Source organism: Diadema setosum, chromosome 17, assembly GCF_964275005.1.
Source record: "Diadema setosum chromosome 17, eeDiaSeto1, whole genome shotgun sequence".
NCBI classification, from domain to species: domain Eukaryota; kingdom Metazoa; phylum Echinodermata; class Echinoidea; order Diadematoida; family Diadematidae; genus Diadema; species Diadema setosum.
Genome location: NC_092701.1, coordinates 20,107,741 through 20,237,063, shown reverse-complemented (window position 1 = coordinate 20,237,063; position 129,323 = coordinate 20,107,741). Strand labels below are relative to the sequence as shown.

General features: G+C 37.2%; 1 protein-coding gene and 1 long non-coding RNA gene across 5 annotated transcripts; one reads left to right on the top strand and one right to left on the bottom strand.

Annotated features, from left to right (window-relative positions):
* Positions 1-16,612: 16,612 nt before the first annotated feature.
* LOC140240510 (CUB and sushi domain-containing protein 1-like) lies at positions 16,613-99,565 on the bottom strand. Its single transcript, XM_072320277.1, has 34 exons — positions 99,385-99,565; positions 92,728-93,111; positions 90,914-91,198; positions 83,832-84,110; positions 81,754-81,783; positions 81,108-81,446; positions 79,754-80,113; positions 78,396-78,755; positions 67,221-67,499; positions 66,605-66,634; positions 64,187-64,546; positions 62,876-63,235; positions 59,156-59,185; positions 57,827-57,865; positions 57,236-57,370; positions 56,190-56,426; positions 50,227-50,586; positions 42,428-42,457; positions 41,087-41,125; positions 40,457-40,633; positions 39,471-39,707; positions 38,146-38,505; positions 37,212-37,247; positions 34,704-34,742; positions 33,641-33,829; positions 32,140-32,385; positions 31,197-31,487; positions 29,575-29,616; positions 28,123-28,431; positions 26,376-26,426; positions 23,488-23,796; positions 22,380-22,421; positions 21,198-21,230; positions 16,613-18,994 (listed from the first exon to the last, which is right to left on the bottom strand). Exons 1-34 carry the CDS (start codon positions 99,437-99,439, stop codon positions 18,657-18,659), a joined length of 6,690 nt encoding a protein of 2,229 aa, XP_072176378.1. The 5' UTR covers positions 99,440-99,565; the 3' UTR covers positions 16,613-18,656.
* An 11,827-nt stretch (positions 99,566-111,392) lies between these two features.
* On the top strand, positions 111,393-119,121 carry LOC140241021 (uncharacterized). Of its 4 annotated transcripts, none has more exons than XR_011902055.1 (8): positions 111,393-111,746; positions 112,420-112,530; positions 113,429-113,565; positions 114,279-114,370; positions 116,734-116,851; positions 117,519-117,666; positions 118,361-118,394; positions 118,940-119,121. It is a non-coding gene; the product is annotated as an uncharacterized lncRNA (long non-coding RNA). The 4 variants fall into 4 exon arrangements; XR_011902056.1 differs by lacking the exon at positions 111,393-111,746 and adding an exon at positions 115,493-115,557 and having other exon boundaries at positions 112,046-112,530; XR_011902057.1 differs by lacking the exon at positions 111,393-111,746 and having other exon boundaries at positions 112,046-112,530; positions 113,429-113,514.
* The last annotated feature ends 10,202 nt before the right edge of the window (positions 119,122-129,323 follow it).

The window sequence follows — 129,323 nt, the reverse complement described above, 5'->3', positions numbered from 1 at the left end:
ACTGCAATTACGTTACGTGTGCGCGCAGCTGTCTTTAACGTACCTGTAGCTGCATGTATTGGGTATTATACAGGCCTTATTACGACTGCGTTTTTTACTTTTGACTCGGATCTGCTTTATGGACCACAATGATCCCAAAATCAAGACTTCAGTGCAAGTTGAGAAACCGTAATTTGATTAGTTTTCTGTGTTTTCCTACAAAATCATTGTCGGATATAGACATAGCCTAGACTTATCAGATCTACTGACATTCCAGATCGGCCTAGGCCTAACATTATCTAGGGCGTTCTCGATCAAACGTTAATGTATACTGGGTAAACCGTCTATAATATAGACCCTGCACAGTTTGCTTTTGCCTTTGATATCTTTGATAGAATTCTCGGCCTTATTTTTGGGCCTTCCCGAGTACTGGTCATTGATCTAAATGTATAAAACGAATAATTTATGATTTTGTTCATGCACTGAGGCACGTAATATCGCACTCAAGCGCGAGATTCGCCACTGGTCTACTCAGTGTTCAACGCGGCGCTACGCGCCTTGTTGAATATACCACTTGGCTTTATATCTCGCGCTTCTTGCGATATTCGTGCCCAATGCATTCACAACTCACAATTCATTATATAGCATTTTTCTTTTTTTCAAATCGCTATCTACCTATATCTGGGTATCTCCCATTACGTCCTCGCATGATCTTTCTACCTTTACATAATTATCTCTTCCTCTCCTCCCTTCCTGAGATATTCCAATTTTCAAGATATATGATAAGTACGGGTGAACGTTAATTATACTGTTTTTTATGAAAAATAATCTATATTGTCACTGAAACAGTCCAAATACATACATGTACTTGAAAATAACGGGAAACATAAAAAAATACGAAATAGCATAAACAATGATGCTAAACTAATAGAATAAAGCAATACAAAGTATCACGTAAAAAAGGTTATTCCTACATTATAACACCTATTTCTTAAAATGCTTAGTATACTGCCCATTTGAAGATGCGACTGTATTCAAATTTGATAGTAATTGATAAAACTGCAAATGGAAAGAAATCAATCAACCCCAATATCATCACAAATCCCGACCTCAATCAGAAGATCTGCGCAACCTGAAGCGAGGAGAATATCACTCTCATTTTTATTAAAAAAAAAAAAACTACCGAAACTCGCCAAACAAGCCTGCTACTCATGGCGTCATTAAATGCAAAAGCAGACTTTATATACCTCATATATAGAATCCTCTCATCTGATTGGTTAAAAGCGGAGTCATGAAAATAGCTGTGCCCCATTTTTGATTTACTGTGCCCGGCACCGGGGCACAGTAAATCAACTGTGCCCTGTAAATAGGTTTGAAGACAGTCGCGACCCCGTACACATAGATCGCTCATATGTACGCACCAATGATACGACCGCAGCGCATTCGATCAGCGTGCTGTAAAAGAGACTAGCGGTCACTGTGCCCTGTAATTTGGAGACAGTCGCAACCACGTACACTGTACACATGATCACTGATTATAATGTACGGTACGCGAGTACGCACCAATGATACGACCGCCGCGCTGTCGATCAGCATTGATCACAAGTGCTGTAAAAGAGAGTAGAATCTACTTTCGGTATCTATATTTCGGAATCTATATTTTCGGTATATAAAACAAATAATGACTGCTTGATATTCGGGGCACAGTTAAAATTATGTAGGCCCTCGGTGATGTGAAAACCATAACCATGCCCTCAGCTTCGCTTCGGGCATAGTTACGGTTTTCACATCACCTTGGGCCTATAATTTTAACTGTGCCCCTCATAGCAGTCATTATTTGTATAATGTCTTCTGGGCAACGAAAAAAAGGTTCAAAGGTGTATCTGTTTTAAGGATAGAAAGCAAAATTTCATGTCTCTCATGAACTTGCTCATCCCGAACACTTCGACAAAAGTCAATGTCAGCAAAAAAAAAAAAAAAAAAAAAAAAAATGCAACGGCCCTTGCATTCTTAAGTCTTAAACATACCTTTCCAGTGGTGGTTTCTAAGCTGGGCTCTGCTAAAGTAGCATTTTCAGCCACCCTTTCTTTCGAAGAATATCACAATTAGTCCAAGTAATTTAGTCTCTTCTTCTGCTGTTTGTTTTTGGTTTGAAAGAGTCCGGTTAGTTTAAAATGACTTTACTGAAGTGAAACAATTCAATACCTCTTCTCTGACTCATTGATTGTATCGTTTTGCAGAATCTGTGGGGTTTTTGCTTTGGTCTGAGTTGCGGACAGTGAAACTATTCTACCCAAATACTTATAATCTAAGGATTATACTCCCAGTAGGGATACCTGCAATCGCACCCCTGTTCGAGTAACTGAAAAAAAAATAGAGGTTGCACACATACCAGCTGATAGTTGCACTAAAAGGCACACGACCAAGATACTGTTTGCAGACATCATGTTCGCTTGGGACTACAGACAACCTCCGAGGAAGTTCGGATATTCTCCACAATCAAGAGTAGTCTCAGAACAAGCAATCTCTCGCCCACTTGAACCAATCGGAGTATCGACCTACCGAGGGGCCGATTCCAGATGCGAACAAGGCAGAGGATTTGCTGTCTCATTTATAGGAGTATAGGTCACGCCCTTACAATTTTTTGTGGAATATTGCATTATACTGTGGGTAATCATATTTTTACTTTCTTTATTCGAGACACGTTGGGTAGCGTTGCTGGTGATTATTCTGTACGGTGTGTTTTTAAATTCATGTCAATCTTTATCGCATTGATAATTACTTCGAATACGTCCTTGTAAACATGTTATTTCTGCGTTTGGACATAATGGCGTGCATGAATCGACGAGATTTCGAACCCCTCATTGAGTGGGTTGGAAAGATCCAAGTTGTGACGTTAACTGGTCATACAATCGTGCCAGGACAGGTCTACTAGCTTCAACACCCACACTCATGTGGTTTAGTGTTTGTTTCAAGACTTCAAGACCGAACTTTTATTCATTTATTGATTTATTTATTTATTTTTGTTATCATAAAACCGGTATCAAAACGACGTTCATATTACATAGTAGAAGTACAAAAGGGGGCGACTTGCGATGTTCACAGTGTTTCCAAAGACTGCATTTTACATCCTGGTTGTCTTGATTAGATGTTGTTCAACTTTTGCTATTAATTACTGCAACTTATTGAAAAATACACACTACGAATATGGTGTTATTCGTTTTGAAGGATTGAGTTAAAAGAAGGAGAAAAAGCAGCCATAATCATCATGTATCGCTCATTGCACTCCTTTACAATGATTTCACATCATGCATGTGATTCGAATGCATACGAGCAGAAATCAACGAGGAAATCTTTAGAACGAAAGGCAGTTACATTCAGAAATGTTTATATAACTCTGGGTAACCCATTCCGTTTTCAGGTTGACTTGCACATTGTATGAACTGTTGTGCGTGAATACCCGGATTTTGAGAATTAAATGTGGAAACTATAAGGTTCCTATATTCAGGCCAATTTATGCACAACTCGTTATTGTATGCTACTATCAGCACACTTCCAACTTTTTGGCAAATGTCTGAAGCGATTAGACTTATTGCAGCCAAAGACAATACCAACGTGTTCATCAGCAGTGAAATTAGAAACGGTGGTTATAAAAGAGTGAATAAGAACGTTTGTAACTACAATAGATGAATTTAACGAATGCAGTGAGATCAGAGACACACTAAGTGGAAAAGGAACGATTGGTATTATTTTTCCCCAGAATGGAATATAGGAGCGGAATAAGTTCAAGAAAACATAAATGACTTTCAGACAAAATAAAAAGAAATACTGGCAGAACAAATAAGATGAAGCATTTGACATAGTTCCTCTAGAAGGAATGAAAACTTATTTGGCTGTGTCAAATGAATACCTCAAGTAATTTTAAATGTTGAAAAGAAAATTAAGATCTGGGTAAATTCTAACTAGAATTTCCAAATATTGTTTAACCATGTACTGTGACATCATAAATGGTTGATGGCGACGTAATAAAGTTTACCAAATCATTTTTTGAAACTTTTGAAAGGGTGGGGAAGGAGTTTACAGTTCGTAATTCCGAATTTTCGTTAATTAAAGAAAATAAATTTTTTTTTCATTCCGAAAATTCGTTAGCAGTCACCGTACTCGTATTTTCGGATTACCAACGCGTAGCTTGGACTAACAAACCTTATAGGTTTTCGAATTTACAAACCTTCGGAATAACGAACCTTATCTCATTTTCTTAAAGGGATGGTACAGTATTGGTGGAGATGAGAATTGGGCTTTTAACCTTTTGCGAGATACCAAGAAAACGCTTATGATATAGTACACAGCATACCATTTTATAGAGGAATTCAAAGTTTATTTGATGAAAATTTGGTTTGGAATGACTGAAACATCCAAAAACAAAGTAAAACAAAGCGATTGTAATAAAGTGTGGGTCCCACACTTTATCAGAATTGCTCTTTTTTTTATATCTCAACCATTTCAAAACCAATTTTCACCAAATAAATGTTTAATTCCTAATAATATTACATGCTCTTTCATATTTCATAAGAGGTTTTTCATTATCTCACCCAAAAATATTAGAAACCTGAAATTAGGTCTCAACCAAAACTATACGATCCCTTTAACAATGATCCTTTGGTATAAAGAACTTTGTTTCATTTTTGGAATTACAAACCTTTTCTTCAGCTACACGGAGTTTTTGTTTTTCGGTTTTACTCACTGTATTTCATTTTCGGATTAATCGGAATAACGACATCACCAGTTTGGGAAAATTCTTACTGTGGATTTGAGATGAAGGGGTCAAAGAGAAGAGTTTTCTTTTCAGTAATTCGATATGAAACCACACGTCCAGTGACGCACCTTAATAACAAATAAAGAATATGCACATTGAAGAAGGAATTGGTCTTAAAGGGGAATTCAGAACCAGATTAAAGTAGGTATACAAAGAAAGAACTAAGATATATGAACTCAACAATGAAAATGTGATCAAAATCGTATCAAAATTAGGGAGGTTATGAAGTTTTAAAGGGTTCAGATAGTTATGGTTAAGACTTAATTTCAAGTTTCTAACATTTTAAGGTGGGATAATGAGAAGCCTCTTATGAAATATGAAAGAGCATGTAATTCCATGAGTAATTCATCGTTTATTTGATGAAAATCGACTTTGAAATGGCTGAGATATCTATTGTTTTACTTTTTTCCTGATGTTTCAGTCATTCCAAATCCGATTTTCATCTAATTTTGAATTCCTCTTAAAATGCTATGCTCTATACTGTTTCATAAGTGTTTTCTTGGCATCTGGCAAAACCCAATTCTGATATCCATCAATGCTGTACCATCCCTTTAAAGTGTTTTTATGAACGTGCGAATGACTGAACTTATGATGTCATCATTTCAATAATTTTAATAGAAAAAGTAAATGACAAATTATTTCATTTCTTCTTCCTAAAAGAGTGTAATAATTCTCTTCCTAGCTCAAAACAGTAACCAGTCAATACTTTATGAATTGAGACCAGGGAAAATTGTGAGGCTATTATCATTGATACTATCTACCTCTTATTTGCATATTCATATCGGCTGTTCAAAATTGTTTGTGAAAATCAGCAAAACTCATAATATCAAAACTTTTTTTTTTTGATTATCAGCCTACTTTGATCAAACCTTTCAATGTGATGGTTGTGACATTTTACTCGTTCTTTTAAAACTATAACTTGTAACCCCTTCCCCTTTATATCCCTTGAGTCCTTAATCAAATCATTTGTCCTTTGAATATACACTAATTCCAATCTAAATACATCAAAAGTATAGGCCTACATTATTTCTTACTCCAACCTGGCAAAATCTAGCATACAGAGTCTAAGAGAAAGCCCACGTAGCTTATAACCCCACCCAAATCGATCAGCTGTGAGCCCTACATCCGAAGGTTACTCTTGAGGTTAAAGGAAAAAGTGAGGAAAAACACTCTAGCTGGCATATTGATTCTAACATCGTGTTCTTTTGGTGTCATATAGATAATCACTTCTTGTTGTTGTTTTTCTAATAATACATCTGTCGGCACAAGTGAAATCGGATGACTTTTTCACTGTTCTCGTTTGTCATATGAGAACCGGATCAGGTAGCGCAGATGAATTCAACATGTAACCGCAAACAAATTTAAAAACCAGGAAGAGATACCGGTTTTTCACTATCTGACACAAACAGAAGATAAACCTATCAGTAACAACTTAAAAGTAGACAACAGAAAAGAGAAAGTAGAATATGCACACTCAGAATTGATCAAAAAGGTATAGAGACCATTATGTTTCTTTCTGTAACCATTCCAGCAACTTCCAGGTAAACAAAACATTCGTTCGTTCATCAGGCAGTCTAATATATAATAATCACCTGCATTTAGATTATTCATGATTATAAGCAAAAAAAAAATATGTGGAAGTTTAGTAATGTATTTGCGTAGACCTCTACTATCAAATTTATCTCTTGATACAGCACTATAGAAAAGCTCAGGATGTTTGTTTATGTAATTATATTTAAAAAAGCTGTTTTTTTTTCTATTGATGCTCATAATTATTATACGCACAGCATTGTGATAAAAAATAGCGAACATCGTGTAGCAAGTAGAATTCTATTTTTAAAGGGAAACTACATTCTTTACCCAAAGGGACTTCCATAATACGAAGATAAAAGTGAGAAAAAAAAATAAACAGAAAAGTTTTGAAAAAGATTAGACAAAAAGTTTATATAACAATAATGTGGATTTTCAAGTCCCCTGAAAGGTTGCCGTGATCACGTGAGCTTATGACGTTATTGTCCCCAACATTCAATTATTTACAGAAGAATATCATTCTATGTCATAATGTAAACGTGAACATGGAGTGAATTTTCAATTGGAATGGAAGAAACTTCAGAAATTGTTTTACCCATGACCCGTTTCTACCCATGCGCAAAATTGCATACACCAAAGAACTCGCATCCCTCATAAGAATCACACTATACTGGCAATAAGATCTTTTCAAAGCCAGAACATGGTTTATGAAATCATGAAAATGTATGACTGTATTCAAAGAATTCTCAGATATTAAAGGAATGGAATAGTATTGGTGGAGATGAGGACTGGGCTTTTAACTTCCTGCCAGATAACAAGAAACCACATGTGAAATAACGCAGAGCATACCATGCTAAGATGAACTCAAAGTTGATTAAATAAAAATTGGTTTTGGAATAGCTGAGACATCAAAAAAAAAAAAAACCGAAGTAAAAAACATAAATCCTAACGAAAGGTGGGTGCCATCTTACATTAGGATTGCTCTATTTTGATATCTCAACCTTTTCCAAATAAGTGTTCGTTAGATATAAATATATATAATATATATTAATACCTCTTAGATATGTCCTATGATATTTCACGAGAGGTTTCTCATTATCTCAACAACAACAACAAAAAAATGCTAGAAACTTGAAGTAAGGGCTCAACCGAAACTATACGATCACTTTAAACTATTAACTTTGACTAACAAATTTCTGACAGACTGCTTCACATAAAAATGAGGATCACTAATATAATAGCGGGCGTGTTTCAGCCTGTATGAAGGTAGACTGTGTATACAGTGCGTATCAAAAAAAAAAAAAAAAACGCAACAAGATTTAATTTCATATTTGTGAAGATCGTGTTAATTTTACACCAAAGTGAGTAGCAACATCTTAAAGCCACATATCTCTTCTTTCCAATGATATCTTATTTATTCTTACATGGTAATGGATGGCTAAGTAATCATTCTTTTTGGACAATGGGTCAAATTGGACTTGGGACCAAGTTTCAGTTTCTGCATTTAACTATGACGTCGATTTTCGTAGAGAAAAGCTGAATGTCTGGGCTGGACTTTGTGGAAACGGTTTGCTCCTAGGGCCCTTCTTCACAACATGAACGGAAATGGATACTTACAATTTTTAATTTAAAATGTGCTGTAAATTTAAAACGGCTGTGCGTGAGATGGAGAAAAGAGCTAATCTCTGTGTGGAAAGAAATGGTGGCCATGTTGAGGGGCATGGGATGTAATGTTAAAAAGAGATACTAGTATCCGAAGGGAAACAGTGGTAAGTTGCGATCATTAATTTAATCAAAATTAATGTCATTATTCCATTTGTTTAATTAATTTCTAATAAGGTGCATTGATTCTTGCAGTGCCTAAACTTGGTCCCAATTCCGATTTGACCCATTGTCCAAAAAGAATGATTACTAAGCCATCCATGACCGTGTATGAATAAATAAGATATCATTGGAAAGAGGAGATATGTGGATTTAAGATGTTGCTACTCACTGTGGTGTAAAGTTAACAAAATCTTCACAAATTTAAAATCAAATCTTGTTGCGGTTTTTTTTTTTTTTTGGTTGATACACACTGTATAACTTGTTTCTCTCTTCACCATATGGATCACGCAGTAATGAACATGAGATCATGAATATTTTATCAAACAATATTGACTAGTCAGAACTGAATCCGACCGACGTCTCTTCACATAAGTATTCCGTTACCATATAATTACACTAGCAGTCTCAGGGCGTACTTTCTTTCCGTGACTCCGTGGTACTTGGCACTGAAAAAAAAAAATGCTCTTTAGCAGTCTCAATTAGACTTTCTCTCAGTGACTCCATTGTCACTGTCATTGTATTTATAGCACTGACAAAATAGTGCTCTTGAACAGTCTCAAGGTGATATTTTCTTTCAGTGACTCCGTGGTACTTAGCACTGACAAAATAGTGCTCTTGATAACTACCCGATGGGAGCCCTTATACAGTGATTATACCAGCACTGGTATGCATTACATCCGTATGAGGACTTTGTGAAGAGATCGTAGATGTTATTGATACACCAGTGTTTGGAATGGCCTTCATCACGTTTTGAACAATTCAAAACGGCACAACTTTAAAGGAATAAACCAAAAACAAAACAAACCAGGATAAAGAAAGCATTATTAAGGCAGAGAAGATAGTGTGGATTTTTATGTAAAAAAGCTGACTACAGGCATAGGAAACGGGATAATATATAAGTTTGGGTTGTTTATGATGACACACAACACTCCACATAACACACACACACATATACACAAACAAACGCACAGGGATGGACTACTTCAGCTAGAAATAATAGCTCTTAATCCAATAACTGGCATTTTAAAAGCAAAGTAGTTTAACTTCAAATCAATTACATTTTTCACAAAAATGAAATCAAATAAGATAAAGGTAATGAGTGAACCTTTTAACCCTACGTGTGTCACGTTTGTTTCTTGTCCATAGGTTTCTGTTTGAAATCTGTGCATATTTGACTCATTGGCACAGAAAAGGTTAAAAAGAGCTGAGATTTTCCCCAACAGGTGTGTTCAGCAAATTTCGAAAAAAAAAAGGAGGAGGAGGGGTAACTGTCAGAGCATGCATACAATACATCCCTGCTGGAAAGAACACAGTTTCCCACAGTGTGAGAACCACAGTGTGAACACTATTGTGAACACAATGTACAAATCTCTACACACATCTCGAGCATTTTAACAGTGTGAACACAATGTGAGTCATCAAATCACAATGTGAAACAAAGAATTTATGTGAACACTGTGAAAACCACACACAGTGTGAAATCATCTTCGCACTTTTAAATTCCAGCGTTTTCACATAAAGTGATATAGTCGACTAGTTTAATTATGAACTTACTGTGAACACACTATGTATATACTGTTGGAGACTCTGTTCTTTCCAATAGGAATGGTATGAAATCTTTACCAGTGACCCACTTCCGAAATTATATTGTGATATAAGATCTGAACTCTTCATCCGCTGTGCCGATACCTTAAAATGTCGCATTGATTTCATTCTGCACTGTTGTAATCTCTTAGATAAACAAGTGTGAAATAACGTGTTTTTTGCACACCATTTTGGCGGGTTAAAGGACGCCCAGCAGAGTCAATTGCGGCAACGGATCTGTAGGCGTCGGTATAATGAGTTTTGGGTCACGGGTACCTGCCGAGTGCAGCCAAAGTTTTCCCGCACACTGTGGCTACGAATGCGACCTCCTTCCACTTTCATGGGGATTAAGTGTACTGAACAAAATAGTAAATGAAAATAAAAGAAACACTTCTTCGTCTTCTTCTGAGTATTGTAAAGTTGATAAGAAATTTGAAATTTGTAAAACTTGTGTAAGCCTGACGTTTTCATTCAACAAGTAATAGGCGTTTATCGGCCACAATGACGTTATGCAAATCAAATGAGGCGGTGATATTATTACTTCAACAAAAACGCAGAGGGTAACCCTCTTATCTGCTGCACAACATATTTCTTAATAAAGTCACAAGATGAAAACTATATCCTTTGTATCCAATCACTTCTTTAGTGCTATGATTTTACTTCGGTGATCCTTGAAATGGGAAACTGTAGTCGCTAAAACTTAGATTGATTTTATTTCACTGAAAGATATAGGAGGCAACGACATCATCTCCTCATTGTTCCCATTAATGTTACTGTATGATCAGTATTTTTTTTTTTATTTAACAGTGAACGCTAGTGAAATATCTGGAATTCAGAACTATATGCCTTTGTGAGGTAGCAATTCTACACGTACCATTCTGTAACATCTTAGCCATACAACAGTTGCACCTCACTTGGCGCACTAGCCGCATGAAATCAAGACAACAGCCTGGTACATTCATATTCCTGTCATTCCTTGTGCGTCCGCACTTAATGTTTCGTTGCGAACAAACAAACTGTTTTGAAATCTTACCGATCTACACTTTCACCCAGTGTTGCAATCATTGCATTGGCCGGAACTCGTTCTCACATTTCAGAAAAAGCCTCCGCCCCTTGCCACGGATGTCACCTGTCTCTGGAGCAACTTCAGTTTTTTATATGTCATATCATAGTATTTCCCTTACATTTCAACATCCGTAGACAATATTGCTGATCCTCATGACCGATTAAAGCTAGAATATCGATAAATCAAAGTATATATATATCTTTATGCGTCAAATCTGGTATTGTTCTTTTTAGTTGGACCATCTGGTATTCTAATAGAAGTTACAAAAGAATTGGGGTTGCACATACGGTAACTGCTTTATTCCTTGATCTGCATTGTTTGCCGATTGACAGGAAAAACCCCATTGCATTGTAAACACCGTTCAAAGTTCCCTGGCAGAGAAAGTGCGTCGTCGTCTGCAAGAATGCGTGGAAAGCGTTAAACAAATCTATATCCAAGTCCCTCGGCTCCCTCTTCGCCCATTAGGACTCATACCTGTAAATAAAATGGAATGTCCCCGACCGCATCAAAAAATCGTACCAAAGATACCGATGAAGAAAAAATATAAAGATCAAAAATGCAATTTGGCAAAAAAAAAAAATAATAATAATAGCTGCAGATATGTAAAGTATGAATTTCTCTTCAAACTGCATATTGGTTGGAAGATGAAAGCTTTTTTAGATATATTTCCTTGTGAGCCCATGACACTCTTTAAGTTAGTCTGCTTTCCAGACCCTTTGCCAACTGTAATCCCTTTTACAAAATGCGCCTTCTACGGCGACGAATGCCTTGAAGGACCATTAAGGACTCACACGGGTAAATATTTCCCCATAGAGACGTGTGTTGAAATTTAAAATTAAAAAAAAATAAAATAGCTTAAAGAAATGACGAGGTGTTTCATCTTAACTAACCTGGATAAGTGAGATATTCAAACTCTGTCGAAGGTTTCGCGAAGCCAGACTACGAGTTCTTTTCACTCAAAAATTACTTTTTTTTCTGTACGAGCACCCAATGAAACATAGTCCCTTCAAATTCCATGAGAAGAGCTTTCATCTTCCAAATAAAATGCAGTTAAAATGCAGTTTGTAAAGAAGATTTGATAGTCAATATCTGCAGCCATTCATTTGTTGTTGTTGGTTTTTTTTTTTGCCAAACTGCAATTCTAATTTTTTGTCATTTTCTTCTTCATTTATTTTAGCATCTTTGGCTTATTTTGTGAAGCGGTCGGGGACATTTCATTTTATTTACAGGTGTGAGCCCGATAGTAAAGGTCATACTTTTTAATTGATTTTTAAAAATCATAAATGTGTTTTTGATGATATTTGCCCCTACATCATATGAAAAATTGCACATTGAAAGGTTGTAAAGCTTCTTAAATGGACACTTTTGAAAATGATGCACATTGAGTTTTTTTTTCCAAAAATAAATCTTGCTGTGTTGAAAAGTTCTACATAGGATGAGAATAATAAAGATACAGGCAGTTATCCTTGCATAAGGGGGTATCATCATTAACTTACTGTCTACAAAGTATTGTAAAAGACTTTGATTTATGAAATATATCAACTATATATATTTTTAACTGTTTCAGTGGTAGCCAAAACAAAGAAATACATTAAAATATCACAATCATTCAAAGTTTTGTGACTACTTTATTATTAATGAATTCAACTATACATTTGTACTAAGATCTAGTACCACAAGAACATAATATGATAAGAAAACAAAGTGTAGTTAAGCAGAGTTAGAGAGAAAAAAAGGGGGTAGAGGGGAGGAAAGGGGGAGGGTTTATTGTTTATTGTTTAATGTTTAATGTTTAATTACAGGTGTGAACCCTTCATCTGAACCTTTTTCTTGATTTATCGTAGGGGACGTTAAATATTCTTGGAAGGAAATTACTCTTTTCTTTCTTTCTTTTCTACTACTTCTTCTATTTTCCTTCTTGTTCTCGTTCTTCTCTTTCTTCTTTTCTGGAAGAGCCAACTCTCTAATCAATCTATGAGATTGTGGTTAAGGACAAATCCAAAATTAGACTTTAAAAAATAGATTGACTTATAAATCTATTAAATTAAGATTTTCAATATAATTTTGGTTTTGTCCGTCATTGAAGGACAAATCCTAAGGATATTAGAGAAGAATGTGTGTAAGGGGGCGGGGGTGCACCCGAATTATTCTTAGACAGCCACGAAGTCCTGCTTTGGGGAATGCATTCTGTTTTTCTGCTCTATTAAACTTCTATAGATTTTTGTTACCCTCGACATGGAATGAGCAAAGCTGTGGAGAAAATGCCCAGTTTTGCTTTGGTGTAAATTGCATGACAAAATCTATGACTGATTTTTTTTTTCTTTCAAATGACCAGTGGCTACATGATTATAGAGGCATGACTTTTCATACAAAACAGTGACAAAAACAGAATTTACTCGCAAATTCAGAAGGAAACATCCTTTGATAGTCAATCACCAAACAAAATGCAAGCTACATGTAACAGGGATAGAATCTCGAGAAACGTTTTCATTGTACCGTGGCATTTGGCGATTTATCGGTCTGTTTGAACTGGTTAATGCGTTTGAACATTGCAATAATTGCATCGATTATAGTAATCAAATAAAGAAATCTTTATCATAATATACTGTATAGTATTGTGTATTTCTGAGTTGGGACAAAATATAGCCAAAGCGATATTCCAAAGTAAAGCAAAAGCGATTTTCCTCAAATTTTACTGATGTGTTGTTCTACTGATATTGCTGTATTCACTCAATCCACATGCATATTATGAAGGTAAACTTGTCCTATAAAGACTGTTATCTCAGTAGTCGTCTGCAGCGCAAGAAAGCATGGTCAACATACATTAGTATTGATACGAGACAAGCAATTCCTTATTATAAAATCGCTGATATTTTGTGTTCAGACTTAAGTAACGACTGACTGATGGGTTTATTGAATATACTGGTAAGACTCCAGAGAGACATAGTATAATAATTTGTATTCTTCTATTAAACTAGCTGGGGGACTCAATAGGAATATCTGTAATTAGCTAAGGTTGTGGGTATGGCAACTAACGCCGTTACAAGTGCCCATTAAGATATACTAAACCTTTAAAAGATGACTTTTTCATTTTGTAATTTGAATTGATAACAACATTTAAGCTTTTAACATTAGTATTTTCAGCTGATCTTTCGATAACAATCATAAATCTCGTACACCAAGCTTTAAAGCCAAACATTGTCGTTGCCATTGCATCTTGCTCTGTAATTGAGTAGGATCATTCATGTTTGACTTGGTGGATTTGGACGAGCTTGGCTGAATAGCCCTACTCACTTTAGATGACGGTTTTCACTTCGCCTTGTCTGCTGTTGTACAACTCTCTCTTCTTCCCCCGACGCACCTGCTCCGCTTTCATTTTATTTTATACTGATATCGTTTGTTTCGTCTACAGAACATGTTGCTTGTTGTTTGTTTGGTTTTTTTGTCTTGTTTACTGAGGGGGAAAAATCCTCTTGCCAAAGTGGCAGTCATTACCATAACCTACTGCACAACGCTACAGACAAATTGAGCGCACTCAAACAGGCGGGATCTCAATTTATTAATAAACCTTATAGGTAATATAAGCAAGTTCAACCCTTTGTCAAGTAACTTAGCTTGGTTATTACCCCAGGTGGGCCCTGTTTTCGAAAGAGTTATAATTGATTAAACAGTATATAGTTGATTTTAGCTGTAAGTCTATGGCAACCTGTCTGGTAACAAAATTTAAAATCGATTTTATCTTTTGATAAAACGGGGCCCATGAGCTGACACCCAATCAAATCGATTCAGCTAACTAGGTCCTATTAAAACCAAGGAGGTCAAAATCCCTGATATAGCCCTATCTTATTTAAACATCATCATCACTCTGGTTGGACATAGCATCGAGAATCATGACGACTGATTAGAAATCCAAACTTGGCAACAGCTCTAGCAGATTTCATTACACACACACACACACACACACACACGCGAACACACACGGTTACACGAACACATAATTGTACGCACATGCAGATAGTTTATCAGCCAATAGTTGTGTTAATCGTCATGAAGATCTTATATCTCAACTTATGCATGAACGTCTTAAAAATATGTTTGCAGGGGTATGTTGGAATGTACGCATGTTTGTGTATGTATGCATACATAAAGGTATTTCTATTATCTTTATTGTTTTTCTAGCACCATTGATTTGTATATATGTAGAATACTGACTTTGTAACAGACTGGGCCTAATTTTGGAGACATTAACCATGTTTATGGAAAAACAATTTGTATATATACAATATACAATCATATGTATACAATATAATTGTGTGTGCATTTCAGCTTATATAATATATATATATATATATATATATATATATATGTATATAATACAATATGGTCGTGCATCACAAAACAAAAAAAAATTGCACCCCTTGATTTTACATGAGGACTCAAGAAAGGTGAAATGGGTCAACCAAGTCAATTTTGAGTTTCCATATTTTCTGAAAGAGCTATTCTTCTACATTATTCTAGTTGAGATCATAAATTGAATGGGAAAGTGGGTCTTCAGCAGTTTTTCTACACCCTTTTTTGGTAGAGTAGTGTGAGCAGGTTTTTCTTTGAGGCCCCTTTTTATTTCTTGAAAATACTTAACACACTCTTCACTATTAAGTCTAATAACTTTTGAAAGGATAACGAGACTGTTTTGAAAGCTGGCATTTATAATTTCAGCTTAATCTGATAATTCCTTCGTTGTTGTTGCTACAGTGGTTTACATCACGAGTTTTTTTTTTTTTTTTTTGCTTGTTTTGTTTTTTTTTTTGTTTTTTTTTTTGTGCCATTCATGGGACAGGAAGCAAAGCTTAGTCAAGATTAAGCGCTTGAATAGACGCTGTACTTCAGAGTCTCTTTCTCAGTTCAAACCTTTCCAAAGTGTGGGCTTTCTTTCCAATATTTATATAGGTTACGAAAATCCGTTTGAATTGAGTTATACATCATTTCAAAGCTTAGAGTCTGCTCTTTCAGAATCTGCCCTAAACTAAAACTTCCTGTCTGGCTACTTTATGTTGGTTTTGTGGTGCAGGGTCACATATATTCTCTATATATAATTATATATATAATGATACTTGTAGTCCGCGTGTTGGTACCAGTGTAGAAAAGATGAAAAAGTAGAGTGGTAATGCATTTTGACAGTCCAACAGTGCTATTTATTTAGACCAAATTTTCGACGATACATTCGTCTTCCTCAGGGTCGACAATGACAAATAGCACTGTTGGACTGTCAATATGCATTACCACTCTACTTTTACATCTTTTCTAATTATATATATATATATATATATATATATATATATATATATATATATATATATATAAAGTAGGACATATATTTATTCACACGCCGGGTAACAAAGTGGTCATGAAAGTTATTATTTCAGATATTTCTATCTTTTAATTTGATCACGAATAGGCATACTACCGCAAATCTACTACAAGAATTGTTATTTCTGTAATCAATGAAAAAAAAAGATATGCATGCACATATTTGCATACTAAACAATCTAACTACTAAATGCAAGTGGCTCCTGCAAGTCTCTCACATGATCAAATCTGGTATGCAGAGAAGAAACATACGGAGTTTACTGTCAGTTCAAATTGCCATTCATCATGTTGAATTACTGGATTATTTTGACGATTTGTATTTCGTTTGATTTCTGTTCCCCATGGGAAGATAGGACACATTCATTTTTTTTTCAAAATATACTGACAACACAAACTGATTAACGATTAACTGTAAATAGTATATATGACATTTAACAAAGGGATGGTCAGATTAAAACTAAAACAATTTTATTAAAGCCTTGGGCATTATTCACATGAACAACATCATTTTTATGAAATACAAAATGACGACAAAACAGAAGCAAAAAAAAAAAAAAAAAAACCAGAAATGTCGCTATGGCGACTGATGCCTCCGCCATAATGCATGATTCTCCCAATATGTGTATAGTACAATGTCTTCACAATGTGTCATGACAGTCTCACATAACTGTCAAAATATTGCAATGACAGGTTTGTCAAAAATATCTTGAATGTTCACTTTCATTGGGTTTGCTATAATTGTCTAAGAGTGCAGTTTCACATATTTGGGGAATTGAGGATTTTTACTTGACTTCTGACCGACCCTTTTATAAGTTTATGCATTGAGTAATTCTCAAGGTATGAAGAAAGAGTGTGATTACAGTACAAAATAGATTTTTTTTTTTTGCATTTAAATCTGACCTTTGACCCTCAACCTTTGACCTTCTGGCTGGAAATTTCCCAGAGAATCTCCATTAGGTAATGCATGTATGTATTAAGTTTTAAAACTGATAATGCAAGCATTGCATATACTAATATATGAGGGAAATAGTAGAATTTTGAGGAGTTAACCTTGACCTTTGACCCCCTGACTATTGACCCATGACCCCTAAATTCCCTAGATAATCCCTGCCAGTCAGTACATGCGTATGTACCAAGTTCCATGAAAATACATCGAACCATTTGCGAGAAAAGTGATATTGTAACATTTTCACCTAACTTTTGACCTTTTCACCTTTGACCTTATGACATAAAACTCTCTCTGGAGAATCTTTACGCAGTAGTAAATGTCTACACTAAGTTTCAAGAAAATACCTTCGGGCATTGCATAGATATGGGGGAAATAGCAATATTTTTAGCATTTGACCTTGACCTTCTGACCTTGACCTCTTGCCAATGTCACTAAAAAACTAAACAAGTAATTGCCCCATCATACATCATCCTGGGACAAAGTTTGGTGAAATTTGCTCAATCCAGTCTTTAGTTATCGCGTAAACAAATACAATTTAATAATTTGACCTTGATCTTTGACCTTTGGCCGATTTCACCCAAAATCTAATCAAGTAATTGCCCCATCATACTTTATACTTGGACCAAGTTTGGTAAAATTCCAGTCAATATTACTCGAGTTTATCGCGTTAACGAATGCGGACGGACGTACGTACGGACGTACGGACGGACGGACAACCCGAAAACATAATGCCTCCGGCACCACTTCGTGGCGGAGGCATAAAAAACATTGTGTGAAAACATGTAATCAACTATAATTGGCACTAATACATTGGCATGATTGGGGTACCCCCAATGAACAAAATATATAAACTGGAATCTGCATAATCCTTCTTTTATGTAGCAAGGTATCAAAAGATTGTGATCCCTTTGAACAAAATGAAATGCACATTACCCCCTAGATTAACGTCCATGTTCTACTATACATTGACTCTGCCATCTGGCATGTACTGGAATGTTGTATGAGCTGCCCCATATTCAATTAGTCGTGAGCATTCATTGTTTGATAGACAAAGCCACAAAAAAGAGCTTTCCAAACATGTGCCTTTACAGTGCACGCTAATATTCTCTATTTTACACTTAGACTGATAACGTGATAGAAAACAGGTGATTTCCTATAGAAAACAGGTGATATCCTACAAGTACAGAATTTCACAAATATCTTGCCCTGTTTTTCGAAAGATATTAAGATAAAAAGGATGTTTTTCGTGTAACTGTAAGCAACTAAAAGAATTCCATCTGCGTAAAACAATAAAACACTCTCTCTAGTTAAGTTTCTAGTATATAGCATTATGTTATGCAAATACCTATTTTTTTAAAGCAGTTTATTTAAATACCTCAGCACTGTTACACAATATCATGCTGCGCAAAACAGATTTCACAGACATGTGGTAAATATAGCCAATGCAAAAAAAAAAAGAAAAAAAAAAGGACACGGCTCGTTATATATTTCACGCACTGCTGAGAGTGACTTTAATGGAAGCAAGTCAGATCATTTGAAGCTCACGGAATGCACACTGGTCGGACGAAGGCCTTAAACCCACCCATAGTGACTGAAGAATCGGATGTAAATTTCACCCAGGCGGACTCATCATTAACATGGAAGATCTCTCCGTCACGTGACCCGGAGAGCGTTTCCTGAGCAACCGCTGAAGAGCCTCTTCCAATATTGACGGTATCAAAGTTACTCTCAGTTTCAAACTCTTGGAATTCAATCTCCACCGTACATCCTGCATCAACACTGAACCGCCAAGTCCGCAGTGCTAAGTTTATATAGGCCTCTGGGAAATTGGGGGAAGCGATGACCATTTCGTCGCCCTGAGCAAGTGTGAATGAGCCTCCTAAAAGGCAACATGTGAATACAGTGGAACCTCGTTATAATGAGGTCGGATATAGCAAGATTTCTGATGTAACAATGTAAGTTCGCAGGTCCAGTTCCTTTTATGTTCTTTTGTTCTTATTCCTATCCAATAAAATGAGGACATTTCTGTTGTCCTATTAAAGCAGTCAGCTCATTATAACGGGGTTCCCCTATAACATAGATGTAACGTGATGTATTACCACATATTGAACACTATAAGACCCTCAGTATTAAGTACAGTACCCTCCTAACAAACACGGGGAAGATAAAAACATTTGCTACTAGATCAACTGGAAGCAGTTTATTTTTCTCGAAAAGTGATTGACCAACAAAATTTGCACAAATACAATCACAATGAAATATTTTACATATACACTACAGTATCAAAAAGTATGTATGAACTCAACAGAGGGATATTTTGTATCACATATCAGAAACAGAGAAAGACTATCACAGGCACAGGCATTAGATAGTTTTAAGGTGTAGTACTACATGGCGTTATAATGACTCACCTGTGTAAACACGCTGTACATCTAAGTTTGAGGTCTTATGATTGATTTTTCTATGCTACGATATAATGTATAATACTGCAGGAATATCAACATGAGCTTTGTTGCTTTAATTAACGATGTATCATTATGCCACTTTTTCTCTCAAGGTCACAAAGTTTTGGAACAGTTTAATTACTTTCAACCAACTCTGAACATTACTCATATTGATAATGTTATTACCAATCCGGACCAAATTGCCAATATTTTTAACAATTTCTTTGTCAATTTCTTTCTCAGCTTTCATTGAATATTGATAAAACATGTTTTATACATTTTCATACGCTTCAATCCCAACCCACCCTTCCTCAAAGTATTTCTATTGATGATATAAACATTGCTGAGAAACATTCAACCAAGTTCCTAGGAGTGACCCTAGATAGCAATCTAACTTGGAATACTCATGTCCAGAATATTATAACAGCAATATCTAAAGCAACTGGTGTTTTAAGGAGAATAAAATACTTAATTAATGATCAAACTTTAATGTTATACAACACCTTATTTCTACCATAACATGGGGCAACTGTAGCAAAACCAAATTGAACACAATTTTTCTTCTCCAGAAAAAGGCTCTTCGTATATGCACACATTCAATTTTTTTGGCTCACACTGATCCCATATTATATCGCCTAAAAACTCTAAAAGCCCATGATATACATTTATACCTAACTGCCATATTTATGTATAAACACATTCGAAATTTATTACCATTTTTCCATAATGCCCTAGTGACCAATGACCATATTCAACCATAACCTACCCGTCGTTCCCATGTTTTTCATTTAAGTAATCCAAAGCTTTTACTTGCTCAAAAGTCGATTAGACATCACGGTCTGGATACATGGAACACTCTTCTTGAGGAGTTGAAACAGTGTACCTCCTTGTTTTCATTCAAAGCAAACTTAAAGAAGTATATTTTACTGCAGTATACTTCAAATACGAATTAAGCACGAATGATTTATATGACTCATGTTGGTCTCCCGATAGCAACATCGTATGCCGTTCCCTCTTCCAGCAAACCAATTTTATTATTCTAGATTCCAGCCTATCTGCCCATGTGCACTTTCAAGCACATGCACGCACATTCACCACCATCACACATCAGAGTTTATTTTCCCCTGCTATCTTCGCAGCAGAATTTGTATTGTTACGAATCTAATACGTCCCTACCTTTTCCTCGGGCCGGCCATCTTTTCAAGCAATGCTTACAATGGCGGCCCTCTGCATTATCGCTTCTTAAATATGATATTGTTATTGTAATCCCTGCTGCATAGACATATACTGTAATATTATATCATTAATTTCCTTTCATATCGTTGCTTATGCAAGTCAAACGACTCTGTTTCAAATATACTTTGTATGTTTCCCATGTTCATGATTATGTGATTTATGTATATACTGATTTGCAGAAAATAAAGTATCTATCAAAACAAATAACTACTCATTGAAATCAGTGAAATACCAAATATTAGATTCCCATGTAGGGCCTATTACAGCCATCAATGTTGCCAAAGGTATCATCTCCAAAATGACGGATCATTTCTATCGTTTTACAATTCATAATGATCTGTTCCTGCTGAATCAGGGAGAATTGGTAGTTTTTAAAGATAACGTTTCATCATGCTCACATACCTTCTTCGTTTGGAACCACTGTTGTACCAGCACCTAAAAAATAAATAACAAAATATATGCGCAATAACTTACACACACTATCCATTGCTATTTGTGGCCCTCGAAACGCAAAACCCCAGAAATATCACCAAGTAGTTTCTCAATTCTCAGTGGAGAGTCATGATGTTATGATAATGTATAATTCTACAAATGGTATTTCAAAAAAAAATAAATAAATGCAGAGTCCTTAAGAGAAAATTAAACATCAAAGTTCTGAGGGCATTGTTACACAAAGTAGAACATTCATTGACGTTGCACATGATTTAGCAGGTAATAAAAATATAAATTGGTAGTGTCATTAAGGGGAAGTATTGAAATAGTCACACACACAAAATAACAGGGCAGTTTAAAAACAATGATAATTCATCTATGCTTTGAGTATCATTCTTCTGTGCATCGAACATAATTTTATCTATCATTCATTTAAAATTTTCTTTTACCAGGATAATTCTTTCAGTTGGTTAACAGATGATCTACCACGGGGCCTTGCTCACATTATGTACAGATAAAATGTCACGAACAGCAAAACAAAAATACAATAAAATAATATTATACTGAAAAATTTACCTCAGACAAAAAAAAAAAAAACAACAACACACAAATAAACAAATTATTACAATTAAAACTTGGTGTAGCAATCAGGAAAATATTGCCATTTCACCTCCTTTTTTTATTTTTCTAAATTGTTACTATTCATTGTCTTCAGACTTTGGAATTCATGTCAGTCCTTCATGTTGATAAAAAAAAAGATACAAAGTCATATGGACAAATTGATAATGAAAAGTACAAAAGATATAAAATATCAACACAGTTATCAATTCAGTTTTAATAATACTTTTGGACATTCCAGGGGATTACATGGAACCTGTGATTATTAAACCATTACTCGACTGTAACATATGTAAGTGATCATATTTTAGGTTGTACTGGTGGTGATTTGAAGCTGCAATATTACCGTTAATAAATTGACTGAACATTAATTCATTGGTTCTTCTGTGCAATCATTCTCAGTGTCATTCGGTCGTGACAAGTTCAAGAACATTGTTTTCTTTTATCAGGACATTTTTCCCACAGGGATTCTTATGCTGAGAAAGGGATACCTAGAAGTTCTTATAGACAAAATGGTTCATCATTGATGCTTACCTTCAGTGTTTGTGACCACTGGTTTCTGTGTCGTTGCAGCACCTACAGATTAAACACCAAAATTTTGATATAACGCACACACACTGTCATGTCGCTTGCACTACAAAGCAAAATACATTAAAAAAGATTAAAAAAAAATCTTGGGTCAAAGGATATAAAAAGCAGAGACATTCTGCTTTAAAAAGTACAATCCAAGAAATCTTACTTTTTTATGAAAACAATCTTGAATGAAACACTTTGACTCTTTATTGTGTAGCCTACAAGATAAAAAATGTATTCAATTGCCAAGGCAGCCACTATAAAAGACTTATCATATCTAAAATTGCTACTAGAAATCGATCTTGTTATTGTAAATTTTTAGTTGTGAATATTTCCATAGACAAAAACCAATCTTATTTACAAAACGTGAAGTCTACGCCTTGATTGTTTTTGTTTTTGTTTTCCTATTCACTAAATCACGAGTACTCTTGCTTTTTCGAAGATACGACGTGCTCATGAGCAATTGGGCGCACTTGTCATTTTACTTCATTTTTTTTCTTTTGTAAGTACAGTGTACTTCCTCTTTTGTTATTATCTTCTCAGTGACAATTTACATTTGACTTCTTAGGCATTAGCTTCAAGTTGTGTCCACGATTGGGCGTGTTGTAGTTTCCGGGTTTTTTTTTTTCCTGCTTTTCTTTTTTTTTCCCTTGTATTATGTATATGTAGGCCTATATACTGCTTAAAGATATATATATGTTGTCACTCGTGATTACATGTATTTTGTTAATTTACGAGTTTGAAATTATCACAAAATATATTCTGGTATAATGCATATTATATAATTTTCCTGTTTATTAAATGGAGATTTCATGGAGATTTGAGATTTGTGTTTAGTACAATCTGATATTTCAACAAATGGTGCATGTAACCCAAATCATTGAATATCTGATGGAGTTTGTTCTTTTTTTTTATTCACAAGTTCAATAACTTATGCAGAATGTGCCAACATCATAACATTAGTAAATGTTTAAGGTCATTTGCTTTTCAGTATACGTGTCAAGCAGGTGTTATTCATGATTGTTTAATAGTCTGAAACCTGATGGTGATATAATTATGTTGAGCTTACCCTGCATGCAATCTGCTTTTACTGTTAGATTGAATCCCATGCGAGCGATACTGTCATCAGAAACGAAACGAATCAACGTGTGCTCGGAGTTGACGTCGATGTCATCGGGCCTGCGCGGACCAAAATAAGAATGGTCGTCGCCAATGTAGAGCCAGTCCAAAATACCAGTGTAGAAAGTTACAAAGTGGACGTGCAGCTGACACCCTGATGGCACCGTGACATTCCACGACACGTCAGCATTGTCGGGATAGTCCATCGGAAAGTTCGGAGAGGTGATTACGGCAACAGCACCATCTGATTCCAAGTTCACTGTTTCAAAGAAAGGATTGAAGCACAAGATGATCACTTTCGCACATTCGAGACAAAGATATAGAATCGTTTTCATCCCCTGCAAGTAATTTCTAGAATCCTTGTAATGAGGCAGAAGCTGAACAGATCAAAAAAGACACGCAAATGATATGAAGGTATCATAATAATTGATAAACACAATAATAAAATACAAACCATTTTAATTGTAACGTAACAAACCATAGATTGAGTTGTAGTCAAAAGAACCTAGCTTGCTTCTGCCATGTTGAATAGGCATATAGGTCTAAAATTCAACATGAAAATCGAATAGAAAAGATAGTGTAAACGATTTAAGGATTATCTTTCAAAAAAACAATGAAATTATTTTTACTATTATAATACTAAAGGTATATAAATGTAGTCCATGATAGAGAAAAAAACACACATTTTAAGACAGAAGACGTGACGTTCTCTCCCATTCAGTGGCATTAGGAAATAATGACATTGTACATAAACTAACCCAAGAAAATGAAATTTAGTAAATAACAGTTGCTGAGTCTTTATCTCCCAAGTTATTCCATGTGTATATAATGTACGTGACTGTGCATCACAAAACCAACAAAAAGTCGCACCCCGTGATTTCACGTGAGGACTCAAAAAGGTGAAACAGGTCATCCGAGTCAATCTTGAGTTTTTCATATCTTCTGAAAGAGTTATCCTCCGTCTTCATTATTCCTAAGTTTGGGATCATAACATGAATGGAAAAGTGTGTTTTCAGCAAGATTTCCTACAAACCTTTTGGGGGGACAATTGAATGATCAGGTATGTCTCAGAGGCCTCTTTTCATTTCTTGAAAATACCTTGCACACTGTTCACTTTCAACTCTTGTACCTTTTGAAAGGTAAATGCTACTGCTTTGAAAGCCGGCATTAATCATGTTCAGAATGTGTGTACTAAGAGCATGCTTAATTTCAGCTTAATCTAATCATCCCATCATTGTTGATGTTCCGGTGGTTTACATCTTCTGTTTTGTCCCTTTTATTGCACAGATAGCACAGCTTGGTAAAGATTAAGCGCTTGAATAGATTCTGCACTTTAAAACCTCTTTCCTCAGTTCACACTTTTCCAGAGTGTGTGCTTTCTATAATAATAATGATAAGTACAGCATTTGTAATGCGCCATCGATCTAGTAGCCTATTCTGAGGCGCAGAGGGATATAATTATAAAGACAATAACATACATTGTAATAATAGTTGTGAATAAAAAAGGTTGAAGAAGAAGAAAGAGATAGCACCCGGTGAGCAATTCAATGAAAATTCAAAAACAAGATGCGAACACATATGATTTCAGAAGCTTTTTAAATGTATCCAATATTCTATCCAATATTTAGATAGGTTAATAGGGGAATCCATCTGAATTGAGTTACATATTATTTCAAAGCTTAGAGCCTGCTCTTTCAGAATCCGCCCTGAACTAAAAATCCATGTCTGGCGACTTTTTGTTTGTTTGTGATGCAGGGTCACATATATTGATTTTACAAAATGGAATTCAGAGAAAATTCGTATGCTGGTCATAACAAAAAGCCCTGTAATATAACTCTGTAGGAATAGTAAAAAAGGAAAAAAAATCACAGGCTCTCTGTCTACTCTGTTATGGAATTACGACAGATTACATCATACAAGATTTGGGTCGTTTTGCAAACACACACACACTACACACACACGCACACATACACACACACACACACACACATGCACACAAGCACACACACAGATATTATTAGAACAAAGCAACGTGATGCAAAATGTTAAGTTGCATTGTTGTGGTAGACTGGCATAACCAGGCAGTCACTATCATTACCCATCTTCAGTCACCCATATTTGTATTCAATGATATACTGTGCTTTTCTTGTGATGTTGTTGTGTCAACTATCTACAACAGAATAATTTTGGGGTGCTGTTCGTTATTCCGAAGGTTCGTTATTCCGAAGGTTCATTAATCCGAACCACACAAATTCCCTATACCTAGAGGTTCGTTATTCCGAAAATGAAAAAGGGTTCGGTAATCGGAACATTCGTCGCTTTATTCCGAAGGTTCGTTATTCCGAAGGATCGTTAATCCAAAAATAAAATAGGGTTCGTTATTCCGAAGGTTCGTTGATCTGAAATAAAATAGGGTCCGTAACGAACCTTCGGTATAACGAGCTATGTTTCATTTTCGGATTAACGAACCTTCGGAATAACGAACCTTATTTCATTTTCTGATTAATGAACCTTCGGAATAACAAACCTTACCACATTTTCGCAACCTTCGGAATAACGGAACTGTAACCCAATTTTGTGTAGTCAACCAATTGGACGAAAACTTCGTAGATTTTTTAAGCATAATGCTTCATTGCAGCAACTTTTATGATAACTTATTGATCATCTATTCAAATATTGAATGTAATGTGCTATTGAATAATGATGGATTGAGCTTTCATCTCTTATCAAGTTCTCGTTTTCACTAAAGTAGGCCCTACTTGAAGCAGTTTTGTCTTCGTTTTTTTTTTCACTCTTTTTTTTTTTTTGTCTGTCATGAAATCTTAAAATTTAACTTACCATGACTGTGCGAGCTTTTAGTTGTTTGAACCATTGGGCCCATAGTTGAACCTAAAATAATACAAATGGTTGTTATTGACGAGATTACAGTGTGTAAAACAGATAAAAAAAGAAAAGAACACAAGCACGTCCAAGCTTGAAGACTTGGCCACACTCAAAAGCATAAAGGTGTGATGAAATAATTATAGTGTCATAAAATCACTAATCATAACTTCAGTCATTACCAAATTTTGACATTGACAGTTTTCTGGATATTTTGTCATTAAAGTACTTGTCCATCTTTATTTTTTGTATTTTGGACTGATTGAATTGCATTTTTTTTTTTTTGTGGGGGGGGGGGGGGGTTATGCTCGCATCAAGTTTCTTCCAAAGGTTGTTGTTCGTTTGTTTTTTGTTTTTGTTTTTTTCATTACAGGGAGTTGATATGGTGGTCATGAGACAGAAAGAATATAACAATGAAACTTTGTCAAAATAGTATGACATGCCAGGGAAAAGAAAGAGAAGAATAATCGAAATCTTTCATAGCTACGTAACTTGAATCATATTCAAAATAAATCAGCTGACATTCAAGTTGCATATCAAATGAGACTCCGGTTAGGCCATCACAATCCGACGACTGAGCAAGCTCTGCTGATCACGTTTGATGATACACATGCATTCAGATAGCTACAAACGCGTAACCATAATCTGACCGGACTTTTTTGGCTTTGCTAAAACCGAGATCTCTAGCATGCCTGTGTACCTTAAGATTGTTTTTTTTTTTTCAGTTTATCAATTTCAAATTCTAATTAATTCATCATGTAAATTAAGCCCAAATTTTTGCCTAATCAAGAGCACTGAGAGTCTCCTTTTCGGTTTATGTACCTGTTTTAGTATATGCAACAACTGAACATTATAAAAACTTACTACGGGTAAAAATGTTGTTAAAGAGTCCATCATAATGATGAATGTCATCCTTTTTCTTCAACCAACCGCTAATGATTGTAATCAAAACTCACCTTCTTGGCATTGAAGTGTCAAGTCAGATTAAACAACAAAATGTCCTATAAAACATAATCACACAAAATATGACCCTCATATTCAAAATCAACAAATGTTTCAAAACAAGGTTTGCAGGGACGTTGAGTTGATTTTTGAAAGCATAGGGTTTGTTTTTTTCTACTTTAAAAAAATATGATTTTCTCATATTTAACATTCCTAACAAAATGTGACCGTACATCACAAAACAATAACATAAAGTCGCACCCCTTGACTTTACGTGAGGACTCAAAAAAGGTGAAATGGTTCAACTAAGTCAATCTTGACTTTTCATATTTTCTGAAAGAACTATCCTTCTTCTACGTTATTCTTCAGTTTGGGATCTTAACATGAATGGGAAAGTGTGTTTTTAGCAGCTTTTCTAAAACACTTTCTGGGGGGGGGGAGAGTAGAAGGATCAGGTATATCATAGAGGCCGCCTTTCATTTCTTGAAATCCTTTGCACACTCTTCACTTTCAATTTGAAAGGATGACGCTACTGCTTTGAAAGTTAGCATTAATCATGGGCAGAATGTGTACCCGGAAGAATGGCTATACGGGTGGATTTTCTTATATTTTTTAATTGCACATGATATACTAAATGCGATATTACAAGTCACTTATCTTCTAGTTCATACCGATATTCATGCACGAAGCAGAAAAAGGAAAAATAGAATACATTCCTACATAGAAAATTGGACCTCATGTTGATGATATATCAAGTGCGTACCCTGCATGCAATCTGCTTGCACTGTTATATTGAATCCAGTCCTTGTGGATCTGTCATTAGAAACGAATCGAATCAACGTGTGTTCAGAGTTAACGTCGAAGTCAAAGGGCTTGACTGGTCCAAAATAGGAATGGCCGTCGCCAATGTGAAGCCAGTCTCTAAATGCAGTGTCGAAAGTTACAAAGTGGACAAGTAGCTGACATCCCGACGGAACCGTGACACTCCACGACACGTTAGTGTTGTCGGGATAGTCTAGCGGGAAGTTTGGAGAGGTGATGGCGGCAACAGCACCATCTGATTCCAAGTTCACTGTTCAAAAGAAAGGATTGAAGCACAATTTAAAACATAATCATGCAACTGTCTACATCCTCGCAAAGTAATCTGAAAAACCCCTTTCTAATGAAAAGAGAATATGAGAAAGGAAACAGATCAGAGAAGACAAGCAAATGCTTTGAAAATGATTTAAAACTCTGAAATGAAAACAGTGTCATTAAAATAACACAAATATAGTTTATCAATGAGAAAATGGTCCTTTTAAAAACAGAACATGTAATATTCTCTCCCATTCTTTGGCATAAGAAGTCTGCATGACTCAAAACAGGTGAAAAGGGTCTACAGAGTAGATCTTGAGTTTGCCATATAATCTTAAAGAACAAAATCTTCTTCTACCTTAGTCTAAGTTTGGGGTCATAAAGCGAACGGAAAATTGTGTTTTTAGCAGTTTTTCTAGAGCGCTTTTTGCAGAATAAAGTGTTTACATGTGTCTGTGAAGCCCCTTTAAGTTCCTTAAAAATCTTTTAGATACTCTCCATTTTCAACTGTAATTACTTTTGAAAAGATGATACTGGTGTTTGAAAGTAGGTATTGGAAATGGATAGAATGTGTTGATAGAGCATGCTTGATTTCAGCTAAATCACAATATATCTTCATTGTCTTTGCTAAAGGCGTCTTACATCCTGCTTTTGTTCCATTCATTGCACACGTAGCACAGTAGGATTAAAAAAGCGCTTGAATGGACCCACTACTTCGGAGCCTCTTTTCTCAGTAAACACTTTTCCAGAGTGTGTGCTCTCGTTCCATTGATTAGATAGGTTTAGGAGTCCATCTGAATTGGGTTATACATCATACGAATCTGCCTTAACTAAAATCCGTGTCCGGCGATTACTTGTTAATTTTCTCATGCAGGGTCACATATATATTTCATTCATGTGATGGAATTTAGAGGAGATGTGTGTCCAGTTCAATATTGAAAACCCTTTAACATAATTCTGTAAGACGTGAACAAAGTTTGACAGACTATGTTAGTATAATGTCATGCTATAAGAGAAATGTATCACTGTCCATTTGTACACACTATATCATGTGAACAAAACAAAATGCTTCAGATATCTAATTGAACAAGTGAGCTTTTGGATATTTTTTTTCAGTCGTGAAATCACAAATCTTACTTACCCTGACTGTGTGAGCTTTGAGTAGTTGGACCCATAGTAGAACCTAAGTCAGAATTATGTAACAATACAAAAATGTTTGCTACTGATGAAGTATGGCAACCAATATAATTCAAAACTATGATCTTGCTTGAAAGACCTAGTCATTCTCAAAACACGTTGGTATGCTGAAATACAGCGTTGTGAAATATCAAATCTGAACGCCATCTTATTAACAAAAAATCAGACATCAGCAATTTCATATTTTCTTGTTTCCCCAGTATTTGCTATCTTTATTCAAATTTAAAAAAAAATGTGTAGTAGAAATGTTTTTATTGCAACGGATTGACAAACTGCCCTACATCACATCGACATAAATAAGCACTACCCGCTGCATAATATAAGGATTAGAACTACCACTTGCTGTCGGGGGGGAAGCTCGGTGGTCTAGTGAAGATGACGCCTGTCCGGAGATCAGGAAGTCGTAGGTTCGAATCCTGCTCGAAAATGTGCGCCCATGATTTCTTTTATCATGGCCACTACTACTACTACTACTACTACTACTAAACAAACAAACAAACAAATTTTGCATTTTCAGATATGAAATTGACAACTTTTAGACAAGAAAAGTGTCTGTATTGTTAATTTTGGTCATTAAATAATTGAGTAATTATTTGTTACAGGGGGCACTTTGGGTGGGGGGGGGGGGGACTCGTTTTGCCCCTCCCCCCCCCCCCAAAAAAAAAAAAAAAAAGATGGGGGGGCAGTACCTTTCCGGCTCTCATGGAGCATGACAATAATGCCACTTCAGAAATATAGGGGGAAAGTGAAATGTTAACATTGTTTCTTCACCATTGACTTTGACCTTTGACCTCATGACCCAAATCTCTCTCTGGAAAATTTTTGATTTTGTTGTAGGGCCTACATAATTATATTTACTAAGTTTCAAGAAAATACATTCGGACACTGCATTGATACGGGAGAAACAGAAAATTTTTGAGTATTTGACCTTGACTTTTTGATCTTTGAACTTCAGCATATGCATCCAAAAATTAGATAGGCACAACTTCACTCACTCAAATATACACATGTCAAGTTTCATCTAGATACCTCGAAATATTCTTAAGTTACGCTGTCTACAAAATTGATTACGGATATAGAAGGACCGAAGGACTGACAACCCGAAAACATAATGCCTCCAGTGACACTTCGTGGCGGAGGCATAAAACGTTTCGCAATTTCAGAGTTTCGGTAATCTGAAAACGAAATAATGTGCGTACAAACAAACCTTCAGAATTAAGAACCTCATGTGTGTGTTGTTTTTTTTTTTTTTTTCAATTAACAAGCCTTCATATTAACCAACCTTTTATCATAATATTTTGATTAACAAACCTTGAATTAAAGAGCCTTGTTTTGCTTTCGGATTAACGAATTTTCGGAATAACAAACCTTGTTTAGTATATACTAGAATTACAGTAAGCTTCAGAGTAAAAAGCATTATCTGATCATCAGATTATGATCCCTTGGGATTAAAAATGAACCAGCGTGATAATAAAACTTTGGAATAGCAAACTGTAATCACAAGCAGCATGCGTTAAGTGCTTGTAAGTGACTGCCTGCTTTGGCCTCATCAATCTCTCGACTCACCTGTTGGAGGCACCACGGTGGTACTGGCGGTCCTTGACACTATCTCCCTCCCAAGGGGCGTTACATCGATCACATACTCCGTGTCAGCCATGAGATTATTGACTAGAAGGCTATGTGCGCCCGGCAATTCGACACTGTGGCTAATCAGTTGTCCCGTGGCCACATCCCAGATGAGGATGGCGTACGCCGTGACGAGGTTTGCGCCCTCAACGGGGGGTTCCCATGAGACACTTACAGATGATGCTGAGAGGGGAACAGCTTGGAGATTGCGCACTTCGATCTCTCCTGTTACTGAGGAAATAAAAACATACACAACGTACATTGTATAACGGTCAACTTGTGATCGCCACACTAACGTACGCTGTCAGTCTTTTCTCTACACTAGTGCTACACGAGGACTTCGAAGATTCCAGATAATGGGTGCACATAATTATTTCATTGCCTCAGAGACACCTCGATCTGTAGCTGTCTAAAGAGTATTTCCCAAAAAGTTTCGGTGAAACTTGGATATTCGATTATTTTGACCACTGATGGGTTACGCCAGATCTTTTCAGCTGGCCTCTCTGATGATTTAGCCCAGTTAGTTGTGCTGCATGTCACTGTCATAATTCATGAACACGTTGGAGTTGTAAGCCTACACTTGTGGTTCTGGCCAAGAATTGTCTTTTTGGCGTTTTCAGCCCCAACCTTGTGCCCAACTTTATCGGGAGGTCGATATCTACACCGTGTGAATAGAACACATATTCCCTATAACCCTAAAGAACGACTCCTGCCATGTCTGGTTGCAATGGAACCATTGATGGGTTTCAGCTAGAAAAGAAACAAATAGGTCAACTTAGTCAAAGGGATGACCAATAGTGCATGAGAGATGACACTCAAAGTGTGATGGACGATGCACGAACCACACGAGTTCATTTGTGTAGGCCTTTAATATGCACAGTACCTGTGTTAGTTGCTGGTGTTGTTGCAGCCACGTCCAGTGGTCTTTCATTGCACAGGTCGCCGGTGTCGCAGGTGCAGAGCCAACCATCAATTTCCTGGAAGGTCAGTCCAATAGCCTCCAGAGAGCTTAATGGGCCCCTAATTTCATCCAGCACCCCAGCCAAGTCAGATGAAGTGAGACACATGTTGGGGGGCATGCCCTCCTCGCCGCACCCCTTCTCCATTTGAGTAACGGTCACATTGCCAACTGTGAACGTACCGAACATATCAAAAAGGAGATGGAGTAAGAACAACTTACAGTTGACATACCCATAGTACCGCTGCAATCTAACAGGTAGCTCCAGTGACATTGGGGAGGAGGGGGTATTTCATGAAGCGTTTGGTCAGATTTTTTTTTTTCGTACGGACAGACTGTTATAAGCTACAGAAATTCTTGCATCTGATTGACTGAGAGCAAGATCGAAGCACTCATTTTATTACACAAAAAAAGCGATTAGAATATGCTCCCAATCCAACTATTCTGATCATACCACTCCCATCTTCAAAGACAAGAAAGCACTCAAAGTTGAGGATATCCATACATTCCAAACAGTCATTTTTATGTTTAAGCATGTCACACACCTACTTCCATCTTCATTTGAATCATTCTTTGCATACACTACTGATATCCATTCTTACCCCACACGCCACTCATCCGACTTTCATCTCAATAATCCTACATCTCTGTTTGCTCATAAATCAATTAGACACCATGGTTCTGATGTAGGGAACTCATTACCTGTCACACTTAAATCACGAACAACACTTTATTCTTTCAAAGCAACCATCAAAAAAAATATTTATTGTGTAGTTATACCACTTGAATTGATACGGTATCTGACATCGGAACTTGTTTCAAGTATGTCATTGGCATTATGGTCTTAATGAACTTATTTCTGGTTCCTTTTTATTCGCAGTTGTCCATTATTTTGAGGTCCATGCACTTCCGCACTTAGCACGATGTACCTTGCACAATATCAGACTTAACACTCCCACTCTTTTTCGATTCTTTTTTAACCCTAACCCACTACCACTTCACCAGGCCACTATCATTTCAAGCACACGCTTACGATATGTGGTCTGATGCATTTTTTCACCTCATAAACATTCCCTGAATATTATATGGCATCGTTTATCATCATCGTGGATAATTGATTTGTACATTATGTTTGCACTGTATTTTCTTTCGTTCGCGATGTTGAAAATATTATTGATGATGTTATATTGTATTGAAAATGTTTTTAAAAATCCACTTTTTAAAGAGTGAAAACTGTGCATAAAGGCCAATAGGAAATAAAATGAGGCAATTAAGTTATCTCTTGTGATCTCAGCTAATGATATCTTATTTATCTTTGTTTCCCTCTGTTACGTAAACAAGCGAATTGATGATTCTATCAATATTACAGGTGTCGAGCGTCATAAGATGAATATTGAGAAATCCCACAGAAAATAAACAAACTTACACAGTGGGTGGTGCATAGAAGTTGTGATGTTCATAAACTTGCAGCTCCCAGACAGAGGACAGCTAACGGAGTTTGGCGATGGGAAATCCACACAAGGTGGGCCGACTCCGCTAAATCCAGGGAATCCTGGCATATTTGGCCTTATTTCTCTGCAGTGTGAGCATGTGATGCCACTTTCTGTCGTATTAACTATTGACGAAGAAAGAGAGAAAGGGAGGGGGCATTGAATTACATGTCATTTATACATCGATACCTATGATAATTAACAGAAGTAATGGAAAAGAACTTAACATTCAAAGAAGGCAGAGTTCGAACACACCTTGTGGACTATTCTCAGAAATATAGTGTATGTGTATTTGAGTTGCCAACTTTAATAGTTCATTACTTGTCTGTGTGTCTCCAACTTTTTTCCTGAATTTTCTTCCGTGAATTTTCTGTTTTCATACAAAACAGTATAAAGCCATTCAGGATGAAATCTCCATTTAAGTTCTATTCACAGATATCTGTGCATGCCCTGTATTAGGTTTCAACATAAGGCAAGTGGTCATGGCAGAAATAGACAAACCTTTCCAGTGACAATTAAATCGGCAAACAAGCCAAATCATGGACTTCTTATGATGGACTCAAGTTCAGGAATTTGGGCATAGTACGAACATTTGATATCAAATCGTAGAAAATGAATTATCGTTGATATTTTGTTCATCCTAGAGCGAGTGTGTAGAAAGGGGGAGTATGTAGCATCAAGAAAGGGAGTTTCCCCCACAATGCATCACAAGTCCAATATGACTTCTAAATTTTGATTTTTTTTAATTTATAACTACACAACGACATATCGGATTTTATGATATGCCTTTCGTAAATCTTATTTAGCAAATACCAAGACATTAAATTTTATTATGAATAGATAATATGAACATACAACTGTAGAGAATATGAACAAATAAAAAAAAAATGTCAAGCTACAATCTCTACTTTCGACACATGAATAATAAGGTGAGTGATAGATCCATAGCGTCAAACTTAATATCTATTACAGAAACTTACAATAAAGAGCTGTTCTTACCAATACTCTCTGTGGGCATCACTTCGGGCACAGGTGTTTCTAAAAGTGAAATTTACAGAAATATGTACGACATAAAAAGAAAGTGCATCTCTGCATTGCTTGCACCATTTGAGCTGCCATCAAAATCCTACCTTTTCAAAAATATATATATATATATTTTCTTCCTCAGAAAAAATAGTGTACACTGCTCATGGAGGGGGGGGGGGGGGGTAAATACACAACATAATACATAATCTATAAGCAATAATCATACAAAGTTAATCACACAAGATTACAAACTCCCAAAGAGCATCACATATTGAAGATGCTAACATCTGCAGATGGAGAAAAAACCAAGCACAGTTTTCAACAAAAAAAAAAAGGAAAAGGCAAACCTCACAATTTTACTTTATATTTTTGGTTTACAAAATCCATTCAAAAAAGATATGCATTTTTCAAAGTCTTGGTGAATGAAGAAAAAAAAAACATATAAAAGCAGCCACTTGCTCTGTTGCAGGTAGTAGTAAGTGAGTAGGAAATCACAATAAAATAACCTTTATGTACTTGCAAAACAAACAGAAATACAAAAATACTATAACACACAGAAATATGGAAGAAAAATGTTGGGTAAGTACTTTATTAGTTCAAATAACAATGTCTGTGTCATTTGAAGCCTTTTTGTTGTCATACACGATTGTTTATATTTGCGGAGGGATTCTACAATTTTACAATCATGATCTTTAAAGTAGTATTAACTACACCATTGTTGTATTGTCACCTCTCGGTAATCCGAATGATTGGTATACATAATTAATGATTTTGATGATTTTCAAAAGTTGATCAGTCCATATATATCATCTTTGCACGCATGGTTACCATTGTTTTTCATTCTTGTTTGTTTGTTTGTTTGTTTGTTTTGGGATTTTTTTTCACACGGTAGCCCTTCCAGCCTTAAAAAAAAAGAAGAAGAACTGATTAAAAACTTGGGGTAAATGTAGGTTCATTCTTAAAAAATGTTAATCCAAATTTACTTTCTACAGGCAACTCTCGTGTAAACGTGGTGTAAAACAGCAAAGGACTATAGAAATCAACCATCATTTCAACCCATGAGGTCTTGGGAGATACCGTCAGGAGGAGTTATTATTTTGTCACCATTAAGTCATTTGCAAAATAAAAATGGCAATTTTAGAGAAAAAAATGGAAAGTTTGCCAAAAAAAAAACGCCATGATTTTTGAGAATCAATTATGCAAAAAAAAAAGTGAGCAAGAGGCTTTTCATAAAGATACAGAGACATCATCAATATAATGAACAAAGGATTCAAATGAAATATGTTTTGTATATATATTTAAATCCAGAAATGTCGCTTTGGCGACTGGTATGCCTCCGCCATAATGCATGATTTTCCCAATAGGTCTAGATAGTACATGTGGACAATGTGTGATTACATTTTCACAAAATTGGCAAAAATATTGAAATGACAAGTTTGTCACAAATGTGTTGAATGTTCACCTTCCTTGACCTAGGTTTAATTGGATGAATAGGAGAGCATGTATCGAGGGATTTAAGGACTTTAACTCGACTTTGACCCATTCATACATTTAGGCATTGAGTAATTTTCAAGGTACAGGTGTGGAGAAAAAGTGCAATTTCTGAATTGAATAGTAAATTGTTACCATTTTCATCTGGCCCTTGACCCTAAGATTCATAAGATAATCACTTTCAGGTAGAACATGCATAATATGTACTATGTTTCAAGATAACTTGAGCCACTTCCGAGATATGGAGGAAAAAGTTAGTTCAGCACTCTCACTTGATCTTTGACCTTTTGACCTTTGAGGCAAAAAAAGAAGAGAAAAAAAAACTTTCCAGAGAATGTATATTAGGTTACACATGTATGCATACACCAAGTGTAAAAAAAATAACCTTGCTGGCATTGCATGATAGGAGGGAAATAGTAAAATTTTGATGTGTTGCACTTGACCTTTGATCCCTGACCTTTGACCCCATGAACCCTACATTCTCTAGATAATCACTTCCAGTCAGTATATGTATATACTATGTTCCATGAAGATACCTTGAACAATTTTCCAAGGTATGGAGAAAAAAAAAGAAGTTTTAATATTTTTACTTGACCTTTTGACCTTTTACCTTTGACCTCATGACCCAAACTTTCACAAGAGAATCTTAATTGGGTAATACATGTATACATTAAGTTTCAAGAAAATATCTTCAGGCATTCAATAGATATGGTGGAAATAGTGAAATTTTATGTATTTTGACCTTGAACTTTTGAACTTTGACCTTGAGCATGTGCACCCAAAAGTTGATAGGCACAACTTCACCCCCTAATACACACACATGCCAAGTTTCATTAGGATACCTCAACAGGTTTTGATAGTTACCTTGTCCACAAAATTCATTACGGACGGACGGAAGGACGGACGGACGGACGGACAACCCGAAAACATAATGCCTCCGGCACCACTTCGTGGCGGAGGCATAAAAATGAACATGTGAATGGGCCATACCCTCTCCAGCATCTGTGGTTGTTGGAAATTCATTTCCTATTGTAAATAAAAACAAAACAAAAATATAATTTTGTGACAGTATCTGCAAAACAAATATCTCATATAAATGTTTCTTTATATTAAAATCAAAATAGAACCAACCGTACACCCATAAGAATTATGCATCTTGTACTACGTATGATTATTAAAGAATGATGAGAATTCTCCTTCAAATTTTGATGAGTCGGGTACCTCTTTCCCCGCCATACAACAAACATTTTTTGTCAATTTCTTTCAAAAAAAAAATCGTATTGCCAAATAGATGATTGATATTCAGAGCTCCGGGAACGTTTGTATGATAATGTCTGTGCTAAAAACAAAAAAAAAAAAAACCAACAACAAAAAAGCAAAAACAAAACAAAAACAAAACAAAAATACAAAAAAAAAATGACGTCAAGATACAGCAGTTTACTGTATTTCATCCTCGTCAATAATGTATCATAGATCCATTTTAATCAATTCGCTACGATTTCTTAACCCTGCCTGCACATCTGTAAAGACAAATAAACATTTAAAACACGAGAGTTTATGTTGTGTATGTGGGGTTTTTTCACACTCAGTATGCAGATTAGAGAATGGTATTTACAAACACTGAGAAAAAATGCGCATGAAATTGATTACGACTAACGACCCTTTCAAACTTTTTTGTATGATCGAATATCAAAATACATTTTCTGCGATCAATCTTCTTCCACGTGTAAGGAAACATGGCGTCTGTGTAGTAAAAAACCGAAGACCAACATCTTCTCTTGGAAGTCTCAATGTTAGAGGCAGGTTCAGTGTTAGGATGGTTGATGATGCGCACTTAAAATTGCCTCAAATGATATTAACAAACATTTAAAAATAGCAGCAAAAATCATTCGCCAATACTATACAATTTAAGGTATGTTCTTACCATCTGTACATCTTGCTGAAATGACGACTTCAAATCCATCTGAGGTTATTGAGAAGTCGGAGTGAAACCTAATCCAGGCAGAGCTGAAGTCATAGTCATAGCTGGTTGGGTCAAGTGTCCCTGAGAACTCACCAGCTGCTCCTGAGAAGTCAGGGTTGTCGGCAATTGTCAGCTCGTCAAAAGTGCGCTCAGTACTAAAACTGACTAAGCGCAAAGTCATTCCACAACCCTCTGGAACAGATACCATCCAGGTAATGTCAGTGCTGCTGTCGTATGGTTGGGGATAATTGGGGGAGAAGATAGTGACACTGTCTCCAGATTCCAGGTTAAATGTTCGTCCATCAGAGATTTCTGTGGTAACTAAACATGAGAAAGAAATATATCGATATATAAAAAGAAAAATCAAACTGGACTGTCGCAACCACTAAAATCATCTTGTAGGTGGGCCTATAAAGTATATACAGATTAACTTTTTTGACATGGAGTCGGAATCACTGCATACACATAAATTATGTGTGTGTGCGAATGTGAGAGCGTGTGTATGAGTGTATGCATATAATTAAGACGAAGACGCCTATGTTCACTATATGTACATGGTCGTTTCACTATCAATCTAGGCTTTAGATCCCTCACTTAAATGTTTGATGGCTTGCGAGCATGCAAAGAACAAACAAAGTAAGAAAAAAAATATTCAGATATTCAATCGCCGACATATTCCTAGAACACATGCACTAAGCACAGACAGCTGAATGTGCAATGCTGGTTAAAATATTTCCCCCACTTAAAAAAAAATACACACACTTCTTTCTTTCTTTCTTTCTTTCTTTCTTTCTTTCTTTCTTTCTTTCTTTCTTTCTTTGCACACGATATGTAATTTCCTGGGGGTCTGTGGATCCGCCAAATAGTAGAAGTTTCGGAAGAAGATGGCCTGCTTGCCCCGCTATGGAACAGGAAGCTGTCTTTGTATGGACATCGGACACGCCGTTTAAAACATCCCTATTCAGATGATAGTAAGAGAGGTACCAGCTGAAGGGAAGGCCAGGCCAAAAACAGCAGGAAGTGGACGAATTGTGGAATGGCCGTAGCAGGAGCAAACGCACGCAATCGAATGCCGACGGTTCTATGAGGACTACGGCAATATACAGCAGCAGCTGTGGAATCATTGATGCTCACTTTGGAAAAGAGTAACTACACAGATACTAGGTCATCAAAACACCTGCGCATTCTTTCTGCAGGATGATCGAAGAGAAGACTTCATGTACATTGTATGACATGATACAGATGGGAATAAAAACAGTAGTACAATCAAACAAAATACACGATACCTGTAGTGGCTGCCGACGTTGTTGCAACAACGCCAAGTGGTCCTTCATTGCAGAAGTCGCCTGTGTTGCAGGTGCAGAGCTGCCCCTCCAATCCCTGGAAGGTCAGTCCACTGGCCTCCAGAGAACCCCTGATTCCCTCCATCACCCCAGGCAAGTCTGCTGTAGTGAGGCATATGTTAGGGGGCATGCCCTCATCGCTGCACCCTCTCTCCAGTTGAGTAATTGTTACATTGCCAACTGTGAACGTACCCAGCATATCACAGAAGAGAGGGGAAAGACGACACAAATTAATTAGCACTTCCACGCGTACTGCAGCTGTTATCTGATGAGGTATACCTCCATAGCACTATACATTCAGTTTCACGACCTGGAAAATAGGACTTAATTGAGAGACAAATTCTACCAAAGACACATTTTTTTAAATACAATACAAGAGTGAAACGCAACATGCTGCAAGTTTCATACGAAATCGACCCCCCCCCCCAAAAAAAAAAGAAAAAAAAAAAAGAAGAAAGTTTAGACACTTTCACCTAAATTTAACACAATAATGATACTATTCACAGCTACATGTGCCAATGAGATATGGTTATAATGTCATCACGTCACAGGTTTATCCCGTACTCAAAAATATTTCAAAAGCAGCTGATGCAACCACTAGTTCTCAACCTTACTGACATCATTGATTAGAAAGAAAAGGTTCAATTCCTCATTTTCTTTCAATCACTTGCAACGAAAAAAAGGAGGTAAGAGTCTGTGCATAAAGGTTAAAAAACGGTAATACAGTGCCATTGCAACCGCATCCAAGACGTGGTCACATCTAATCTTATCAAGGCTGGTTTTTTTTTTTCATATTGCTCATATAAATCTCTTAATCATGTCGACTATTTAAACTGTTAAAAATGTAAACTAAAATAGACTGTTCATATCAATTGCATCAGCAGAATCAACAATAAGAATTAAAGCCCACTTAAAACATCAAAACTTACATATTGGGTGGGACAGATAACTTGTAATATTCATAAACTTGCAACTTCCAGACTGAGGACAGCTAACGGAGTCTCGCGATGGGAAGTTCACACAAGGTGGGCCGACTCCGCTAAATCCAGTGAATCCTGGCATATTTGACCTCATTTCTATGCACCGTGAGCACATGATGTCACTATCTGCTAAACAATAAATAAAGAGAGAGGGGAGCACAAGAGAATACCAAAAATTAATAAGATATTACATACGCCTCGCAACATCACGACATAGTTCGTAAACGCAACAACTCTAGAAACGCGACCCGAAAGACGTTTGCGATCGCGTTTTGACAGTGGGTATTGAAACGCGTTTTAAATGAAACGCGTCTTAAACATGGGAAAGTTCATAAACGCAACGCAGCCTTTGATAATTCTTTAAGTGCATTCTGTGGTCACTTTAATATGTATTCTGCTATCACATGGAGTTTTGTGCATTCTTTATCAGTCATAACGTCACAGTGATCGAATTTACCAGTGTAGTAATCACATTGCACATTTCATAGTGGATGAGAACATAATAAACAATTATAAATTTGTGCAACTATTAAAAACAAGACAGCAGATACAGAGTTTCCACATTAAAGCAGTTCTTACCAACACTTGCTGTGGGCATCACTATGGTCACAATGGTTTCTGAAAGCGAAATTTATAGAATTCATTAGATATACATGGCGTGGTGAATGTCTTCATGCATGGTTCTATTAAAACGCAGCCTTTGATAGTTCTGTAACTGATGTTGTCGCTTGAAGTCGTGTGCATTGTATTCGTTAATTGTGAAATAGTGTGGTGATGATACAAAGATCACAAGAAAACCATTTGTGGCCGTGCATCACAAAACGCACAAAAAGTTGCACCCGTTTATTTTACGTGAGGACTAAAAAAAAGGTAAAATGGGTCAACTGAGTCAATATTATCGAGCTTTTCATATTTTCTGAAAGACCTATCCTTCTTCTATATTCTTTAGTTTGGGATCATAACATGAATGGGAAAGTGTGTTTTCAGCAGATTTTCTACAACCCTTTTTGGGTGGAGAGTAGAATGATCAGGTATGTCTCAGAGGCCCCTTTTCATTTCTTGAAATCCTTTGCATACTCTTCACTTTGAACTCTAATAACTTTTGAAAGGATAATACTACTACTTTCAAAGTTGCCATTAATCAGGGACAGAATGTGTTAATAGAGCATAGTCAATTTCAGCTTAATCTAATAATCTTTTCATTGTTGTTGCTCCAGTGGTTTACATCCTAGTGTTTTGTCCCTTTCATCACACACCCCGCACGGCTTGGTAAAGATTAGGTGCTTGAATAGACCCTGTACTTCAGAGCCTCTTTCCTCAGTTCACACTGTCCCTGAGTGTGTGCGTTCTTTCCAGTATTGATAGATAGGTTAGGGCAGTCCATATGAATTGAGTTATACATCATTTTAAAGCTTAGAGTCAGCTCTTTCAGAATCTGCCCTCAACTTAAAATCCATGTCTGGCGACTTTTTGTTCGTTTTGTGATGCAAGGTCACATTTAGTGACACAAATAGACTGAATCATTACTTTCCCCTTTTTAATTCCAAGGCTTGATTATGAAAAGTAGGCCTACACAAAAGATAAATGAATGTCCAGTGGTTGAATTTGTTCAATCAATTGTTTAATTTGTTACGAGGAAAAAAGAAACTCATAATGACGAAATGAATTACTAAATCAATCAAGATAAAAACTCAAAAACCGTGTTTCACATTTCTCATAAAACACGTTAAATGAGAGATTCATAACGAACCTTAAAAATATTGCATGCACTTATCAGTCATTACTTTATGTAGTTATCGAATTATTAAAGCAGCTATAGCCATCACATTACAAGTCTTTGTTGTTGATGGAAATGGCATAAAATAATACAACTATAAAAACCAAACAAATACAGGATCTCAACATCAAAGCAGTTCTTACCAACAGTTTCTGTGGGCATCACAGTTGTTTCTGAAAGGACATTTTAAGAGAATTCATGGGATATTCACATGGGGAACTAATCAGCTGTTCTCACCTATTTAAACTATTTATTCCCAAATTAATAATAATAGGATTGTCACCAAATAATTACGTGCATAATCTAGCAGTACCCACAACCACAAATCCACTTCCTGTATTAGAGCACTACAAAATGGCGATGTGTCTCTTGACTTTATTCACTATGGCTGTGATATGCTGAAGCTAATAATATTAGCACAGTATTGAGTCAATCTTATTGTAGATTGAAGAGGTAAAGTCACGAGAATAAAATGGTAGATGCAAAAGGTATAATAGAGCATATATATATACATATGAAGAGTTTGTTTGCAAAAACCGATAAGTCCATATTTGCCAAATGGAGATAATTGCGATAAAAGGTCAAGAAATATAAAGAGAATAATAAGAAAACTTTTGCTTCTTTTGACCATAACTTCAAAAATATACTTTTATATGTAGTGACCAATATATCATTTAAAAGGTATTATTTTGTACTTTATGACAGAGGCCGTACTTCAAAATCTTCAAAAATGGACTTACCGGTTTTTGCAAACAAACTCTTCATATATATATATATATATATATATATATATATATATATGTATAGGCCTATAATACCTGTTGTATCTAGGATGTCATACTATTTGCCTCGTGCGTGTGTGTGTGTGTGTGTGTGTAATCTCACTGTTTTACCACGTCATGGCAGTGGCTCGCATCCACAGTTTGTCCTGCCATCATGTCCCGACCATCACAACTTGATTTAATATGAGCTTTGAAAAATAAAATTTCAATAAGTCAATTTGGAAAATAATATCAACGAGTCCCATCTGGTTATTTATCTGGTCATTTGTAATCTCCCATCATTTCAGAATTATGGCATCTTTGCCATGATATCATGTCTACACTAACAAAACTTGACGTAAATTGAATTTGAATAATCTTAATGATTTGAATTTGGTATTTTTAGTCCATCCACCCCATTTCTTCATTTTATCTGAAGGTACTTTGTTGTGTAATGTATCCCGCCACCAATACGACAGATATCATAGAATTGTAGGTGCAGGGCAAGTGGAAGGTAGCCTCACCTGCTACAATAGTCAACTGCAATAGTCAATTTGGCCATGCAAACATGATTGCAACTTCAAATGATCACAGTTTCAAATTGCAAAATCAATTTCAAAACTTAAAAAAACTTTCTCAGTCTGGGCCAGGATTTGCTGTGCTTCTTACTGTGCGATCCATTTCATTTTGTGGCTTCCATTCACACACACTGACTAATTTCACCAACTCTCTTTGAATTGACTCGCCGGTTGACTCCCCTTGCGCTTATTAGCTACAAAATGCTATATTGGTCAATTTAAGGAAGCATGGTAAACTGCGTGGCAAATTCTGATCAGGTTTGTTTTAAAATCATCGGTTAACATCATACACCAACATTATGCAATCTAAAGTGAGTTGATGAGTTAAAGTTATTATTAGAATCCGATGCTAGCCAATCACTCTCTGTCACTGGACTTAGCGAAACCTGGTTGACTTCCACTACGGAAGATTCATTTGCAATTGACGGATTGAATATGTATGTCAGTAATAGACGGATTCAATATGTATGTCAGAAGTGGAGGCGGTGTTGCATTTTACATATCAAGTACTTACAAATATATTGTTCACAACGACATTTGTAGAATGGATAACACTGTTGAATCTCTTTTCGTAGAAATTTATATCCTAGGATGCAGGAATGTGTTATTGGGTATAATATACAGACCTCCTAATTCAAATATTTTAGTTTTTTGACTTATCTTTCAGACCTGTTAAAAAACTCAGTTTTTCGAAATAAGGATTGCTTTCTACTTGGTGACTATAATATTGATTTGCTGCAATCTGGAACTGATCATATCCCAATGGAGTTTCTTGAAACACTTTTGTCTTCATCTTTTCTGCCACTCATTCCCAAACCGACTCGTGTCACGGATCACTCGGCTACTCTAATTGACAACTTATTTTGCAATATCTTACCTCATCCCGATTCTTTTATAATTCTTTCAGATGTGACCGACCACTTCCCAATCATGACTCATTTTACTTTGAAAACTTTAGTTAATGATGCAAAACCTTCATCTCCTGTATTCAAACGTAGAGTCTCATGTGAAAAGTTAGCTAGTTTTGATGCTGCTCTTGATAATGCCGCTTGGTCACGAGTATATGAAAGTGATGATGTTAATCTGTCTTTTGATAATTTTATGGAAATTATTTAATTTTCTTTTGGATGATAGTATTCCGAAGCAAAAAAGTAAAATGGATTATAAAAAGACACCTAGGTTACCATAGATTTCAAAATCAATACTTCGTTCAATTAATAGAAAAAAAATCGATTGTGTTATAAATACAAAATGGAAAAAAAACTGAACGATCAAAGAACAGATATACATCATAATAAAAACACAATAAAGGGATAGTACAGTATTGGTGGAGATGAGAATTGGGCTTTTAACTTTTTGCGAGATGCCAAGAAAACACTTATGATATAGTACAGAGCATACCATTTTAAGAGGAATTCAAAGTTTATTTGATGAAAATCGGGTTTGGAATGACTGAAACATCCAAAAACAAAGTAAAACAAAGCAATCGCAATAAAGTGTGGGTCCCACACTTTATCAGAATTGCTCTTTTTTGGATATCTCGGCCATTTTAAAACCTGAATTTTCATCAAATACACGCAGAATTCCTCATAAAATCACATGCTCTTTCATATTTCATAAGAGGTTTCTCATTATCTCACCAAAAAATGTTAGAAACCTGAAATTAGGTCTCAACCAAAACTGTACGATCCCTTTAATTAGGATTTTACGTTTGGAAAAGAAAAGGTATTATTCTCAGCAGCTGTCGAGATTCAAGTTTGACATTAAGAATACCTGGAGAATTTTAAAGCAGGCTATTAATATTCAGAACAAAAAAGCAGAAATTGGTCAAATAAAGTGGGATGATGAAATAATTAATGACCCCGTGAAAATTGCAAATGTTTTTAATTCTTATTTTTCAAAAATAGGTGAAACGCTTGCTTATGGTATTCCGGCTGCAGAACAGAATTTTACTGAATTCTTAGGCCAGTGTAACCCCAATTCTATTTTTTAACTCCAACAAATAGATATGAGATTATCGATATTGTATCCTCTCTAAAAAAAAAAAAAAAAACGTAGTTCCGGTTATGATGATGTAGATAGTTGTATCCTTAAATGTGTTATATCATCAGTTGCAGATCCCTTGGCTCACATTTTTAACTTGTCAATTTCTAATGGTATGTTTCCTGATAAAATGAAATTGGCTAAAGTAATTACAATATTCAAGAAAGGTAATAACCTGGATGTCAGCAATTATCGTCCAATCTCTTTATCATCTTCATTATCGAAAGTTTTAGAAACAATAATATACACCGGAATTATTATTTTTTTTAAGTGCACAAATTATTCACAAATTTCTAGTTTGGTTTCCGAGAAAAACATAGTACCGTCCACGCAGTTCTTCATTTTATCGATAAAGTTGTTAATGCAACTGACAACTATTCTCATTTAATTAGTATATCATTGGACTTCTCCAAGGCCTTCGATACAATTAATCACATCATTTTACTCCACAAGTTATCGCACCATGGAATACGCGGAAAGGCCTTGGAGTGTTTCAAGAGTTATTTAGCTAACAGAAAACAGTTTTTTTTAAATTAAAGATAATTCAGTTATAAGAGATGTTAAGTGTGGCGTTCCACAGGGAAGTCTTTTAGGGCCGCTCTTATTCATAATACGTATCAATGATTTTTCCTCTGTTTCAGAGGTAATTTCCTTTATACACTTTGCTGATGACACCAGTGTTTTTCTAGCCCAAAGCGATATCGATGTTCTTGTTCAACAATTTAATACAGAATTGAAAAAAGTGACCAATTGGGTCAGAGCTATCAAGTTATCATTGAATGTTCAAAAAACACAATACATGCTTTTCAGCAATACTGTTGATTCTTTGAATTCAGAAATAGTTCTGGACGATTGTAATTTAGAAAGTGTGACATATCTTAAATTTCTTGGTATTTTTGTAGATAATAAACTTCTTGGAAAATACACATTGATCATATCTGCAGATATGATCATTGATCATATCTGCAAAATCGCGTGGGGAAATACATATAAAACATGTTTAGATAAATTACTTTTATTGCAAAAGAAATCACTCCGTATCATATGTCATACTGCATTTTTGTCCCATACTGATCCACTATTTTATTAGCATAAAATATTAAAAATTAATGATTTGTATTTGTTTAATTTATGAAAATTTATGTATAATTATAACAAAAATAATCTTCCAAATATATTTGAAACAATGTTTCAAAGAAATCAATCCGTTCACAATTATGCAACAAGGCGATCAAATGACTTCCATTTGCCATTTCTGACAACTTTGTTGGCTCAAAACACATTCATCTACGATGGGCCAAAGTATTGGAATTCATTTCACAACAATATTACAACAGCTCAATCTCTGAACTCCTTCAAGAATAAATTAAAATCATTTTTATTGAAATCTTACAACATCCAAAAGAGTTAGTTTCCCTTTATCATCTCAGTCAAGTCATCATTCTTTTTTTGTATAAGTCCTCCTTATAATTATGTTCCTGTCTGTGTTCTGAATACACAATGTATAACGATGTGTCTATTCTCTCTTTTTCCTGCATTACCAACATAATTACGTATAAAAAAAAAAATGTTATGCATTATATTCAATCCAGCTTGTATTTCATCACTTATTTCACATTATGGAATCTAGATTGCTTGCGTCCACAATGGCACGTGCTGTAGTTTTCCCCCCTTTCCCCCCTTTTTTCTCTTTTTTCTCCTTTTTTTTTTCCTTTTCTTTCTTTTTCCCTTCCCAATCATCTTGATGTCAGTTGACATCGGTTCGTTTTATTTTGTTTTATATTGCTGTCTTGTGTATTTTCTGAGGGTCCCATATCGTACAAGCTCTGCTTCTTAGTGGGACCCTCCAGTTCCATCCTCATCCTTAGTTGACTTGTATTATACGCTTTATGTATATATTAACAAAGATGTAATTGCATTTTTTTCATCTACTTCTCATTTTCATATGTACCTTGTCAAATTACATTCTGCAAGTGTTACAAATATCCTGTACATATGCAATGTATATAATTTCTTTGTTTATGGAAGTGAAAACAAAGTAGAATCTTGAATCTTGAATCTTGAATTATTTCTGGCAATATAGGCGTTACGAACAGACTGAAATTTTACATTCCTGAAAAAGACATTACTTGTGTTATACTCCTCCTTGATACTCCTTCACCTAAATCATGGAATTTTAGCTTGGGGCAATACTCATCAGACGCTGCTGAATAGAGTGTTATTACTGCAAAAGAAAGCCCTCCGTATCATTTCCAATTCTCCCACATGTTCACATACAACTGCATTGTTTGAATGTAATAAGCTATTAAAAATCAACGAATTATTTTTATTTAACTTAGGTCAATTTATGTACATGCATGATAACAGTTTATTCCCATCTATCTTTGATTCTATGTTTCAAACAAAATCAATCATTCAATAATTACCCCACCCGACGCTCTATCGAGTTTCATTTACCACTTCTTCGAACGATTCTAGCAAAGAATACACTTATTTACTCTCTAAAAAAGATCGAGTGAAAATATTCACTCTTGAAGGAGTGAATACAAAATAGAGTGAATTTTGAGTGAAAAATTCATTTTCACTCGTTTTGGAGTGACCTCAGGGGACCACTCGAAGATTTTGGAGTGATCCCTGAGGTCACTCTAAAACGAGTGAAAATGTACATTTTCACTGAAAATTCACTCCAATTTCACTCTAAATCCACTCTTTTTTGTATTCACTCCTTCAAGAGTGAATATTTTCATTCGACTTGTTTTTAGAGAGTATACTGGACCAAATTATTGGAATTCCCTGAATCACGACATAAAATCTGCTCCTTCTATATACTCATTTAAAAGGAGATTGAAGTTTTCTTTTTCTTTTACAATCTTATAATGACGACCCCCAGAATCAGATTAGTTTATAGGCTTATTTTGATACCCCTCAGCAAAATCTGCATTGCCGGCTTTTTTTTTTTTTTGTTACTGATGCCCAAGCTTTGACTATGATAAGATCTTCTTTAACCTATACTTCGCAGGTGAAGGGCTTGTTGTATAATGATTCTTTTTTCTTCTCTTTCTTCCTCAAACCTCCGAGGATCGTTGTATCTGTTGCATATTCCTGTCTAGTCTGTTACCTCTTTGTCACGCTATAGTCTTGTCTCTCTCGCGTCAAGTCAGTTTTTTTTTTCCTGCAAACAGTCTTGTTGCTGTTCCAGTCTTGTCTCATGCTCATTATTTTGTTTGTTTGTTGTTTTGTACATAACTGTTTGTCCGTCTGTCTCTTAGTGGGCTGCCAAACTTTTTGTGCCAAACTTTTTGTACTATACTTTGTTGCTTTTTTCAATCATTTTTTGCATCGAGCTTTTAAATACAAGAGGGGCCCACACTCTACAAGCATTGCCTTTTTAGTGGGACCCTCCGTTTTTTGTTTTGTTTTTTTCACACAGTGCATATTGACACTTTATTTCATTTTCGTTACCTCAGAAACAATTGCAATGTATCGATACTGTTAGTTTTTGTTGTTTTCTCTGTACAAATTTTCATGCATTGTTTCTGTCACTCAAGAAAGTGAGATTTACGTTTGTATATTATTCTATTGTGGAAAAAACGAATAAAATTTGAACTTGAACTTGAACCCCACGACACGTTAGTGTTGTCGGGATAGTCTAGCGGGAAGTTCGGAGAGGTGATGGCGGCAACAGCACCATCTGATCCCAAGTTCACTATTCCAAAGAAAGGATTGAAGCCCAGGATTTTCACTGCTTGTTAATTTTCTGATGCAGGGTCACATGTATATATTTCATTCATGTGTTGGAATTTAGAGACGAAGTGTGTCCAGTTCGTAATTGGTTGTCAGTGATACTTTTGTTTTGATTCTGTAGTCTCAAGTTCAATGTACATCTATAATAATAAAGAACAATTTTGGTGCAGTCAACAAGTTTTTTTTACGCTTAGTCGATCCTCTATACAATGCTTCATTACAATTATCCATATAATAGCTTACTGATTACTAAGATATGGACTGTCATGTTCCAGAATGAATAAATAATAATGGATTGAGCTTTTATGTAGTCGTTTGCAGTACTTGAACAAGTGAGCTTTTGGATATATTTGTCAGTCGTGAAATCACAAATCTTACTACCCTGACTGTGCGAGCGTTGAGTAGTTGGACTCATAGTAGAACCTAAACCAGAATTATGTAACAATACAAATGTTTGCTAGTGATGAAGCATGGCAACCAATATAATTCAAAACTATGATCTTGCTTGACAGACCTAGTCATTCTCAAAACACGTTGGTATGCTGAAATACAGTGTTGTGAAATATTAAATCTTAACGCCATCTTATTAAAAAAAAAACAGACATTAGCAATTTATATATTTTTTTTTTCCTCCACTATTTGCTACCTTTATTCAAATTAATGAAATTCTTCAGTCGAGATGTTTTTATTGCAACTGATTGACAAATTGCCCTACATCACATCGACATAAATAAGCACTAGCCGCTGCATAATATAAGGATTAGAACAAACATTTAAAAATACGCCAACATTATGGAATTTAAGGTATGTTCTTACCATCTGTGCATCTTGCTGAAATAACTGCCGCGAATCCAGATGAGGTTATTGACGAGTCAGATCGAAACTTGATCCAGGCAGAGCTGAAGTCATAGTCATAGCTGGTGGGATCAAGTGTCCCGGAGAACTCACCAGCTGCTCCTGAGAAGTCAGGGTTGTCGGCAATTGTCAGCTCGTCAAAAGTGCGCTCAGTACTAAAACTGACCAAGCGCAAAGTCATGCCACAACCCTCTGGAACAGATACCATCCAGGTAATGTCAGTGCTGCTGTCGTATGGTTGGGGATAATTGGGGGAGAAGATAGTGACACTGTCTCCAGATTCCAGGTTAAATGTTCGTCCATCAGAGATTTCTGTGGTAACTAAATATGAGAATGAAATATATCGACATAAAAAAAATGGACTGTCGCAATCACTAAAATCATCTTGTAGGTGGGCCTATAAAGTATATACAGATCAACTTTTTCACATGAAGTCGGAATCACTGCATACACATAAATTATGTGTGTGTGCGAATGTGAGATCATGTGTATGAATGTAGGCATATAATTAAATGTAAGAGAGAAAGAAAGATGTAATAAGCGAAGACGAGTGATGTTTACATGGTCGTTTCACTATCAATCCAGGCTTTAGATCCCTCACTTAAATCTTTTAAATAATGGCTTGCGAGCATGCAAAGTAAATGAATAAATAAATAAATAGATAAATAAATAAATAAATAAATAAGTAGAAATAAATGAATAAATAAATATTCAGATATCATATCACAGACATATTCCTACAACACATGCACTGAGCACAGATGAATGTGCAATGCTGGTCAAAATATTGGGGTCATCCCACGAGACCGACACCCACGAGTCATACGGTCCACGACACCGACATCAATAATAGGTTCATGAGTCATACAGCCCATGAGTTATACGGCTCACGAGTCATACAGCCCATGAGTTCGACACTGCGCACAAAAGGCTCATGAGACCGACACTTAAAGCAAACACAGTCCACGAGACCGACACTAAGCGATAAAGGCTCACGAGACCGACACTAAGCAAAGAAAGCCCACGAGACCGACAGTAGGCAAAGAAAGCCCACGACCGACACTTTAAAGCAAAAAAGGCTCACAAGACCGACACTAAGCAAAGAAAGCCCACGAGACCGACAGTAGGCAAAGAAGGCCCACGAGACCGACAGGATAAACAGCGCCATCTACATGTCAATTACCTGTACAGGGTGTTCCATTAACGGAAAAATAACATACTGGAGGGTGCAATTTCGTCACGCTATCAAGTGAAAGATGGTAACCATCTACATATGAACGATATCAAATATGTATTTCTACATACTTCCAGGGGGAGGGGGCATGGTCTGTCAGGGAGTGACATTGTTATCAATTAGAAAAATAGAATTGTATTCTTCATGCACCCCCCCCCCCAAAAAAAAAGACAAAAACACAAATGAATTGATAAAGGACATGCTTAATACGAGTGAAAATAATGCAAATCGCATAAGAAATTGCCTTCTTAACTCTTCCACTTGTTCATTCGTCAGTTCTATAAGAGAGTTAAGTCTCAAATAAAAGAATACATGCAAAACAAGCAAAAATGATTCATTGATTTTGTATATACTATAAACGACCTATATGAGAAATTGTCATTTTTAATCATTTACTGCCATTACATTTTGTGATATTTTTTTTTCCTTCATAATCTGATTCGTCAAGCCAATGCAAATTGACATCATAGTATAATAGTATCTCATAAGATCCCCAAATCCATGAAGTATATCTAAAACCACTTATCTCTCATCCATTCAATGTATTGTATTTGCATTAAAAATGTATATGCTTTGTTTTCTTCCTAATTCTTTGACTTGTATCAAATTCTTGTCTGCACCGCCACCTTCTCATCATGTAATTTAAGTGATGTTAATTTGCCAGTTCTGTGACGAGTTTTCCACAAGTAACCGCCTACAAGAATAAAAACGTAATGATTTTGGTAGCCACTTTGTTTATGGAGATAAGATGGAATTGCACTAAGAATTTTTCTTACAAGCCGTTTTTTCTCTATTCAACCAATAAGCACACTCGAATCATGCCGATTTTCACTCTATAAAATGCCTCTCGATAATCCAACTAGAATATAATAACAATCACCGAAGGCAGATCTCTCTCTCTCTCTCTCTCTTGGGGGGGGGGGGGGGGAGTAGGTATAGAGGTCAAAGGGTTAACATGCAAACAAGGGTGTCTTGGCATCTTTAAGTTAATGAGGAAAGATCTGTTGCACACTTTTACTGAATTTTGTTCATTTTTTTTCCACAAACACACACCCATGCAAACACAATTAAAGATCCTGATCATTTCAGGGATCGGGGGCAACTGATGGGGTAACACCCTGGCAACTCTCCTTTTCCATCTCTCATATCTTCCTATATGCCATTATCAGGACACCCTATACAATTTATTGGTCTATAGGTGGCGCTGTTCATCCTGTCGGTCTCGTGGGCCCTCTTTGCTTAGTGTCTGTCTCGTGAACCTCTTTTGCGTAATGTCGGTCTCGTGAGCCTTGTATGCGTAGCGTCGGTCTTGTGGGCCTTTTAAGTGTAGTGTCGGTCTCGTGGGCTTTGTTTGCTTAGTGTCGGTCTCATGAGCCTTTTTTGCGTAGTGTCGGTCTCGTGAGCCGTATAACTCCTGGGCTCATAGGCGCCGGAAGTGGGGGGGTAGGGGGGGGGGGGGGCGGCCGCCCCCCCCCCCCCCCAATCCAAAAAGTGGGGGGGCAAAACGCATTTTTGCCCCCCCCCCCAAAAAAAAAAAAAAATAAAAATAAACAAATAAACAAATAAATAAAAATAGATAAAATAAGATAGATATGTATATAATTGAATAAACGCGAAAAAACATAGCTACAAACGGCAGTTTTTGGACTGTAAAATGTCAAAATTTCCAAGCTCGCTCGCTCCGCTCGCTCGCATTCAATCGCTATATGCCATTCTCCTAATGTTGCTGCCAGTAATTGCCAGCAGTTGCGCCTGGGCCGCCCCCCCCCCCCTTAATTTCCAAAGCTGAAAAAAAAAAATATATATATATATAGCTACAAACGGCAGTTTGGGGACTGTAAAATGTCAAAATTAATGGTCAAATTTATTCGTTATGCCATTTTCCTAACGTTGCAGCAAGTAATTGCCAGCAGTTGAGCCCGGTGTGCCTCCCCCTTAATTTCCAAAGCGAAAAACATAGCTACAACGGCAGTTTTTGGACTGTAGAATGTCAAAATTTTCAAGCTCGCTCGCTTCGCTTGCTCGCATTAAATCATTAAGCCATTCTCCTAATGTTGCAGCCAGTAATTGCCAGCAGTTGTGCCCGATGCGCCCCCATTAATTTCCAAAGCGAAAGATATAACTACAAACGCAAGTTTCGGGACTGTAGAATGTCAAAATTTTCAAGCTCGCTCGCTTCGCTCGCTCGCATTGAATGGTTATGCCATTCTCCTAATGTTGCCGCCAGTAATTGCCAGCAGTTGCGCCCGATGCCCCCCCCCCCTTAGTTTCCAAAGCGAAAGATATAGCTACAAACGGCACTTTTGGGACTGTAAAATGTCAAAATTTTCAAGCTCTCTCGCTCCGCTCGCTCGCATTTTATTGTTATGCAATTCTCCTGATGTTGCTGACAGTATATAATTTGTTGTTTCACACCGTCATTCCATAATCCATGTAAGGAAAACTTACAATGTTGCTCAATGACTGCGTTGTTGAATGTATCACATTCCGTAATGTATTGTAGTCCCATTATTGCGCACGCACACACGCACATGCATACACACCGTCAAAATTACTTTTCCACAAGGTGCCCACCCGCAATGTTTCGACCCACCGTACGCCACTTTACATATATATATATATATATATATATATATATATACACACACACACACACACACACATATATGTGTATATACATATATATATATATATATATATATATATATATATATGTGTGTGTGTGTGTGTGTGTGTGTGTGTGTGTATGTGTATATTGTGTAACATTATGCATGGTCTATCGTGAGCCCCCTCCAATATTTGCCCCCCCAATCCAAAACTGCTTCCGGCGCGCCTGCCTGGGCTTATTTTACTTGATGTCGAACTCGTGGGCTTTATTTACTCAGTGTCGAACTCGTGGGCTGAACTGATGGGCTGTATGACTTGTGAGCTGTATGACTCGTGGGCTGTATGACTTCTGAGCTGTTTAACTTGTGGACTGTATGACTCGTGCGTGTCGGTCTCGTGACGTGCACCCAAAATATTTTCCCCACTGGAAAAAAAAATACACACACTTCTTTCTTTCTTTCTTTCTTTCTTTCTTTGCGCACGATATGTAATTTCCTGGGGGTCTGTGGATCCGCCAAATAGTAGAAGTTTCGGAAGAAGATGGCCTGGTTGCCCCGCTATGGAAGAGGAAGCTGTCTTTGTATGGACATCGGACACGCTGTTCAAAACATCCCTATTCAGACGATAGTAGAAGGAAAGGTACCAGCTGAAGGGAAGGCCAGGCCAGGACGTAGGAAAACAGGATGAATTTACAACATCAGGAAGTGGACGAATTGTGGAATGGTCGTGACAGGAGCAAAAGCACGCAATCGAATGCCGACGGTTCTACATGTTCTATGAGGACTACGGCAATATATAGTGCGTATCAAAAAAAAAAAACGCAACAAGATTTGATTTCAAATGTGTGAAGATTGTGTTAACTTTACACCAAAGTGAGTAGCAACATCTTAAAACCACATATCTCTTCTTTCCAATGATATCTTATTTATTCATACACGGTCATGGATGGCTGAGTAATCATTCTTTTTGGACAATGGGTCAAATTGGACTTGGGACCAAGTTTAGACACAGCAAGAATCAATGTACCTCATTAGAAATTAACTTAACAAATGGAATAATGAAATTAATAATCGCAACTTACCATTGTCTTCTTTTTTTAATCTCTTTTTAACATTACATCCCATTCCCCTCATTACGGCCACCATTCCTTCCCACACAGAGATTAGCTCTTTTCTCCATCTCACACACAGCCCTGCGAATCATTGGGGCTTGGTGGCGTACAGCTTCAAACTCATCAGTGATTCTTTGTCTCAGAGTTGCAATGTCAGGTGGAGGGGTAATGAACACTTTGCTCTTGAGATAACCCCAAAGAAAAAAGTCACAACGAGTCAGATCCGGAGATCGTGGTGGCCACTCCACATCATGTATCAAGGCAATCACCCGATTTCCAAATACCTCAGCCAATCTGTTTCTTACTGCAACTAGTCGATGGGCTGGTGCGCCATCCTGTGCCCACCATAGGCGTCTAAACACACCCTTTTTCACCCTTTTCTTGCACAGGAAAATTTTCCATTAATTCAGGAATCACGTGTTCATTTAAAATGTGTAAGTATCCATTTCCGTTCATGTTGTTTTCAAAGAAGAAGGGCCCTAGGAGCAAACCGTTTCCACAAAGTCCAGTCCAGACATTCAGCTTTCCAAAAGAAAAAAAAAAAGGAGAACTGAAAAGGATTTATGCTGGTCTTACTATCTGAAACTTGGTCCAAAGTCCAATTTGACCCATTGTCCAAAAAGAATGATTACTCAGCCATCCATGACCGTGTAAGAATAAATAAGATATCATTGGAAAGAGGAAATATGTGGCTTTAAGATGTTGCTACTCACTTTGGTGTAAAGTTAACACGATATTCCCAAATTTGAAATTAAATCTTGTTGCGTTTTTTTTTTTTTGATACGCACTGTACAGCAGCAGCTGTGGAATCATTGATGCTCACTTTGGAAAAGAGTAACTACACAGATACTAGGTCATCTAAACACCTGCGCATTCTTTCTGCAGGATGATCGAAGAAAACACTTCATGTACATTGTATGACATGATACAGATGGGAATAAAAACAGTACAATCAAACAAAATACACGATACCTGTAGTGGCTGCCGACGTTGTTGCAACAACGCCCAGTGGTCCTTCATTGCAGAAGTCGCCTGTGTTGCAGGTGCAGAGCTGCCCCTCCAATCCCTGGAAGGTCAGTCCACTGGCCTCCAGAGAACCCCTGATTCCCTCCATCACCCCAGGCAAGTCTGCTGGAGTGAGGCATACGTTAGGGGGCATTCCCTCATCGCTGCACCCTCTCTCCAGTTGAGTAATTGTTACATTGCCGACTGTGAACGTACCCAGCATAATCATAAAAGAGAGGGGAAAGACGACACAAATCAATTAACACTTTACATCTCCATGCGTACTGCAGCTGTTATCTGATGAGGTATACCTCCATCGCACTATACATGTAGTTTCACGACCTGGAAAATAGGACTTAATTGAGAGACAAATTCTACCAAAGACACATTTTTTTAAATACAATACTAGAGTGAAACGCAACATGCTGCAAGTTTCATAGGAAATTGACCCCCCCCCCCCAAATAAAAAGAAAGTGTAGACACTTTCACCTAAATTTAACACAATAATGATACTATTCACAGCTACATGTGCAAATGAGATATGGTAATAATGTCATCACGTCACAGGTTTATCCCGTACTCAAAAATATTTTAAAAACAGCTGATGCAACCACTAGTTCTCAACCTTACTGACATCATTGATTCTGGATAATAGAGCAAAATGAAATTAGAAAGAAAAGGTTCAATACATTCCTCATTTTCTTTTAATCACTTGCAACGAAAAAAAGGAGGTAAGAGTCTGTGCATAAAGGTTAAAAAACGGTAATACAGTGCCATTGCAACTGCATCCAAGACGTGGTCACATCTAATCTTATCAAATATGTTTTTTTTTTCATATCGCTCATATAAATCTCTTAATCATGTCGACTATTTAAGCTGTTGACTAAAATAGACTGTTCATATCAATTGCATTTAAGCATCAGCAGAATCAACAATAAGAATTAAAGCCCACTTAAAACATCAAAACTTACATATTGGGTGGGACAGATAACTTGTAATATTCATAAACTTGCAGCTTCCAGACTGAGGACAGCTAACGGAGTCTCGCGATGGGAAGTTCACACAAGGTGGGCCGACTCCGCTAAATCCACTGAATCCTGGCATATTTGACCTCATTTCTATGCACCGTGAGCACATGATGTCACTATCTGCTAAACAATAAATAAAGAGAGAGGGGAGCGCAAGAGAATACCCAAAACTAATAAGATATTGCATATACCTCCCAACATCACGACATAGTTCGTAAACGCAACAACTATAGAAACGCGACCCGAAAGACGTTTGCAATCGCGTTTTGACAGTGGGTATTGAAACGCGTTTTAAATGAAAGGCGTTTTATGGGAAAGTTCATAGACGCAACGCATCCTTTGATTATTCTTTAAATTCATTCTGGTCACATGAATATGCCTTCTGATATCACTTGAAGTTTTGTGCATTCTTTATCAGTCATAACATCACAGTGATCGAATTAAGCAGTCTAGTAATCACATTGCACATTTCATAGTGGATGAGAACATAACAAGCAATGATAGCCTACATTAATTTGTGCAACTATTAAAAATAAGACAGTAGATACAGAGTTTCCACATTAAAGCAGTTCTTACCAACACTTGCTGTGGGCATCACTATGGTGACATCGGTTTCTAAAAGTGAAATTTATAGAATTCATTAGATATTCATGGCGTGGTGAATGTCTTCATGCATGGAACTATAAAAAACGCAGCCTTTGATAGTTCTGTAACTGCAATATGCTGTCGCTTGAAGTCGTGTGCACTGTATTCGTTAATTTTGAAATAGTGTGGTGATAATACAAAGATCACAAGAAAACCATTTGTGACCGTGCATCACAAAACGCACAAAAAGTTGCACCCCTTGATTTTACGTGAGGACTCAAAAAAGGTAAAATGGGTCAACTGAGTCAATATTGAGTTTTTCATATTTTCTGAAAGACCTATCCTTCTTCTATATTCTTTAGTTTGGGATCATAACATGAATGGGAAAGTGTGTTTTCAGCAGATTTTCTACAACCCTTTTTGGGTGGAGAGTAGAATGATCAGGTGTATCTCAGAGGCCCCTTTTCATTTCTTGAAATCCTTTGCATACTCTTCACTTTGAACTCTAATAACTTTTGAAAGGATAATGCTACTACTTTGAAAGTTGGCATGAATCATGGACAGAATGTGGTAATAGAGCATAGTCAATTTCAGCTTAATCTAATAATCTTTTCATTGTTGTTGCTCCAGTGGTTTACATCTAGTGTTTTGTCCCTTTCATCACACACCCCGCACGGCTTGGTAAAGATTAAGTGCTTGCATAGACCCTGTACTTCAGAGCCTTTTCCTCAGTTCACACTATCCCAGAGTGTGTGCGTTCTTTCCAGTACGATTTGATAGATAGGTTAGGGGAGTCCATATGACTTGAGTTATACATCATTTTAAAGCTTATAGAGTCAGCTCCTTCAGATTCTGCCCTCAACTAAAAATCCATGTCTGGCGACGTTTTGTTCGTTTTGTGATGCAGGGTCACATTTAGTGACACAAATAGACCGAATCATTACTTTCCCCTTTTTAATTCCAAGGCTTGATTATGAAAAGTAGGCCTACACAAAAGATAAATGAATGTCCAGTGGTCCAATTTGTTTAATCAATTGTTTAATTTGTTACGAGGAAAAAAATCATAATGATGAAATGAATTACTAAATCAATCAAGATAAAAACTCAAAAACCGTGTTTCACATTTCTCATGAAATGAGAGATTCATAACGAACCTTAAAAATATTTCATGCACTTATCAGTCATTACTTTATGTAGTTATCGAATTAAGCAGCTATAGCCATCACATTACAAATCTTTGTAGTTGATGGAAATGACATAAATACAACTATAAAAACCAAACAAATAGATACAGGATCTCAACATCAAAGCAGTTCTTACCAACAGTTTCTGTGGGCATCACAGTTGTTTCTGAAAGGAAATTTTAAGAGAATTCATGAGATATTCACATGGGGAATTAATCGTTATTCTGTTCTAACCTATTTAAACCTTTTATTCCCAAAATAGTTATGGATTATTACCAAATAATTGCATGCATAATCTAGTAGTAACCACAACCACAAAGCCACTTCCTGTAAGAGCACTACAAAATGGCGATGTGTCTCTCAACTGTATCAACTGTGGCTACAATATGCTGAAGCTAATAACATTAGTATAGAGTCAATCTTAAAGTTAATTGAAGAGGTAAAATCACGAGAATGCTGTGCTTGATACAAAAGGTACAATAGAGTGCGTATATACATGTATAATTTATATCTAATATTATCAATTCAATTCAATTCAATTTAATCTGGTTTATTCACAATACTGCCATGGCAGTCAAGTGGCTGAATTGCGGAGTGACATACAACTGTGTATACAATAAAATATAAAAAGTCATTATTGCATGAAAACAATACATAATAATCGAAGATACACACGTAGATATATTCATAGTTGTTTGATAAAACTGTGAATGGTATATAGGGGTAGTACCTGTTGTATCTAGGATTTCATTCTCTCCATTTCAAGGTTCAATTTGTCTCGTTTGTGTGTGTGTGTGTGTGTGTGTGTGTGTGTGTTATCTCACTATTTTACCATGTCATGGCAGTGGCTCACTTCCTCATTTTGCACTGCCATGATGTCCACACTGAAGCAGACGTTAATTTTATGTTATAAAATGGGTTCAAGAATGTAGCCAACTGGAAGCGCTGAAATGAGTCACGTGTGCGTGCATTAATTTCTTACTAACATGCACGTCGTAAAGTCACTGACGTCACAATGTTTACACTAGCAGTGCACGCTCAATCAGTTGTTACAAGTGCGTCGCGCGCTACTATACGCGCTGTCAATCCTGTGAACAACTTCTAGTTCGGGCTGCCAGCCGGCCTTTCTTGCTTGTGCATAACATGTGCAGAGACTCCAACCCAAAGCACCTTCTGATCTGGAGATTCTCCCACCTGAAACCCCTAGCAAACGGGAGACTCCAAGTTGATGTGTGCGAAGCGCGAAATTCCTAGGGTTATAGATGCTCTCTGGTGCTATCTAAGGCTTATTTCTTCAACATACAATAGCAATACGTAAGAAATCCTTTCCAACGGGAGACATAGAGCCAGGGCGGGAGAAATTAAATCTCAAACGGGAGAACGGGAGATTTTGCAAAAATGGGTTTTCGGCGGGAGATCTCCCGTCGAAAACGGGAGAGTTGGAGTCTCTGCATGTGGCGTACGTATGCTCTTATACGTATAGTACTTATATGTGCGGGATTTCCGAGTGCGACGTGCGTAAATGTTTGGGACGAACATCTTCGGACGGACATCTTACTTTTGAGCGAGTGCTACATGTAGCTGACTGGTATTGACCCACAAAGGTACGTGAAAATGCTGTTAGTTTTCGACCCATTTTATAAAACAAATGATGCACAGGATTATTTCGTGGTGTTAGTGGAGATGCAGCTCACTCTCGGGTATTTACAATGTAGTGCATGTTTCACAATTGTAAATACTCTCGAGTGCGCTACATCTCCACTAACGCACTTTATCCTGTGCATCATTTGTATACCAGTGATGTCATAGGCGAGAGCCTAGCTCTGATTAGTCAAAACATAGCTTGGGCAGTAGAGGGCGCTTGCATTTCGCAGCCTCAAGACACGTGAAATGAGAGAGTTGTGTCGCCACCAAAAGTTACTGTTAATTCGCTGTTTTTACGTCAGCCCAATGTTGTAAGTAGACAATTACGGTTGGATATGAAAATTTGATGTTTAATACGTTGTTTAATTATAGTCATGGTAAAAATGCTGTATCTTAAGTTCTAAAATATTTGGCTGAAAATTGATATACAAATGTGACTGAATAATGTGCAGTGGTAAAGTATATGCAATGCACAGGAGTCAATGAAAGATGTGTATAGGTTACGGTGCAGTGCGGTTTTCGGTGTAGTTAACTTAATTGAAGTTGTTGACATGATTATGTACGAGAGTCGTAGCACCTTTGGGCTTGACTGAGAAAGAAATTTAGTAACAAATGAAAGATATATGAATGACAAAGGTGTGAAAGTATTAAGTAGGTCACAGGGTCACTGAGTTAGCTGGCCTATGATATCTGTAGCATGACAAAGGGTTTCATGATAAGAGTGAGCTCGGTACAGTGGAACCTCTATAGAACAAATAGGACAAAATGCCTGATATGGCAAACTATTTTCTCCGGTCACGGCCAGGTTGATTTCCTTTCTTAGATATTGTTTATTTATCATAGATGCAGAAAGATACTGGAACTGACAAACAATAATTGTGGTTCAAAGGACCTGGTTAGAAAGAGCTTCCACTGTATACAAAGATCACTTGGATTTGCAAGGATGACATTACATTGTTTTGTCTTTAGTTTATGTGCAATTCAGCCATGTGTAATTTAATTACGCAATTATTATTTCAGTGCAATATCTTATATTTCATGACCAAATAAGTAGAGTTAGTTGTCCCTTTGGTCAGGCTGCTAATTTATACACAAGACAAAATAAGCATACATGTGAGTTTATTTCACACATGACACGTTATGTTGTTGTCTGTCATTGTCAAACTTATTTATTTGATGAAATGCAGATGCTCATTATCGTTTTATTTCTGTCATCAAATCCAAGGTTGAACCTTGCTCGATTGGACATGGTAACAGCACTTTGGGTGTCAGCAGTGATTTTTGGTACTGGTTAAATAGCGTCACCTACACACACCAACACAACTTGATTTAACATGAGCTTTGAATATCAAAATTTCAATAAGTCAATTTGGAAAATAAAGTCAGTCAGTCCCATCCGGTTATTCATCTGGGGGGCATTTCATGAAGGAACTTGTCGGATAAAATATCTGACAAGTCAATTATATCCGACAAGTTTTAAAAAATTCTTTAGTCTGATTGGCTGATTTCTCTGAACTTGTCGGATATAATTGACTTGTCAGATATTTCATCCGACAAGACCTTTCATGAAACGCCCCCCAGGTCATTTGTAATCTTCTGTCATTTGAAAAATATGGCATCTTTGGCATGATAAATAATTACGGCACTACACTGACAAAATTTGACGTAAATTACATTTGAATAATCTTAATGATTTGAATTTGGTAATTATAGTCCATCCATCCCATTTGTTCATTTTATCTGAAGGCACTTTTGTTTGTAATGTATCCCGCCACCAACACAAGATATAGAAATTGATAAAATTGTAGGTACAGGGCAAGTGGAAGGTGGCCTCACCTGATACAACATAGAATAGTCAATTCGGGCATGCAAACATGATCGCAACCTCAAATTACGAAATCAATAGTTTCAAAACTTAAAAAAACTTTCTCAGTCTAGGTCAGGATTTGCTGTGGTTTTTACTGTGCGATCCATTTAATTTTGTGGCTTCTATTCACACACACTAACTAATTTCACCATCTCTCTTTAAAATGACTCGCCGGTTGACTCCCCATGCGCTTAACTTACCTAAGCTACAAAATGCCATAATGGTCAGTTAAAGGAAGCATGGTAAACTGCAAAGATTAACGGTGGCAAATTCTGATCGGGTTTGTTTTAAAACCATTGGTTAACATTATACACCAACATTATACAATCTAAAGTATGCTCTTACCATCTGTACATCTTGCTGAAATAACTGCCTCAAATCCAGATGAGGTTATTGAGGAGTCAGAGTGAAACCTGATCCAGGCAGAGCTGAAGTCATAGTCATTGCTGGTGGGAACAGATGACCCTGAGAACTCGTCAGCTACGCCTGAGAAGTCCCGGTTGTCTGCGATTGTGAGCCTGTCAAAATTACTCTCAGTACTGAAACTGGAAAAGTCCAAAGTCATGCCACACCCCTCTGGAACAGACACCATCCAGGTAATGTCAGTATTGCTGTCGTATGGTTGGGGATAATTGGGGGATGAGATGGTGACACTCTCTCCAGATTCCAGGTTAAATGTTTGTCCGTCAAAGGCAACCGTTGTGACTAGAAATGAGAAAGGGGGCAACATATTATCAATGGTAACAGTCTTGTGCAAAAGGTAGACACACGCAATTATGCATACATGCACGAATACTCATACGAATATTCATAACCACACCCACACGTACACATACACACACACACACACACACACACACACTGGCAAATACAACATTTCTGCGAATGATAGGGATATTCATAAGGCAATGCAGTAGCTGTCTTGGATGAAATTTGGATGGGAGAAAAGCAAACAAAAAGAAAGTAAAAACAACAATATCTTAGATATTCCAAAATAGGCCGAGATTACAAACTTAAAAATAATCTTTGAAATTAGTAATCTTTTGACATTCTGCAGCCAAAAAAAAAAGGTAATTTTGAAGAATAGAGGCCTCTGATGAAAATGAATTTCATTCCAACAAAATATAACAATAAAATGGTGAATATTATGAGAACCTCCCTAAAAAAGGGAAATATGTAGTTTCTGCAAAGACAAAAAAAAAAAGAAGAAGGGAACACTGATTTGTTAAAAGGTCCGCCAGAATCTATGGTTGTTGACATTTCGTTTCCTATCATTTGTGAAAGCAAGCCATGAAAGTCGCATAATGACGACATTTTGGCATATCATGTACTTCATGATTATGTGCTTTTAATTCACACCAACCATAAGACACATATCAATTTGGTATCTTAATTGTGACTGCTATGATAATTCAAAACTGTGATTCAAGTTCTCCAAATCATGAGTGAACACATTGTATGAAGTAGTTCTTTTCGGAAGGCGTCATTTATATTTTAGAAGTCTGTTGGTTGGAGTGATGCTGCACACTAATCACCCAAAAACGCAGAAACTAAACCGACCGTTAGAAAAATCAATGATAAAAAAACACAAATCAATTAAATGCAGTTATCAGAAAGACATACTTGCAGCCATCTTTTAAAAAGAAATATTCTCACCTTCTTGGCATCTTGCAGAAATGACTGCCTGAAATCCATCTGAGGTTATCGACGAGTCAGATCGAAACTTGATCCAGGCAGAGCTGAAGTCATAGTCATAGCTAGTGGGATCAAGTGCCCCTGAGAACTCACCAGCTGCTCCTGAGAAGTCAGGGTTGTCGGCAATTGTCAGCTTGTCAAAAGTACTCTCAGTACTAAAACTGTCAAAGCGCAAAGTCATGCCACAGCCCTCTGGAACAGACACGATCCAGGTAATTTCAGTGTTGCTGTCGTAATGCAGGGGATAATTGGGGGATGAGATGGTGACACTCTCTCCAGATTCCAGGTTAAACGTTAGTCCGTCAGAGGCAGCCGTAGTGACTAGAAATGAGAAAGTGGGGAAAAACACATATCAATGATGACGGTATGGTGTAAGGCAGACACACACGCACACCTTTCATTCTGACATATTATATTTTCATATGATATTATAATCACACAAAATATGATATAATCACACAAACACACATGTGCGCTCACAAACACAAACACAATGTGTGCCTATACTGGTGCAGTTTCGAGTAAATATACCGGAATGAAAGGGAAAAGCACACACACATACGAAAGAAGTTTGCATACTAAGATACTTAGCACCAAGTCACTGATACTACTCACGTTTTCGTAAATTGACTATATCTACATCATGTTAACATCAACCTTGTCCATGCTTTATTCAACTAGTTCGTAAACATGTTAACTAAAATGAAAACAAAAACAGACACACCTAACCATTGATACACAAATGCAATACACCCAACGAGCATCAACGGATACATGCACAATACTGCTGAAATGTTTCCTCCATTTAAAATAATGATAGCTTTGCTGAGCTATGTAAACTTTTATGTTTTACATACAATTTCATGCAAGTCTTAGAAGAGTGACCATGTTATGACTGTCGAACAGCGAACATGCAAATCCTCATTGACAGAAGAATAGAAGTAAAGACACATTTTACTTGAAGATGGCAATTCGTTTTAGGACAAAATTGCGAGAGGATGACCCCTTCAATTCTCTTCATGATTATTTAAAAAGAAACTGAGGAATATTTTCTTTTATCTCTCCACAGATGAAAGCAAAGGAGTCGTATAATCATGGTGGAAATGATATTTTTGAAAAAACGGTCTGTCGACCCTATCATCAGGTGTGAAACAAGTTGACAAGACCTATTTTGACTCATTGAGCCCCCCCCCCCCCAAAAAAAAAAAAAACACTTCTGTGCTCTGCTGTAGTAAGATATATTTCACTATAATTATATTTAGTGATTTTCAATGTTTCATTAGGTACATTTAAAAGTTAACTTTTTTTAACCGAACAGTTGCTTATTTGGTTGCAGAATTTAATAATGCCTCTTGTTTGCTTGATTTATAATCAATCCTTAAACTTGCAACATATTGCACTGTGTCTATCTTGAATATTTTTTTTTCTAATATATTTCTGATTTTGTGAAGTTTTTTGAAGCTATAATAATCTCAATCTAGTTTTTCTCCAGTAAAAAATTACTACATGTAAATCTTAATGAACAAAATTACCTCAGGACTCTGATCGATGTTTTCTGTAAGATAGTAGAAGGTTTACGAATGTAACCCTATATGTTTCTTTACACATACAACACGTATTCCTCTTGCCATTGTCAAGTGCAATTCCTCATTGTTTTAATTTTATTTTGATAAATAGATAAAATAAGATTAACAGAAATGTTGAAGTGTCATAAAATAAATGTGAAACAAGAACGTACGTAATGGTACAATTTCAAATAATTTTACCGAAGAGTCACTGAGAGTGGTTGCTCTCTTCCGATTTGCATCTGTTGTTACTCCCAATACCACAGTTTCTTGAAGTTATGCGAAACTTATTGAATTTGTGTTATCTTATGATTTTGGTCGAATTTTAATGAGTCCTCTACAATTTGGTCCAACCAATTTTACTACGTTATTTAAAAAACAAACAAAAGTGATGTAACCTTGTAAAACAGAGCAAGCATAACCCCTAAATATTGATCTGTCTTAGGGAAACGGCTGCAGAAATTTAACAAATTTTAACAAATTGACACGTCTCAATTTCACTCCACACTTACTATTGGAGAAACACTACAGAAACTTATCAAATCAATAAAAGGATATTTGCAAAAAAAAAAAATAATTATAATGATAGTAATAATAAATTGGGTTATAGGCCCTAAAAGCAGTCTTTGAAAATTATAAAACTAAAAACAAACAACATTAAAAAAATTAGGGGAGAGTAGGAAATGAAAATATCATTCAAGAAGATTGAATCGAATATGAATATTATAAAAGATCAATAGAAAAAAAAACTAGATTAATTAAATGCACAACAAAAAAGGGATAGCAGCACGTATACTTATGTAAATACACTCACCAGAATCTGTGGTTGTTGGCATTTCCGTGCCTATTATGGGTAAAAGCAAGCCATTAAGATTGCTTGGCAAACAGCATTTAGCAAATCAAATATTTCATGATTCCGTATATCAAAAATCAACCATGTTTAGCCATATGAATTTTTGTATCATGTAGCTTCCACGATAATTTGAATCTGTTAACTTTTCAAATCACATCTCATTTGACCATATAAATGTGCATTTTAAATTCGTTGCATTAAGAATAACTACTATAAAGAACATCATTTACACACAATATTTTTTTCTTCAAAACAATAATAGTGGAAGTGCACCAGATTGCTCAATAATTCTGAAAATGCAAAATCTCCCTCTTGTTTGAGGGGGAAACGGTGTACCCATACCGCAGTCTGCCCCGTCTAGGTAGGCCCTACTACTTTCTGATAGGAAAAAAAAATCAGCGGAAATGTGCACCAGATCGCTGATTTTCAGAACTGAAAATGCAAAATCTCCCTCGCGCTGGAGGACGCTCTCCCCCAGCTCGCTCCATCGCACAGATCGTCCCACTCCAAGTTTTACCACCACTCATTATATTATTCCCCTCCTCTTGAGCTATATGTATAAGATAATTATACTCACTAGGTGTTTCTGCACATTGCGACTGAGATGGGTAGCCTATGTCACAGTACTCCCATCGCGTCTCATCACTCGTTGTGTAGCACCAGGCCATGTCTGACTGATCCGGGTTACGACACAGGTTGTGGTCCCCCAACCCGGCATCTGGGTAGTTTTCTGGTGTTCGGGTGTGCTCTTGAGGCGACTGGGAGGTCCACATTTGGCAAGGAAGACCGCTGCGGGTGTAATTGCGGTTCCCTCTGTAATCAGTCCCACTTGGATCAACATAGCATTCTCGGGGATCTGATCAGTATAGGAAACAGTCAACATAAGACAAAAGTCTTGGTGCTAGGTACTCTGGGTCTTTAAAAAAAACAAAACTTATAGTGCTTTGTTTTTGTGGTGATATGATACCCCATCAAGCTTCAGGAATAATAGAAAGCTTACTTTCCAATATGATGTTGTTATGTGTTATGTAACTATATAAGTGTTATGTTCGTATGAAGTGTACTTTTTGTTCGAACACCGTAAGATCGAATCACAAGATATGTGTATGTGAATTGTGCGAAAAGCAATGTCATGAGACATGCTACATGTCAAGCTGTTCGCTGCACTTGAATCCAAAATGTTATATTTGTCCTTCGTGTATCTCAAACGAATTGCCATTTAACCACATACTTGAAGATGATGATTTTCACAGAGAATTATTCTCTTTTTTTCACTGCTCTAGCAGTGATATCTCATTTGAATCAGGTCTTGACTCCCACGTTTTTGATGTGTTTGGCATGAATAGTGATGAAAATGTTTCCATCAATAATCTAGAAAATCCATGTAATTATTATTTCAATGACACTTTCAATCACAAATTTCTGAAATGTCAAAACGAGGCTGTGTTCTCCCTATTTCATTTGAATGCTCAGAGTTTGTCTGCAAAGTACGAATGCTTAACCGACTATCTGAGTTAGTGGGGGGCGCAAGGGATTTTTGGTTCAAATTTTTCCAAAAGCACCAAAATTGGGCACACATGTAGCCCAAACCATACTATTTCGATTTTTGATGGGCGCCAAGAAGGGCGCCCTCTGGGGCGGCCATATTGGCAAAGTCCAATATGGCCGCCATATAGGTTTAAAGGTCACTTGCATTTGAAAACATAAAAGGGTTACACTCATTTAAAAAGTCAGGTTAAGACGTTTTCTGGGTCAAGGAATTCGAATCTGAAGTTGTTTTTATGGTCTGAAGTCAATTTTCCCTTATAAGGTCACCTTAAGGTCATTTAGGGGTCAAGCCATTGTATTCATAACAGTTTATTGAAAAAAAATGGCTTGCCCATGGACAATATTCCAGGAATGCCAGCCTTAGTAATAGAATTGCAGTTGTCGACGGCTGAAAACAAGGCGTATTTCTTGTGAAGGGCGCCCTTCGGGGCGGCATATTTGCAAAATCCAATATGGCTGCCACCTACGTTTAAAGGCCAGTATAACAATTAAAAACCTTTAAAGTGTTACAATAATTTGAAAAGTCAGCTTTAGAGGTTTCATGGGTCAAGGAATTCGAATCTGAAGTTGTTTTTATGGTCTGATGTCAACTTTTCCTTATAAGGTCTCCCTAAAGGTTCTTATAAGGTCTCCCTATGGAATATCATAGTTCATGTCACAATCATTCCATTAATCATTTTTACATTACAGGCGCTAAGAGGAAATATCCTCACCGACTGGTCATATTTGCGGAATTCAGTATATTTGCATCGGCTTTAATGACAGCCAAAAGAGCTAGATAGAATTGTGGGTAATGCCCTTTTAAAGAGTTTTCAGGATTTGATTATTGGATTATTATTTTCATCTTCATCTGCAAGGAATGCAATTAAAAACATACATATATGAGAAATAGAATCCTATTGCTACTGAATATATTAATAGTTTAGCAATAGGGGGAGGGGCTACTCTCTATATTACCAGCGTCCTTGACGTTGCCACTAAAAAGAGAAGTGTTTTTATTTCTCTGTTGCAGTTCAGGGATCCTCAATCACAATATATATATATTCATAATTCAGATTTAAATTCAATGGAATAATAACTATGAAGATCACTCCTAATCCGGATGAAAAAAGAAAAAAATCTGTCGTGTTTAAGAGAGTTTTTAGTACATCAGGTTGGCATCAATTTGCTATTTTCGAACTTGTGTATCAAAGTTCGATTCTAAAGTCCTTTTTATTGTGCCTCCACAGCTAAATATGCCGTTCAGAGAACATGACGGTCCTGGTGACGCCATGTAGGGAAAAAGCATATTATTTCACAGGTGCCACCAGTGACACCATTAACAGGGTACAGATTAGACATGCTATAGTACAACTTTCATGACACCTTCTAGGGTCTATTAAGATTCTATCCAAGTGCTTGGACGCAAATTGGTATGATATCACAAGACTTTATAAGTTGGTATCTCGTTGGTCTGAAGACTATAGGTTGCAACTCTACTCTCCGCAACATCTCTACGACGCACGTCTCCTGGAGATGAGACCAATCTCCAGGATTCCCAGGAGAATCGAACATTTTCGATTTTTGAAGAGACTATTTCCGTCTTCCAGCTTGTCTCCGAGACGTTTCTGCGAAGTGTCCATCACTGTGTCCATGTCGTGGGGACTAAATTTGTCTGCAACATCTTCGAGATGTCCCCGCATCTTGTGGAGACCGTAATAACATAATGGCAACGAAAGGGAGAAGTCGCTGAGAAAAGACGTCTCTGATAAGTCCCTGCGACTGCAAAAGCCGTGCCAACATCCCCGTGACTTCCAAGCAAATAAGTTGTCCCTTTGTTTGAAGACGTCTTGGACGTCGCCCTGGAAATTGCATTAGTTGTGACAGCGAAAATAATTTCTTCGAGACGCTGGCATTGCGACAGTGTCTCCTCCCGTCAGATAGGCCCTCAATCCCCTCTCCCCCCCCCCCCCCTTAAATTTGCAGCAATATCAAACTACTGACCATGGCTCGTCTGACACCTGCTCTACATTGTGCATTTTCACCTTCATTCATCCATCCATTCATTCATTCATTCATTCATTCATTCATTCATTTCATTATTTTTTTTTTCATATCCATGTTTTCCACCTCCCAATGCATGCCTTGAAACAGCTGCGGTGCAGAAGAATGAAATTTGGTACTGAAGCACTGCGGAGGGTGGCTGATAGTACTAGTAATTGCCATGTACCTGTGCCATCTTTCCTCCAACTCCACTCCCTGAAGTCAGGGATCACATCATGACCCATGCTGTCATGATTCTAGTAGAAACTCACTTGCAGCAGCACTCATCTTCGAAATGTTGATACAGCGCCGCTTGAGCAGATAGGGTAGTTTCTGATGATCTGCTCCCACGTTATGACGAGATGATGCCTACCCTCGTTGACGCTGGCTGCCCCATAAACCTTGTTGCTCATCAGTCCTTGCTGGACATGAGCACGATTATTAAAGTAGTTAATGTGTCAGTGAGCTCTGGTTTGCTGACCCATACTACTTAGGCATTTTGCATGCCACATTAAAGCAAGTCTGAAGTAATGTCGCACCCTGTCAGTGCCTGATGTTGGGCTCTGGAAGAGAGGTATGCTGTACAGGAAAGAGCTGAAAAGGCCTTTATCTTTTCAATACCACGACCCACCCGTAACTCCCTCAGATCAAAGGGATTAAAAAAAGCACACTATACCAAAAATGTGATGTTATGCTCATCCGTGCGATTGTATACTGTTTTCAGAAAATGCTTTCAGAAAACATTATGCCATCCTTTGTAAGGATCTTTGCGGAGATCGCATCTAAGTTGTTGGAAAGCTGAAGGATTGTGAGATCACAGTTCCTGTTGGATATTTCCGTCTCGAATCAGGTGCTCAGGACGAGGTGTCCGTCCCATTTATTCTTGGATATCTGTGCGCTGATAAATGAGGGCAGTTCTTTATTTTTCAATCTTAATTTTCAGGAAGCCGCTATGCTCTTCCAATCATAATTTGAGATTTGAGTGGTGCCATCACCATCTCTTGTCAGAGGACTGCACAGTGTTGCTGCGCAAAAATGTTAAGATTATTTTCTTCAGGATCAGTATCCCATACAACATCAATAGGTGTTCAGTTTCCCTAGTCATTTGCGCTTTCAGTAAAGAAACGGTTTCGTTTGATAAAAAGAGAATAAAAAAAGATAAGAAAAAACCTTCAGCTGAATTGTCTTCACCTACTCTGATACTACCATTAAAGGACTTTAATGATCAAATTTAGTTTACTGCCCCTAGAAAACTGGTCTGACCTGGATTGAGGAACTTGATTCCCTGGAAGCTTCGGCCATTGCTTCCTTCACTGAAGAAGCAGACGCTGTCTTGCCAAGGGAGAGCAGGCATACACCAATTTCAGCAGGAGGAGAACCATATCGCTTGTCAGCTGGAAAGTTATATAATTGACCATGAAAGGTGACGAGGTGGCTCAGTCGGTAGCATATGGCTTGCGGTAAGGGACTTGTGTTCCGGCGCGGGTTCGAATCCCACTTATCTCAAGTCTAGCCACTGAGCAATGGTGTGTGTTGTCATACCGTCCCCTCTAGTAGAGGCACAACACTTTGCACCTCATCACTTGGATATAAAAAGTGGAAGTCCCTTGTGTGAAAGAATCACAAACCCAGACGCATGAAAAGATCCCGAATCGGCATTCCGTTATCGGAAAATTCAAGGTGCATAAACCGGTAAAGTGGTCCACCCCAAGTACACATACAACTGGCCAGTTTTACAAACAGACCATCTAGTTGCATACGGGCTATCCAACTATCTCGTCAGAAGGAAAAATGAAGACAAGATAAGATTAGGTGTGTTTACTACCCTCTTTGCCATTGCACCATGATTCAGCAACTTGGAATAGGATCGATGGTGGCCGTATTTAAACATATGTATATATATATATATATATATATATATATATATATATATATATATATATAAATACCGCATATATATATATATATATATATGTATATTGAAACAAAGAAAGGGAAAACTGACCAGAAACAAATGATAAATAGCGAAACTTTGAGCAAAGAAAATGAGAAAAGAAAACGAAACCGATGGAAACCCATTTTCTGTGCTCAAAGTTTTCCCTATATATATATATATATATATATATATATATATATATACATATATATATTATATATATAATTTTTCATTTATTTGTCATAATAATTATTGATATGTAGGGGGATGGAACCGCTCTTCGCCCTAACTGACCACTGAAGAAGTATGGAAGAAATGGCAAATGGGACAAAATAGGTGTACCAGTAGATTCCAGTTGAATGCTCACAGACGCCATTTCCAAAAATGCCCGAAATGCCTGATTTGACCCTTATTTGACCTTGAAAGTGACCTTGAGAGGTGATTAGTGACCTTGAATTGCAGAAGTGACATTTAGAATCACATTCTCTAATCCCGTAAACCCTTCCACATAGGATTCATTACTTTGGTCAACCTTTTCAATTTGTAACTGCAGTTGACCTTTAACCCGGATGGCGGCCATATTGTATTTCACCAATATGGCGGCCCAAAGGGTTTTTAGTCTTGGCGCCCATCAAAAATCGAAAGAGTATGGTACAAGGGAGCTATGAGCCAAATTTGGTGCTTTTGGAAGAATTTGAACCAAACAGCCCATTTTGAGCCCTTAGGCCCCCAACTAAGTAGCCTTTGCCACAAATTTTCAATTTATGCTTTCACTGAGACTTGGTTTAACTCGAATTTGTCCTCCCTTTACAATATGCCAGGTTATTCTTTGTTACATAGATCACGTGAAGGAAGGAGAGGAGGAGGGGTTTGTTTCTATGTGGAATCTAAATACGTGTTTAAGGAAAGAGATGATTTGGTGTTTTCCAACGAATATACAGATACTTTATTTATTGAAATTGATATGAAGCACGCAAAGAATGTTATAATTGGTGTGGTGTACAGAGCTCCAAATTCAAACCCTAGTGATTTCAATGGTATGCTAGAAAAGTCTTTGAAAGCTATTGCCATGGAAAACAAATTATGTTACATTGTTGGGGACTTTAACTTCGACATACTTAAATACTCTGTGAGTTCATGTACAAGCGAATTCATGAGCGTAATGTATTCGCACGGTTTGTACCCACTTATCACTAAACCTACCCGGTTAACAGCGAAATCATACACTTGTATTGACAACATATTTACCAACGTTGTTGATAAACCAGCGACTCCAGGAATCCTTTTTTCTGATGTTTCTGACCACTTACCAATTTTTCAATCTACAAAATTTGACAACAGCACCAACAACAGTACAGGCTCGAAAGTCACGATCAAAAGCCACTTTATGAAAATTTTGATATAAAAGAGCTCTCTCGGGAATTATGCTCAGTCAATTGGTCATTTATTGAAAATGGGAGTGATGTTAACTCCTCGTATGATAATTTTCTTGAGACTTTCACCAAGATTTGTGATAAACATGTTATCCAGCGTGCATCACTCAAGAAGACCAAAAAATATACTATAAGAAAGCCGTGGGTAACAAAAGGAATATTAAAGTCAATCAATAGAAGGCAAAGGTTATATTACAAACATATTCATGTTCCCTCACGTAAGAATGAAGTTGTGTATAAACGATATAGAAACAAATTGAATGTGATTCTACGCGAATCAAAACGACTTTATTTTGCAAACTTGATTGAAAGAAATAGATCAAACCTTTGTAAAACATGGAAAATTGTAAATGAGATTTTGGGGAGAAGTAGCAAATCTGAATTGCCACCTTTTATTGAACTTTGGGGTCAAAAAATTGAAAATCATAAAGAAATAGCAAATGTTTTCAACCAGTATTTTGCGAATATAGGAGTCTCAATCTCAGAAAACATTCAAAGTTGTCCAAAGCATTTTACAGATTATTTGAGCTCGAAACCATCAGTTTCCATTTTCTTCTGTCCTACCAATGAGTCGGAAATTACTGAAATTGTGAAAGACATGAATTGTAAGATTTCATGTGGTCATGATGGTTTTAGTTCTAAATTTGTAAAACAAATTATCCATTATATTGCTCGTCCCCTGGCTCTTATATTCAATCAATCGCTATGCTCAGGTAAGGTCCCAGACTCCCTCAAACTTGCAAAGGTAATTCCTGTTTATAAGAAGAATAATAAATTTTTGATAGAAAATTATAGACCAATTTCTCTTCTTCCAACTTTCTCCAAAATAATTGAACGCATAGTATATAAACGTTTGTACAAGTATTTGTCCGAAAATGACCTTCTCATAAAAGAACAATTTGGTTTTCGGCCCTCCTTTTCGACCGAAACAGCATTGTTACACACCTTGGAACAAGTCATTTTATCCCTTGAAAAGAAAGAAATTCCCTTGGCTATGTACATTGACCTGAGCAAAGCGTTTGATTCACTGGACCATAACATACTCTTGCACAAGCTAGAACACTGTGGTATTCGTGGTGTGCCTCATTCTTGGTTTGTTGATTATTTGAGTGGACGACAACAATACACCAGTTTTAACGGTGCTAAGTCGGACCTCATGCCCGTATCTTATGGCGTGCCCCAAGGTAGCATCCTTGGCCCTCTTCTCTTTTTGATTTATGTCAATGATGTTATCAATTCATCGAAAGTTTTTCGTTTTGTAATGTATGCTGATGATATCAATATTATATATTCACATTCTGATCAGAAAATGCTTAACCAAATTGTTAATGAAGAAGTGAAATCCTTATGCAACTGGTTCAAGGCAAACAAACTACAAATGAATATTAGTAAAACGAAATACATGATTTTCCAATCTTCCAGAAAACAGATACAATTTTGTCCAAACTTTTCTATAAAAATTGATGATAATGAAATTGAAAAGGTTGCCACAATAAACTTTTTAGGGGTGTATATTGACGAAAAGTTGTCCTGGAATGACCATATAAATTATGTTCATGGAAAGATAAGTGTTGCACTCGGTATGATGTTCAAGCTTCGTTCGTTAATCCCGAAAAATACACGGTTCATGCTTTACAATGCCTTTATCTTGCCGTACTTAGACTATTGTAATCTCGTCTGGTCAGGGACTAGCCAGCGACAATTAGATCGGCTAACGGTCCTCCAAAAGAAAGCCATTCGCCTTTGTACAAATTCCCTCAATCTTGCCCACACCCCTCCATTATTTAAGGACTTGCAAACGTTAAATTTTCGAGACAGAATTTCATTTAAACTTGGTATTTTTATGTATAAATATGTTCGCTCCGTCTTGCCAGATATATTCAATGATTATTTTTCTTCTCATGCCAAGAAACATTCTTTCAATACTAGAAATAAACAATGTTATATTTTACCATTTCATCATCTGAAAATCAGTCAGTCCAACTCTATAAAGTACAAAGGGGCTAAATTGTGGAATTTGTTAAGCATGAAACTGAAATCTGTTAACACATTGAATCTTTTTATGACTCAATATAAGCAGCTTCTTCTTAATCTGTACTGATTAATGTTTATGAATGAATGATGAATAATTGTGCAATTCCCATACAAACCTTTGACAATTACCCTGCATGTGTGTTTGTTTGTTTGTTTTTTATTGTATAGTATTATATTGTATTAGTTCAGTTGTTGTTTTGTTTCCTGTTTCCCGTCTCTATCATAATGTATTGTTGATTGTAACGGCCTCTAATCTAAGTTCTGTTTTGATATATTTATGTTTCATTCAAAACTGTGATTTTAAACTATATTGTAAAGGAAATCTCCATTTCCAAGCCCTAGGCTTTTGCGTGATTTCCTCCTTTGACTCACACATCTATGTAAATATTCTATATGTGATTTTATGAAATGAATAAATTGAATTGAATTGAATTGAATATAGGGCAGCTACCCAGCTAACATTTGGACGTTTTCTGAACGTTCTTGAAACGTTCCAAGTTTTTTATTTGGACGTTTTGTCAAACGTTTTAAGAACATCTTTTTATGGAAGGTTTCGACGTATTTAAAACGTTTTAAATGGATGTTATAAAAACGTGTTTTAAACGTTTAAAAAAACCAATATAGAACCTTTCAGAATTTTTAAGGACCTGCAGAAAACATTTTGGACGTTATGGACGTCAGTAAAACCTTTTAAGAATATTTAAAACGTTCTGCGGCCGTTCTGCGGACGGCCAAAAAACCTTTGAAAACCGTCTAGAACGTTCAAAAAACTTTTTAAGTACGTCTTAAAAGTCTTATGACCCGTTCCAGAACGTTTAGAGAGAACCTTTCATATCCATCTAGAACGTCCAAGCAACCTTTTAAATTTTTTAATTAAAAAAACATTTAAATATTTAAAATATATGAGAGTATACAGGCACAATCTGGGATTAATGTGTCCTTATCCTAATCCTATCCTAACCTGTTCCTAATGTCCTAACACCTATACCTATACTACATCCTATTCCCACCTGATGAATCTATATCACATTCATTTATATACCAGCAAAATGCTGTAATGCAAAATGCTGTAATGCATGAAGACATGGTTACTAAGATTGAATCACACACACCTTAATTAGGCCTATTAACATGCATATGAAAATACCTCTTCATAACACAATATGAAATTGTGAAAACTGAACAATAACATAAACAGAAAGTTTGAACCCAGCATAAATCTTTAGATTTCAATGTTTTTTAGCTCTTTCCACTAGTTTTCAAATCTTATATTTGCTTATTTGAATATTCATAAATAGGCATGAATATTCCTGATAAAGGAATCAAAGACGAACACATAGCGGACCAAATAAAAATGTTTTTTTAAACGTTCATTAAAGACGAAGTCGACGTAGCAGACATGATAAAAACGTTTTGTAACGTCTACTGACGTTTTCAAAACGTTTTCCAAAAAACCTGTAATTTGCGGTAAATGCTAAGTCCCAGTTTTGACGTTGTATGTACGTTTTAAAAACGTCCATTTTATACGAAGACGTATGGAACCTCAAAAAAAAGAACGTTTAGGAAACGTTCTGAGAACGTTAAGTGTTTGCTGGGTATTTTGCAAGCACTTAAAACAACGTTAATCAAAACAAACTAAGACACAAAAAGTAAGAGACAGTGAAAAATTAGTTAAAACCACCATACAATCAACTTTTGGATCTACAAAGGTCTGTACAGCTCAATGGCCAAACTTTTGTATATCCCTTTCCTCAATGTTAGACCGTCAGAGGCAGCCGTAGTGACTAGAAATGAGAAATGGGAAAAACCTATCAATGGTGACAATCTGATGCAAGGCAGACACATGAATTTCATTCCCAAAGTATGTATGCATGCACAAATACAATATCTATGATCACACACACACACACACAAACACACACACACATACACATTTATCCGTAACTTAATGATAATAATATGTATACTTAAGGGAAAAAAGTCATTAAGGCAAAACAGCAATTGTCCTCGTTGAATTTGGATAAAGTAAATTGGAACAGGCAAACGGGGAAAAAAGGAAAACCAACAAATTATCAATATCTTTCAAAATATATCACACACTTGAAAATGAGTTCAAAATAAAAATAGCCTTTTGAAATTCTAAACCTTTGAAACAGAATACAATTTAGTTATGAAAAATTGAAAATGAAGGCCTCTGAGAAAAATGAAGTTCAATTAAATAAAATGAATGGTGAATATACATATTACGAAAAGCTGCAAAAAGTGGTTTATTTAGAAATAAACAGGAACACTACGGTAAAAGTTGCACCAGTTCTTGAGGTTTTGACATTTCGCTTTCTGTTGTATGTGAAAACAACATAAAAGTAGCATAATGACGACTTTTTGGAAAATCAATTATTTCATGATTATGTCTGGGCTATTTGAAACCAAGTTTTTACTGAGGGGTCAATTTGACCCCCACCCCAGTTAAAATCACACCAACCATAACACACATATTGATTTAGTATCTGCTGAATTCTATGAAAAATTCAAAACTGTGATTCAAGTTTTCCACAACCTGACTGAACACCCATTGTGTGAAGTAGTTCCATTTAGAAGGCGTCATTTATATTGTCTTCAAGAAGTCTGTTGGTTGGGGTGATGTTGCACACAAATTACTAAAGAACACAGACACTCTATCACAAACAGTCAAATAAAAACAGTGAATAAAACAGATGAATAACATGCAGTTATCAGAAATATATACTTGGAGATAATTCTTAAAGAGAAATATCCTCACCTTCAGGGCATCTTGCTGAAATGACTGCCTCAAATCCATCTAAGTTTATTGATGAGTCAGAGCGAAACGTGATCCAGACAGAGCTGAAGTCATATTCTGTGCTAGGTGGGACCTGTGGCCCTGAGAACTCATCGGCCACTTCTGAGAAGTCCGGGTTGTCGCTGATTGTGACCTTGTCATAATTACTCTCTGTACTGAAACTGTCAAAGCGCAAAGTCATGCCACAGCCCTCTGGAACAGACACCACCCAGGTAATGTCTGTGTGACTGTCGTATGGTTGGGGATAGTTAGGGGATGAGATGGTTGCGCTCTCTCCAGATTCCAGGTTAAATGTTAGACCGTCAGAGGCAGCCGTAGTGACTAGAAATGAGAAATGGGAAAAACCTATCAATGGTGACAATCTGATGCAAGGCAGACACATGAATTTCATTCCCAAAGTATGTATGCATGCACAAATACAATATCTATGATCACACACACACACACAAACACACACACACATACATATTTATCCGTAACTTAATGATAATAATATGTATACTTAAGGGAAAAAAGTCATTAAGGCAAAACAGCAATTGTCCTCGTTGAATTTGGATAAAGTAAATTGGAACAGGCAAACGGGGAAAAAAGGAAAACCAACAAATTATCAATATCTTTCAAAATATATCACACACTTGAAAATGAGTTCAAAATAAAAATAGCCTTTTGAAATTCTAAACCTTTGAAACAGAATACAATTTAGTTATGAAAAATTGAAAATGAAGGCCTCTGAGAAAAATGAAGTTCAATTAAATAAAATGAATGGTGAATATATATACATATTACGAAAAGCTGCAAAAAGTGGTTTATTTAGAAATAAACAGGAACACTACGGTAAAAGTTGCACCAGTTCTTGACGTTTTTGACATTTCGCTTTCTGTTGTATGTGAAAACAACATAAAAGTAGCATAATGACGACTTTTTGGAAAATCAATTATTTCATGATTATGTCTGGGCTATTTGAAACCAAGTTTTTACTGAGGGGTCAATTTGACCCCCACCCCAGTTAAACTCACACCAACCATAACACACATATTGATTTAGTATCTGCTGAATTCTATGAAAAATTCAAAACTGTGATTCAAGTTTTCCACAACCTGACTGAACACCCATTGTGTGAAGTAGTTCCATTTAGAAGGCGTCATTTATATTGTCTTCAAGAAGTCTGTTGGTTGGGGTGATGTTGCACACAAATTACTAAAGAACACAGACACTCTATCACAAACAGTCAAATAAAAACAGTGAATAAAACAGATGAATAACATGCAGTTATCAGAAATATATACTTGGAGATAATTCTTAAAGAGAAATATCCTCACCTTCAGGGCATCTTGCTGAAATGACTGCCTCAAATCCATCTAAGTTTATTGATGAGTCAGAGCGAAACCTGATCCAGACAGAGCTGAAGTCATATTCTGTGCTAGGTGGGACCTGTGGCCCTGAGAACTCATCGGCCACTTCTGAGAAGTCCGGGTTGTCGCTGATTGTGACCTTGTCATAATTACTCTCTGTACTGAAACTGTCAAAGCGCAAAGTCATGCCACAGCCCTCTGGAAGAGACACCACCCAGGTAATGTCTGTGTGACTGTCGTATGGTTGGGGATAGTTAGGGGATGAGATGGTTGCGCTCTCTCCAGATTCCAGGTTAAATGTTAGACCGTCAGAGGCAGCCGTAGTGACTAGAAATGAGAAATGGGAAAAACCTATCAATGGTGACAATCTGATGCAAGGCAGACACATGAATTTCATTCCCAAAGTATGTATGCATGCACAAATACAATATCTATGATCACACACACACACACAAACACACACACACATACACATTTATCCGTAACTTAATGATAATAATATGTATACTTAAGGGAAAAAAGTCATTAAGGCAAAACAGCAATTGTCCTCGTTGAATTTGGATAAAGTAAATTGGAACAGGCAAACGGGGAAAAAAGGAAAACCAACAAATTATCAATATCTTTCAAAATATATCACACACTTGAAAATGAGTTCAAAATAAAAATAGCCTTTTGAAATTCTAAACCTTTGAAACAGAATACAATTTAGTTATGAAAAATTGAAAATGAAGGCCTCTGAGAAAAATGAAGTTCAATTAAATAAAATGAATGGTGAATATACATATTACGAAAAGCTGCAAAAAGTGGTTTATTTAGAAATAAACAGGAACACTACGGTAAAAGTTGCACCAGTTCTTGAGGTTTTTGACATTTCGCTTTCTGTTGTATGTGAAAACAACATAAAAGTAGCATAATGACGACTTTTTGGAAAATCAATTATTTCATGATTATGTCTGGGCTATTTGAAACCAAGTTTTTACTGAGGGGTCAATTTGACCCCCACCCCAGTTAAACTCACACCAACCATAACACACATATTGATTTAGTATCTGCTGAATTCTATGAAAAATTCAAAACTGTGATTCAAGTTTTCCACAACCTGACTGAACACCCATTGTGTGAAGTAGTTCCATTTAGAAGGCGTCATTTATATTGTCTTCAAGAAGTCTGTTGGTTGGGGTGATGTTGCACACAAATTACTAAAGAACACAGACACTCTATCACAAACAGTCAAATAAAAACAGTGAATAAAACAGATGAATAACATGCAGTTATCAGAAATATATACTTGGAGATAATTCTTAAAGAGAAATATCCTCACCTTCAGGGCATCTTGCTGAAATGACTGCCTCAAATCCATCTAAGTTTATTGATGAGTCAGAGCGAAACCTGATCCAGACAGAGCTGAAGTCATATTCTGTGCTAGGTGGGACCTGTGGCCCTGAGAACTCATCGGCCACTTCTGAGAAGTCCGGGTTGTCGCTGATTGTGACCTTGTCATAATTACTCTCTGTACTGAAACTGTCAAAGCGCAAAGTCATGCCACAGCCCTCTGGAACAGACACCATCCAGGTAATGTCTGTGTGACTGTCGTATGGTTGGGGATAGTTAGGGGATGAGATGGTCGCGCTCTCTCCAGATGCCAGGTTGAATGTTAGTCCTCCAGATGTTTCCATGGTAATTAAAGGTGAGAAAGAAAGAGTTAACTTCCAAAATATTCATGACGTAAAAAGAGAGTCACATATACATGTTTTCTTTTTCATTTTGATGTTCATGTCAGGGGAAGAGTGGTCATATTGCAGAGTTATGACAAACGTATGAAACATTCGGAAATCTTCCTTTTTTTAAAGAAGGATATTAAAGTAAGCTTGGGCTGGCAATATATTTCAACCATTATTTCAGCCAAGAAGAATTGAGGCTTTATCATATCAGGTATATGAAAATAGAATATGGGTATATATTCTCACCATCGTCTGTAGGTGTTGGGATTTCCGTTCCTATTACACAAAAAAGACAATATGATAATTGCATTTAAACCGATAAAATCTATATAGCATATCAATATTTGATGTACGATTTTGTATATCAAAATTAAACACTACAATAATCACACACTCAATATTACTAAAGTTATTGCATTTAAGTTTTGATATATAATTCATGATCAATGTGCATTATTTTCATTTTGCTCTATCAATAAAAAACAACATTACGTCAAGTTCTTTCAAAACCGATGACTGGCACCACCTCAAGAATGACGTTTAATCTTTTTCAGTCAGGCCTTTTATATTCTTAACGTCTCTTTGCGATAGTTGAAAATATGCAAGCAAATATAGAATACAGTAACAAACTTACACACAACCACGCATAAAAGATACATATATTCATGCATAAGTTGCTTAGGCCGTTCCTCCTTACAAGAAAAAAAAAATCGACAATAAACACTGTTTGCACATCTCCAAGACAAACTCGCAATCACCTGAATCAAGATAATACAAGGAAAAGTAGAAATTACGCGGTGCGTAATATATGTCCCCGCCGGAAGTAGCATTTTGTAGCAAAATTCTGTGTAGAAGTTTTGAAGCGCTCACCTAGTGCCATCACATAAAGCAAACGGAATCGAAATCGGGTTAGAAATGGCGAAGGAGTAGCATTTTGTAGCAAAATGTACAACAAAATGTAGGTCAAAAATTAAGGTCAAAGGTCAAAGGTCAAAATTCTGTGTAGAAGTGTTGAAGCCCTCACCTAGTGCCGTCACATAAAGCAAACGGAATCGAAATTGGGTTAGAAATGGCGAAGGAGTAGCATTTTGTAGCAAAATGTACAATACAGGTCAAAAAATCAAGGTCAAAGGTCAAAGAAGTCAAAGGTCAAAATTCTGTGTAGAAGTGTTGAAGCCCTCACCTAGTGCCATCACATAAAGCAAACGGAATCGAAATCGGGTTAGAAATGGCGAAGGAGTAGCATTTTGTAGCAAAGTGTACAATACGGGTCAAAAAATCAAGGTCAAAGGTCAAAGAAGTCAAAGGTCAAAATTCTGTGTAGAAGTGTTGAAGCCCTCACCTAGTGCCGTCACATAAAGCAAACGGAATCGAAATTGGGTTAGAAATGGCGAAGGAGTAGCATTTTGTAGCAAAATGTACAATACAGGTCAAAAAATCAAGGTCAAAGGTCAAAGAAGTCAAAGGTCAAAATTCTGTGTAGAAGTGTTGAAGCCCTCACCTAGTGCCATCACATAAAGCAAACGGAATCGAAATCGGGTTAGAAATGGCGAAGGAGTAGCATTTTGTAGCAAAATGTACAATATAGGTCAAAAAATCAAGGTCAAAGGTCAAAGAAGTCAAAGGTCAAAATTCTGTGTAGAAGTGTTGAAGCCCTCACCTAGTGCCATCACATAAAGTAAACAGAATCGAAATCGGGTTAGAAATGGAGAAGGAGTAGCATTTTGTAGCAAAATGTACAATACAGGTCAAAAATCAAGGTCAAAGGTCAAAGAAGTCAAAGGTCAAAATTCTGTGTAGAAGTTTTGAAGCCCTCACCTAGTGCCATCATATAAAGCAAACGGAATCGAAATCGGGTTAGAAATGGCGAAGGAGTAGCATTTTGTAGCAAAATGTACAATATAGGTCAAAGGTCAAGGTCAAAGGTCACGACTGAAATTCTGTGTAGAAGTATCAAAGCTCCCATGTAGTGCTATCATATAAAGCAAACAGAATCAAAATTGGCTCATAAATGACAGAGAAGTAGCAAATTGAAGATTTTGATCACACACGGACGCACACACGGACGGACACACGGACGGACGGACGGACACACGGACACACACACATACGGAGCCCGTTTCATAGTCCCCTGCTCGAACTCGTTCGGCGGGGACAATAATATTATTGGCTGTTGTTTTATTTCACAGTTCCAAGGAAACCACACTTAATCAGAATTAAGTAGAATAAAGGGAAAGACATGCAGTAGAAACTCGACTATCACACCACACAACAGTACATGTATACCCACTTTTTCTGAGCTATATGTTTCAGATATCACTAACCAGTTGTTTCTGCACACTGTGACTGAAATGGGTAGCCTATGTCACAGTACTCCCATCGCGTCTCATCACTCGTTGTGTAGCACCAGGCCATGTCTGACTGATCCGGGTTACGACACAGGTTGTGGTCCCCCAACCCGGCATCTGGGTATCTTTCTGGTGTTCGAGTGTGCTCATGAGGAGACTGGGAGGACCACACCTGGCAAGGGAGACCACTGCGGGTGTAATTGCGGTTCCCTCTGTAATCAGTCCCGTATGGATCAGCGTAGCATTCTCTGGGATCTGGTTAGTACAAGAAATGAAACAGTCAGCGTAAAAAAGTTCACAATATATTAGTGTCAATGGATAGCATCAGCGCTTGATTTTCCAATGACAGGACCACAGTGAATCTTCAAAAGATGTGTTTACTTACCCGTGGCATAACGGTTATGACTACCGGCATACTTTTGTTTTGATTGTTTATTTGTTTGTTTGTGTCATGAATATGCATTTGTACAAAGGAGGTGTGGCCTGTTGGGCCCAGTGTGAAAAGTCAAGATGGTTCATTTTCGAGTGACGCTGGGACCATGCCGTCCGAGGAATTCAGAGGGAGGAATAAAGTTGTTATAACTTTAAGTTTTCGTGTGATGGTGATATGATTCCGTGTCACGAATTTCCCTCATTCCGTAATAATTGGGGGCTTGTCCAAAGGAACTGGACATTCAAGTCATGTTGTGTTTGGATGTTGAGGTTCGTCGACGGTATTGTCGTTGGGGAGACGTTGGCTTAGTCCCAGCTACGCATTTTGATGCGGTGAGTAGATGGTAGTCACATGTTGTGGTCACTGGATGATGCATGACAATCGTTTGGTGGGGCGTTTGGTGTAATTTGCCTCCATTTCTAGGGTAAGGTGACCTGGAGTTGATTGTATGCCTCTTTGTTGCAGATGACGTTTTGTGACTAAGTTTACTATTATTTGTTCGGTCTCCCGGACCCATTTCTTGTGGTCGCCTGAATTTGCCATTCGTTTGCTGTGACAGCGTTTGGTGGTGTGTATTTTGCCATTTGGTACAGTCGTATTTACGTAGCCATAGCATACGCTGTGCTAGTTATCATGGCCGATTTTGATGTGGAAGCATTCGTTGGTCAGGGTTTGACCGTGACCAGGTTGAAAGGGCTGGTCAAGGATAATTTAAAGATTGTAGCTGGTAGGCTAAGTGTAGATTTGACCGGTTGCACACGTAAAGCAGAGATTCTGGATGCTGTAGTTAAGCATGCAAAGTTGAGCACTGTGCCTCCTGTCGAATTGTCAGACAGTGAAGGGGAAGGTAGGCCTAAATCACAGAGTCAGAGAGATGAATTGAGTGAAAAGGAAAAGCTGGAGTTGGAAGAACGGAGAGATAGGCTCAGAGCAGCAGAGCATGAGCGTGAAATGGAAAGAAAGAGAATGGAGTTGGAAATGATGCGGTTTGAAGCAATAAATTTGCAGGCTAGAGACTCTATGCAAAACAGAGATCAGAGGTCGATTGGTTCTGGCGAGTAGAGCAAAGTTGATGCCTAAATTTGATGAGAAGGATTTAGATTCATTCTTCTTCACATTTGAGAGGATAGCAATGAGATTAGAGTGGCCGAAGGATGAATGGGCATTGATGGTTCAGCAAGTGCTGACAGGCAAAGGCCCAGGCGGTTTTCTCCTCTCTGAGTTGTGAACATGCATTCGATTACGAGAAAATGAAAGATGCGATTTTGCAGTCCTACGAGCAGGTGCCAGAGGCATATCGACAACAATTTCGTAACATGAGACGATCCGAAGGTGAAACTCATGTTGAATTGGCGAGAAGAAAAGAGGTCGCTTTCGATCGTTGGATTAGATCTTTGAAGGTAGATCTTACGTACGAGGCTCTGAGAGAAATTATGCTCCTAGAAGAGTGCAAACGTGGCATGGCAGTTGACGTGTGGAGACATGTAAACGACTCCAAGGAATCCACCGTAAAGTCTGCTGCAATGGTGGCTGACAGTTATGAGCTAATGCATAAGGTGAAGAGGTCACCCCCTGTTAGGCGGAAATTTTCCCAGGGAGAGAAGTCTGGCGAGGCTCATTCAGCAAGTGGTAGTGCTCAGCAGAATAGTGGTGTTAGGAATGAAAGAAAGCTCATTTGCTACTACTGTAAGTCTGAGGGACATGTAAAAACTCAGTGCCCTAAGCTGAATCTGAAAAATGCTGGAAAACAAGAGAAGTCAGAGCCAAATGGTTTTGTACGTGTGTCAAGTGGAGTGCATGGAATGAGTCAGAGTGTAGCAACTGAGACTCAGTGCATGAAAGATGATGATGAGATTGATGAGAGGTACAAGGATTTTGTGTCCTGTGGTGTGGTCAGATTCAGTAGGGGTGATGAGATTCCTGTCACCATTTTGAGAGATACAGGGGCCACACAAACTCTTCTCATCGCAGATCAGTCGTCATTGGATGAAAGCGATTTCAGTGGCAAACAGGTTCTTATCAAGGATGTCAATATGGGATATAAACCCATCCCGCTATGCAGTGTTGAGTTGAAGAGTCAACTTGTGTCTGGGTTGGTGACAGTTGGTGTTGTTGACAATTTGCCGATGAGAGGTATTTCTCTTTTGTTGGGAAATGATCTGGCTGGTGGTAAGGTAGTGCCATCACCCGTTGTGTGTTTTCAACCTGTTAGTAATTCAGCTACAGAAACCTCGGAGCAGGAAATCCCAGGTATTGTTCCATTGTGTGTAGTGTCAAGGGCACAAGCAGTGAGAGAGAAAGAGAACTAGACTGGAGATGATGAAGCTGAAGTTACATTGAGTGGTACGGTTCTTGCCGAAACGAGTGAGAGTATGGATGAAGCTGTTCATTCTGAGCCAAATTTCATTCGGTCTGCTTCGATTGAAGCACAGGGAGAAACAGATGCAGATGGTAAGAGCATGATTGACTCCTCTGTTGTTGCTGCGGTCCATGTACAGGATGATGTACCCAGTGATGCAGAGAGTCTATCTGAATTAGACTTCAAGTCAGGAATGATTCCCAGGGTAGACAATTCCAAGGTGATGTCTAATCCAGAGATATTGCTTGATCAATTGTCAGAGTCTGAGATAGGTCAAGGTATTGTGTCTCCATGTAGTGCCAAAGTCCAGGCAATCATAGATTTCCCCTCCCCCTCCTCCAAGAAAGAGCTCCGCCGTTTTCTTGGGATGTGCGGTTTTTACCGTAAATTCGTGCCAAACTTCAGTGATGTGGTAGCCCCGCTGACGGACCTTCTCAAGAAGGGGGTCAAATTTGACTGGTCAGGAGCCTGTGAGACAGCATTCAACAGACTGAAAGCAGTGCTGATGTCGGATCCAGTGCTGGAGGCGCCAAACTTTGAGACACCTTTTCAGCTCGCCGTGGATGCCAGCGATGTAGGGGTTGGAGCTGTACTCCTACAAAAGGACAAATCTGGTCTCCTGAAACCTGTCAGCTACTTCTCCAAGAAGTTGAACAGACATCAGCGGAGATACTCCACCATAGAAAAGGAGTGCTTGGGTCTGGTGTTAGCAGTTCAACATTTCGAGGTGTACCTGAGCAACTCGCCTGAGGTAACTGTATAAGATACAGACCACAACCCGTTGACTTTCCTGGAGAGATTTCGCAGTAAGAACCAGAGACTCTTTCGATGGAGCCTGTTTCTGCAGCCATATGGACTGAAAGTGACTCACATCAAAGGAAAGGACAACATAATCGCTGATGCGCTTTCCAGAGCATAAATGATATGGACGCAGACTTCTGTAAGAGCGAAAAAATGAACGTTGATAACTGTGACAAACATTGTGACAATGTCCGTTAAGATAATTCAACGCTGGACGCTCAATAGCTGGAAGTCAATGTTCATACATTGTTCAAACTTCCAAAAGACTGGAATGTGTTGGTGTATGATACACATGATTGTTTGTTTTGTGTTGTTGTTTTTTTTTTGCATACCAAGTGTATAATTTGTTTGATATTCATATGTCAACATTATCATTTTTGTGAGGCTATGCATGCAGTCATAAAGATGAACATAATGTATAGTCATGTTGTATAAACAAATTTTAGATCATACAGAAGTAAAGGTTTTTTCGGTTTGTGATTTCACATTTTGTCAAATCAGGTATAAACCCACAAAAGGAATGTTGCATTCAGTTATACAGTAGTTCATATCTTCACAACCAAATTCTGTATGAAGAAAAGATGCAGATTATGATGCAGAAAGCGGTTTTAACTTCCAAAGTTCATTTGCTTGTAAAAACCAGAGGATGCGTATGCTGTTTAGTATAATTTGTGGCATAAGGTCATCCATTTGGAAATTCAAGGTGGTAGTTTTCTCTTTATGAAAAAAAAAAAAGTTAGGAGGGAAATTGTGTCAGAAATATTATTTATTTTTTAGCTGTCAGAAGTTGATTCAAAGTGTATTTCATGTATAAGATTTGTACTGAGGTGTGTCAGAGAAATATGTTTTCTTGTTTCCTATTGTCATACTGATACAAGGTCAGTACAATGAGTCAAAGATTCTATGCGAAAAGTGTTTAAAAGAAATACCATCTTTCATAATTCCAGGTGAATGTTAGGAAGATTATGGCTTGGAAAAGATTGACTCATCACATGTGTTTAAAGAATTATTTTTGTGTAGTGTATAATGATAGTATACATAGACAGCTATATTTTCATGCATACAGAGAAAGCCATACAATGTATTTCATAGAAGCAGTTTGTGGAAAGTTTCATGTGTGCAAGGAAATGCCAAAGTGAACCAGTTGTTCCAATGTATGTTTAACAATTTTCATGAATAATTATGTACAGTACTGTACATGCGTGAAAGTACAAGCTGTACATACAGGCATATACCTTAGAGCAGTAAGTTTCAAGCATGAGGCATGAGGTATAATTATCATGTTATAATGCATTACCACTATATATGCATGTTTTGTACACATTTAAATTGTGGTATACAGCTACAAAATGTTTCTTGTATGTTTATAGTTCAGTGCAGGATTGTGACATTGTTTTGCAACAGAACATACACTTCAGTCTTTTTAGAGTGAAGATTACCGATACTCAATGCATTGGAAACCATACAGACATCTGTCATCCCTGTAAATCATCTGCAATGCTTGTATTTATGTGTATAGGTAGGATGTTGATCCGTTTTCAGAGTGCGAACATATTTAATGAGGTACCCGCATTCCGACATAGGTAATGAGGTTGTTGCGTAGCAACGTAGTAAGTGCTAGGCCGTTCTCGTTCGTTTTTATGCATATTCATTAAGCAACTTGCGTACAGGTACCGTCGCGCACGTAGCATGCCATTGCCGTCGTGAATATTCATATAGATGTGAATGTCGTTACAATGAGTGTTCGTTTGCACCAACCAGTGAAAGTTTGATGATGTCATTTGTATAAAGTGTAAAGGCGGAACAGTGTGATGTTATACGTTGTATATTGTTGTGTGAAATTATCGAGGTAATAATCGATTACAGTAGAGTCGATATAATAGTATGTATAGTTTCCAACTGATGTAGGATCGATGTAAAGAGTTGAGCGATCATCGAAATTAATAGATTTAAAAAGAACGATCGATTTTTTGTGTTTAATCGCTCGTTTGAAGCCTGCACAGTTTAGTAGTTTAGCTGGAACGATTTTATTGGTGTGATAATCCGACTGGAGAGTAGGAGTGTACACATGCATACGTTGTACGTTGCGTTATAAGTAAGTAAATTAAATACAGTAGCGCATATTCATTTCTTATTTTGTTAGAAAGTGTTGCCCATCAAAGATAGGCAAACTTTCTTCTGTGGGGGAGATATGTCATGAATATGCATTTGTACAAAGGAGGTGTGGCCTGTTGGGCCCAGTGTGAAAAGTCAAGATGGTTCATTTTCGAGTGACGCTGGGACCATGCCGTCCGAGGAATTCAGAGGGAGGAATAAAGTTGTTATAACTTTAAGTTTTCGTGTGATGGTGATATGATTCCGTGTCACGAATTTCCCTCATTCCGTAATAGTTTGGCTGCAGTCATCTGTATGTCTCTGTCTATCTGACTGCCTGTCTGTATTTAAGCTACCTGCTAAACTTGAGTTAAATATTCCAGTTAACAATATTTTTTCCAGATCAGGTTCTGCTAAGGTCTGTTTAGTCCGTTTCTCAAACTTCCTGTTATTACAAGGGAATTCCAGTGCAGTTGAGAGTTAGTTTGCAAAAGGAGTAAAATTCGTTTGTACAACAAGGAAAATTTGATCAAAATTGGCTGAAAAATAAGGCAGTTATGACATTTTGAAGGTTTTTTTTTTTTTTTTTTTTACTATTTTCAGGAAACAGTTCTTGAATATTCAGAATGAATCTGCAAATAGTGAAGTGATGTCATCCCCCACAACTTGTCATATAGTTTGTACATAAGAGGTTGAAATTTCCATTTTTCCAATCACACTCAAATACACCCCAGTCTCAATTTTATTCTGAAGTTATTCAACTGTGAATTACATCCTGCTTTACGCTTTGATAACAGAAATTGAATTTTTACTCTTTGTCCACGATCGATTGAAAATTGTGAGATGATCACATCACTATCTCTGACTCATTGGCATATTCATATCAGCTGGATGACAACTGTTCTGCAGAAATCATTACTTCATTAATTTTTACTCCATTTTTTTAAATCAAATTTTTACTTTTGTACTCATAAGATGTTATTCTTTCTTATCAGACTAACCTAAAACTCTACTGGAATTTCTCTTTAAACGAAATTGTAAAGTTTCGTCTACATAAACGGTCTATCTGTCTGTTTCTTATTAAACTATTGTTTTATATATAGGCTTACTGACAATTATATTGAATATGGTGATCCCCACAAATAATACCAAAGATTTCATTATTAGGCTACCTACTATTTTGACAGCATCTCAGCAAACATATTATCCTGATATTGTCTATTTTATGTACCTATGTTGTCTGTTGTCTCTTTAGTAATCAAGTTACCGCCGTAGTCCCTACCCTACATTAATTCTATACCACCCCCTCCCCCTAAAAAGACATAGTTAAAAAAATGAAGAGGGGAGCTATAAGATGTATGTCTGACTCACCTGCTGATCCGCTATCCATACATTCAGGGTTGAAATCTCCCACCGGGCAATATTCCCAACGCTTCTCAGGGTCGGTGGTGTAGCACCATGCAGTGAAGGAGGTCCCGCCGACATTGCGGCAGTAGTTGTGGGCACCAAGTCCACTGGTTGGATACCTGCTTGGTGTCCTGGTGTGCTCGTGGGGTTCCTGGGCGGTCCACATTTGGCATGTGCGCCCTGATATGGCGCGATCCACGGTACCTCGGTACGAACTACCAGACGGGTCCTCGCCACATGCTGAGGTTCCTTCAGTAGACAGATGATGAAGAAAGGGTAGTATGAACTGACAATTAGTGATTGTTTATCAGTAATCCAGCAGCAATGATCTGTTGAAACGTCTGCTCTTTATTCATGTCCAGGCATCATTCAGAAGGTGACCTTTGAACTCGAACAGCGTTACAGAACACAGGGACACATTAAACTCATAAACGTCCTTTAAATAGTCTGTGATAAGCAATCAATCCTTATATGGAAGGGAAAGTACGAATTAAGATGTCATGATGCTTATTGCCAATGATTAGTGACATTTGGGATTCAGTGAACAATTACTACTGTATTGGAACATTTTGTAAAATTATGGGATGTATTCAGTGTTTAAGGAAATCAAGCATTCACCTTGACTGTTCTATTTTTGTCTGCCATCACTTCATTAACTTGATATTTTACGTGTTCATATAATGATGACATTTATTGTCGAATGAAACAGAGGTAAAACAAAAACATGAGAAAATTGAAACTCTGAGTCACAGGTAAACACGTTACCACTATCTCATGTCGAAGTTAAATGTTATAAGAGTTGGCAGGGGTTTAATATGACTGCAATTGTGTGTATGAATTGACAGGATGATCAAAACACACTCTGGTCGCAAGCAGTGAGGCCGTGGGATCAAAATGAAATGTCAACAGTGAGCATAGATTTGAATTTATTTTTTTTTATTTCTTTATGTATACTAAATTGTACGCCACATTCATTTCGATAACTTATAAACATTATGAGAGATCGCACACACAGGAGGAAACATGATTTTTTTTATTATTATTAGTAGTAGTACTATTATTTTGGTGCGGGGAGGTACAAATTCTGCATTGATCAGGCTCTTTCTTATATTCTTTGAGTTAGATTTGAAAAAAAAAATATTTATATATGGGTATATCTGCAAATTTACCCAATGATTCGGTGTCTACTATTTCATTTTGTAACCATCACCTTCATCGTCACCACGCACCATCACTACCATCTCCAATATCATCATTTTCTTTCATCATCGTCCTTTCATCAACATAATCCAAATTTACCATATCTTTATTGATATTTATGCACTAGAATATAAAATTCAATACATTAAACACGTTAACTTCTCTTTCCCTTTTCTTGTTCAGCAAACAAAATTTAGAGTGTGTAGTTATAGAGGAGGGGTAAGTTTCTGTGCTGTCACGCATTCGAGCAACCGCTTGTAGTGGCAGTCTTTCCTCTGCATAATTTCATAGTTAACTATTAGCCTTTTTGGTAATATGCTATACGAATGCTATACGAATCAATGTATACATTGAGCGTTTTTCTTCGAATCATGTACATGTATGTTGCAATCCGTATATTGACGTTTTCTGTTACATTGCTGAAGAGAATTTTGATTATATTTATGAAAATAAAATCAAACCAGCAACCATCCAATGAATTTTGATTTGATGAATCGTGAAAATAAAGAATAAAAAAGGGTCCGATACCACGATCCTGATTTACATCAAGTAAACCAGTCACAGCGGTCGCTACTTACGATTTCCGGCCGGAGTGGTTTGGATGGATTCAGAAACTGCCGGAGTCGTTGGCCCTGGGATGCAGGAAACGCCAGCATCCTCAGAATGGGTGCAATCGTGTACACCGATATCAGAGGTAGTGCATCCCAGTAGTGAGTGTTCGTTACCTACGCACTCCACGTCGTCCAGCCATATCTCGCCGGTGCCCCGGCCGAAATGCGCTCTCTGCCAGGCATCGGCTACGTCTTGGTGGCCAAGCATCCGACACACAACTTTGGCGTCGTCTATTCCCCATCTGTCGTCGCAGATGGTCCCCCACTCGCCTCTGAGATAGATCTCAACCGTTCCCTCATAAGGCGTCTCGCCGCCTACCAGGCGCACTTGGCCATCACTAATAAGAACGCCTGCACGGAAAAGGCAAATATGACACCATCATTATAGCATAGCGCCGTCCATCACAACTGAAACAAATTGCTGAACAGACAAATAAACTGTCAAACCTTCAAAAACACAAAATAAACGGTGTTTGAAAGATTTTAACAAAAAAGAAGAAGAAAAGGACAGGCACATGCAAATGAATACCCTCTATAGAATTGTTTGTTTGAATTCACTTCACGAGTTCCACCCCCAGGAGTCGTAAGACCACAAGTCATTATAGCCCACGAGTCGCATAGTCCATGAGCTGCACACTAGGAAAACAAAACCCACGAGATCAAATGGCCCACGAAACACTCATTAAGCCTTGGCGATGTGATGTCGAACTCCTGGTTTTTTGTTTGTTTTTTTTTTTGTTTGTTTTTTTTTTTTTTTTTTTTACTTGTGCCGAAATCACGGGCCTTGTTCGTTAATTGATCTCATAGTAATGTAGACTTTTATTAATTAATTCGTTGATTGATTAATTAACAAAATAGTTAATCAATGCCATCAAGGAAGAAAAAATGATTCAAATCTGTATAACTTGTCAATTTGACTTTCATTCATCTGATAAAGACAGCTCGTCGAACACGATATAAAGTATATGCATCAATTATTATAACAACAACAAAAATGCACACTTGTCATGGTAACAAAACAAAAAAATCCATAACGACCGAAAAGAGTGTTCCAGTGTAAAGGCAACCTTGTATGACGCGGAACACTTGAATGAAAACAACAACAGCACCAATATACCAAAGAAAATATAGTCATAAAGTCATCTATTTACCATTGTACATACGCTCATTGCTATAATATGATGCTGATAATGCAAGGTTACTCTAAACAGTACTTAACTCTTTATGTGCCATGATGGAAACCCCCTGTGTGCCAAATTATTTTGAGACACCGACATTGTCACGCATTGGGAAAACATTCTTATTTTTTTCAAATCCTTGTAACTTTTAAAGATCTCTGTTTGGCTGGACACGTAGTGAGCAAAGTTGTAGAGAAAATGCCAAGCTTGTTTTGATGTAAATTTCACGACAAATCTGTTATTGCTTTTCTTTGAAATGACCAGGGGAACTACATTATCATGATTATTGTAAAAAGGCATGCCTTTTGCTCACATAATAGTGACAGAAACTTAGAATTCTCACACAAGTTCAGTGGAGAACACCAATTGCTAGTCAGTCACCACATAAAATGCAAGCTATAATATGAGAAGAACGAAATTGGGAGAAACGTTTTCATTGTACTGTGGCATTTGGGGATTTATCGATCGGTTTGGGCAGGTTTGTGCGTTTGAGCAGAATATGCGAAGTTAGCACGCCTTTGAGTATAGGGCATGCGAACGAGGCATATACAGAGTTCATATGATTTTAGAATGCATACGTGCACAACAATACTATGGCACAGACACTATCTGGCCGTGTATACCAGGGAAATGTGACCAAAAGAGAATATAATATATTATGCATGCGGCCTCACAAAACAATAACGATAACCACAGCAACAACAACAAAACCCAGAAATAACAGAAATAAAGAAAAACAGGTAAAAATATGGAGGACTGTAAAAAGCAGTTGACTGGTATATTATGTGGAATTGTTTTCAGTGGAATTGTTTTCAGTTTGTGTCTATAATTATGTGATTAGTTTATGTAAACAGATTCTTTTGAATTATTGTCTAGGCTATATGTATTTTGAGTGTGTGCAGTTCTCACTAAGAGAAGATGAAATTCATTGGATTGTTCTCCTGGTATAGTGAAGGCCGTGTCAAACCTTTTCGGGCATGCCTTGCGTGCGACTTGCGAAGAACATTTTTTTTTACCACCCGAGGTCTCCTTAGATGACCTGCACATGACAGTACCTAGCACGTATTTCACCCGTAGTCGCCCGGAGGTACGCACGCAAATCTTTTTACGCGCAACCATGCTAGGGCTTGTCACACCTTTCCGGGCAAGCTACGTGGGCTTGTTGCATGTAGAAGTTTTCCAGCATACCGGACAATTCCTGAGGGTGAACAAGGATTTGTGCGAGTCAGTGCATGTGCTACAGTCTTACTTGCTGGAGGCGTTCTACTTACATTCTACTTGCGGGTATACCTTGTGACCTGTGTGCCAGGCGCATGGGGGCTGACAACTCAGTGACGAAATTCCTCTGGCAGAAGTCCAACAGAATGTTAGCAAAACTTCCCCAGATACGGTATGACAAGGCCGTGAGCATGCTCAAAACTTGTTAGGAGTGAGTCGTGGGGGTTCGCTCACAGAGGTACACGCAGAACACCATTAGGAGACCTTTACCGGCAGCATCTTGCAGGGAACTCCAACGCAGGTACCTATCAGTACCAGTAAGTTGCTCGTAACAGAAAACGGATCGGTTTCAATGCTCTCACGCAGGTCACACGGAATACACGCAAGTAGAAGGTAAGTAGCACGCGTCTAGCAAGTAAGACACAAGTGCGACACTCGCAAACATTCTTGTCCGCCCGCGGAAAATTCTCCTGCGTGCTGGAAAATCTCAGCTCCTCGCGACAAGCCCGCGTAGCTTACCCGGAAAGGTGTGACACGGCCTTTTGTTCGTGGATGTTACGATGAAATAAAGAGTGAAAATATTTTGATTGGGTGGTCGCAGTTGTAATTAAACATAAATTGACCGAGTTGAAATAAATACAACTCTTTTATTTTCAGGATTTTATGTTCAAAGAACAGTATATCACTTTGTGCTCGAATATGAAGGTTAATTCTGAGCGCCATCTTTTGCGAAAGAAAAAGTTTGGCTAGCAATGTCGAATGATGTATTCCCCCGAGCAAGAATTCCATAATCTAAATACGGTATACGAAACTTGAGTAAAAGCGTCATCATATTTCCATCTATTCATAATACATATTGAGATTACACTATAAATATTATTGATAATTATGACACTTCCGTGAAAACTTGTTATCAACACAAACAGGTCGCAGTTGTAATTAAACATAAATTGACCAAGTTGAAATAAATACAACTCTTTTATTTTCAGGATTTTATGTTCACAGAACAGTATATCACTTTGTGCTCGAATATGAAGGTTAATTCTGATCGCCATCTTTTGCGAAAGAAAAAGTTTGGCTAGCAATGTCGAATGATGTATTCCCCCGAGCAAGAATTCCATAATCTAAATACGGTATACGAAACTTGAGTAAAGCGTCATCATATTTCAATCTATTCATAATACATATTGAGATTACACTATAAATATTATTGATAATTATGACACTTCCGTGAAAACTTGTTATCAACACAAACACCGAAAATTTTAATGGGCGAAACCTCTTCTAGGGATTTCTATAACTAACAGTGGGACTAACAAACTTCCACATGGAACGCCACATTCAATATTCATGGAAGAATCAAAACCGTTAACATGAACATATCTGAATTTGTGAGGTAAATAACTCGTGAACCATTAATGCTTTTCCACGTATACCGTAATGGAAAAAGTTTGAGAGAAGTATGTCGTGATTAATCGTGGGTTATCAAAAGCCTTGGAGAAGTTCTGGAAGATCCCTATTTTGTGCAAAAATGTATCGAGTGCATAATTTTATGTAATCTTCTCAACGAAGGTAAGTAAAGCGTTTGTGGTATTGTGATTTCTTTTTCGAAATCCACATTGAAAATTCGTAAATATATTACTCACGTAAAAAAAAAAAAATAAAAAAAAATCACTGTTCCGATGTATATTATTCTTTCACTTTTGCATAAGGCCACCATTTGAAACGTTAATTGCATAACAGTATTCCGTTACATTTCGTTATTACAAAGGATCGTTATTCCGGAATGAAATGCAGAGGTTCGTAATTCGGAAAATTCGTTAATGATAGGTATATATATAGATCTATGAACTTCTTTTGGGACTGTCAAACCTTTTAAATAACTATTATTATTTCTCTCTCGGACTGAGGAACCTTCGGAATGTCGGAATAGCAAACTGTCGGAATAAGTATGATGATCAATATATATAGACTCAAAAGCGCTTCAATGATTTCAACAACATACAAGAAAAAATATCTACAAAACAAAGAGAGAAAGGCCAAAGCAAAACGAATAAACTTCTGAGGTCACTAGCAATAAAATTAAGTGAGATCAATAAAGAGGTCTTAGTTTTTGAACTAATAGGTTTTTATATGAGTATTTTTTTTTTTATTGATCTGTATTAACTGCTGATTGGAACATCACCCAAGCACCTATAGTCAGTCAATAATCAAGGTTCATTCGTTTAAAACCTGTGCACCATGTAGAGCGAAATACCGTAGTCATTTTTATAATGTAACATTCGGTCAATAATGTATACGCTTGAAGGGAGACGAGAAATGAGTACCTTAATCGTACTTTGATATTTGTGTACCGGTAATCTATAACGTGTCCTTTCAACTACATATAAAAAAAAATGATTAAACTTCCCACTTGTCAAGATATATTTCTATGTTTGTGCAATAGAAGATGTGAATTTACACTGTTAAGCATACAACACAACAAAAACCTCAATTTTGAATTATAGAACATTATTTTTTTTCAACTCACTATAATATCATATCCATCTGTGTATCTACCATTCCGTCTCTGTATAATCTCGCTACCTCTACATATCTCTTATCATGAGTTTTGAGCTATAATTATTATAATATGCAGGGATGAGCGTTATTATACTGTTTTCTATGAAAAATAATGCATATGTTGCAATAACGGTCCAAATACGTGCATGTACTTTCTCACATGATTTGATTGGCTATAATTAAATATACACTAATTACGGTATCTATGAATTCAAATGAGACATTTTTCCTTTAACGTTATAAAAGATCTTTCGATTTTTTTTTCTTTGCCTGTGAATAAAATCTAAATTTGAAAGCTTATACATCACCTACATCATCCCAGACCGACTCGTTTAAAACTTTGACAATAACGGGAAACATCAAATACGAAATAGTATAAAAGATGATCCCAAACTATAGTAGAATTAAAGGAATGCAAAGTACCACATCAAATCGTTATTTCATGCAATCAATGTCTAACTATGGCTCCAAACACTTAGTTTACTGCTCAGGCATTCAAAGATATCTAACGTGGAAAGTATTTGATAAGATTGCAAACGAAAATTAAACCAACCCAACATCATTACAAATCACGACCTCATTCAAAAGATTTGTGCAACATAAAGCGAGAAGAATACCCTTCTCCTTTTTATTTCAAAAACATACCGAGACTCGTCGAACGCGCCGGATACTTGTGACGTCATTGACAGCAAAATCAGACTATGTCTTCTAGATAATGCACAGGTTCAAAGGTATTTTCTGTCTTTTCAAACTCTTTTCAAATAGGTAGCAAAATTCCATGTCTGTCATGAACTTGCCCACCCCCGAACACTTCCGACAAAAGTCATTGTCAGCATTCGCTTGGCCTTGCTATATTATGCATTCAGCCGCACCGCGCCACGCCAGTTGGTTTGCTATTCATTTACATTCACCATTGTCAGACGGGTTTGTCAAACTCGAAAATGTAACTGCCCTTGCACTCTGAAGTCTTAAACAAACCTTTCTAGTGGTGCAGTGGTAAAAACAACTCTTTCTTCCATCTTTCCTTTCGAAGAATTAGTCCCAAGTAATTCAATATCTTCTTTTGCTGCTAGCTGTTAAAAGAGTCCGGTTAGTCTTAAAGGGGAAGGCTAGTAACTGATCAGTGGGAATCAGTGGCAATGCTGGGAGATGATTGTTCCAATCCTTATGGGATTCATTCAAGAGTTCATTGTATTGTTGTGTGAAAATGATTTGCTTCAGAATGGTCTCATATTCAAGTAGTGTGCAGTTTAATGCTTCCAGGATAGCGTCCCTGGTCAGTGACGGAGCATTAATCTGCACATTACTTGATTATGAGACCGTTCTGAAGCAAATCATTTTCACACAATAGATATACAATGAACTCTTGAATGAATCCCATAAGGATTGGAACAATCATCTCCCAGCATTTCCACTAATACCCTCTGATCAGTTACTAGCCTTGACTTTACGGAAGTGAAACTACGGTATTCAATGCCTCTTCTCCGACTCATTGAATGTATCGTTTTGCAGAATTTGCGGGTTTTGCTTTGGTCTGACTTGCGGGCAGTGAAACTATATTCTACCCAAGTACTCATGATCCAAGGATTATGCTCCCAATAGGGATATCTGCAATCGAACCCCTGTTAGAATACCTGAAAAAAAAATAGAGAGATTGCACACATACCAGCTGCAAGTTGAGCCAAAAGGCACACGACCAAGATGCTGTTTGCAGACAGCATGTTCGGTGGGGACTACAGACAATCCCTGAGGAAGCTCGGATGTTCTCCGCAATTAAGAGTAGTCTCCGAATACGCAATCTCTCGCCCACTGGTACCAATCGGAGTGTCGACTTACCGAGGGGCCGATTCCAGTTGCGGACAAAGCAGAGCATTTGCTGTTTCATTTATAGGAGTACAGATCACACCCTAACAGAAAGTTTTGTGGAATAGTCCATTATTCTATGGGTAATAGTTTTGCTTTCTTCATGCGAGACACGTAAGGTAGCGTTGTTGGTGATTATTCTGTGCGGGGTAGTGTTTTAAAAGTCATATCAATCTTTATCTCAGTGATAATTACTTCGAATGCGTCCTTGTAAACAGGTTTACTCTACGTTTGGACATAATGGCGTACATGAATCAACGGTTTTTCGGACCCCTCATTGAGTGGGTTGGAAAGGTCCAAGTTGTGACGTTACTGTATTTACAATCGTGCCAGGACAGGTCTCCTAGCCTCGACACCCACGCTCAAGTGGCGTAGTCTTTGTTTCAAGAATTCAAGACCAGACTTATTTTTTGTTATCATAAAATCGGTACAAGTTGTATCCAGAACTAAGACGTTCATATTTCTTAGTATAGGCCTAAGTACAAAAGGGGGCGACTTGCGATGTTCACAGCGTTTGCAAAGACTCTTTTATCCCGATTGTCTTGATTAGATGTTGTTCAGCTCCTGCTATTAATTACTGCAACTTATTGAAAACCACACACTATACGAATAGGGTGATATTCACGGTGAAGGATTGAATAATAGAAGAAGGAGAAAAAACAGCCTAATCATCATTTATGGCTCACTGCACTCCCTTATAATGATTTCACACCATGCATGTGATTCGCATGCATACGAATAGGAATCAACGAGGAATTCTTTCGAACGAAAGACAGTAACATTCAGAAATGTTTATATTTTCCGGCTCACCCGTTCCGTTTTCAGGTTGACTTGCTCATTGTATGAACTCTCGTGTAAACACCAAAATCGTAGAATTAAGTGTGGAAATTATATTCAGGTCTATACTTATGCACAACACTTCCAGCTTTTGGCACATGCCTAAAGCGATTAGCCTTATTGTAGCCAACGTATTCATCAGCAGTGGAATTAGAAGAGGTGGCCATTAAAAAGTGAAAAGGAAAGTTTCTCACAACATAGATCTGTGGATTTAGCGAATTCAGAAAGATGAGATAAACACTAAGTGGAAAAAGAACGATTGGAATTCAATCTTTTCCCCTAGAATGGAATAGAAGCGGAATGATTTCAAGAAAACATAAATGACTTTCAGACAAAAAGCAAGAAATACTATTACATAAAGCATTTGACATAGTTCCTCTCAGGTGCCTCTAGAAGGAATGACAATTTATTTGGCTTTATCTTATGAACCGGTAAAGTAGTAAGTTTGATTGTTGTAGAAAAAAAAAAATTAATGAAGATCTGGGTTATTATAAGTAGAATTTCAAATATTGTTTTACCATGTGCTGTGACATCATAAATGGTTGATGGCGACGTAATGAAGTTAACCACATCATTTTTGAAACTTTTGAAAAGAAAGTCGAAACCTCGAATTTGGAGTGGTTCACTCGTAACTTTCAGCTATTTGTGAATCCACACTCAATTGTTGTTTGTGTGTGTGTGTGTGTGTTTTGTGTGTGTTTTGTTTAGTTTGGATGTGTTTTTTGTTTGTTTGTTTGTTTGTTTTTGTTTTTTGTTTTTTTTTTTGGGGGGGGGGGAGTTTACAGTTTGTTATCCCGAATGTTCGTTAATGTAAAAATAAAAAAAAAAATAATTCCGAAGATTAGTTAGTAGTCACTGTCCATGTGTTTTCGGATTAGAAAGCAAATTTTTATTAACCAAACCGTAGCTCGGAATAACACACCTTGTAGGTTTTCGGATTAACAAACCTTCGGAATAACGAATCTTACCCCCAAGAATAAAGAACTTTATTTCATTTTGGGAATTACAAACCTTTTCTAGCTATTTTTTCTAGCTAGAATTTTTGTGTTTCGGAGTAACTGACCGTATTTCATTTTCGGATTACCCTCGGAATAACGAACATATCACCAGTTTTGGAAAATTCTTACTTTGGATTTGAGATGAAGAGGTCAAAGAGAAAAATGTTCTTTTCAGTAGCTAGATATGAAACCACACGTCGAGTGATGCACCTTAATAGGATGAGATGAAAGTTGGTAAACAAAGAAAGAGCTAAGTTATATGGACTCAACAATGAAAATGTGACCAAAAATGGTATCAAAATTAGTAGGGGGTTGTGAAGTTTTAAAGTGTTGTTATGAATATGCGAATGACTGAACTTAGGATGTCCTCACCTTACTAATTTCCATAGAACAAGTAAATGAAAAACCATTCCATTTTTCTTCCTTAAAGGGAGTATACATAATTCTCTTCCTGGCTGAATAACTTCAAAATGGTAACCAGTCAATATTTTATGATTTGAGAGCAGGGCAAATTGTGAGGCTGTTATCATCGATATTATCGACTTCTTATTTGCATATCTATATTGGGTGTTCAAAAGTGTTTGTGAAAATTAGCAAAACTTATAATTTCAAAATTTTCTTAATTTTTAGCTGATTTTGATCAAACTTTTCAGATTGTTGAATACCTGGTGGTTGTAACATTTTACTCTTTCTTTTCAAACTATGACTTATATCCAGTCCCCCTTTTAATCCATTGAGTCCTCATTCAAATCATTTCTCCTTTGAATATACACTAATTCGAATTTAAATACTTAGTACAAGAAAAATACATATCGGCCTCCATATTCATATCTCACTCCAACCTTGCAAAATCTAGCATACAGAGTCTAGGAGAAAGCCTACGTAGCTTATAACCCCACCCCAATCGATCAGCTGTGAGCCCTTTCGAAGGTTTTCTCTTGAGGTAAGGAAAAAGTCAGGAAAAGCACCCTGGCATATTGATTCTAACATGCGTGTCCTTTTGGTGTCATATATGGATAATCACTTTTTGTTGTTGTTTTCCTATTGATACATCTTTCGGCACAGGTGAAAACGGATGACGTTTTTATACTGTTCTCGTTTTTTTAAATGTGAACCGGATCAGGTAGCGCAGATGAATTAAACAGATAACCGCAAATAAATTCTAAAACCAGGAAGAGATATCGGTATATCACTATCTGACACAAACAGAAGATAGGCCTATCAGTAACAACTTTAAAGTAAACAACAGAAAAGAGAAAGTAGAATACGCATACTCAGAATTGATCAAATAGGTAGAGAACCATTATTGTTTCTTTCTGTAACCATTCCAGCAACTTCCAGGTAAACAAAACATTCCTTCGTACATCAGGCAGTCTAATAATAATCACCTGCAATTAGCTTATTCGTGATTATAAGCACAAAATATATGGAAGTTTAGTTATTTATATGGGTGGGCCCCTACTATCAAATTTATCTCTTAATACAACACTATAGAAAAGCTCAGGATGTTTGTGTCAATTCGCAATTATATAAGGCCAAGTAAAAAAAGAAAGTAGTTTCTCGTCCGGGTTTTTTGAGCAAGGCGATGAGGGATGTCCTTACTATTTGATATCTTACTATTTTTTCGAGGATTATCAAAATGAAAGTAATATGTGTTTCTCGTCCGGTAATTCTGAGAAAAGTAACGAGAGAGGGCTTTACTATTTTCTGTATCCAATTTATGAAATGAATATCACTCTGTTAAGTGGTAGCTGTGTTATGAGAGACCAGGTCCCAAGTGTATGTATTGCCTGCACTCTCAAACATTTTCAAACAAATAGATATATGTACCATACTTGAAATGAAACTTCATGCATGCAGAAATACATTTGCTTTTTCTTTCCATTACAGATGTCAAGGGAAAATGACCATCTTAATACTGGTATTTAGTGTTGTAATGGCATTTCTGATACCAGTGTACTTGCAATTCTGATATATTGTGCTATTAATTGAAACAGGTATAAAACATGTCTTTCAACAAATGTACGACTTTGTGTCCACACAGCTGGTACAGTGTATGTATAATTATGCATTTCTTCACAGTACAATTGTAGCACCTTCAACTGGAAACTGGCTTGTACAATTGCAGATGGATGTCAAAATGATACAATTTATGGCATTATAGCAAACAAAGATGTTTCTTCATGTTCTAAAAAGACGTTTGATAATCACTCATCATTTGGATGATGATTGTACAAGTGGAAACTCGATATAACGAGATGGTCGGGACCGAGTCGTGTTCCTCGTTATAGCCGATATCTCGTTATATCAGTAGGCATAAAAGAAGGCATAACATAAAGACATTAATTTGCACACGTGGGACTACCCATCATCTTTTAATCAATACTGATAACTTGCTATTTGTGTGTGAGGTAATTACTCACCTTTATGGGTAAGAAGATGTTTTTTCGCCAATGAAATCCGATATTAAGAATGTTTTTCTTATCAATTGTAGAATAGATGTTTGAATTTGTAAATCTACATAGCTTGCGATTGTGTGAAGATCGTCTGTGGATTGGTATGTGGTTATGGTATGGGTGTTGTGTGTGGAAAGCTTGAATATGGTCTGCACAATGCTGTGTGTGTGTGACACATTCTGTATGTACATTATGACTGCATGTGTGTGTGTAGATTGGGAATTCCCTACGTAGAAAGCCAATCACAGCATCAGAATCACGCGGATTGCCTCACACTTGCTAAACGTCATGATGATGTCAAGTATACGGCCGTCCCACCACATTTTCTGCATGTATCAGTGCGCGCGCACACACACACACACATACACGTACAACATGCGGTGCTAGCTGTAGAGTGAACTGTCATGAAGAAAATGTGTGTGTACAAGACAGTTTTTGGCGCTTCGAGCTTTACAATCTGGGACCAAGATAGCACAGGCGAAGTTAAGTTTTACCCGAAGACATTTTGCTTTACCTCGCTTATATCAGGTTTGATTGGCTGTTTTTCTTTGTTTGGAAATCACAAAATTTATCTCGTTAGAGCAGTTATTTCGTTATAGCCGATCTCGCTATAAGAGTAGCATTTTACATAATGGACTTGTGTGGAAGGAAATTTGGGACCGGGAAAATTTCCTCGTAATAACCGATATCTCGTTATAGCAGTGTTCGTTTTATATACCGAGCTTCCCCTGCCCTGTATACCACACTACAGATGTTACGATTCACGGCCGTGTCCGTGAATTTACGTCGTATAGAAAAGTAGATCCCGCAGAAATACGATACAAACCAGAATCCGTGGAATACTAGTTATTTAGATACACCCATTTTATAATTCCAGATTTGCCGGAAAAGCGCACTTACTTTCTCTTCAAAATACATCGCCGTCAGATGTAACGTTACAGAGCAGAGTGTACGGGCCTCTACACATTCGAATGTGTTCATGCGTGCGATGGCCTGGGGACCCGATTTGGACAGCTAGCAAGTTACAGACACGGCCGAAAAAAATAGTAAATATCAAAAAAGTCGATGCGGCAACTGAAAATCGATGCGGGCGGGGAGCGGGCTGGGACGAAAATTATGAATTTCTTGGTATTTTCAGCGCCATTTTGAAAATAGTGAATAGTAAAAAAAAAATCGATGCGGCGGCCAAAATCGATGCGCGCGAGGACGAGAAACTGGTTTCTTTTTTTACTTGGCCTAATATTATCTAAAAAAAACTGTTTTGTTTTTTCTATTGATGCTCATAGTCAAATACGCCCGGCATTGTGATAAAAAATAGCGAACATTATGTATAAACCAGTATAGAACTCTTGTTTAAAAGGGAAACTACACTCTTTAGCCAAGTTGACTTCCGTAATACGAAGGCAAGTAAAACAAATTGAACAGGAAAATTTTTGAATAAGATTAGAAAAAGAGACTACATTGCAATAATGTGGATTTTCAAGTCCCCTGATCAGGTGCTATCTATGTGATTGTTGCACACAATTTAGCATTGAAACGTGTCTGTATGTTGCTGGAGTTGTGACATTTTTGTCTCACAACTTTCAATTATTTACAGCAGAATATCATTCTATGCCAATTATATAAACGTGAACATGAACGGAGTGAATTTTCAATTGGAATTGAAAAAACTTCAGCAATTATTTTTTACCAGTGACCCGTTTCTACCCATGCGCGAACTTGTATACACCAAAGAACTCGCCTCCCTCACAAGAATCACACTTTTCTGGCAATAAGATTTTTTTCAAAGCCAGAACATGGTCTAGGAAATCATGAAAATGTAGGACTGTACTCAAGGAATTCTCAGAGATTAAAGGGATGTAATTGTTTATATTGGTGTTGATGAGGACTGGGTTTCTAACTTTTTGCGAAATACCAAGAAACCACATATGAAATAACGCAGAGCATACCATTCGAAGATTAATTCAAAGTTTATCAAACGAAAATTGGATTTGGAATAGCTGCGACATCCAAAAACAAAGTAAAAAAAGGAATCCTAATGAAAGGTGGGTCCCAAATTTTATTAGGATTGCTCTGTTTTTGATCAACTCAACCATTTTGAAATAAATTTTCATTACATAATCGTTAAATCACATTTAGATTATAATGCTCTTTCATATTTCTTGAGAGGTTTCTCATTATTTCACACACACAAAAAAAAAAGTGTAATGGCGTGCCTGTTTCAGCCTGTATGAAGGTAGACTGTGTATATAACTTGTTTCTCTCTTCGCCTTATATGGATCACGCAGTAATGAACATGAGGTCATAAATATTCTGAGCAAAACAATATTGACTATAGTCAATGATAGTCAGAACTGAATCCGGCCGATGTCTCTTCAGATAAGTATTTCGTTACCACAGTTACACCGGCAGTCTTAAGGTGTATTTTCTTTGCGTGACTCCGTGGTACTTAGCATTGACAAAATAGTACTCTTGAGCAGGCTCTTGAATGTGGACTATTCCTCCGTGACTCAGCGGTACTCAGTACTGACAAAATAGTGCTCTTGATAACTAACCTGATGGGGGCCCATACGCACTGATTATACCAGCACTGTTGGATTACATCCGTATGAGGACTTTGTAAAGAGATCGTAGATGTTATTGATACACCAGTGCTTGGAGTGGCCTTGATCACGTTTCGGATATTAATTCAAACCAATACAAATTTAAAAAACAACGACATTGAAACAAAACAAACACACTTTCATTAAGGAGAACATACTGTGGAGCTGGATAAACAAAAGCAGACTATGCAGGCGTTAGAAACAGGATAAAGCGCAAGTTTTGGTTGTTTATAGTAATCCACAACACTCCACATAACACACATACACACACACACACGCACATACACACACAGACATGCACACACATGGGTCACTTCAGCTAGAAATGACAGCTCTTGATCCATTAAATCCACTGACAATTTAAAAGGCAAAGAAACGACAGCTGCAAATCAGACATGAATTGGTAATATCGCTATGGCGACTAGTAGGCCGATGCCTCCGCTAATAATGCATGGTTCTTCCACTCCAGATAGGTCTTCTTGGCAATGTTGAGACGACAGTTTCACTGCGTTGGTAAAAAGGAAAATATGACGTATTTGTCACAACTGTGTTGGTTGTTTACTACTTTCCTTGAAATAGCTTTCACTTGGACTGATGACTAAAGTGTTTAAGAGAGCAAGATTTAAGATTATGATTTTCACTTGATCTCTGACCCTTGTCCTTTCATCCCCTGGCGCACAATCTATTCTTCAAGTAATCCATAACTGCATATAGGTAACATGCATTTTAACGATAATCCTTTGAGCTAGTTAAAAGAATGGGGAAAATTGTGACATTTAGTTATTTTCAATTGACCTTTGACCCCATGGCCAAAGTTTTTTCCCTACAGGATCATTGTGCACTAATGTACTAATGTACATATATACCTAGTTTTATCAAGTTTATACATTGAATAATCTAAATTTTGGAGAAAATGAGTTATATCACCATTAAATAGCAGACTCTTACTATTAGTATTTTAACATTACCTTTGATCCTTGACCCCATGGCCTAAAAATTTCCAAGCGACTCATTGACAGCCAGTAAATGCATATGTACACTAAATTTCATAATACCTTGAGCCACTTCAGAGATATGAGAAAAAGTGACATTTTTGCATTTTCACTTGGCCTTTGATGACCTTTGACCTCATGGCCCAAAACTCTCCTTAGACAATCTTTTTTAAGTAATGCATGTATACACTTTAAAGGCAGCCGGTCGTCGCAGGCGATTCGCAGCTCAGTAGAAAAGCACGACAAGCTGCTCCTCCCGTTATTGTACCCCCGTACGTACCGAATGCCGAACACGACGCTACGCAGCGCACCAGCGAAAACCTGATGGGGCACGAGCGCCGTGCGAGCTGTCACTGTAATTTCAACATGGACGCCCGAACACCTACCGAATGGGGCCGAATGGGTGCATGCACAAAACCGCACAACAGCCATGCGCATGAAAATCTCTCCCGGTCCGCGACACAACATAGTGAGAGCTGTCGGGTGTACGTACGTACGTATCTGGCTCCAGTCTCTGTTTATATGCACTATGGTGCCAATTCAGCAATCTAAGCAATAATATTTCAAAATGTCTGAAAATATTATATAACAATATCATAAATTATTCATATATTACGTTGTTTAATATTTGGTATTTATAAATATGCTTTGATGAAGAATGTATAGCAAGTTGCAATGCATATGACCATATGGCAGGTTGTTATGATCTCATCGTGCAATGTTGTCTGCTGCGTCAGCTGCATGTGTTATACGTACAGCTTACAGTACGTTGGGCCGGATCGTAACATAACAAAGTTGATAGAAAGTCGTCGGTACCGGTATGTCAATATCAATATTGTGTGTGGTATGCGTGTACTGTTTGCAATAAAAAGTGCGGCTGTACTGTTTCGGCTTAGCCTTGGCTTTGGTTTAGTAATGAAACCTCACAATGGAGATCAAACAGCCGTCCAACTCGAGGCAACGTATCTACTTGTTTGACGCTATCGACGAGTGGAGAACGCAGAGAGACGTGTTCTTAGCTGGAGGACAAGTAAGAGACCAGAGGGGGAGGCTTCAGCGTCAGCGTGCCGATGAAAAATTTGCTTTCCACTTGCTGGAGTTGCATGAACAGTTTTGCAGGAATTTTTATTTAGAATGTGCAAATTCGTGTTACGACATGCACGGTGGAATTGTGTTGCCACGGCTTACGCCAATCAAGCAACCCCAGCTGGCCAAGTCAACAACTTCAAGGAATCCAGATCCAGATGATGTGTAAGTAGAAGTCTACACATGAATCAATGATTGAAGTGGAATGACTTTTTCTAATCTAGTATCAGTAACTTTAGGGCATTTGCGTTTGATCGACAAGTAGGCCTATTTTTCTATGTATAATTCCGCGAAAAACTTCTCTAAGTTCTCATTTATGTCAAATCATGATAATGCCGTAATTTAAATGACATTTGCTGGGGCAGTTTAATGTCATTCGTCCCATTAAATGAGAAGTTTTTCATATCAATCATGTTATGCAAATTCCCCAAGAATATGATTTAGGATTTGCAAATAAATTTTTAAAAAATTAATAGATCTATCGCAAGCTCCATCATACATGTAGTCTAACCCAATAGATCTGGTAGAACTCTAACGTTTAAACAGGGGAACTATAGGTTCAAAGATGATAGATCTAACAATAATAGATTCTAGTTTAGGCCCTACTTCGACTTGAAGGTATGTCGGTTGGTGCACGGCCCCCTTTTACCACGGCCACAGGTACACTGTGCAGTGCAACTGTGGCCGTTGGCCCTGCACGGGCACAGTCGCTTCCCCGTCCTGAATTTACACACGCCAGGGCAAGTATGGTTGGACCTACTACTAATCGACCGCCTAATGTTTATCTGCTTGATAAGAATATTTAACACTGACATTCACGTAAAAAAAACTTGACCTACGTGATTGAGAAAATCCAGCTCTATCAAATGCCGTTGTTCCGTTTTCGATTCGAAGTTTCAGTGCAAAAATATCGCCGAGGAACTTGCGTGGCCTCGTTTCAGCTCCCCGTGGTAAATCGCGTTATTAGGATCGACCGCTGTTTTTGCATTGACAATGCACGCAAACCGAGTTGTATTGAACACCGTGTTGTACGAAGCTTTTTAGAAGCCTTTTAGAAACTTCCATAGACATTACATTGTGCTGTCATTACGATTCGGTGAAAATATTCATTCGAAATTTTGTCCTTGATTAAAACCATTAATGAACAATGAATTATCGCGTTTTCCCACACCATCCTCATCTACATTCAAAGCCAAACCATTTTTATGTGCTTTGCGCGCGGAGAAGTGTGTACTAAGTGTTCAGTGCGCGAATTATACGCGGTCGGTTTCAATAAGGGTGGTCGATATGTAGTAGGACTAACATACAAGACACAGGGTCTCCAACCCAATCGTCCGCGTTCAGAATGGACAACTCGGCGGTAATATCCGCTACCCATGACGATGTGTCATCGTCCATGATGGCCACCCTACCTATATATAACACTGACGATTACAGCGTACTGTAGTTAACGAGTGACGACGATCGACGGTGCGATGAAGAGAAGGCGTACACTGTAGTCGTACGAAGTATAGGCAGCTAGCTACTATAGCTCATGCAAACATTGCATCACACAGTACATACGGTATACCATACATTCAATTCACATTACACAAAACGTACTCCCCGCGCTAGCCCTCAGATCAATCAAGCGAGCAAACGAGATACTATAGCGCGATACATTGCTTTAGGGATGTCTTGCGCACACACACATTTCGCTTCGTAGCAACTTCGGAAGCGAGTTTACGTGCTGCCGCCCGCGGCTGAAATATGTCCATGTATCCTCGCGACTGGGTGTCTTTAACTTTCAAGAAAATATTTATAGGCATTGCATACAATATGGGGTAAATAGTAAAATTTGGAGAATTTGACCGTGATCTTTGACGTTTGACCTTAGACATGTGCAGATAGGCACAACTTCGTCCACTCATACATCTGGTATGTCCATGTATCAAATTTCATTAGGATACCTCAAACTGTTTCTCATTCCGGACGGACGGACGGACGGATGGAAGGCCGGATGGGCGGACGGACGGACAACCCACAAATACATTATCCTATGGCACGCCAGAAGGGAATCAAATAATTATGTTCGACACCAACTAAAAAACCATTTCATCAATTTAAATTTCATTCCACAAAAATATGTTCGATAAAATATATATTTCATAAAATATATATTCAAACAAAATATATATTTGACAAGAAAATATGAAGGTTTGACCGAAGTATATTCGACAAAATATATATTTGACAAAAATATATATGTTTCACCAAAAATATATTTCACAAAAATATATTTGATCAAAAATATATTTGACACAAACTATGTTTGACCCAAAATATATTTGACAAAAAATATATTTGACCAAAAATCATATTTGACCAAAATATATTCGACAAAAAATATATATATTTCACCAAAAATATATTAGACCCAAAATATATTTGACATGGCGTTCTATACTTACGACAAGAAATCATTCGATGAACAAAAAACCATTCGATGAACAAAAAATCATTCCATGAAAATAAAAAGTCATTCGATGACAATGCAGCGCAGCGCAAGCTTACACTGCACGTGTCGTTGCGTGTACACTGTGGTATACACCAGCAATCTGCAAATTGCTTGCGCATGCACATCCGCGCGCGCTTGCTAGCCCGTATACCGTGCGGTGAGAGCTAGACGCTCGCGTGGTACGCGCGCTATTATACAAAGCATTAGCGATCGATTTCGATGTCTGTCTCTTCTGAAAGTGGGAGTAGGAACGATCTCGATGGCGTTATGCAAGAGATTCAGCTCCGCCATTGCCAGTGAGATGACGAGCGCGAGATCGATCGGGATCAGGTCGCCCGGTCGTGGACATACTTGGAGACTAAGTTAGCACGAGCAGAGCAACATCAGCGGTAACCGCAGCAGCGACCCCAACACGTTACTGGTACAGCGCCCGGCCGCCCCGGGCGGGGGTTACATCAGCGGCAGCGTTTACGAATAGCCCGACCAGACGGAGGTACGCTGTGCTAATATCCTACGTACAGCGACTGGGCTGTGTATAGTTACGGCAGCGCCTGCCATGACGATCCGGTCTCCAACCCAAACATCAAGCAGGCCAAGGGCAAGACCACAGCCTGAGGCTGCAAATAGGCTCAGGCTCAACCACCGGCACCGCACCGGCACTCACTACGGATACGGGCTCAGCCTCAGCAACCCCAGGTTGGTAAACTGTCGTAGACCGATGAGATCTGTATCTGTATGGTTTAGTCAGCAAAATGTCCAGGAAGACATATCCACGCTAACTTGTAGAGGAGCACTAGACACGTGTGGACAGAGCGCGACCATTGAAATTTGTCTGAGATCTGTCTCTTCTCGTTGCCGTCGGTCATGGGCTTCTTAGAGACAGATTCCGGCGGTAGTAAAATGGTAATGCAGTATTGGCAGTAAGCCAATATCGTATCTAAGAGGCAAGAAGATATACCTCAAATTTCACTCTACCAAATTCCAACAAAATTTCAGGGATTCCTTAGTATCTCATTTCCAGTCACTCACATAAATTTGAATTAAATGAGACATGGGGAAGCATTGAATTCAACGTTGACTTAGTTGTGGTTGTTTCTGCTCGCGCTCACAGCTTACGCTGTCTAATGTTAACGTTACACATTACGGTGGCTTTTAGATAAGGGGGACCATTATAGACATAAAAAACAAGGTTATATGCCTTCTAACCTGGAGTAATGTGTAACTCATCATGAAATATAGATTGCTAGTTGTTCTCCCCCCCCCCCCCCCATGAGACTAACAATTAGAGTTACTGTCACACAGGTCAGTATCATTACGACAGCGCGTTGCTGACTGCAGTTATTCACGCGATCACGATCACTCTCCACAGGCATTCATTGTCGGCAGGTAGTTCGCCGTACAGGAGGAAAAGAATATGAAGTTTCCGTGACAACCTGAGGACATACGTTGATGCAGCAGGAAGAGATGATGGATGTGTGAGGTAAGACATCGTGTCCTCATTGCTAGATTCCCACTGGTGTGATATTTTGAATGGAAAGTGCTTCAGTAATATTATACTAATCACAGAGTGAGGAAAATTGACTTTCTTTCTTTTTTTTTTCTTCTATGAATGTGATGTTTCTTATGGAAAGTTATGAGATTGAATAAGCTGAATGAACAATTCTCAGAGGATATAGATATGTGATATAAACAGCCATCCCTATCTTTCAACAGAGCAGAATTCTGGATGCCTAATCCAGTCAAGTACTAACTTAGTCAAGTACTTGTACTGTTTGAAAATTGTTGTTCAAATTTTACCTCTTTATTGTTATTTATTTGTGTGTGTGTGCGTGTGTGTGTGTGTGTGTGTGTGTGTGTGTGTGTTGAAACTAAAGTTTCAAAGATGAAGTTTAGGAAGTCAAGACTTTATGCCCCATTGTGAATGTTTTTTACTTTTGTGATAAACTTGGAATATAGTGATTTAGTGTGTTTTTTCAAAGCTAGTAATATTAGGAATAATAAAGTAGTGATGGTAGTGATCATAATAAAATTTTCATGATGAATTATCACTGTTGTTATTACTTGAATAATGAAAATGATGTTTCTAGTCATGATTATCATCATCATCATCATCATCATTTATCATTGCTTTCCCCCTTGCAGAATTACAATATATATGCCTCTAAATATATTGTAGGCAAACTGTAATAGCAGTACCTAGAGAAACCTGAAACAAGTACCGGTACATCAATATGGTACTAATTGGAAACATTTCAGTTCATCTTTTCAACATCAAGTTTATTATATGTTGATAAAATTATGTTCCAAAAGGTATACAGTATTTACCCAGTAATTTCATGCATTGTATTTCTGTTGTTTCCACTAATACACAATGGCAGCTACAGTGTGAGAATGTTTGAGGCCATGAAGGGACCTGTAACTATGCCGTCTACGAGATCTGGGAAACAGAAGAGGACTGGAAGACGTGGAGTCACTTTGTGTTGATCTCTATTGATCCAGCGATGGTTTTGCCAAGGTTTGACACTGTAGCTCCTTATTATAAAGCATAGATTATTAAGTTCAGAAGAAAATCAAGCAAACAATTCCATACTTCTTCAAATTCATGAAATTCTTCCGTCGAGATGTTTTCATTGCGACTGATTGACAAATTGCCCCACATCGACGTAAATAAGCACTGAATTGATCAGTGTTTTAGTAGTAGCCATGATATTTACGTCGATGTGGGGCAATTTGTCAATCAGTCGCAATGAAAACATCTCGACGGAAGAATTTCATGAATTTGAATAACAAAGCAGTACCCGCTGCATGCTATAAGGATTAGAACCAACACTTGCTGTCGGGCGAAAGCTCGGTGGTCTAGTGGAGATGACGCCTGTCCGGTGATCAGGAGGTCGTAGGTTCGAATCCTGCTCGAGTATGTACGCCCATGATTTTTTATCATGGCTACTACTAAAACACTGATCAATTCAGTGCTTATTTACGTCGATGTGGGGCAATTTGTCAATCAGTCGCGATTCCATACTTCATTTGTCAGAATAAATTGTGCAGTATTAAAAGAAAAAAAAGTGTCTTGTTCAGAATGTGTTCACTGTTATTGTAGTTTGTGTTTATATGTTTGTTTGATGGGTCATAGGATTTCTGTACCAGATGTAATTGCTTATGATTTGTGGTATTTTGTAGTACATGTATCATGTTCTTTGTTGATAAGCTTGTCTTGTATTCTTTCAGGAACTTTGCTGGTGCCAAGTCAAAGTCTTTCCGTCGAGAGAATGTGGATCTTTTGGACAAACCAGAGCAGCTGTCTTCAATGGCTATACCAGGTGAGAGTCATGTTACCCCAGTGATAGCTGGAGTCCAATTCCAGAGTGGTTAACCCTGACTTTAACTAGTGGGGAAATTCTGTTTAATCAACATATTGCTTACAGGAGCCATGCTTGTGCTGCGATAACTATTTTATCAGAGGATCCTGATCAGTGTATATCAAAATTTTACGACCCTCATAAAGGTAGTTACATCATTCAGCTAATCTTTGAGGAGTTGTAGATTCAGAAAGAAATGAAGACAGGATACTGTAAAGATTTTTGTTTCAAAAAGTAGATTCTAGAGTATCTATCTTGTGTTGCAATAATCAAAAGTGCACACCCAATTCTTAACAATCTCTATTCTCTACTTACACAAAATGTTGTTCTTACACCCCAATGGAAGTAGTTTTGTGCATACTGTAAAGCAAGAAATATTTGCAGTGTGAAATTTTCTTGAATCACAGCTGACAGCCTTTTTTTTCTTTTTTTTTATGCCTCCGCCACGAAGTGGTGCCGGAGGCATTATGTTTTCCGGTTGTCCGTCCGTCCGTCCTTCCGTCCGTAATGAATTTTGTGGACAGCGTAACTAAAAAACGTTTTGAGGTATCCTAATGAAACTTGGCATGTACGTGTATTAGGGGGTGAAGTTGTGCCTATCAACTTTTGGGTGCACATGCTCAAGAGCAAAGGTCAAAAGGTCAAGGTCAAATACGTAAAATTTCACTATTTCCACCATATCTATGCAATGCCTGAAGATATTTTCTTAAAACTTGGTGTATACATGTATTACCCAATTAAGATTCTCTGGTGGAAGTTTGGGGTCATGAGGTCAAAGGTCAAAGGTCAAAAGGTCAAGTAACAATATTTTTTTGTCCTTAACTTGGAAATTGTTCATGGTATCTTCATGGAACATAGCATATATACATGTACTGACTGACAGTGATTATCTAGAGAATTTAGGGTTCATGGGGTCAAAGGTCAGGGGCCAAAGAAAAGGGCAACACTTCAACATTTTACTATTTCCCTCATATTTATGCAATGCCAGCGGGATTTTTTTTTTTTTTTACACTTGGTGTATGCATGTATAACCTGATAGAGATTCTCTGGAAACTTTTTCTTTTCTTTTTTTTTGCCTTAAAGGTCAAAAGGTATCAAGGGAAAGTGCTGAACTAACTTTTTCCTCCATATCTCAGAAGTGGCTCAAGGTATCTTGAAACTTTCTACATATTTATGCATGTTCTGCCTGACAGTGATTATCCTATGAATTTTACGGTCAAAGGCCAGATAAAAATGGTAACAATGTACTTTTCAATACAGAAATTGCACTTTTTCTCCATACCTTGAAAAGTACTCAATGCATAAACTTATGAATGGGCAAAGTCAAGTTAAAGTCCTTAAATCCCCAAATCCCCAAATGCATGCTCTCCTATTCATCCAATTAAACTTAGGTCAAGGAAGGTGAATATTCAACACATTTGTGACAAACTTGTTATTTTAATATTTTGCCAATTGTGTGAAAATGTAATCACACATTGTCCACATGTACAGTAGACCTATTAGGAGAATCATGCATTATGGCGGAGGCATACCAGTCGCCTTAGCGACATTTCTAGTTCAGCATGCCACTTGAATTCAATGCATACAGTGCATACAGTGTAAACAAGAACTTTTGCATGTACATGTATTTTGATTTTGTGACTCTTTGATCTCACAAAATTTGCAAAATTGGAATACAGTGTACACACGAAAATGTTTGGCTTAAAATGGTTCACTAATTTTTGCTTCAATTGAGTTCTGCATGCCAAAAACGAAAGATTGTATACTTCATTCCGTTCAAAATAATTGTATGGTGGAATAATTATTCAAATATAGGCATTAAAGACTCTAAACAGTGTTTTCACGGAAGAATTAAAATGGGTTGATGCTTATTCTCCAACAAACGTTATTCATTCATCCATTTCATTCATTCATCTCATTTATTTTCACTTTCATTATTGGTTGACAAAATCTGTATTAAAAACACAAACAAACAAAAATGCACTGTGTCAAATATGATAATGGAGAAATCATGAGAAGCACAACGTAGTCTTATTGAAAATGACCCCTTCATAACAAATATGATGTAAATATGTGTAATCATTTATAATCATTTGTAATTTGATTGAAACAAACATGAATACAAATTGTGATAAGATTATGTATTGATTTCTACTTTGCAAGAAATCAGTTGAAATTTGAATTATTGATGAAAACTTATCCCGTAATGACCAATTTGCATGGACACATTAATGGGTTAAATGCAAAAGTATGAAGTGAAGGATCTATGAAGATAGATTGCAACATATGAGTTTGTTTGTTTGTTTATTTCTCTGTGTTGGTAGGAGCATAGCTGCCTTGGACCCTGATAGCCCTATCCATCATCATGAGGTTTCCCAACCCACTCAATGCCATGCAGAGCCTTTGGATCAACGTCATCATGGAAGGACCACCTGCTCAAGGGTGAGCCACAATGTGCACACATCAGCAGGTCTGAGAGTATTCTGAAGGGGGAGGGCAATTATGCCGGCAGTGCAGTCATTATTCTGATTCAGTCTAATCAGGCCACTCTGCATAAAGATTCACAATCAATCAATCAGTCAATCAATCAATCAATTAATCAATCAATCAATCAAATTTCTTCAAGCAAATATCTTTGAACCTCATTAAAGCTTTGGTTTCAAAATTTTTCATTTTACCTTTTCATCGGCTAAAGCAGCATCTTAGTGAGTACCATTATAATTCTTCAGTCATGGGGAAAATAATTTTGTAAAAGTAAAATCAATACCTCTCAAATCAGCAGTGTTTCGAAGTCTCATTTGTATGCCACTCTCCTTCTCTTTGTGACCCTTCTTATTGGAAAGTCTGGACGCCAACTATTTCTACTCTACACATTAATGTTGTTTCCAGAAATCCTTTCTGTCTATATGGCTACAGATTTTATTGTTAATTTGGAAGAAAGGACAAATATATGTTCATTCTTTAAAAAAAAAGAAAGAAAGAGTGTGTATACATGTATTATCAAAGATGGATAATGAACAAATACTGACATGAAAAAAAAAAATTGTGCATTCTGTAGTTCACATTACTGTATGATAATGTTTCATTCTCTCTCCACTCCTCTGTCCAGTCTCGGAGTGGAGCCATTGGACAAGGATGTAATAAGGAAGCCTCCTCGTTAGGTTCGTGACCCCATGATCACCAGACCTCTTCTTATTTATGTAGTCATGTCTGCCCTCATCATCGTCGTGGGAATCCTCTGGGTCTTCTGGAGAGAGGTTAGTGCTCCCTTTATTGTCCATGACTGTACACACATTTCTATTAATATTGGTCAAGTTCTTCCTTTACATAATTGTAATATTATGCCCTTGCTACATTGTGCCGAGTGATAACATTAGTGCATTTAGCAAGCTGTCTTCTGTCAGATGCTTTGTCATGCGGATTGTAATATTAGATAATGATGCATGTATTGATTTGATTAGATTTATCCATTGTCTTTATAGATACTTGGCTGTGTATATTAGTACATGCAGTAGCAGCATTCATCTTCACATACAGTATGCAATGAATTGTTTTGCTCCATGAAACCTTTTCAGAGTATAAGGACAAGCATGATACTATGTTGAGCTGGGATTTATCAACTTGTGCCTGTCAAGCAGTCCAGATGGCACTGTAATAATGACTGCTCCTCTCGATTAGATGCAATCCTGCCTCAGCCTTCTCTGTGTCAGACAAAGTCATAAAAAGACGTGTAGCATACATGTATGAATACAAGACCATACATACTGTCTGATGCACTTGTCCACTGGTGATGAAATTACTCAATTGTGTACAGACTTTGTCAGTACGTTTCAACATAAAGTAATGAGTGATAATTTTGATAAGTAATGTTGTCAAACATGCAGATCATGCCTTGGTTAGCTGTCCTTCAAGATGTAACTGATGTTGGTTATCTACTTCCCACCACTACAGGAAATATTCCAGATGGAAGCACTGTCAGTATAAGGTGAGTGTGGCATGAACTTCCCTCCAATTCTCCCATCCCACTGGTGTATTCGCACACTTTTGCCATGTAATTTTTTAAACCAATGGCCGTCATTTAAATATCACAGGCTAATTGTTAATTGTACACATTGTAAAATTATTGCCCATTGTACGCTAATGTGTACAAATGTGTCCTTTAAAAGCAAAAAAATTGAATGAGTTAACTATGTGTAAAACATCTGTCATTATGATTGTACTTCTTCACAACTAAACTTCAGCGCTTCTGTAGGATTTCTTGTATTCTGCTCTGCTTCATGTTTTGAGAAAATTAGAGGTTTCTTATACTTTTTTTCACTTTATAAGATATTTGTAGGAAAATAATGCTATATATTTGGTTTCATAGGCTGCTGACTGGATGGTATAATTGACTAATTTAATGTCTAATGCACTACAATGACTTCCATGTCTGTTTAATTAGAGGGGCAATCAGGCACAGTTTTACTCTTTTCCATAGAACTCCTTTTAATGACTTACTCTCGATTGACTGATTTTTGTTGCTCATTTCAGATATCTGTTTCTTGGTGATGCTGACTTCCTCTGTCTTAGTTGTGCCGGAGATTAAAAGTAGGGTCATCGGCGGTTGAGTCGGCGTCACATCATCAAGCAACTGTGTGATTTTGAACTTGTTTGACCTGACGATGGTCTCATTGATACTTGGCAGGAATCTTATGTGGTTTTGCAGTATTTCTGACGCATTCAATCTGTCAAAATCATCATACATGTACTGGTGCATGGACATTTGTTTGGTTGGGTATACTCAGTGAAAGTCATTAATAAGTGAAGACTGTGTACAATTGTACCTGCTACCTGTATTTTAGGTGTAAAACTCATATTTAACGAAACCCCATTCGATAGAGAGGGTCTGTTGCATCCAAATATTTGTTATATAACCAGTTTAAAAGCTGTCACGACATACCGGTCAGAAATTCCTGGGCTAAATCACCCAGCGCCACTGACAAATCGATTCTCTGAATAATACTAAATAAAATCTTCGAACCGGACTTATCAGTCGCCAACACGCTGTACTGCACGGCCATTTTCCGACACTAGGTGTTGTTGTTGTTGTTGTTGTTTTTGATAATTCGCAAACCCGTATCGTGCCCTCTCTCAGTAAAAACGATGTATTTCCTTTTTTTGTGTGTGTGAAAAGTTCAGGGTCGGGGGGTTTTCTAGGGTCGGGCGGGTTACGCCAATACAATGATTTATTTTTTTTTTTTGCCTTATGGAAGTGTTCCTGTTTGCACAAGGTTTTATATTTAAGTGTTTCTCATGGTTCTTATAATGGGCATTTACTTTAAACAATTATGACTGATAATGGTTTTTATTGATGATGAAGGTTGCCAGTATTGAGTAATGCATTTATATTTAGTTCATTTCTTGAATCTGTAGCATTTGATTTCATGTATTTGAAATTTTGCAATTGGTACATGAATGCCAACTCTTTCATCTGCACTATTGCAATCTTTCAGCAGTTACAGATTTGTATGATGATAAGATGACAAGAACATTTTAATGTGTAATGCTGCTTAAAGGGACAAAACAAATCATGCCCCTATGAAATTGAATTCAGGTTAGTTCTCTCCCTCCCCTTTCCCAGGTAAACATACAGATTTCATAGTTGTGATGACATTCTCTGTCAGAATCGTCTTTGATATATTTGCAAGTTATATAGCACTGGTTACTCAGAGGAATACCAATACCAATGTCAACCCATCACTCTCAGTCAAGCCATTTTTTTTTTTTTTTTTTGGTTGATAGCTGATGATGTTAGGGGAAGGCGAAAGATTGATTATATGGCTCATTGCCAATCATTCCAATGTCTAATCCACTCAATGTGTTTATGTCACATCCTCAGTCATCATGACATCATAATAATGTTTGTATTATTTTTATGACAATATTACATCCCTATCACATGGCCAGCTCATTATCAACATGACATCCTCACATCATCATCATCATTAGATTATCATGACAGAATCCTGATAGCTGAATTACATTCATGAATGTGAACAGGAACCACAAGGAGAACAGTGCAAAGATCACTAAAGTGGCTACCCTCTATGAATAAGACTAAATCATCATCATCATCGTCATTGTCATCAAGACATAATTCTTATACCTTTATAACATCATAGCATCATTCTCACATTATTGTGATATCATCACCAAACACTGTGACATCATCATGACACTAATGTGACATCACATCATTTTCCTATCATTCTTCATATTGTCCCTAAACCGTGACATCATCCTGCCATTAACCTTCCATCGCTTTCCTTTTACCCACTCCAATGAATAGCACTTTTAATGGGATAGAGATTTTATAGTCTCTATGCAAGGGGTAAACCCATTTTATCTTTATTATGAGCAGGTCTAGCTCTGTAAGAATATTGGATATCACCTTGCTCAGTACAAAAATACTGTCTGTGGTGTTTCCTCAGTATTCATGACTCTTTAAATTGCCAGAGGTTACAATGTAAATATCTCGAAATACTGCACCATTTAACTTTGAATGAAATTTTATGATAGATTAATTTGATCACTGTGGTCCAATTGAAATGTACTTACATTGTCAGATTACATGATATGAGCTGAAGGACCCCTGACTGTAAACTATAAACTGCCATATGTAGATTGTTGAAAACAGTAAGATTTACAGTGGAAAGGCAGGATTTACATCCTGGTGTTGGGAAGAAAAATCCACATTCAGTTTTTCACATTGGCTGTGATAATGCTGGAAGAGCATAAACAGAATTGATAGTGTTTAGCTCTCAGTCTTCTAAAGTTCTAGTGGGTTTTCCTTAGTTCAAAAATGTGATTTAGTCCACATTGTGAACAAAGTTCCTTCATAGGTGTGTGAGTTTTTATTGTGTGTCTGTCTGTCTGTCAGTGTTGTTGAGTGTATATGAATCTTTCTTTTGGATTCAGAAATTATTCGTAAATGTACAAATTATCGTCTTATCAAGGAGGTACTAGTACCTCCTTGGTCTTATAAAGTTTTTATTTTTCAATTACTTAGCAATGTACAATCCATACAGGAGTGCCTCTCTTGATCATGTTTTCCAGCTTATCTGAGATTCTAATATTAAAGACTTCCTACAGCAAGTGTAATTGTGTGGTATCTCTAGACTGATGAATATCTGCATAGTTCTATTTGTCTCAGAGTTAATTTTAAAGGGATGTTGTATTCAATCCTGTTTATTTAAGTGATCAATGTGAAATAGTTTTGTTTATTGACAAAGTTGAACAAAGTAGCTTACAATATACACTGGAACTGGAAATACAAATGAAGTCAGTGACACGATGGGTGCATCTGTTTTACACTCCACATCTTTATTAAAGTTGTACATACAGAATAATATACTAGTATGTGGTAACAGTTCAGCATTGATGTTCATAAGGCCTTGTGTGTAGTCTTGACTTTCAGACCCACCTTATCTTTGACACAGTTGTAGTCTGTATCATGTTAACTCTGATTGTTTGTAGGTTGTTTTCACAGTGAAGTACACAGCAGGATCCTGTATAAACTATTGATGTGCAGTAGTCATACTCAGAGAATGGGACTTCATTGGATGATACAATACTTTACATTGATGATCTTTGTCCTGTAATGGCGGCTGACAGTAGACTGGTATAAGCCAAGTTTTCATGTTAATAAGAATTTTATTATGTGTTCAGTGCCTTCAAAGATCAGTGTACATGTACCACTTGCGAGTAAGAATCTTTATGTCTGGAGGTGCTTCAAGTCTGGCTTAACAGAGTTTCCTCTTAACCAATTGAGAACCAGTCGGAGTATACTAGGGCAGGTGTCTATGGGAAATGCTTGTTGTCGCAAAATCAGTCAGTCCTCATTGGGTTAAGGCTAACTTGTGTCGTAAGCAAATTTCTGCCCCCTCTGATTGAAACAGGTTTACAGAATACAGCATAATTTCAGAGCAGAAGCATTGTACTTGCCATTCAAAATTAGCATTCATTAATTATTGTGAGACTGAAATGAAATGAATTTGAAAAATATAGAAAAAAAAAGAAGATATGTGACAAGGCATGTACATTTGTGCCAATTGCCTCATTTAGATTGTAGAAGATTGGAATTTGATTTCATGAATTTGAAAGATTGGAATTTGTGACACCTTGACTGTGGCACTAAAGGGAAGGTAAACCCAAAAAGCAATGTGGATTGAGTGAAAGCAGCTACATTAGTAGAACACATCAGTGAAAGTTTGAGGAAAATCGGACAATCGATGCAAAAGTTATGAATTTTTAAAGTTTTGGTGTTGAAACCGCTGGATGAGGAGACTACTAGAGGATATGACGTATGAGTGGACAACAATACAAAGAAAATATAAAGGAAATTCAACAAAAATTCACTTTTCTAGAATTATGAAAGAGCAATGGACCAACTTCTTTCAGAAAGCAGGGGGAATAATTGCTACCCCTAACATATGTCAATATCAAGTTGATGGAATTTGTAATTTTCATGAAAAATGGATTTTTGTAGAATTTTCTTTATATTTTCTTGGTATTGTTGTCCACTCATACGTCATAACCTCTAGTAGTCTCCTCGTCCAGCGGTTCCAACACCAAAACTTTAAAAATTCATAACTTTTGCATCGATTGTCCGATTTTCTTCAAACTTTCACTGATGTGTTCTACTAATGTTGCTGCTTTCACTCAATCCACATTGCTCTTGGGGTTTATCTTCCCTTTAAGCTGGCAATGCCAGAGAAGCTTCAACCACATGACATGTAAGAAATATGATTGAAGCTTGGAAGTTAAGGGATCTGTTTTTGATAGAAAAGAAAGATCCCTTCTGAAATGAATCAAACCTGCATTAATTACTTGCGACTTTTCAAAGTGTAATATTTCAAATATTGACTGGATGTGCCATGCCTACGAGCCCCTTACATGTTACATTGTAAGTGGATCAGTGTTGTAATTGTTGAAGTGCTTCAAGTCTTTTTTGAAAAGGCACTATATACTGTAATTATTGGTTATCATATGTTATTATGTTTTGTCTGTGAGTGTCTGATGAAGAAAATGTATGTTTCAATATCTCTCATGTTTCAACAGGAGAAATATGGGGGTTATTTCAGTGCAAATTGTAATCTGCGATGCAACTTTTACAACATAACGGTAAGCATACAAATTTTACCTGGTAATACATGTACTCAGTAATATTCAGATCTTACTCAGTAACATGAAATAACAATGCCATAATGTTAGAAATACTGCCTGCTGGCTCATCTGTGAAATAAGTTCAGCCTCTGAAATCTTGTTACTTCTGGCCATAAGTGGGCGATTCATGACAGGAAACAATTTATCCCCCAAAACTGTGTGGCCTACAGGTGACAGCTCTTGGGTCTGTTGTGAATGGAAAATATGGACTGATAACAAAGGGACTGTACACAAACTACTGTGAAAGCAGTGTGGTTCAGAGCTCTTTAGTAGGTTGTGTGGAATACATACAACAGCAGTGCGAGCTGTCTTGTTGAATAATGGCAAGCCAATTTGAATATACAGTGTTATTTACATAAACTTTGTATTTCTTTTATGTCCAGAATTGTTAATGACTGCAATTAAATTTCCATCTTGTGATTGGTATGGCACGAATATCTTTCCTTGTTAACTTGGCATACAAAGTGAAAGGAGTGATTGAATGCGTGAGTGGATGAATGATACACAAGATAAATTTATGACTGAAAAAGTGAGATAGTTACTACGTACATCATATAGCTGTGTACACAACTGAATGACGCCATCCCACAAACTGTAAGTTTTCTATATATATTGTAAGTTGTGCGACTGGAAACAACCAGTTCATTGTGAATGGGCAAATTAGTTTACTGCTGCTCAGAAGAGTACAGTACAGATGTATATGCTCCAGGTGAATGACTGCAAAATTAGAGGTTTTGGTGTTTGTTTGTTTTTTTCATACAAGATGCAGTGCAACATACTACTAGTACTCGAGGAATAATAACAGTGTTGAAAGTATGGATACCTATAAGTGAACAAACCATAAGAGCAATCAAATGAAAACACACACACACACACACCCTCACATACAAAAAAAAAAAAAAAAAAAAAACTTGGCACATAATAGCATATATGTGTTCCTTTTCAATCCATGACTATGATTGTGATGAAATTAGTGTATCAGCCTTGCAAGTTTTATAACATGGATTCTATATTTGTATCCAGTTTTATTCATTCTTTGATAACTGCTGCAAAAGTTCCAACACAAATGAAAATACAGTCAACCTTGCTTAAGCTGGCCTCGCATAAGTCAAATAATCACCCAAGTCAAAGGTCCTTTTCAAGTCCTCTTCTCTTTATACCGGTACATTCTATTAATTTTAATCCCTCATTGAATTTTCTCTGATCGAAGCTATTTCTTCAGTCCAAATAGATTCAACATGGGCAAGGTTGACTGTAGTTCAATTCCTTCAACATATTCTACAAACATTTGACATTTTGATACTACATATGGAATATGTTTGCCGTAGTTCAATGGCACCTCTACTAACCACCACACAACACTTCTCCCATCTATTCAGACATGAAATTTTTAATGACAATCTCCTAGAGTGCAAATATGGACTGCTCTTCGGGGAATTGTTAATATCATTACCACGAGGGATCTCGGCTCTGTGCTATGACCCAAGGAACCTTACAGGGGCACCGATAGCAACAACTGCCTTGAAGAAAAGCAGTTCATATCTGTACATACATGTATTATATAATGAAGAAAATTGTATATGAAAATTTAGGTTGATGGCAATAGCTCTTGGATAGCCAATAATTCACATATCTGCACTGCCATTTCACGTGCATTGCAATCGTATTGGATATTGGTCACCTCTCTCACTATTGAAGCCAAGTGCTTACCCTACATGTGCATATGAATGTGCTGCTACAAATCAAGAGGGCAGTTTAGTATAATATGGGTCAGTTTGGGTACTGTGGGAACTACAGGTAATTGCTGACTGTATGCCCCAATTCTTAACCAATCAGACTTGAAGATTCATCAAATGAAGTATCTGGTTGTAGTGATGAAGTATGTATCTGGTTGTATAGTGATGAGGTATATAGCTGGTTGTATAGTGATGATGTGATGAAATACTAGTACTATGTATTTGTATTGTGATGATGTAACCCCGGCGCGGGGCGCTGCAATGGTGTTGGGGTCGCTGCTGCATGCGGTTACCGCTGATGTTGCTCTGCCACGGCCACGACCTGATCCCGATCTCGCGCTCGCCAACTGGCAATGGCGGAGATTAAGCTGTGCTGAATCTTTTGCATAACGCCATGGCGGGATCATTCCTACTCCCACTTTCAGAACAGTGGAAGCCCATGGCCCATGCGTGAAATCTTGAGCTAGATCGACATCGAAATCGCGAAAGCTACCGCGCTCAAAACCCACCACTCGATCGAGCATCCCACCGCGGCGGCCAGCGGCTGCGCGCAGCCGCGCCGATGACGGCCGGCTAGCTAGCTGTAGTGTGCTATGCATGGTACACGTGCAGTGTATGCATGCGTACGTGTTGCGCTGCATGTAGACAAGTCGCATGGGCCAGCTTGGTACACAGCGAATATTGCGCACTCGTTTTGTCGAACGTATTTTGTCATGAAACGTATTTCAGCTCATGAAATGTATTTTCATGGAATGGCTTTTCGTTCATCGAATGATTTTTTTTTCGAAAGTATGGAAAGCCATGTATGTAAAACACTTTTTGTCAAATATATTTTGGGTCTAATAGATTTTTGTTGAAATGAATATATTTTGTCGAATATATTTTCGTCAGATATTTTTGGTCAAATATATTTTGGGTCAAACATATTTTGTGTCAAATATATTTTTGGTGAAATATATATTTTGTCGAATATATTTTTGGTCAAATATAGTTTTGGTCAAATATATTTTGGTGAAATATATATATATTTTTGTCAAATATATATTTTGGTCAAACCTATATATTTTTTGTCAAATATATATTTTGTTTGAATATATTTTTGTCAAATACATATCTTATTGAATATATCTTTTATCAAATATATATTTTGTCGAATATATTTTTGTTGAATGAAATTTTACTTGATGAAATGGTTTTTTAGTTGGTGTCGAACATAAATATTTGATTCCCCTCTGGCGCGCCATATTATCCCTCCGGCGCGGCGACACTTCGTGACGGCGGCACAAAGACAAAATGACACGAGTGAACTCTTTGAAAAGAGCCTAAGTTTTTTTTCCCCAATAGGTGTGTGTAGCGAATTGAAAATAAAGGGGGGGGGGGGGGTAACTGTCAGACCATGCGTACAGTAGCCTACGCTGTACATGGTATGAAACCTTTACCAGTGACCCACTTCCGAAATAATTGTGCTATAAAATTTGAACTCTTCATCCGCTGTGCCGATACCTTAAAATTTCGCATTGATTTCATTCTGCACTGTTGTAATCCCTTGGCAATAGATAAACAAGTGTTAAATTACTTGTTTTTGCACTCCATATTGGCGGATTAGATAACGCCCATCAGAGTCAACTGCGTCGATGGGTGTGGAGAGAGGTGTTGTAACGAGTTTTGGGTTACAGGTACCTGCCGGGTATCGGGGGGGGGGGGGTGTATAACCAAAGATTTCTGGATATTGATGCGACCTCCTTCCACGAGGGATTAAAAGTTAACTGTACAAAATGAAAAATAGAATAAAATCAGACGTAATGTATCATGAAGTTGATAAGAAATTGGAGATTTGTAATATAGTTATGACCTTGATGTTTTCATTAAACAACTATACCTGTAGGCGTATATCGGCCACAATGACGTTATGGAAATCAAATGAGGCGGTAATATTGCTAGCTCAACAATAACACAGACGACATCCCTCTCAGTGTTTGCTGCACAGTTCTTTTTTTAGTAAATTCACAAAGTAAAAATTATATCCTTTGTATCCAATCACTTCTAAAGTTTTATGATTCAACTTCAGTGATCCTTGAAGTTGAAAGGGGAAACTGTAGTCGCTAAAATTTTTGAATTGTTTTTACAGAAAGATATAGGTTTTGGAGGCAACGACATCATCTCCTCAGTGTTCGCATTACCGTAGCTATGACCAGTATCATTTTTTTTTTTTTTTTATGAACAGTGAACGCTTGTGAAGTGTCTAGAATTCAGAACTAAAATTATGCCTTTGTGGGATAGCAATTTTACCCGCACCATTCTGTAACATCTTAGTCATACAACAGTTGCACCTCACAAGGCATACTAACTGCACGAAATTTGGACAACAGCCGGGTATACATTCATAGCCCTGTCATTTCCTTAATTGTGCGTCCGCACTTTCTATTTCGCTCCCGCCGAACAAATAAACTGCTTTCATATCCCACTGATCTGCTTTCACCAAGTGTCGCAATCATTGCATTGGCCGGAACTCTTTCTCTCATTTCAGAAAAAAAAAAGTCTCCACCCCCACACGGATCTTAGCTGTCTCTGGCGCAATTTCAGTTTTCATTTGTCACACTAGTATTTTTCTTATATATTATTTCTACATCCTTCGACACTGTTGGTGATGCTCATACGACTGATTAAGGCTAAAGTGGCATCGACTAAGCAAAGTATATATATTTTCTCCTTCAAATCTGGTATTGTTTTTTTAATCGGACGACCTGATATAGAAGTTACAAAAATTTGGAGTTGCACACGGTAACTGCTTTATGATATAGTGTGTATTGAATGCCGATTGACACAGAAAACCCCATTGCATTGTAAACACCGTTCAAAGTTCCCTAGCAAAGAAAGTGTTAACTAAATCCATATTCAGCTTCCTCGGCTCCCTCATCGCCCATTTCACTCTTTAAAGGCATTATTTACCATTTGCAGATGAAACAAAAACCCAGCCTTAGTGCTTCAAAATAGTTCTAAGAATTGAGTCACTGAAAGACACAACCAGTGTGAAAGAGCCAATCAGTGTTATCAATGTTAAGTTTTGTTAAATATACAAGATATAAACAAGATGTAAAATAGTTTTTAATAAAACTGGTCTGAGACTAAACCATTTACAGTGGCATAGTGAGAAAAATAGTGATGTCTCCTTACATTTTGGGCTTTAATCTAAAATGTTTATTATGGTAGGATGTCTTGTGTCACACACACATATGTATCAAATGTAATAACTCAAACGTTTTTTTTTAAATCACTGCTCCCAATGGTGAAAAAGTACCTTTAAGCTAGTCTGGTTTCCAGACCCTTTGCCAGCTGTACTCCTTTTACAAAATGCGCCTTTTGCGGCGACGAAGTCGCAAGTCGCTGCCTATGCCGAGGGACCATCCAGCTGAACCTGCTACTTCTTTTGTCGTTAGAGGGCGTTTTTATTATTATGGTTATTATTGTTCAACCTTATTCGACATTTCAGACATTGAACATGTACATGGGTTAAGACAAAACACAACTGATTTAGCATTATCAAATATAAGATAAATTATAACACAAAGACAAAGCACAAATGAGAGGAGAGAAAGACCTAGATTGTGACATAATAGAAAACAGGGCTGCCAGGGGCAAAAAAAAAAAAAAAGGTAAACTTAATTACCATGGCCGCTGATCTTCTTCCCCACATCCCATACACTATGTCAATGTCTGTACATAACACATTACTATTGTATCAGTCACAGTAAATTAAACATGCAGTCATACAGGGGCAAAACAGGGATACGAGGAGGGCAACATAGTTATACTGTATGGGCCCTCATGACAGTCACTCTCTGAAATAATATCCGAAATACAATTTTAAATCCTCTTCAGAATATGATTTTATTACATATATTGCACTCTCAACAACGTGTACAGTATGTGACATAATCTCCAATGTTTAATGTTCTGGCAAGAAAAATAGTCTT

Bases quoted from the DNA above. Each gene is read 5' to 3' on its own strand.
- LOC140240510 (XM_072320277.1), bottom strand. From the start codon at position 99,439: ATGCTGTCTGCAAACAGCATCTTGGTCGTGTGCCTTTTGGCTCAACTT. The intron at 29,617-31,196 runs GTGAGTCGAGAG...ATTCTGACTTAG, and splicing joins CACCGTGGTGCCTCCAACAG to GTTCTACTATGGGTCCAACT. The intron at 22,422-23,487 runs GTAAGCTCAACA...TTTAATCTGTAG, and splicing joins AAAAGCAGATTGCATGCAGG to GTGCTGCAACGACACAGAAA.